Source organism: Dipteris shenzhenensis, chromosome 19 (assembly GCF_047967505.1).
Source record: "Dipteris shenzhenensis isolate YYH24624 ecotype China chromosome 19, Dip_SZ_1.0, whole genome shotgun sequence".
In the NCBI taxonomy this organism is placed as follows: Eukaryota; Viridiplantae; Streptophyta; class Polypodiopsida; order Gleicheniales; family Dipteridaceae; genus Dipteris; species Dipteris shenzhenensis.
Window position 1 is genome coordinate 31608510 of NC_141614.1, and position 144179 is coordinate 31752688.

The 144179-nt window shown below is 45.1% G+C and overlaps 1 protein-coding gene and 1 pseudogene across 5 annotated transcripts; one reads left to right on the forward strand and one right to left on the reverse strand.

Moving 5' to 3' along the window:
- Nucleotides 1-10083: 10083 nt before the first annotated feature.
- On the forward strand, nucleotides 10084-116766 carry LOC147890349 (FKBP-like peptidyl-prolyl cis-trans isomerase family protein). Of its 5 annotated transcripts, none has more exons than XM_087390666.1 (10): nucleotides 10084-10301; nucleotides 10989-11118; nucleotides 33671-33811; nucleotides 33978-34063; nucleotides 34169-34219; nucleotides 34374-34454; nucleotides 71699-71743; nucleotides 84774-84829; nucleotides 112346-112421; nucleotides 116547-116766. In XM_087390666.1, the coding sequence occupies exons 1-10, from the start codon at nucleotides 10197-10199 to the stop codon at nucleotides 116640-116642; spliced, it is 867 nt and encodes a 288-aa protein (XP_087246792.1). In that variant the 5' UTR covers nucleotides 10084-10196; the 3' UTR covers nucleotides 116643-116766. The 5 variants fall into 5 exon arrangements, with proteins under 5 accessions (XP_087246792.1, XP_087246794.1, XP_087246793.1 ...); XM_087390668.1 differs by having other exon boundaries at nucleotides 10989-11107; nucleotides 33678-33811; XM_087390667.1 differs by having other exon boundaries at nucleotides 10084-10298.
- On the reverse strand, nucleotides 40180-57383 carry LOC147890350 (uncharacterized; annotated as a pseudogene).
- Nucleotides 116767-144179: the final 27413 nt, after the last annotated feature.

The following is a 144179-nucleotide window of genomic DNA, read 5'->3' on the forward strand; positions in this document are numbered from 1 at the left end:
TCTAGGAAGGTGAATTTCAATTGGCTCTTTCTTCTCCATATCACGTGTGGCCCCACTACTTTCTACTCCCGTTGGTTCATTTCCTTGATCCTAAAGAGATGCCTATATGCTACTACTCTACGCACATATTTTGTGCTACCTAATTCCATGTTGGCATAGAGAACATACTCCCAGATCCATTTTATTACCCATCCTCGGGTTATGGCTTATTGTGATCATAGAGTTGGGATGCCATGCATGTAACCCACTAGATATGGAGCTTGTGGTGTGCCAATCTATCTTGTGGTAAAGCCTTGGCACCATACAATTTTTGCTCTATTTCTAGGAAGCCTGTATCCACCATTTGTTCGAACAAAGATATGTGGCATGCTTCTATGAAGATGACTCTTTGATAGAGTTGGCTTGTAGTCTGAGCATCGATCTGTTCATTGGGATTGAGACTGAGTGGAGGCAAATGGCAGTTGATGTGATTGGGGACCTCCAGAATGTATTCCAATGTTTTGCAAAAGCACTTTGGCAAAGGATGCGGTCAATGTTGCCACACATTATTTTCTCATGCTATTGAAGTGGTCAGATTAGTGTGCCTTGGATGTTTCATTCTACACCAGAGTATAGCTCGATCATTGGCCAATTAACCCAAAGTGTGTATGTTGGCCTCCCATTTGTGACATCGTGGAATTGCATAGAACTTGGGATGGGTTCTGAGACATGGAGGTGTACACATGTACTCTTTTAAGAAGATTACATCAAAGAGCTTGGGCAGTGCCAATCAAGTTGGGGATCCAATTTGCTAACCCAAGCTTCACTAACTTGATGCTGACAAAGGTTGGTAGGGAAGTTGTCCAAGGTCCATCCACCTCGAGTTTTCAAATTAGGATTTTTGCTCCCAAAATCCTTGATGGGGTTACTGAGAAGTGGTTTCACATAAAAATCATACCCATCATTGAAATTTTGTGAGTGCAAATTGGTTATTGTTAGAATAAAGAAAATACAAGCATGTCTAATAGTGTGTCTATCTTGATATTCAAAATCAAATATTGGGTCATTTTTGCTAATGGCAGCACAAGTAGTGTTAGAGGTGATGCAGGGCATGGAGAGAATCTGGGGACATGGGCGAGAAATATGGAAGAGTGCTACATATTCCTCATGTAACAAGTCCAAAGAAGAAATCCGCAAAGTAGGAACTTCATTTGAAGTGAGCTCAAGAGGGTCGGTTATGGTGTCCTGTAGTGTGGTGTCCTTGGACCTACACTAAGATTGCAAAGGATACCAAGAACCGTGAGAACTCCTCGATGACCTTTGCAACATAGAAAATTGAGAGTGAGACCAAGACGTAAGGTAGGAAGCCTTTTAAAATATGCATGAAACATGCCAATATTTAAAAAATAATTTGGCATAAATATATGAAATTAAAAGATTCCTATCTCAAGTTAAGACATATCTAAGAAATATATGTATAAGATACACACACACACACACATGTATGTGTTTGTGTTGAGTCGATCTATGGCTTGTGCCTGACGAATCCATAGATCGCCGACTCATGAAAAAAGTTTGCCACAATTGGCTTTCACCCGACAAAAGCCATAGAAGGGATAATGAAAAAAGATATATCACAATTGCTTTGGCTAAAGTGCATGTTGTTTTTAATGAGCCAATGTATGGCTTTTGCCAAGATAAAGCCATACCTCTGCTCATGAAAAAAAAATATATCAATTGCCTCAAGTGTCAAGGCCTAGAGTAAGCCAAAGTTTTTTGTTTATGGGCCAACCCAAGGCTTTTGCTTGATGAGAGCCATGGATTGGCCCATGGCCAAGAGATTTTGGATGCACATAAGCCCAAATATTGTAAGAATCTTGTAAGTCATGGGCTTAATCTTGTAAGCCATGGTTTTTCTCTGTGTGAAAGCCACAAATTTTCTCATGAATTACAAGCCCCAATCTGTGGGCCAATCCATTGTTGAAGCAAAGGGAAATTTGTACAGGTCAAGAGGCAATCCATGGCTTTTGCTTGACAAAATGGATTGGCACTTAACTTTCTAGCCATTTGAAATGCCTCAAAAGAAAAATAAGTTTTACTCATTTCACCAATTACTAGCTTTCATCGAGAAAAAGCCACCAATTGGCTGAAGCAAGTGTAAAAGCTTGATGATTTCAATGATATCCACAGTTAACAACAACAAATCTTTTTTGGTTGAAAGAGCCAATCATTGGCTTTTGCTTAGTAAAAACCATCAATTGGCTCTTGGGACCAAAATTTTTTTGATGTTCTTGAGCCTATACAAGTTCATTTTCTCGAGGAAAAAAAGAGTAGGAATCATTTGTGAATGGACTCACCTTGTTGTCACAATGTCACAACAATGAGTGGTCGCCATGCAGAGTTTAGAAGAGTTTAAAAGGAGGTTCTAGAGTTTAGAAGGAGGTTTCAGAGTTTAGAAGGAGGTTCCTGAGTTTAGAAGGGGTTCCAGGGTTAGAAGGAGGTTCCAGGGATAGAAGAGGTTCCATGGTTAGGAGGAGGTTCCAAAGTTTAGAAAAGGTTCCAGGGTTAGAAGGAGGTTCTAGGGTTAGAAGGAGGTTCCAAAGTTTAGAAGGAGGATCCAAGGTTCAGGGTAGAGTACATGGTGGAGAACTCGTCTCCCTCGTAGATCATGGAGGTTAAGGGTTGAGGAACTAAGGGTTTAGGGGGAGCATAGGAGTGGGAGAGGAAGAAAGTGTAAGAGCATGGGAGAAAGAAGAGAGAGGAGGAGGGAGGAGGAGGAGGAGGAGGGAGGAGGAGAAGGGAGGAGGAGGAAGGAGGAGGAGGGAGGAGGAGGAAGGAGAGGATGGGTTGCAAGGTTGGAGGAGAGGGGAGGAGGAGTTGCAAGGTTAGGACATGCTTTTGGACGTGAAGTGGAGGGAAGCATGGACACTTGAGACAATTGCTTTGAATACCAAAGTAGAACTCAACACAATGCCCCAAAGAGTGTGGGCTTCATTCCATTATGGGGTATTTATACAAGTTGGACAGCTTCTCTCTCAGCATGTAGGAATTGTAACACATTCTCTCTCTACATGTAGAACTTGCATATAGAAGTTGCACGTAGGAGTTGCATGTAGGAGTTGCATGTAGAACTCGCATGTAGAAGTTGCATGTAGAACATGTATGTAGAACATGCATGTAGAACTTGTATGTAGAACTTGCATGTAGAACTCGCATGTAGGGTTGCATGTAGAACATGTATGTCGAACATGCATGTAAAGCTCGCATGTAGGAGTTGCATGTAGAACATGTATGTAGAACTCGCATGTAGGAGTTGCATGTAGAACATGTATGTAGAACATGCATGTAGAACTCGCATGTAGGAGTTGCATGTAGAACATGTATGTAGAACATGCATGTAGAAGTTGCATGTAGGAATCATATGTAGAACTTGCATGTAAAACATGCAAGTTGGATTTCTAACAGGGATTATTTCTAGCCTTATGCAAGTACAAGCAGAGCTTTGCCGATACTCTACACACACATTCTATTCTACCTAAGTCCATGTTGGCACAGAGACAACATGAATTCTAGTGAAATCACTACCTCCAATCTGTATACTAATTGAAAAGGTGTAATTCTTGTTCTGACCTTGAGTGTGCTTTGATATGCCCATAAGGTTGCATTTAGCTTTTTGACCCACTAAGATATCTTTGGTTCCACTATCTCGATGAGGACAATGCATAGTATTTTGTTGGTGGACTCTTTTTGTCCCTTACCTTGTGGCTACGCTTTTTAATGGATAACCATAAAGCTAGTCTCCTTGATTACCTCATTGATAAAATGTGTGCCTCTATCTGATACAATTTCAATGTGTCATACTGTGTAATCACATTCTCATACAAGAACTTTGTTGTGCTTCTAGCATTTACTTTCCTTATTGCTTTAGCTTCAGTCCACTTGGTGAAGTAGTTCGTGACCACAATGATGTAGCGGGCTTGTATTCCCTTTGTAGGCTGGATGTATGTTCCACAAAATCAATCCCCCATTTTTCAAATGGTTTTTGTGCAGCAACCATTGTTAGGGGATTGAAGTATTTGTGTTGTGGTTTACTTGTTCTTTGGCATACATCACATCTCTTCACATAGTTGTAGGCATCTGCCCATAGTGCTGGCCATTGATATCCTACCAAGAGTATTTTCTTACTGTTGCTTCACCGGAAAAGTGATCCCCTACTATGCCATGGGCTTCTCTAATGATTGGCATGATTTCATGGGGCATAATGCATCTTCTTAGTATTTGATCTCTACCCATCTTGTATAAGTGACCGGCTATCAATTAGTAGGGGGAAGATTTTAGGATCAAATTTCTAGCATCAACTGGTTTCAATTCAATAGGTGGTCTTTCTATCACCAATTATGTCTAGGCACCAATTAGAGACAACATCAATTTGAAATGGTGATGCATCTGGCAATTCATCTTCTACTCCATCTAGCTCTTCTCCTATCATCAAGCGTGACATGTGATTTACAATGTAATGCTAAGCTCCTTTTTCCACTACTATTTTGAAGTTAAATTCTTGAAAGAATAGAAGCCACCTAGTCATCCGACCGGTGGTACATGGTCAATTCACAAGATACAATAGGGCTTGATGGACAATGTAGAATACAAAGTCAATGGCCAATAGATATTGTCAAAATTTCTTCACAATATAGACTATTGCTAGGGCTTCTCTTTCTGTGGTGGTGTAATTCACCTCTATATCATTCAATTGCCTACTTACAAAGTATATTGTGTAGTCTTTCTTGTACTTTCTAGGTTGGCATAGGACACTCCCTACAACATAGTTGGACCATTAGTATGCACATGGAATTCAACCCTTCCAAGAAGCTATATATTTTTTATGCTACCCATTCCAAAACTATTTCTGTCAATGATAAGGGGTAGTGATCGTTTATTGTTGTAGCAGTGGTGGTTTTTATATTCACACATATTCTTATCTTCTTATTTTTCTTTTGAACAATCACAATTAATGACACCCAGTTGGTGTGCTTGATCTCATAGATGAAAATGGCATCAAGTATTTTTTCAAGTCCTTCATAGACGGGTGCCATACTCTAGGTTTGTTTTGTAGAGTCTACATACCTTAGGTTTGGATACTTCCCTAATAGGTATGGTATGTACTGCAACTTTGGGGGAAATACCTTTCATTTCCTTGTAGGACCAAGCCGTATTCCATCAACAGTGCTTTTAATGCTTTTTCTTCTTCCTATGCGCGTTGTTCAGCAACATATATAAGATTTTATTCTTCTCTATTCAAAGTAAGATTCAATTTCTTATTTTGATTGGGCCATCATAAACTAGGGTCTCCCCTAGGCTTTTAGTTTCCTTGAATTCTAACTCTCTTATGTGTTTGAATAATGCTATTGCTACATCTCCCCATGTATAGTTTTTGAAATATTCATAGACTTTCCTAAGGCTTTCATAGCACTGTGGGGTGCATGCCTAGACTATTAGTACTACTGGTTGTTGTGGAGGATGCTTGATCCATTTCATTGATGTTTGCTTGAATTTCTTTTTGTGTGTATTTTCTATTTCAATCTTCATTTTCACATTGGGTTTGAACTTGCAAAACTTTTAATTTTGTAAGACCGGTGATAAATTTTTAATGGGCATCCTGTTCTCAAGTAGTAGTTCCTCTTCCATGCATGGCCGAGGCCATCTAGAGAGATTCCTCCAACTCTTTGGTGCTACTTATAGAGCTAGAAGAGATCAATCAAATGAGACCAAAGTTGCTTGGTTCCCTATGGCCTTGGTAGATGAAGCCTATGAATGGTACCTCAACCTTCTAATGGAGGAGCGAGCCACATGGGCACCCTATTCTCTAACTAATTTAAGAGGTGGTTTAAAAATGAAACGCCTTCAAGACAATCTGGCACTACCAACTTGGCAAGATCAAACAAGGTCGCAAGGAAGAAGTGCACACATATTTGGGCCGAATGAAGTGCCTAATTTCAAAATGCGAGCCTTGCCCAAATGATAAGTAGATGACGGCCTGGTTCATTGTTGGCCTAAAAAAGATAATCCGTAAGGAGATCAAAAAGATCGGTAGTTATGAGACATTCACTGTTGCTCATGCAGCAGCAATTGACATTGAGGATAGAATGACTGATTTTGACACCAACAATGATGATGATGGCAAGGACAGATGCTTTAGAAAGGGAAAAAATAGTCAACCACAAAAACACCTCATGAATACTATCTCACGACGATGACCATGAAGCTGAGAGATGAAATGATGTAAGCCATGGAGCAAAAGCTTCGCATATCTCAGCCACCACCTCTGACCTATCCAAAGCGAGAAAATGTATGTGTTCACAGTTCATGGCCAATCAAATGGTAAATGAGTGTCCCATTGTCTAGAATCAATGCAGCGGCAATGCACAATCAAATCCCCCACCAAGGTTGTGGTGTCATGTTTGTGTAGTCAGTGGGCATGACAAGAGCAACTGTGTATAAATAACCCACCCCAACCTCAACCATATCAATTGTCACCCGTTGCAACATACATGCAATTGAACTTTGCCCACCAGCTCCAAAGTTGAATCCTATTCCACAGTCTGGAGCCAAGCTCCACAATTTCTCAAAATTCAAAATCCGTAGCATTACCTAAGAGTAGTGAATCCCCCTTCCTCTAGCAAATTCCATTACAACAACTTCAAGCCAAGGAAGTGGATCTACAATTTAAATATAAGGCTAAGTACCCAGTGTACTTTGTGGAAGGAGCAAAAGGCGTGATCCATGTCTATGTGAATCAATTTTTGCCAAACACATATCGAGCAATTAAGTGCTATAGATGTGGAGAGAGCTGTCAGATTGCAGAGTGCCCTCATCATGGTAGCCCTACTACTTTGCAACCACTTTGCAAAGATTGTGGCATCAGCCAAGTGTAGGACCCACAAGCATTTTGTCACAACCAGTATATGTCATCACACAACATAAAAAGGAGGCAACCAAAAATCATTCAATTCCTATTAAAACAAAAAGGTCTCAACAAAAGAAAGAACAAGTGCCCATTCCTTCACTAAGTAAAGAAGAGCCAAGTATATAAACTTCTAGTCTAGATCCACTTATCAAATTAGCTCCATACCCTAATGTTGAATTAGAGAAGTTGAGATTTGAAGCACACTTCGGCAATGGTAGAAAAAGAACAAGCTCAGTTTGAAGCTAAAAAGAAAACAAAAGATCCAATCTCTGACTTGGCTCCACCAAGTCTCGTCACCATAAGCGAGCCTCTATTCCATCAACAAGCACCACAACATAGTGTTCCGCAACTAAAAGGTGCAATACTCTCAAGCATTCTAAGATGTCCTATGTCCCTCCCCATTGGAATTGTCCCAATATTTGGGAGAGTTTCAAGGGGATGGGGTGAATAAAAAAACCTCCCTCCACCTATGGAAGAAATAGAAGATATCCTAGTCTGATTGGGTGAAAGAGATGACATACGCAATATCATTATGCCTTTGGTCCATAAAGCACATAATGAGGTCCAAGACTTGTGGATGGTGGTGTAGGTGTGACTATATAATCAAAATATCTCTATGATGAATGGAGCCTCCCACCAAAGAAGAAAGCTCAATTTAACATTTTCCTTGCGGATGATTCACATACAAAAACCTTGGGCATAGTGGATGGGTATCCACCAAGGTAGCAAGGATCTACTTTTCCCTCCAATTTACAATCTTGGACCTCCCCAAAACATCCTATCAAGCATTACTCGGATGCCCTCGACTACAAGAAGCATTAGTGCATTGGGGGACTGATAGGCTCACAATATAAAATCGTGACATGGTAGTGAGAATCAATGTAAGGATAGGAGCAATAAGACCTGTTGTGCTTAGATTACTAAATGATACGTCTTCTACGATGGGGCTGCAACAAATCGGCACTCCCACAGGCCACAATAATACCGACTTAGTTGGTGATTCACGAAACAATATCAAAAATTGGATCCAAGCACTAGCAACCATTGACAATTGCCATATACTAGATCCATTCCTCCCAGAGGTTGATGCAAAGGTCGTGCAAGTAGCATCTCCACTCATGCATGAAGGCCCAATTGGTTTTGAAGTTCCAATGTTTATGGCTAGCCTTGAATGGGATAATGATCCAGAAGAGGCCATAATGGAAGGGTATGGTGCAAACTTTGACTGGGACTTAGGAAAAAAAGCAGATAATGCCACATTATAAGGTCAAGTCTATGACAATGATTTGGCAATCCTTCAAGCAGTAATGGCAGTAAAGTACCCGTGTATATTGTCCACATGTTGTGTAGCATACATGTGATATATAAGGACAACATGTCCACCTGATGTGCAGAGTACATTTTGACAAGTGTATCCAACTTGCAGGTTTGTATTATGATTTTGTTTCTATGATGGAGTCATATAGGTTATTGTATTCCTTTTTTGCATGAAGGGTTTGGATGATTAGTATGCCGTATCCAAAACAAACCTAACGAGGTCTATTCATCATAGTTGGTTGCCAACTGAGAATAAAAAGAAAAAGATTGGTTTGTATATAACAACAATAAGTAACTGGACTACATCATTTTTGCAATCACAATGCATTTTAGAAGGACAACATATGGGTCATGGTCTATGGATGGAGGAGCTAGAAAGGAGGATCTTCGATACAAAAACCCCCACCTCTTTTGCATAGGAACATAGGAAGGGATGCAAAACATGGTCACAATGAAGTTTGGAGGGGCATCAAAATGTACATGCCTTCATGGAGAGCTTAAAACAATCAAGAGGAAAGCTTTTGTAACTAAACTATGTAGTGGTGTTGTCTCATGAATTAGAGCCTTTGAGCTTTGAGTATTTGACTTTTTATCATGAGAGGGGCTTGTTTTATGTCGTCAAGTATGGTTACGTACATTAACAAGTATGGTTTGTGACAAAACTATGATATTTTTCGGGAACTATGATACTCTAATAGCTTGTGGATTGGGTTTGGTGACCTAAACTTGCACCCTATGATAATAAAATCTCTAAAGCTCGAAGCTTGAAGGTCATAGAATATACCTATCCTACCCTTGCAATGGCATTCAAATTTTATTTGGACTTATTCCACCCACTCACACACCTATGGCCAACTAGTTACAAGGGACAGATCCGCATGTGGCCTATGCTAAAAGGTAGCACAGGGCATCCCCTTTGAATGTGGGCAGCCGGCTCAGGTGGGTGAAAGACCTACTCCCTAAGTTGTTGGTGCTTCACTTTATTTGGATTTTTAAAATTATACTGCCCCTCCAGCCCCACATACTCACATCCATGGTCTATTACGAGGGACACATCTGCCTGTGACCTACGCTACCAGGCAACAAGGAGGCATTTGAACGTGGACAACCACTCAGGTGGACAAATGCCCTATCGCCTAAGGTTCACTTGCTTGGAAAATCCAAATTTATTTGGAAAGTCCAAATAAGGTGGCTTTTCAAATTCACATGGTTTCACAAATCCACTTTATTTAGATTTTGAAACATGTCATTTGGAGGAGGCTTGAGGATACCTCTTAGCGGGGGGGTGTTCACACCACCCGCTTGGACACATTGAAAGTAGGGAGGGAAGGTGCACTCTCCCAAGTGGACCAATAGAAAGAAAGGGCCTGGACTAGGGTTCCCAAAAAATCTGTCCGACAGCTTGAGGCCGCCCGTAAGGTGAGCAGCTCTGTAGTCCGTAGGCCACGAGGCAATTTTAGTGGGGATTGAACTTGCGCCAATTGCGTTGGAGTGGCCCCTTGTCCCACTCACCCAATCACTTGTTATTGTAATAAATGGGTGGCTCATGTTTAAATCTTTTCCTTGAGGTTGTGTGAAGGGATGTTGTCCTAGAGGGTCCAATGCGAGGCACGGGCAGCACGGGCACAAACGTTGACACAAAAGATTGTGTGCAGCCCATGAAGGCCTCCCACTCCATGGGCTACTCCTTGGACTCTTACATGATTGGCCCCTTTGATCTCTCCAACAAGGACACAAAAGGACACCAATCAAAGGTTGGTGACAATATATACATATATATTAGGAGCTGATAACTCTTGGGGTGGTGTGAGGCACCACATGGTTGTGGTCTCAAAGCAACGCTTACATTATACTGTGAAAAGTTTAATAAAGATTTCATTGTCGTGAAGTGTTTAGTTAGCAACTCGTACGTGGCGAACAATTGCCAGCTACAGCAATGATCGCCTCAGTTGCTTCAGCAATCACGCTCGATTCATTCACATTATCTATCTTCCTTCCCCCCGCTCGGCCATTGATACCGTCTGGTTTTCACAACAAGGTGGTGCTACAAATTCTGAATTCTTCTTCTCGATTCGCACCCACGAGCAATGAATGCACGATTGTGGGTGTTTTGCTTGTGACGTTTCTAGCAATCGCAGAATTGATATGGGTCACTCTCATCATGTCGATGCTACGTCCATTCCAGCTTGCTTACTCGAAGTGCACAACTCATCCGCTTGTACTAAAATTTACTTAGAAATGGGGCCTTTCGAAGCCTCCTCCTCCTCCTTCCTAAGGAATACCATTTTAACCTGCTGGTAAATTGCCTCATTTTTAACCATGTCCTGACATATGAAAGTTCTTTCAATCAATAGGCTCAGCTGATCTTCTCATTAATGCGTAGAGGCTGTTCCCCCTTCACCTTTGGGATTCTTAGGAAAGGTGGAGAAATATTAAAAGAAAAGGGAAACAGATGTAAATGTTTGGCTATTTGAGTCGTGATGTGCGGGTGTATTGAGATAGACATTTACGTGTAACTTTTGGCACATAATTTGGGGTCGATAGTTTGAATGAGTGCATGTCCTCAAAGTCAACATTTTTCAAATTTTCAATGAAATTGCTCCCATTCTTTGACTCTTTTTTTGCAAGTTCTTTCTCAATTCAGTTCGCAATTTGATATCTTCAGAATTATTTTGGAATGATTGCTGCCTTATGGGTGATTTGGTTTGGTATGTCTTTTATTGGGCAGAGCTGGAGGTGTCAAGAGGAGGGATTATATACTCGCAAAATATGTTGCCAGGCAAATCTTGGACGTACGTTATGTCTTGTTGAAGAGAATTCAGAGGTTTCCAAAATTCGAGATAGAGGCTTTAATTTTGGTAAGCTTATTCCTAAGGCTTGATCTTCATGTAAACTGCCTTAGTGTAAGGAAACCACAATAGAGCATCCTTCCTTATTGAATATGAAGAATTCCATGGATAGAAACAAACGCAGGTGTTTCATTTTTGTGTGCAAGCTGCGGGTTCCTGATTACACAAGCTAGGCTAGACTTATCTTGCAAATTGAAGCGCGTAAGATTGATATTTTTTTGTCTGCCCGAAAGATAAGTGATTATAAGCGGAGCAGGAGTGGCGGTTCTACTCCAAGACTTATGCTCCTTTTTTGGAGGAATCTAGGGCAAGTGCCTCTATTTATAGGCTAGGCGTTTCACAAAGACAACCCTGTGTAGGCACCTAGCCCCTCTGATTAGCTGAATTAGCCCACTTAACTGATTGGCCAATATGCCCTGGTTTGCCCAATGCTTGGCCCGTATGGGCTGCCCCGTGTGGGTGCAAATGGCCCTGATTTCTGGTCCCATGTGGCCATCCAAGTTGTCCATTCCTGAAACCCGGATGTGCACGTAGGTGAATCTCATTGCGCAACCCCACTGCTCTGGCAGGGCCAATCTTGACAGGTTCCTGGTGGTCCTTTTAGGGGGCCTTACAACATAGCTAGTGCAACTAAGGATTCATTTAGAGGCATAGGGTTCATTGACATGTAAACAACCATTTTTCTAGTCTCACCTAGCTTTGCTGTGATGCTCTTACTTTGAAAATCCTAAGAAACACTCAGAGCTTAAATTTGCGGCATTGTGAATACAATTGAAAAAGTCAAAAAAGAGGCTACTCTTCTCTCCTTAACGTGCTAGGCTTCATAATGATGACCGAGTCTGTGATGGTTTTCAACCTTTTGGGTGACTCTCACAAGGTTAAAGCTGCACAGTTTGCCTTGTATTGGAGTTCGCATATTTTTTGGGATTGATCTAGAATATAGCCCCTTATTCAAAAAAAGCAGCAGCAAACTTTAACACTCCTTGGCATGTTATCACCTTAGATTAGCCTAGATGATGTTCCTTTTTCAATAACCCTTTTGTCTTGGCTATCTGCGTTTTACAGTCTTTGATTTGGACTATGGCTCCATGATATTCCACGATTGTGAGTGAGTAAGTTTGGTGAGGAGTATGCAATGAGGAGCTCCTATTTAAATCGAGTTTTCGCATGATTTGTAAATGTAGTGACATGCCTCTGGATTTGTGGCTCTTTTCAGAAAGCAATCATATGATATGCATAGGCACATTTTAATTGCTGGACATACCACATGCCACTTTGTGATGTACGGCATACCAAAATCTGCAAGAAGGAAAGGCACAGCAGTTCATGGTGTTTGGAAGACCGGATGGGCAGGTTTGGGCAGATAAACACGGCTGGAACTGCCTGGGCCAGTGGCTGGATGCCACATGGCCAGGCAGGCCAGCAAAGTCTGGAAAAGAGGGCCCAATGGGGCATTTATAGGCCTCCCCATCCAGTCAGCTGGTAGGGGTTGGCCATTCGGTTTTTGTGAAGGGGGCATTTAGGCCTCCTCAAGGCATCACTTGGAGCAGCAACCAAGAGCGGATAGGAGCAGCAGTTAGGGCTTCATTGGGCCTATTGTCAAGAGGTGAAGGAGGCCTAAAAGGAGCTGCATACTAAGCTTGAGGTGCTGCCCACCTAGGCTGGCTACCTGGACAGCAAAGTGGAAGGGACCATTGGACAGAGAGTCTACATAAGCTTAGAGGAGCATGTGGGCTTAGAGATCTAGAGGTGCCAGGCAGATAGTAAGAGGATATTTTGGTAAGCTCGGAGGACCGCAGTTTTTGTCTTGGATGCACTGTCTATTTGCTAGTCTGCGCACATATCTATGGTTGTGAAGTACATACGGTTAATGAAGTTTGATTCCGTAGTGAAATGCTTCCGTGTGTAATTTCTGGGCTCATCCATTAGTCTTCCGCTGCGGGATACTCGCTGGTGGGATTTCCATTTTCTAACACTCCGAAGAAGCATCCATTGAGGCATGTGCAGGTCTGTAAGAAGAGGAAGGGACAACATCCAGAGAGCATAAATCAATCAAATGACGTCAAACCGAAAAAGCCAAGAGGGAGCTATGCATCTCATAATGCACGTGAGGCCCCAATAGAGAGAGCCAAGCCACTGAGCCCTAGGTGATGAAGAAAGGGGAGGGAGAAATGTACTCAAAAGTTTGGCAATCCCCTTCCAAGCGAGATTGGCCTATCTGCCAACCCAAAGGCAATGCTGAATGGATTTTGTCAGTAGATAGGCAATGCCAACAAGAAGAGGGAGCCCCAAACCTAGACCTCCATTGATTTACTGCAATCCCTTCATGAATAGAAAGCCAAAAGAAAAGAGGGATTGTTCTATTCTTGTGAGACTTGCGGAGCCTTCTCCCAAAAGGTTTTCTTTAAGTCTGCAGAAATGTGACACTCCTCTCAGTGAGAGGCTCTGGAGCTTCCAAGTCCTAACACTTGGTTGAAACCGCCATGCCATGTCTCGTCTATAAGGATCTTAGAGTCCAAGGGTGAAGTTGCATGAAATTGTTGAACCCTCCTTCCGCTTCCTCTGAGGTGGCTAACCATTTGAAATCTGCGTTCTTTCGAAAGGCTTTTGAAAGCCTTCCAAGAGCCCAGAGGAAGCGGGGCCTCTCTCCCAACTAGTCCACTGCATGTAACCAGAAACACCTAGGGATTTGCCATGATCATCAAGAATCACATCATTCCACATGACAGACTGCCTATCAATCTTTTCCTCAGAGGAGGGGGGGATCCTCCAAAGACAACTCTTGAAGCTGCCCCAAGCTTTCAGGATGGTATCCATAAGAGGGGAGAAAGGCATCCTGAGGTGTGCAGATGTAAAGATCAACCTAGTGCTGTCCATCCAATCACCACCTGAGGCGGGGGTACATGACACAACGCCTTGAATAAATACATCTTTCCAAGGCTGTTGTCCTAGCAAAAGTCCCCTAACCACAAGTTAGCAAAGCAAAGCCTTGCAATGTAGATCTAGTATCATGATATTAAGGCCCTCTTCAATATTGTGAGAATTAGGGTCTCCCAAGCCACTCCAACTCTGGTATTTGGTAAACCATCAAGTCCATTCCATATAAAAATCATGATCGGTCTTTTGAGCGTGATGCGGTCCCTATAGTGGTACAACCAAGAACAAACAAACTAGGTTGTAGCCAACTGTACATGGTTGACAACTACCACTCTAGAAGCAAGGATAAGCTTAGCCGAACTCCAAAAAAGGAGTTTCCTCCTAATGCTCTACGACATAGGAGCGAATTGCTGTGTGAAGGAGAAATGCCCATATTAACTTGACAACCCAAATATCTGAGAGGGGCACCCCTTTGAATCCAACTAAACCAAATCAGCCCCCTAATCTGGGGTGTCCTCCTCACAAATGCAAAATCCTTTTGATTTTTCCCAATTACTATGTATACCTGCTGCAACACAAAATAAATCCAAGGCTCTGTCTTGACGGAGGAGTCTGAGGAGTGGCATCCAAAAAAAGAGCAGTGTCATCTACAAGCTCACTATCTAGAAATTCCTCATTTTGCCTAAGGGGAATTCTCAGCCCATAAGTATATGCTTGAGATCTCAAAAATATGTTCATGGCTTCAGCCACAAATAAGTACAAGACAGGGACAAGAGGGCATCCTTGGTGGACAGATCTGGAAACCTTGCTTCTCTAACCCCTTGATAAGCACTGGTTATGGGCTGATATGTACAAGGCGGAGACAACTATGATCCAAGCATCTAATAGACCAAAACACAGTAGGGTACCCCCCAAGACTACCTAATAAGTGAATCAGGCATATCACCAGAGTCCAATGCTCTGCATAGATGAAGTGAAATATTCACCAATCATTTCCTAAAAAGTGTGAAGAAAGAGGGGTCAGCCCATCTAAACGAGGACATTTGACCTTGTGAAGGGCAAGAAGATCGCTCTTGAATTCTAGATTGGTGAATTGGTACATCAATTAAAGTCCTCATATTCTGTTTCTCCAATTCTAGAATAACTTGCCAAATCCTCTGTGTGACAACATCTCTAGCAGGCCTGTCCAGGATTGGAGTGAGAAGGGAGGCATAAAAATTTGAAGCAATACACATGACTGCAATCTGACTGCAAAACCTCGTCAAAGACAACCAAGTGAGAAACAATCTCTCTTCCCTATCTTGGGCCAAACTCTTTTGTGCATGAAAGGCATACTCAGCATTGTAATCCAAAGGTCTCTATTGTTGTGCAGCAAGGTACTCTTTGTCCAAGCATATGCAGGCCACTTCTGCTCTTTCCTCGGTAGTGCTGCTAACTACTGACGTATACCAATCTCACGTCTCAAAATCTAATGTCTCCTAGGACTAGCAATGGAATGATTAAAATCACTAATATTAGTGAGGGCTGTTGCCACATCTGAAGGTGAAGGTACCCACTATGTATATGAGACACCCAAATCTGTACTACTGCCTCAAACAGACCCTTTTCTGCATACAAGGCATCTAGAATCTTAATATTGCAGAGTAGGTAGATATACATGGCTCACGAATGACAAGGCTAGTAGAAAGGAATCCAAAGTGGAGACTCTTATTGCACTGCAAATAGTGCCGCCTTTATCCAGTTCCCAATCATCAATGTAAAATCTATCAATACGTGCATGGAAGGACATGTGAGGTCTCCTATTCAACCAAGTAAATAGGAGCAAGGAAGGCACTACCCGAAACACATCATCTGTCCAAGAGTCTCTGACACTGGACTTAAGAAGGCATCCCAAGCACCTCTTTCAAGAGAGTGAATGCCTCCTTCCCTTCCCCCTTTTTTATGTTAGGGTAACTCCACCATGTTGAAGTCACCCCCAGTAATCCAAGAATTTGCAATGGAGGTCCAGGATAACAGGTCCTTCCAAAACAACGCACGTTCCCCGCTATTGTTGAAGGCAGAAATCTAACCTTAGGTCCACGAATCAAAAGTGAAATTCATTCTGCTTTGGAGGGAGTAATGATATGATGTCCAACAACTAGGGTGAGAAAAGAGTTTGAAACTGAAATACATGCTCCTCCCTTAGTGCCAAAAGCAGCAGACCGGAGAGTATGATTTGAAGCAATTTACCTAAGCCAACAAGCCCTGACGGGATGTTAAATATAAGGAAGGTGATTGGGTTTATCTTCGGATTATCAAGCAAAGATTGAAGCAAGTGGGCAAGCAATGACCCAAGCTTTCTTTCAGGAGCTTTGGACCTTTTCCCATTATTAAAAAGGTCAACGAAGTCTCGATGAAGCTCTGATTACCTAATAGTTGGACTATTCACAATGTGTTTCACCTCGCATGGTTGAAGCCCTATAGCCCTCAACGAGGTTTCAAATGAGCCACAACTTGAAGTCATTGACGACACAGAAATAATAGAGCTAGCGGAGATTCTTCTCCATAAATGGAAGCATGGGTCAAGAGGCCGTATCCGGGAGTACTATACCAAGTTCAACGATCGAGGCACCCTTGAGGCGGTATGGTTAGATGGAATTTTTTTCCAGGAGTTCCCACAAGTTTTGGCGGACTACTTGGAAGCGATGCAGCTATCGCCAAGTTAAGGAGGAGGGAATGTCACATGCACCCTTGCACTTGGGTGCATTAGGACACATTGGCTACATCGACAAGTGCTTAGGAGATCCCTTTATAGGTGATTTTGTCGTATGCCGTGACCCCATTGTGATCTCTCAGTTGAGGGACAATCAGGCACGAGCTACGTAGGTCAATCTTCTAGCCTTAGGATCGGTCGTAAATAACTTGTGCCCATTGGAGAACTAGTCAAGATAGTTAGGTTCAGCCTAGGTTAGTAGTTAGGAGGCATTCTTAAAGGCGAGGTCTAGGCAGCCAGCAAAGGTTGATTGGTCAAAGGCTGCCCGATCAAGGTTGACTGGTAACTTAAAAACAATTCTCCCCTATATTGGGGTGGGGGTCCCTCAGTGGGTACAGGGAGCCAATCGATTGTCCTCTCCATTACTCTATCCTTTGTCTTTGTCTCTCCTCGCTGTGGTGTATAAATACGATGCCTCGCTAAAGGTTTAGAGAAGGTCTTGCTTTGATTAAACGATCAGAGAACCGTTGCATGTTACAATGAGGATTGGTAGTTGGAACATTAGGGCATTGGCATTGATGGGGTTTCTTATTGCCGTCGAAGGCAGGTGATACATCACCATCTTCATCCAGGTGTTATTGGGGGTCGTATCGACATTCTTTTTATCCAGAAATAGAAATTGGATGGTGAAGATTGTCGGCATGTGTATGTTGCCTGGGCTTTTAACTGACTCTGTAATCTCTGCCATGGTCTCTATCATTTTATTGGCTTCAAGAGAAGGAGATATCGCCCTGGTGAGGAGCGAAGAACCACTTACCAAAAGCTGCTTCATATGGAGTGCAATCGATACTTGATGAATAAGTGTCATTAAGGATGGCCTGCACAAGTGGAAGAAACTGCTCCCACTTTGACCGTATCATGACAATACGCTTTAAGCACGTCGAACACCAGCCCATGATACACTTCTGTCTGTCCATCGGATTGCGGATGAAAAGCGTTGGACATTTGCAACTTGGTACCCAAATTATCGAACAAGGCCCTCCTGAAATGAGAGGTAAACTTCAAATCCCTATCAGATGTAATGGTCTGTGGCAGCCCTCCAACAGGATACCAATATTGGATGAACAAGCATGCTACATCTTCTGCGCTGGTCGTATGCTTGCAAGGAATAAGCATGCAAAACTTACTAAAACAGTCAATAATAGTTAAGCATTGTGTGTTGTGCATACTTGTTGATGCCGGAAGAGGCCCCATGAAATCCGCATGCAAAACTTACTAAAACAGTCAATAATAGTTAAGCATTGTGTGTTGTGCATACTTGTTGATGCCGGAAGAGGCCCCATGAAATCCATGGCTATGTCCTGGAAAGGACCATCTGGAATAGGAAAAGGCATAAGTAAACCAACTACCTTCTTATGGGATGCCTTGAGTTTGTTATAGATCTGACACTGCTGCACATAATCGTAAACATCCTTCCGCATCTTTGGCTAATAAAAGTAGCGCTCTAGCTTCTCCAATGTACCATTGATGCCTCAATGGCCACCTGCAAGGAAGTCATGGGCATCATGGAGAAGTGCTTGTCTTTTGTCTTTAAGCGCACACAACCTATTTTTGTAGAAGAGCCAACCATTTTGCACTGAATAATGGCCAGTGGAACTAAGTGCCAAACTTTGCTGAATCCGCATATTGTGCCTTCAATTTGTCAAGATCCCTCCCTTGTATCTCGAGCACAGTGACCTTTTGAATGGTCTGGATGGAGCCCTTCCGACTAAGGGCATCAGCGATGGGGTTGTTCTTGCCAGGGACATACTCAATCATACCCGCGAACTGCTGAAAGATCTGACTCCATCTTTGTTGACGATCACTCCACTGTGAACTTGGCATTGTCTGAAGCCACTTAAGAGCTTGATGATCTGTCTTTATTGTAAAAGTCCGCCCATAAAGAAACGGCTTCCAGCTCTTCAATGCCTAAATAACCCCGAGCAATTCCATGTCATATACTGAATAGTTCTTCTCGGCATCATTGAGCTTCCGATTGTAGTAAGCAACGGGTCGATCTTCGTGTTGTAAGATTGCTTCGATGGCTACATTGCTTGTATCGGTGATGACGAGGAAAGGATCATCCCACGATGCTATTTTCATAATTGGCATTGTGGTAGCCAACCGTTGTATGTCATGGAAGGCCTCTAAATCTTTACCTATAACTGAAACTTTTTGCCGGCGTGTCTTCATCTCCTTCAATAGATTTGTAAGAGGCACCGCATACGTTGAGAATCCGTCCATATGAGAACTATAGGCCTGGCAAAGACCAGCAAATGATTGAATCTCTTGAGCCTTCATGGGGATTGCCCAACTAGTGATAGCTTGAATCTTTTCGGGATCCAAGTGAATGCCATCCGTATTGATAATGTAACCTAGATACTGAATCTCCATCAGCCCAAATTCACTCTTTTTGGCATTAAGGTAGAGCTGATTGTCGTGCAATAACTGTAAAGCATTCTGCACATCCTTATTATGCTGCTCTGTTGTAGCTGAAAATATAAGAATATCATCTAAAAAGATGAATAATAAGAATATCATCTAAAAAGATGAATAGGCACAGGCTAATATGCGGAGCAAAGACCCATGACATCATCTTGTTGAACGCAGGCGGTGCGTTTTTGAGACCAAAGGGCATAACAATGAACTCGTAATGAGCTCGCTCCGTCCTGAAAGTTGTCTTTGGAATGTCAGCTTCAAAAATGTGGACTTGATGGTAGCCACTTTTGAGATCAATCTTTGAAAAGTACTTGGCACTGTTGAGTCGCTCCAAAATGTACTCAATGCGGCACATGGGAAATTTATTGCTTACTGTGAGCTTGTTGAGTGCTCTATAGTCAACACATAAGCGTGCTAACTTGTCCTTTTTCTGTACGAATAGAATCTAAGCAGCGAATGACGAAGATGATGGTCGTATAAAACCGGCGCGCAGTAAACGAGACAATTGTTGCTCTAACTCCCCCTCCATAGATTTGGAAAGATGATATGGGAACGTACTTGGAGGAGTGGAGTTTGGAATCAACTCGGTCTTCCAGTCTGTGCGGTGGAAGTTTGAGGTGGTGGATCGTCACGGAGCATGATATCTTGAAACTCCTGCAGTAGAGCGGCCATGGCTTGCCCCAATGGAGGAGCGGGCTGAACTGCATTAAGTTGGCCGCTGACATAGATCAATGCACTTATTGCGCCCTTGCAGATTGCTCGAGCTGCCCAAATATGAGAAATCAACGGAATCCCTGGTATACTCCGATCACCGCGGATAATGGCCGGCTCAAGTAGACTGTCTACAATAGTAAAGGTATGCTGCCGCCAATTAGGAACGGGTCAATGCTCACGGAGCCATTGAATCCCAAGGATCATGTCGCATCTCAATAAAGATGTAATGAGAAAATCCCATTGGAACAAGGCCTTCTAAACGGTGAAAGCAAACTGAGAGCCTTGATGTGTGATGTGGGGAAATAGCATCTTCTGAACTTCCCAAATCAAAGAGAACAACAAATTGCATTCCTTTAGTTATGCCATATGCTCTAATAAGAACCTTCTTCGGATCTGTCAGGTCGCCCTCCTTCTTGCCTTCAAAGACCACCGTTGGAACAGCATTCAAAGTAGGTAAAACTGAATTGGTAGCTGAAGCTGGTGTTGGCGGGGCTGGAAGAGCTATCACAGAGGCGACGGTAGAAGTCGGTGCTGTTGTTGCCTTTTTGGCCAGCCACTTCGGATAATCTTTCTTCCGATGCTTGGCAATATGATGGCAATGGAAACATCGATGTTCTTGGTGGTACCGCTTCTGTTCGTCGGACTATGAGTAACCTTCTATAATACTTGCTTTAGCTTTTTCGTTTGGAGTCATCTTGGGCTAGGACTCCTTCTGACCAGAGGACTAGCTGTCTTTCTTATGATACTGGTTGTCCTTCTTTTGATCACCTTTACCCACTAGGTTTGAGGATTGCTGCGGGGCTTTGGTATCCTTTTGGACTTGCTTGGGCTTTCCCCCATGCAACATCATTTCTTGATTCTGAGCGAGGGTCAGCGCACGCTCGTAGGTGAGCGGGTCAAAGTTTCGTACTAGGAAACGGATGTTGGAATGATAAATTGCTTCAGCTTGTTTTCATCGGACACCCCCAATTGTTGCGCCAGTGTGATGACCTTGTTACTGTAAGACAACACAGGCACACCATTTTGGGAGAGACGAGAGAACTCAGCTTCCAAGTTAACCATATACTGAGGTGGCAGAAAACAAGCTTTCAGGTCGGCAACAAATGTGGCCCAAACAAACTTCGTGACATGCGTATTAGGGTCAGTTAGGTTACTGGCCCAATGCTGCCACCAAGTAACCGCCTCACCAGTGAGATGAGGGGCTGCAAGGTGGACTTTGTCTTGTTCATCCTGAATGTGTGCTAAAGGAAAATGAGCCACAAATTGATGAATGAACTGCAATATAGCTGAGTGGTCATACTTACCGTCATACTTGATGAAGTTCAGGGTAGACCGGGTTAGAGGAGTAACCTGAACTGATGTGGAGGCTGGTGTGACTGTTGGAACTGCTGCGCTCAAACTTGCCTACGCACAGTAGCCAACATTTGTTCGTGTTGGAGCAGCATGGCCTCTCTGTCAAGACGTTACTATTGCTCGATTAGGGCTCTTTCTGAGTGTCGAATTGCCTCCTCATGTTTGCGTTCTTTACGCATAACCAAGAGCAGTTTTGCAAAATCTGTGACGTCTTTGAGTGCTCCACGCTCTGACTCCACTTTTTCTTCAAGCTCCTTCTTTGCTTCATCCAACTCTCTTTGTTTGTCTTTCAGCTGCCAAGAATTTTTTTCGAGTTGAGCCAAGAGTAGTCGGTTCTGCTCCATAAGCTTTTGCATCATCTCAGGGCTTAGCAGAAGCGTACTTTGCTGAGGAACTTTGTCTTTTAAGATGTTGGACTCATCTCTCCTTTCCTGCTCCATGGTGCTTGGATGTGTGATCTTTCCGGATCTCAACACAACCATACACTCGTGGTAGTCAAGCTGGATTACAGACCGAAGCTCTGATACCAATGCAACATGCAACGGCTATGCTGATGGTTTAATCACAGCAAGACCTTCTCTAAACCTTTAGCGAGGTATCGTATTTATACACCACAACGAGGAGAGAGAGAGATGAAGGATAGAGTAATGGAGACGACAACCAATTGGGCCCGTGTACCCACTGAGGGCCCCCCTTGTTGGGGATAAAGGCATAATGTGCTATCCCTTGTATAAGTGGTACTTATAATGCCGCGTCATCACCTTATCTATTCTTTGTATAAAAGGCAATAAGGGAAGTCACATCGTGGACTTTGAGCTTCCCAAAAAACTTGTGCTCTCTCTTTTGCTCTGTCACCCTTATCCCTCTTTCTTCTTGCTTCCGCTCCTTACTCCCATCAATTGGTATCAGAGCCTCCCAACCCGCTTGTTCCCTAGCCTCCCCTCGCACCCTGTGACCTTTCCATCGTGGGAAGTCACTTGTTCTTGCTGCCCACGCAGTCCAGCCACTCTTCCTCGCTGCCCCCAGCTGTTCCGTGGAGTTTCATCGCGAGAATCTCGTCTATTCTCTTACTCCCAGCTGGAGACATCTTTTGGGTGAGTGTACTTGCTGTTTTTCAGCAGTTTTGACTGTTTTTTTGGGCTGTAGCAAGCGAAATACAGTAAGAAAGTGGTCAAGGACACTTTCCAGTTGGAGCTTTTGGTATTGCTACACCTCCTACAGCAGGGCGACTTCATTTGGATCACATTTGGTCAGATCTGGTGCTGTTTATGCTGGGCGACAGTTTTCAGCCACACAGGAGCTGAATTTCGTCTGTCATTTTACGGTTTTTCCTCCAGTTTTTTGCACTAAATCTGGTCGCCTACACCTGTAGAGGAATCCTGCCAAGTTTGATTGGATTTTGACTGCCCGTTGCAAAGTTATTGCTGATTTTCAGTTTCCAGCCAGAGGACAAGTTGTCGATTTGCTGAAAGGGGATATTCTACTACTGTTTTGACACCATAAAACTGGTCGCCTACCTCTAGAGACACACTCTGCCAAGTTTGGTTGAATTCTGCCTTCACGGTGTTGAGATATCATCACTTTTAGGGTTCAGCCTGTCAGGAACTGACACGTGGCAGTGGATAAGGCACATAAATTTGGGGCTTTTGCAATTTTATACATTGGAAGGCTTGATGTTGCACATCGGGGCAAGAAATTTTCAGATTGGGACACATTGGAAGAGGGAATCTCTGAAAAATCATAATATTCCAAGAATATTCCTCAAGGGTGATGTCAGAGGTTATGCATTTGTGAAGTAGTGCTTCGAGTACTTGAATGCAGTGACACTGTTGCAAAAGTGGTGCTGATTTGCTTTATGCTTGGATTGTGCACATTTGTGGTAGTCAAAGTTTGACTTTTTTGATCTCAGAAATTGGGGCTTTTGGTGCACAAGTGCTCAGCAACTTTTGTTACATTGGAGTAGCGTCTTGGATGCCAATTTGGATGCTTTTGTGTTGACAGAAACAGTAATATTGTTTGCTGCAGTTATTATGACCTTTTACTGTCATTTGGGACAGTTTCTTTGAGTCTTTTGGATGCCTCTACCTCTGTCACAAGTTGGGACAGAATTTTGAGTGAATTGCACTCAGTTTTGCAGGCACATTTCACTCAGTTTTGGAGTCATATTGGTGCAGGAAATTAATTACAGTTTTGAAGCCGGCAAATATATCAAATGATGATTGGGAAAGTGTAGATGAATTGGCACGTTCCACAATCATGCTTTCTATTTCAGATGTGCTTCTATTTAATGTTGAAAATGAGAACACTGCATGGGATATGTGGAAAAGGTTGGAAGATTTGTATGCTCAACAAAGTGCAGCAAGCAAGGTTTATTGGCTCAAGAAGCTCATGGATCTTAGGATGAAGGAGGGCACAATTATGAGTGTGCACCTCAATGAGTTCAACTCTATCATCAAGCAGTTGGCAAATCAGAAATTCAACATTGATGATGAGTTTAAAGCAACATTCTTGCTTTGCACTCTTCTTGAGAGTTGGGATATTTTCAGAACAGCTTTGAGCAATTCAAATCCTACTCTTATTTATGCAGATGTTGAGAGTCAGCTTCTCATGGAGGAGATGAACAAGAAGAACAATTCTTCAAGTAAGTCTTCCACTGCTCTTAACACAAGAGGAAGACCTCAGAATAGAGGCAATGTTAGCCAAAGGAACAGATCCCGCAGTAAGTCACGTCCTAAGAAGGATATTGAATGTTTTCACTGTGGCAAAAAGGGGCACATGAAGAAAGATTGCTTTAAGCTGAAAAGGGAGCAGAAAAAGAGCAACAACAACAATCAGGATGCCAAATATGATAAAGGCAAGCAACAAGTAGAGAGTAATAATAGTGGTGTGAAGAATGAAGAGGTAAATGCAGTCACTCATGAGAGTGAGGATGACATTTTGTTTGTTTCATCACTTGATGCACATGCTTTGGTCACAGAAGAAGACGGTGACATGACCACTTGGATCATTGATTCAGGTGCTTCCTTTCATGTGACACCACACAGGGAGTGGTTTTGCTCATATAATGGTGGTTTACATGGTGTTGTGCATCTTGGAAACAATTATGCATGCTCTATTGCAGGGATTGGAGATGTGAAACTTGCATTTTCTGATGGCTTACATTTTATACTTCATGATGTTAGGCATGTGCCAAAGCTGAAAAAGAACGTGGTTAGTATTGGTCAATTGGATGATCAAGGCTACTATACTGTGTTTGGTAATAGTAGGTGGAAGATAACCAAGGGAGCTAGAGTCATTGCAAAGGGGTACAAGTGTGATACTTTGTATACTTTGCATGTTTCTAATGTAAAGAATCATGTGGTTGCCGTAACTGAGGTGCCAAAGGTTTCATTGTGGCATGGCCGGTTAGGACACATGAGTGTTAAAGGAATGCAAGTACTATCTCAATTGGGTTATTTACTGTCTCTGAAATTTTCAGAATTTAAGCATTGTGAGCATTGCATTTTTGGTAAGCATTCACAGTCACCACATAAAGTGACATTGCAACAAAGATTGACACCCTTAGATTTGGTACATAGTGATGTATGTCAAATGCCTCATTTGTCTATGGGTGGTCATGGATACTTTGTTACATTTATAGATGATGCCACAAGGAAAGTGTGGGTCTATTTCATCAAGAGGAAGGATGAAGTTTTTGGTGCATTTCATTCGATCATGTGGTAGGCTTTGGTTGGAGTTCCTTCCACCACAATAAAGCCTTCCCTGATAAATACCTTGTTGCACGTTGCATCTTCTTTTCATCAGGATAAGGGTGAAACTGGACGTGTACTTGCCACTTGCGCAACCAAGTGTCAACCACCTCCTTGGTTCTAGATTTTTGATCTCTGAGATAGGGGTCTGGTGTGATGTTTGGACCCAACACTGAAGACAAAGCATCCACATGCGTGAGTGCTTGAACAGTGCTGGTCAAAAGCGTGATTGAAGCCTCCGAGCCACGAGCTGGGCTACTGGCATGAACTCCCAACCAAATCTTGACCAGCTTGGTGTCCTATACCACCAAGTGGTGCCTAGAGGCCTTGGATCTGCTGCTGGGCTTTGGGCTACGCTAAGATGCAAGCGCCCGTTTGCGACTCGATCTAGGATCAGACCTAGCACTAGGGAATGAGACTTGCTCCCATTGGCTCTTTGAGAACTGAACCTCTGGGCCCCTTACATAGACTCAGACCCAATGCGCCAAAAATAGCGAAGACCTCTAATTGGTTCGTACCCTTGCCACTCAACCCAAGAATCAAGCCTGCGTAGCCCTAAGCCTCCCCTGGCTACCTGAGCTAGTCTTGTGTACCCCAGTACACATCATATACCAATTTGTGCACGACACCAGCTCACTCAGGATGATCCATGATCCAAGAGCTGAGATGGGGTGTTAGAGGTGTCATCTCCTGCATCACTGAGTGAGGGTCTTGGTTGTGGGTCTGCCAGCCCATGTGAGGGAGTGCTAGGGCCTTTGTTGTGGGTTTGCCTGGCCAAGAGAGGTAGAGGGGGATCATTTGTTGGCTGTCTTTGCACATGGACTGTAGGGGCAGAAGCATGGGCATACGGATCCCGTGCTTGCCTCCCACCTGTCCACGACTGCTGTAGGAGGGTACGGGGCCACACGGGCCTGTTACAGGGGGCACATGAGCTCGTCTTGGGCCTGCTATCAGGCTGCCACAGGACGCACACATGGTGCTTGGGTGGTGCCTCTCATGGCGGGGTACACAGGCCCCAAGCAGGGCTATATGACCTGACTTACTGGTCAGCCTAACCCGACCCAGGGTCAGCCCCCTGGTCAACTGTTTTTCCCCCCCTCTGATCCGTTCTTTTGGGCAGGGGGTGCCCCTATATATAGGTGCCCCTTCCCTCATTGTTTCTCATCTCAGCCTTGAGCAGTTATCCACCACAAGTTGAGGTTTTCCCCAACAGTAGAGGGGCTTTTCCTGATATCCTTATGCAAGTCTCTCTTGGTGTTCTCTGTTTTCAATTCTACTCTATGAGTTGTTTGTTGTCTTCTCTCCACTGTTGCTCAGGACCGCTGCACTTCTCACAGAATGGAGTAATAAGAACAGGACTTTCTAGAAAGGATGCCAGTTTTATGGAAGATGTTGTTGGGTTGTTTCCCTATCAGAGGTAAACTTACCAAATGGTCCAATGTGAATCTTTGTTGTGCTCTGTGTGGAGTGGCTATTGAAAGCATACGGCATCAATTTTGGTGTTTCCCCGTGGTCTAGAATGGAGGTGGCGATCAGAAAGGTGGAGCTTATGTCATCTTTTACTCTGAAAAGGAAATGGAAAGCTGTCTTATTGGGGGACACGGAGGGTTTTACTTCCACAGTGGCTTGTTGGCCCTATATGCAGTAAGTAGTGGGCCTTGCTATTTGGTCTCAGAGAATAAGGTCGTGTTTACAGGACCCAAGAAGGCTGGTAACCCTAAGGCTATATTGGTGGTCGCTTCAAGCATGCTGCTAGATATGGGGTTAATAATCTCAAAAAAATATTATCTAACTGGGGCTTGCCTCAGAAAGTTAGGGAAAGCTCTATTGAAGGTTGCACACCTGCATTGGCCCAGGGCTAGAAGCCCCCACTAGTTGGGCTAGTTTTTGGAAAGGGTTTGTTTAAGGGTCTGACCCACCCTTTATCAATATATATGGCTTGTTTTTTTTTGTAATACTCACACTCACTCTCCCACTCAATCAACACATGCTTATTATTTTTTATATTCTTCAAGTTGACAGATTGTAAGCTGCACACTATACCAGGAGATCCTCTTCACAAGGAGGAGGTGCTTCCGCCACTAGGTCAGGGAAGCCGTTTCAGACTACTTCCTACCAATGAGTGTCACATGCACCCTTGCACTTGTGTGCACTGCGACACACTGGCTACATCAACAAGTGCTTAGTAGATCCCTTTATAGGTGATTTTGTCGTATGCTGTGACCCCATTGTGATCCCTGAGTCCAGGGACAATCAGGCATGAGCTACGTAGTCAATCTCCTAGCCTTAGGATCGATCGTAAATAACTTGTGCCCACTAGGTTAGTAGTTAGGAGGCATTCTTAAAGGCCAGGCCTAGGCAGCCAGCAAGGTTGACTGGTCAAAGGCTGCCCGGTCAAGGTTGACTGGTCAAAGGCTTTCTAGTCAAAAGTCGACTGGTCAGACTAGTCAAAGGATGACCGATCAACAGTTGATTGGTCAAAGGTTGATTTGTCAAAGTCAAAGGCTGACCAGTCAAAGGGTGATTGGACAGCCTAACCAGCCTTATATCAAGGACTCCTTGGGGCCTTTTCAGGCATTCAGTCTTCAGCCTCTCTTCCAGCTTCAGTGCAGCTCCCCTCTTACCCTAAGAGCAGCCCCTGTGCACCCCAAATCTGGCCCTGAACAGCAACAGATCCTTAGGAGTTCAGATCAGCCATCTTTGGAGGGTGTTCACGCAGCACTTTAGCCAGGATTTGGAGCAGCAAATGGAGGGAGGTTTGAGTTCTGTTTGATCAGCTCTTTGCAGTTTTCTTTTATAGTTTACAGCAGCTCCTTTTCAGCTCTCTTTCACCACTCCACATCTCAGCTTTCTCTCAGTTTCTCAGCTCCATACCTCAGTCCTTACATCTTCCGTTTACCTCTCTCACTCACGCAGTAACCCTGCATGCCCGTGGACGGGACAAGCCTCATCCTTTAGCCTTGCAGAGTGGGCTACATCACTGGACAGCATTGAGGCCTTGGTCAGTGGCTGGTCTGTTGCTCAGATTTTGGACCAGTTCACGAGGCCAGAGTATCTCTTCAAAGTAGCGTTTTATGCGCTCTTAAAGAGTGTTATTTGTATTTCGAAGTTCGCCAAGTTAAAAACGAATTCTCCCCTATATTGGGGGAGGGGGTGATGGGAGTAAGGAGCAGAAGCAAGAAGAAAGAGGGATAAGGGTGAGAGAGCAAAAGAGAGAGCACAAGTTTTGTGGGAAGCTCAAAGTCCACGATGTGACTTCCCTTATTGCCTTTTATACAAAGAATAGATAAGGTGATGACGTGGCATTAAAAGTACCACTTATACGAGGGATAGCACATTATGCCTTTATCCCCAACAATCTCCCACTTAAAGGCAATGTGCCCAAAAAGAGGAAGAAGTGTACATAGAAAACATATACACAAAATACAAGAGAATCTCAATCATGAGAAACTCAGCCAACACCCATCTGTACTCTGCAATGTGCAAAGCGTTGCGGGTTAAGACTCTTGGTTAAAAGATCTGCAGGATTGTCATCAGTGTGTGCACTTTGACAAGCTGAATACGCTTATCCTCAAGCACCTCTCTGAAAATGATATTTCACCTCGATGTGTTTCGTTTTGGCATGAAACACAGAATTACGTGCTAGCTGAATAGCACTCAGACTATTGCAATGCAAAATAGGAACCTCTCCTGATAAACCAATCTCCCACTAGACAAGATAACCATATGGCTTCTTTACACGCCTCTGTGGCTGCAACATATTCTGCCTCTGTGGAAGATAAAGCAAGTAGACTTTCTTTGGTCTACACATCCTGCAAAATCTGAGTCTGTAAACCCATGAAGAACCAAGTCTTTCTTCCCAAAGCAAATGCACACATGCATTGTGCCCTTAAGATATCTCATGATATCTTTCACGGCTTCCCAATGCTTCTTGCCAAATGTTGCCATGTATCTACTGACAACTCCCACTGCAAAGGCAATATCTGGACGTGTAGCCACCATTGCATACATGAGACTACCAACCGCGGATGCATAAGGAATCTTGGCCATTTCAGCCCTCTCATCATTTGACTGTGGGCTGTCTTTCTGACTGAGTTTCACATATGGAGGCAATGGAGGACCAAGAATCTTTCCTCCCTCCATATTAAAACGCTGCAAAACCTTGCCAATGTATTCCTTCTGAGACAAATAGAGCAATTTCTGATTTCTGTCCCGTATAATGCGCATCCCTAAAATGTGATTTGCATCACCAAGATCCTTCATATCAAATGTATTATGCAGTCCCATCTTCAATGCATCGATCTCATACCGAGATTTGCCTGCAATAAGCATGTCATCAACATAAATGATGAGCAAAATAAGACTACCATCCTTTGCTTTCTTGGTATAGAGACAGTGATCAACATCACTTCTCCTAAACCCCTGAGATTGCATGAAAGTATGGAATTTGAAATACCACTCCCTTGGAGCCTGCTTCAACCCATATAAGCTCTTTTTCAGCTTGCATACCAACTTTTCTTTGCCTTTACTGACAAACCCTTCTGGCTGTACCATATAAATTTCCTCATGAAGATCACCATGGAGAAATGCAGTCTTTACATCCATCTGACACAAGTCCATATCCTCCTGTGCAACCAATGCCAAAACAGCCCTCAATGTTATCATTTTCACCACAGGAGAAAAAATTTTATCAAAGTCAATGCCCTTCTGTTGCTTGAACCCCTTGGCAACCAATCTTACCTTGTATTTGTTCTCAGCATTAGGAGTGACCTTGATCTTATAAACCCATTTGCATGGTAAGGCATTCTTTTCAGTTGGTAGTTTCACCAAATCCCATGTTTTATTTTTGATAAGAGAATCCATTTCTGAATGCATGGCCTTCTCCCACTTTCTCTTATCATGCATTATCATTGCTTCCTGATAGCATGAAGGCTCACCACAATCTGTGGCTCTATCTGTGGCATATCAAAGGCAATTTGATTGGGCTAATTCTCAGCCTCTATTCCCTGCGCATTAGGGACATTTGCAGCAGCACCTTGCTGCATATTAATGGGCATATTTTGCTGTCTATTCACAATGATTTCTTCAAAGACAACCTTCCTATTTTCTGATTTTTGAGTGGGCTGCTTGTGCTGATTTCCTCATGAAAAATCACATCATTGCTGCGTATAATCTTCCTTCCAACGGGATCCCACAATCTATACCCCATTACACCACTGTCACCATATCCAATAAAGATGCATCTATTTGACTTTGGTTGGAGTTTGTTGCACTGCTCTTTTCGTACGTGCATATACGTATCACAGCCAAACACTCTCAAGTGTTTATATGAAGGTGGCTTGCCATACCACTGTTCATCGGGTACTTTACCATCCAACCGATTATTCGGTGACCTGTTGATGACATGAATGGCTGTTTGAAGAGCCTCTGCCCAAAAACCATGGGGTAAGGCAACATGAGACAACATACTACGGACTCTATCTTGAATAGTCCGATTTGTTCGCTCTGCAACTCCATTCTGTGGAGGATTAATCATTAGGGCTTGTGAGTTCCCTCTTTATCCCTTTCATGTCACAAAATTCCTGAAATATTTTGGAGACATATTCTCCTCCATTATCAGAGCGTAAGCATTTCAACTTCTTACCTGTCTGATTTTTCAACCAAGCTTTTCAACTTCTTACCTGTCTGGATGGTTTGCCTAACTTGTACAAGCTTCAAATCAAGAACAACAAGTGTACCACTTTGAACTATGCGTGCATCTACGATTATACTATGGCCAGCGCAAAGGGAACCACTACTCTTGACACGAGTGGGAAGAACAAGAGGAAGTTCTTCCAGTCAACAACTGGTACCGGGGAGTCGAAGTCAATTGACAACGCCTCTAAGAAGAACTCGACTCAGACGAAGAATGGTCAAGCCTGTTTTCTCCTCACCCTTAAGCTAAAGAAAGAAGGATGATGTTATATTTGCGAGGAGCGCCAAACTCGGAATGATTGTCCTAAGCGCAAGAACTAGATGCAAGCGCCGGAACCAAAGCTCCATGCGGGACAAGGCACCAAAGCTAAGGGAGCTAACCAAGCATCGATGACAGGTATTTTTGTAAATGTCATTACCTGCTCTTTGACCCAGGAAGCTCTCACAATTTTGTGAACTACAAACTTGTGCAGAGGATGGGGCTTTCCACGACACCTAGCGAGATCACACCTACGAGGTGCAGCTTCCAGCTGGGAAGCAGCTTTGGGATCGTAAGGTCGACGAACTTTCTATCTGGATTCAAGACTACACATCTGCTCTTATGTGCTATGTCGTGCACTAGGAACATGTGGACTTGTTAATCGGAATAGAGTGGTTTAAAACCCACAATATTCGGATTGGATGGAAAGATCATACACTCTCTTTTTTGGACAAGGACATTCAATTTTGTATTTAAGTGATAATATTCCCTCTTCTCAGGGACCTATTGTATCTGCGATGCATCTTCAGAATATAATAAACACTTCTCATTATGATGTGTATCAGTGTGTTTTGATTTCTCTTTCTTCATTTGTTGTCTCTGTTAATAACAAAAATGATTTAAGCGTGTTTGAATACCGTGAATTGAGAATGTTGTTAGATGATTTCATGGATGTATTCCCTGCTAAATTGCCGAAAGATTTACCTCCAGAACGGGCAGTAGATCATCGCATAATTTAGTACCTTGGGCTCCCCTATTAGTATTCCACCTTATAGGAGGAGCCAACTCGAGGAGGACAAGTTAGCTTCACAGCTACAAGTGCTCATCTTGCCACGAGTGATTAGTGAAGAATAAAAGGCAGAGTACTGGGAAGTGAGATAAGAAAGCATGGTAATGGCCATATCTTCAGATGATATTTCCTTCCCGGCTTGAAGAATCTCTCGTTGAAATTCCTGAAGCTTATTGATATGTTCCCACATAGAGGAAGACTTAGCAAGATCCAATATCCTCATCTGAACCTCAATAGAAACCCTCTTCAGAGGGGAAGTCCTATTATATAGGGAGGCCAGATGCTCCCAAATACTCTTGGCTGCCATCATGTGCTTTACATGATTTATAATCGGAGGAGTGCAGTTCAAGAAGATTATAAGGCAGCGGTACATAAAAGGGAAAACTCTCTGAGTGGAAGCCAACGAGAGTGCCAATCCTAGGAGGGGGGCGTTGGTGTGTGAGGTGGTTGTGGTGGCAGAACCCCTGTGATAGGGCGTTGGTGGCTATTGACATGTATAGTTTTTTGAAGTCTCCTGGCTTAGCCCTGCAGCAAGCAAGTACCACAATCATTCCCATGGGTTGTGAATCTGGTCTAGTAAGCACCGAAGTAAGGTACCTAGTGTGATCTGTGCTTGAGTACGTTGGCAGGTCTAGTGTGTCTCTGACTCTGGCTCAGGTCCTCGCGTCCGCTGCCTTTGGGAGTCTTGCTAGTCAGTATTGTCTGGCTGGAAAAACTCGGTGATCATGCTCTGAGGGGAGTCCGAATGTGTGCCATGATCATCCCTACGTACCCTGAGCAACTACTCTCTATGTCGTATGGCCTCATGAATGAAGGCTGCCAAGCATCTTTGGTCTAGGTAGGATAGGAGATTGGGTAGGGAGCCAAAGCCATCTCTTCAAGGGCAGTGGTATCGGCCTCCGATCTCGTAGTACACCGGGCATTTGAAAGCGAAATGCTCCTCTGACTCCGATCTCCCAGGAAGCGCACAGGGCTCAGATGCGGCCCTCTCTGGGTATGCCCTCCGCTCGACCACTCTCTATACAGAGGCGGAGGCCGTTGGGACCCAAGAGAGAGAAATAGAGGTTTATTAACATTTGCAAAAGGCTAAAAAAAGACTCTGATATAAAAAAAGAGAGTGCATCCTTCATGAGGGGAATTGGATGTGTCTATCATACCTCCAACAAAAAAAACCCGTACTAGTGACCCTAGGGACTATAAGAAGGACTCGATTAGTCGGGAATAGTTCCTGCCTTATCTTAGCATGCAGCATGATTTAGTATTGGTCATGAGTATCTAGGCTCCGCATGGGATGGACTGGAGTCTCATCGGGACTACTGATGTGTCTAGAGCATGTCCAAGATCTATCATTAGCATCCTCGACTGCTCTGTGTAGGGTGTACTTGGGGGCAGTGTGAGCTTTCCTACTGTCGAGATGCTCCAATGATGATACCTTTGATGGAACAGGTGCTTACGGGGCCTGTATCCAGTCTCCTGCTGACCTAGTGTGTCTGAAAATCAAGGTCCTGATCCTGGCATCCCTCGAGGAGTTCCTTACCTGTAAGGAAGTCTGTGATCTTGTGCTGTCTAGGGCCGTTTTCATGATGGGTGTCATGAGTCTAAACTGGAGTTGGATCACTGGTGACCTCATATGTGAACGGAGAGGCTACATACAATGTCACCTTCATTTTTGTTAAGCGTTATGTAGAAAACTGACTGGTATTGACATAGCAGTTGTTGTGGAGCATGTCTATGCCTTGCTAATCTCATGATGGTTGTGACAACAGTTCTGTTAATCCCCATTAAGCCCTTCAAAGCTACAAGTTTTCCATCGAGCTCCATGCTATACTTTCTTGTGGTCACAGTATTTAACACATAGGCACCCTAGACTTGCTTTACAGGTTTAATCTTATGGTTTGTTGCATTTGTTTATCTTTATTGCTGATGGTTTCTGTCCTTGTATCATGGACTTCTAGATGAGACCGGCCCACTCCTAAGTTCTAGTATGAATCTTCATCGGAGATTGATTCTGCCCCTTCCTGCAGCACTCTTATTTGGCTCCTTGTTCAAGGACAGTCTAAAGGAGCAGAACGCACTTGCATCAGAATTTGCAGACAGTACGCCACTTTCTTCATGCTCTTCTATTGTGAATAAATTTGTCAAAAGAGAAAGTTTGGATGTATTTTATGCCTGTAGGCTGTCGGTATGGGGATTTTAGTGGAAATAACTTGAAAACGGCCTCTTATCTTGCCAGGGCTGTGTATGGTTGCTTTGTGAATCCAGTGCCTGCTTTGCGAGGGAAAGATTATGGGAAGTCCAAGATGCGGTATCCTGATTTCCAAGAGACGGAGTCAGGCCTACAGTACAAAGTGTGCTTTGCTTTGAGCTCAATTGTCCTATTGTTATTTTCGGCAGATGTATTTGTGTAGCTGATTTCACAAAGTTGCTTGATCATGTGTGGTGTCAACATGTAGGATTTGAGAATTGGCACAGGGACTATTCCAAAAGATGGAGAAACAGTAGTTGTAAGTCTTGCTCTAGTTTGTGGTCATGTCTTTCCTTGTGAGTCTGGATTTCAGTCTTTGATTTTACAGCTGCCTCCTAATTTTTGTTATTTGGGAAGAAATTAGTTAATTGTATAGTCGATGAAGAGTTATATCAGGAAAGTGTGTTTTCTAGGTGGATTGGGATGGTTATACGATTGGATACTATGGTCGGATTTTTGAGGCCCGAAACAAGGCCAAGGGTGGTTCCTTTGAGGTAAGAACATACCTAGTTATGGCTTATTTTATTTTTGTCTTTCTTACTCAGGATGAAAAGGATATGATAGTTTGATATATTGAAAAATAGGGTCCATTTTCCTACCTATAAACCCCCATATACGTTGAGTGCAGAGACATTGTACTAGTGTAGGAATGGGGGCATGACAGTCTGCTGTGTGTGCAGTAGGTTTGGATGCAACATGGGCAGATCTATGTGGAGGGAGATATCCTCAAGGCAAGCATGTGGGCAGCACTGTAGGCTGCCACATGGGCTGCTACACAGTCCACTGTTAGACGTGGGCAGAAGCTCTGGAAGAGGGCAAACCTGTGAGCAGCATACAGCAGGAACGGACTGTACAGCAGCAGGTATGGAAGGTGCAGCAGCAGCTACGGAGGTCATAATAGGACGTCTGGTGCAGCAGCAGGTACAAGAGTATGAGAGCAAATGCAGGTCTTTGTGGAGCCTACAGATCGGCAGAAAAACTATTGCAAAGATGCAGCCATTGTGGCTGCTGTGAGGGACTGTGCAGGGACTGCTGTAGGCCTTGAAGAAAGGGCAGAATGGTGGGCTAGTGGAGGTCTAGAAAGGGCCAACAGACTGCATCAGACCGTGGCCTGTTATGGGCCTGGAGGGACTTCAGGTCAGCAATATTACAGACTGCCAGTCAACAGTCTAGAACAGGGTCAGGTGTACATGGGGCCATTATGCCCGAGGTCAGGTTGACCCAACCCTAAACAGGTCGGGATGATAGACCGGAGGGGTACTTTCTCCATAAAAGGCCTCAGTGTGGAGGCTGTTATTAGTTCAGTTCAGAAGCATCCCTCATCCACTCTGGAGCGATACTTGGTACACACCTACAGCCTGTAGGAGAGCACATGTGCTGGAGGTTGCTGTCTAAGGACCTCACACTACACATCGTGGCTGAATCTTAGTGAGGGGCATGCAACCTGAGGAGTGCAAGGAAAGAAGTAGGAGCAGTTCATGTGCTCACCATAGCAGATTTCTGCATGTTTTGGGATCTCGGTGGGAGCATTCTGTTAGAAATGTTTGGCTCAGTCTTTTGTGCAATAGACTCAGATATATTTTGAACAATTCTGTTGTCTATTCTCCAGGCTTGCATGGAGGGCAAGTAGCACGTGAGGCGTTCTCGAGGAGGGTACACAAAGAGCCAAGATTCAGTTGGAGTTGGTTCATTCTGACATGTAGAAAGTTGTCAACCACATCATTCTTTTTTTTTTTCGCAAAAAGAGACTTCTATTAAGTATTAAAGAAAACCGTTAGAGCAAGCTCCATACGGGATACACCATGCAATGCATGAAAAGCTCAAAAGCGAAAAAGAAAGGATTGGGGCTGATAGTGCCATCTCAATCTTATAGAACCCTCCGAGAAAAAGGGAGAACCCCTCCAAACTCATAGGAATACAGTCCTCCTAGAAGAGGCATGCTAGCCCAAATGGCTATCAAAGTATGAACCGTGTTAGTCCAAATACCTATGAACACCTGTGAAGGGTGTATCTGGGTGCCATCCAGGGCCTCTGTACATCTGGCTCTCCAGATGTGCCAAGAGGAAATGCTAGCCAGAATCTCCTAGGAAGTGTCCACTGAAGCATGAGAAGCTCTGAAGGGAGTAAATGGTACATCTTGAAGAGAGTAGGTCTCTATCACCTGCATGTGGACCGAGAGTGCCCAAGAAGAAGGCTCACCCTCATAAAACATCTGGGGCCGAGTAAGGGATAACTAGGGGACCGAGCCCCACGTCATGAAGAAAGGGGAGGTATGAAAAATGCTGAGTATCGGAGCAACCCCTTTGCAAATAGTCCTCGCTTGACTGCAGTCCCAAAGGCAATGTCGCACTGACTCTTCTGCAGAATGACAACGAGGGCAAGTAGGATCAGTCCCAAATTGTGATCTCCACAGGTTCACTGCAATCCCTCCATGAATAGAAAGCCAAAAGAAAAGAGTGATCTTTCTATTTCTGAGGGATTTCCAGAGCCTCCTCTAGAAGTTTCTACGCAAATCTCCGGTGATGAAGAAGTTGTCCCAATGGGGGGCTCTGGAGGGAATCCAACCCCTACTGCTCAACTGAAATGTCCTGGCATTACCATCTGTGAAACGAAAGAAGGGAATCCCCCTCTCTCGGTGCCCATGATTTATCTACTCCCACTCTCTTGGGTCCCACTGTAAGCACATGATAGGTGCACCTCTATATAACCACAATCTCCAAGATCCCAGGGCCAAGAGCAGGGGGTCGGGGTCTAAATACCACTGCAAGCCCGCTCCATGATCCACAAAGCCAGCAATCCTGACAGGCTGAAAGGCAACCTCTAGAAGAATATCATTTGTGGATCTAGAAATTATACCCCCATCCCCAACGTCAAAGACAAGTGCATCCTCCCCAACACCTCAAAGAGCGATCTCCTGAAGAGGAACTGCTGTCCTCGAGAAAGCTTCCATCCAAGTGGCAGAAGTGATAGGCATATCAATTGTCCAGTCCACCGGGATGGCTGCATCTATCGGCTGAATCCTACGTGCTACCCCTCTGAGGTGACTCATGGACTGTAGTCTCTGATCCTCAGGTAGCCTGATAAATGCTTTCCAAGTGCCTACTATGAAGGTGGGGCCTCTCTCCCATCTAGACCACTACATGTAATGCGAAGTGCCCAATGGTCTGCCGTGCTCATCAAGAATACTGTCATTCCAAATGACCAGCTGCCTATCAATCTCTTTGAGAGTAGAGGGCGGAACCCTGCGAAGTGTATTCGTGAAGCTGCCCCAAGCTTTCAGGATGGCAGCCATGAGAGAAGATGCAGGAGATCTGAGAGGGGTGAAGTAAAAATCCAGCGAGGGATGTCCACCCAATCATCTCCCAAGGTAGGTGTGCAAGCTTGAATGCATCAAGGTTCCTGCCCAGGCATGAGACCCCTCACCACCACCTTACAAAGCAATGCCCTGCATTGCAGGTCCGGGTCAATGATATTAAGGCCCCCTTCACATGTAGGGAGAATAATGGTCTCCTAGGCCACCCTTGCTGCAACATCTGCCGTGCCATCGAGTCCACTCCATAAAAAATTTTTGATTGGTCTAATGAGCTGAGTGATGCACTCTCTAGACCGGCTCTCTAGACCGGCACCAACATGAACACACAAACCAGGCGGTGGCCAAGAGATCCTGGTTCACTACCACAACTCTAGATGCAAGGTCAATTTTGGCTGAGCTCCAGAAGAGAAGCTTTTTCCTTATACTCTCCAGTACTGGGGTAAACTACTGTGCTGGAGAGATGCCCAACCCTACCTGGCATCCCAAATATCTGACAGGAACACCCCTCTGAATCCAGGAGAAGCCAATGTCAACTCCCCAGCCTGGAGTATCCTCATCGCTGATCCAAAAGCCAAAGGATTTATGCCAGTTAATGTGTGCTCCTGCAACTGAGCAAAAGATATCCAAGGTTGTCCGGAAAGCATCCAGTGACTGCGAGGAGGCCTCAATAAAAATGGCAGTGTCATCAGCCAACTCACAGTCCAGAAGCTCCAGCTCCTGTCTCATGGGCAATCTCAGCCCATATAAACCGGCCTGAGATCTAAGAAAGATACTCATAGCTTCAGCCACAAAAAGAAAAAGGAAGGGGGCTAAAAGGCAGCCCTGACGGACTGATCTGGAAATCTGAAACCTGTCACCCCTTACCCCTCCAATCAAAACCTGGCTGTGGGCTGATCTGTAAAGGGAGGCCACCCCTCTAATCCATGCATCTGAAAATCCAAATCGTAGAAGAGTGCCCTCAAGAAAACCCCAATCTACTCTGTCATAGGCTTTCTCAAAGTCCAAGAGTAGAATTGCCAGCCTCTTCCTGCTCTGCATAGCCCACTATGAGGCTTCCCAAAAGGAAAAGATCTTATCAAATATGCTCCTGCCATGCACAAAGCTTGTCTGAGTATCATGGATGAGGTCTGGAAGAAGGGGCTGCAATCTGATGCTGATCACCTTGGCAAGAATTTTGTATAGAGTGCCCAAAAGAGTGATGGGTCTCCAATGGGATACAAAATTCATGTTGCCACCTTTCGGGATAAGGTGTTTAAGTCCCTCGGTGAGTGAGTCAGGCATCTCACCCAAGTCCCAAATGCCCTGTAGGGCTGAAGTAATATGATCACCTATCATATCGCAAAAGGCTATAAAAAAAGATGGAGTAAGACCATATGAACTAGGGCGCTTGCTCTTATGAAGGGCGGAGAGAGCAGTCCTGAATTCTGTGTTAGTAAATCGTGCATCAAGTGAGCATATCATCTCTGGTGTGACCAACACAGGTAAACGCTGCCAAACCGCATCTCTAGCCACATCTTTGGCCTGTGTGTCAGGGTCTGCAGAAAGGAGGCAGGCATAAAAATCTGTTGCTAAGTGCACGACGGTATCCGGATGAGACTGCAAAACCCCGTCAGAGTCAATAAGCTGCCTAACACTCTCTCTACTATGTCTGGGACCAAGTGTAGAGATAAAGTGTTTATTGGAGTCAGAAAGGAGAAAGGGAGGGCAGCAAGAGGGAGAGGGGAAGGGAAAGGGGCAGGAGGATGGGAGAGGAGGGGAAGGTAGAGGAGAGGAGGAGTGGAGGAGAGGGGGGGGAGCGAAGAAACAGTGTGGGGCGGGGGGGGGGGGGGGCTGTGCATGCAGCAGCGCGGAGGGGGGCACGCAGGCGGGCAGCAGCGCGGGGGGGGGGCTGCGCAGGCAACAGTGCAGGGGGAGGGGCTGCAGCAGCGCGCGGGGGAGGGGCTGGCAGCAGCGCGGGGGTAGGGGCTGCAGCAGCACGCGGGGTAGGGAAGGGGAGAGAGGGAGGGGAGGCGGGGGGGAGCAGCAGGTAGGGGGGAGGGGAGGGAGGAGGCAGCAAGGAGGGGAGGGAGGGGGCAGCAAGGAGGGGAGCAGGAGGAGCGGGGAGCAGCAGCATGCAATCACTCATGTGAAAATAGGAGAGGCTACCACATCATTCTTTGGAGCTGGGTATCATCTTACTTGATGATTTCTGTAGGATCTAGTAGATCGTGGAACCAAGGACTTTTGAGGAAGAATAGGTGAAATCCTCCTAGCAATTTCCTGCGCTGTTCACCTCTCTCAACTTACACGTAATTTGCAGACTCTCTCTCTCTCTCTCTCTCTCTGTGCAAGCAACTAGGGCCCAGGACAACATGGTCGGCTGGACCCCCCCGAAGGTATTTTATTCATGAGATAATATGAATACAAGAGTTCAGCGTGGAAGCTGTTGTTTAAAATTCAAAACGTGAATTCTGACTCAATCAAATATTTTTTATCGTTCTTGAAGATACAAATGCTTGCAGAATAGTAGTGGAATTGAGGTAGGCTTTGACCAACGGTCGAGGCGCCTTAATTATGGCCAAGTCTGTCCAACCGAAGTTGGCACACTCGGTTAAATGTAGTTAACCCTCTTGGCGCATGCCAAGTCTTGTTGACAGAAGTCAACACTCTTTGACCGTAGTTAGCTCTATGGCTCTCTGGTTAACCGCAGTTAACCCTCTTGGTAATAAACCAAGTCTCCTTGATCGAAATCAGGCTTACTTGACCAGAGTCAAGTATCTTTGATCATAGTCAATTCTTTGACCATTAAAGGAACTCTTTGATCATAATTAACACAAATGGAAAACTCTTTAATTATGATCAAATAAATGGTCAAAACAATACTTTGACTTTAGGATATTTACAACTTGGTGACATCCCCTCGGCTCCTATTCAGTTGACCTCAACTGAAAAGATTCCTTGTAAACATCCAAAAGTTGTGGATGATCAGACATGTCTTCATCCATCCACTTGGCATCCAATGCCGAATAATTCTTGAATTTTACAAGATACCTGTAAAATTCCTTGCCATGAGGGCCTTTGCGTACAGTATGATACACAATCTGCTCTGGCTGAAGGATCTCCTCCAGCTCATCCACTTCTGGTGGATCCTCTGCTATTGGCTCTGTAGGCTTTGGCCCCTGGAATTTTTTTAGAAGACTCAGATGGAAAGCATTTTGAATCCTCCAATGCTCTGGCAATGCTAACCTGTATGCAAGCTCATTAATCTTTCCTGTAACCCTGAAAGGGTCACAGTATCTGGGAGATAACTTTGCATACACTTTTTGTTTGCCTTTAAACTTGCGGAGCCTAGCTTTCTCGAACTTCAAAAGTACCCAATCCCCTTCCTTGAGATCTAACTATCTCCTATGCTTATCTGCAGCTCTTTTATGCTTTTCTTGAGACCTTTCAATTGCTGTTCGGACTTCCCCCTCGCTTAGCTGCCTTGCTCGCTCAGCCTTCCCCTCGCTCAGACGCTCAGCCCGTCGCTCAGTTGCTCAGCTCTCCTATAGGCTCTCCTCCACTCCCACCCACTAGCCTCTTCGCCCCCTCTCGTAGCCTCTCCGCCTCCTCCCGCTAGCCTCTCCGCCCCTTCCTGTAGCCCCTCTGCTCCCTCCCGTAGGCCTCTCCGCCCTGCCCCTCGCCTCTCTGCTCTGCCTGTCCGCCGCCCTGCACCCTCTCCCCTCCGCCTCCCCCACAATGAATGGCAAAGGGGGATGAGGACAGGGGACTAGGCGGGAGACCCTTCGGTCCAAATTTACATACGCGAGGAGATGGGGAAGGGGAACGGTGACAAGGGGAAAGCACAAAAGCAACTCAGTTTGGATGACTTCAACAAACGCAACAACCGGAGTGGTTTGACAGTGGGCAGCACCGCGGCGCAGAAGAAAGGGGCCCACCTGAAGCCCATGCCGCTCACCACATTCTTGATCTCTATGGTTACCACCACTATTTCACCACCATCATCTGCCTCATCATCTACGCCACCTCTCTCCTCCCCCTCTCCTGCATCATCATCACAAGTCTCCTCTCCAGTAGCCTCAGCACTAGCCCCACCGGCCACGGCTCCACAGTACTTTTCCCTCGTATCACCTCTACCTCTCAGTCAACCACCCTTCATCACCTTGTCCGGCCTTGCTACTTCTACATACCACTCCCCCGATCAGATCACGCTGTCCCCACCCTCAGTACAACCTCAGTAGCCCACCTTCATTCCAACCCCTCTCGAGATCCAGTTCCCACCTGGACCAGGAATTCTTTTTTTTTGCCGAAAAAACAGTTCTAATTATATTACTTCGAGAACAAGATACAATAGGTCAGCTTATAGCTGACGGGCTGCGTTCACAAACCGGACGCAGCCCAAAAGGTAGCATAATAAATCATACTCTCACGGAGGAATATGCTGAGTGTGAATGAACAGCCATCGGGGTGGTGAGTAGTGCCACCGAAGGCCCTGCGTAGTCTGCTCGAAGAAGAGGCTCTGTGAATCCCAAGCCTGGAGGAAGCGTCTCCGCTTCTCCTGACCAGCCCGGGAGTCTCCCTGAATCTGGTCCCACTGGCCTCTGAGGGTATGAATAATCTCACTCCAAATCTCCGCCATGATCTGGGCAGTCGATAAGGAGGTGCCACCGAGGATCTGCGCGCAGCGCGAGGTCCAGATGTGCCATCCTGTAATGCTGCTGATAATCTCCCAGACTGGCTGCCTCTCCCGAACTCCTGTATCAGCCTCTGCTAGGTGCTGTGGGATACCCTCGAGCGGCCCCCACGTCCCCTGTGTGATAAGGAAAGTGGGGTCCTGCTGGCATGCCTCGAACAAGTGATGAAGACCAGGTGCGGTGCTGCACCAACAGAACGCGCCCCAAGTGATCACTCCTAGCTCTGGTGCTGCACGAGTAAGAAGCCCGAAAGTCCACCTCCACACTTCCTGGGCGCGCATGCAGCTCCACAGGCAGTGTTTTGGTGACTCCTCATCCGCATGGCAAATCTGACAGCAACCGTCCTGGCCTATCTGCCTCAACCAGCTCCCCACTGGAAGACCTTTGTGGGTAAGAAGCCACAGGAAGTACGAGATCTTCCGCGGCCGCCAGCTCTCCCACAAGGCCTTCCAGAAAGCCTGCAAAAAGAACCTGGAAATACCCTGTGCGTACCAGCTAGGACGCTGGGTGGGGGGGCGGCTCTGCATCCTCCCGAGAATTCGCCTGCCCAGAGTCGTGCTGTACGCGAAGAAGGAAGTCTGCCCCTGTCCTGTCACAATCTCTGGCCACCACCACTCTCCTGGGTCCCACTCAAGCTCTGACAAGGCCCGCCCCTCCCAGAGCCAAAGACGCCAAAGCTGCAACTGGTCCTGCTCGATACTAGGGTCGGTATGCCAGACCTTCCCCAGAAGGCCTACGACCCTAACCCTCTGCCACGGTAGTAGGGGGTCAATGAGCGCATCCTCTCTCCTGAGTCGTCCGTCCCCTGAAACCGCGAAGAAGGCGATAGAGGAGTCATCAAAACGTCCTGCGACCACCAGTGGGATGCCACGGGGGGTGAACTGTCCCAGCCAGTGGGTGTCTCCAGGCATGAGGACCTGAGGCTCAGGTGGAGCCAACCAAGCGGCTGGGATCGCTCCGTCGATCTCCGTGCGTCTCGCCTGGACTCCGCGTGCACCTCCCGCTGCGTCTGCCAGATCGGCCATCTCCAGATGTCTGTACGTATCCCTCCAAACTCGAAGGGACCGGGCTGGCCCCCTCATCCAGCCGTCCCACCTGATATGTGATCTCTCCCCCAACTGAAGGCCCTCGGCGTCTCTGACCTGCCCATTCCAGACGAGCGGCTGGCGATCGATCTCCTCCTGACAGCTGGGCTGGGACTGAATGAGACTGAGACGGAGCCGCCTCCAAACCATGAGGAGGCTACGAACGAGTGGGGAGCGGGGCTGAGTGAGCGGGGCGGAAGTGAAGATCCACCTGAAGGACGGTAGCCACTCTCCACCTCGGCGCGGGACACAAGAGCCGACTCCCTGCTGGAGTAACATCTTCCACGTCTGCCCCCCTGGGGTCAAACCGCGGATGATAAGCTTGCCTAACAAGGCCTGACTCTGAAGCTCTGGATCAATGACCCCCAGACCCCCCTCCGCCTGCGGAAGAATGACTGTCTGCCAAGCAACCCTGGCTCTGGTATCTCTCTGCCCATCCTCCCCAGACCAAAGAAAGTTCCGAACCAACCTCCTGAGCTGTGCCACGCTGGATCTCGAGAAGCACCAACAGGAAGCCACATACCAAGCCGTGGCTAGAAGGACCTGGTTAACTACTAAAGCACGACCTGCAAGGGACAGCTTAGCAGTGCTCCAGAAAGCCAGCTTCCGTCGGATGGAATCTAGCACCGGGAGAAACTGCTGGGCTGGCGTAATGTCTAGGCCAACCTGGAAGCCAAGGTATCTAGCTGTCTGACCACGTGGAATCCATCTGAAGCCCAGGAATCGCCCCCACTGAGAACACGCCCCCGGGTCTGTGAGAAAACCAACTGATTTGTTCCAGTTGATTTTCGCACCAGCGGCCGAGCAGAAAACCTCCAGGGCCATCCGCACCCTCTCTAGCATCCTCTCATCGTCCTGGACATAAAGGGCTGTATCATCTGCGTACTCTGAGTCCAGAAGCTCCGTGTCCTCCCGGAGTGGAAGGCGGACACCCCTGAGCCCTGTGGACCTCGCCCGAAGGTAGTAAGTCATGGCCTCGGCGAAGAAGAGAAACAGATAAGGAGCCAGGGGACAACCCTGACGTACTGATCTCTCCAAGCTGAAACGCTCACCCATCCTGCCTCCAATGATGACTCTGCTAGACGCTGTCCTGTACAAAGCTGAGATACCCTGAATCCAGCCTGCCGGGAAACCTAGCCGCTCCAGAGTCCCCTCCAAAAAGGACCAATCCACGCGATCGTAGGCCTTCTCGAAGTCGAGAAGTAAAATGGCAAGGTGTGAACCGCTGTACTGAGCCCACTCCGCCGCCTCTGAAAAGGTGAAGACATTATCCAGGATACTGCGGTCCTGGACAAAGCCTGTCTGAGTGTCATGGACAAGGTCTGGGAGTAGAGGTCGAACTCTGGCACTGATCATCTTGGCGAGGATTTTGTAGGCAGTGGTAAGGAGAGTGATCGGACGCCACTGGCGGATCTCCTGTCTATCTCCTCCCTTCGGGATGAGGCAAATCAGTCCCGAGGAGAGGCTCTCTGGCATCTGACCGCTGCTGAAAATCCCCTGCAGAGCTGCAAGGAGGGGCTGATGGATCTGGTCCCAGAAGGAGGTGAAGAAAGCTCGGGATAGCCCATCCTCACCTGGGCATTTCTGCCCATCAATAGCCATCAAGGCCTCCAACATCTCATCCGCGGTGAACGGCGCCAACAACGACGCCTGCATGCTGGGCTGGACCAGGGATGGAATGTGCCTCCACACCTCCTCACGGTCACGACTAGCACGAGGGGCAAGTGGCTCCTGCTGGAAGAGGGTCCTGTAGAAGTCAGTGGCCAACCCCATGACCTCCCCCGGGTCCGTAACAGTGTGACCATCCGCTGTCCTGAGACTCCGTAGCTGATCACCTGCAGCTCTCTGGCCGTGTGTCCTGAAGAACTCCCTGCACATCCGGTCACCCTTCCGGGCCCAGAAGGAGAGAGAGGCGTGATAGGAGAACTCGGAGCGACGCTGGAGGGTCTCCTCCAAGAGGGCTCTGGCTCGAAGGGCCTGGATCCGAAGCTCCTCCGAGCCCGGGGAAGACTGCTGAAGTCGCTGAATGGAGGCGAGGTCCCTCCGAAGAGCTCTCTCTGCCCCACCAATCCTGTCGAACCTGTAGGGCTGCGAGCTGGCAGATCTGGCTGGACTCCTGCAGAGCCTGCGCGACCGAGTCTACCAGATCCATGCCCTCCCCCCAATCTCTGTCCCAAAGACTGCAAATGCTGCTACGGACGTCCACCCTCGAGAAGATGGAATCGGGAATCCTGCATGATCGGGGGGGGAGAGTCTGGGCTACCGAATCTAATGAGAGGAGCACAGGCGCATGGTCGGATAGTGTCGTCCCTGGAACAATGCCCGCCTGGCCACCTCTGCTGATGGCCCAATCACTGACATAAAACCTATCAAGCCGCTCCAGGAGTCTGCCTCCTTCCCTGCGGAAGCCCCAAGAGAAGTCCAGGCTCCCGTGCCAACGCCGGAAGGACGGGTCTCTCCAACTGTCCCTCCCTCCTGTCGCGAAGATGAAAGAGTCCCAAGCTGACTGCTCTGCCTGAGCCATACCTGTGAACTCCGGATCTCTACCCTGCTGGTCCTCCAAGGTCTCCAGGTTGTTGAAGTCTCCTCCAACAATCCAGGATTCCATGTCTGGAAGAATCCCTGTGAGTGTCCTCCAAAAGGTGGCTCTGCATCTGAGGTCTGTGGGAGCATAAATGTTGAGGATTCCTATCTTGGAACCCTCCAAGTTCAGGCCTACCCAAAGGGCTCGGCCTGGGATCAACGTGCCGTGACCGAAAACTGACTGAGCTAACTGCTCGCACACGGAGGTACAGACCCCCCCGCTCCTCCCCTGTGCGCCGATCGAAGGCTCCCAATAAGTGTAGGAGCGTCCAGGGAGAACCTTCCCGCAGCTACGGGCATGAGCCGCAGAAAGCTTGTGCTCCTGGAGCAGCAGTACATCCAATCGACCAATCACTGCAGGCTGAAGTTCCTGACGCAGAATGAGCTTCCTGGGACCACGGGTACTCGAAGAGTGAAACCCGTTCACATTCCAGGAAACGAGGTGTAGGCTCATGGAGAGGGATGGGGGGCTGCGAACAGCTGTCTGCTCGCAGAAGAAGTCGAAGAAGAATCAGACAGATCGGAGTGGAGGCGCTGCCGCTTGTGAGAAGGTTTGGAGGGGGAGACGGGGTCGTCCTGCCCGTTCTTCAAAACCTTCAGCAAAGGCGAGAGGCCTCTAGTGCCATGAACAAATGCTTTCTCGAGCCAGCTCGAGATCTCTGAAGCAGTCATCCCGTAGAAGGTTCGGAGTTTCTGTTGGGACCAAGCTCTGACATCCTGGGGAAGAGGCCATGTCAGGGGGGGTCTGAGGATCACGATCAATCAGAAACGTTTGGCAGCGCAACGCCACCGCAAGCGCACATCGCCCTCGGACCACTGAGTCTCGAGGAGCTGCCCACCGGACGGGCCTATCCAGGAGCAAATCTGGGCGTGTGTCTGCTCTCTGAGAGCCTCCCACACCGAGTCGTCTGTCCAGGTCTCGGTGCCATCGCTGAGGAACGTGAAGGCGAAGCTAGGGCCATCCCTGGGAGCCAAGGCACCAAGCCTCCCATCCGCCCCTTTGCGGAGCATGAAGATACTAATGTCGAGACAAGCCGGGAAGGTCCCAAGGTCGGCCACATCCAGGTAGTCCCAGGGGCCAGATCTGTAAAAGTCTCGAGGGAGCTCTCTCTCCTGGAGCTGAGACCCAGCTGAGTCTGCCACTGAGGGGCTAGCGGGAAGGGAAACCTGCTCCACTGATGGTACAGACACCAGGTGTCCTGCAAGCGGGGGAGGAGGGGGAGGAGGCTGCGGGATAGGCGACTCGGGCTCCACGGAGGCGACTGGCGGAGAAGGTGGAGGAGGTGGAGCGGAGGCTGCACTCGGCTGGGAAGGCGACGGTGCAGCTAACTCTGTAGGAGGGGCGAGGGGAGCAGGGGGGGGAGGGGGATGAGGATGCATCTGGAACTGGGGCTGAGAGGGAGGGGGGGGGGGAGGGGACTGAGGAAAAGGAGGCGGGGGCTGAAACTGCGGGGCGGGCGAAGGGGGGGGAAACTGGGGAAACCGGGGAGAAGGCGGGGGGGTGGGAGAGAGGAGGATCTGAGGCTGTGGAGGGCGGGCTGCCGTCGAAGAAGAGGCTCTCCCAGGTCCCTGGGGCATCTGCCTGTCAGGCCTGTGGAGTGCTGCTGCAGGAGTGGTAACCTCTGCCTCCTTGCCTTTATCCGAAATCTTCTTATTCTTTCCTCTTTTCCTTCGAACCTCGGTCCAACCGCCCACTACCTCTGGCCCAGGCTCCGACTGCCTCGGCTCCTCCTGACGTGGCTGTCCGGGGGGGGGAGGTGGGGGCGGAGGGGGCGGGGGCGGGGAGGGTCGAGACGAGCTGGCAAAGCGTGGACAAGCAGCCGCCAAGTGCCCAAAGCCATGGCACCGCAGGCACTGACCTGGCTGTCCGGTGACTATCATGCTCTGGGTGATACTGTCGGCACCTGTAACGATCTCGATCACTGCAGGGAGAGTCGCAGGATCCGCCACAGCCACACGGACTCGGGGAGCTCCTGCCGTGGTCACCGCATCGGCAAAGGTGTCGTGCATAACCCAGCCAAAATGGGAGCCCAAGTCCCTGACAATCGGCCGCAGCTCAGTAGCAAGCCCTGGAAAAACGAGTGTCACTGGGTGGCGAGGTATACGGAACCGAGTATCGAAGTCCGCTGCGCTGAAACCACGGTACCACGGGACTATCATGATGATCTTCCCATCCACCGATGTGGGGGAACCGGCTACCAGATTGCTCGCAGCTTTCTCACTGGAGAGTTTGAGCCAGAAGATGCCCCTTCCCATAAGGGCCACCTCCTCAATGTGGCCATCCTCTAGCAAGAGAGTGGACTGGAGCCAGTCCCTGATGGTAGACCTGGAGGGGGAGTGTCCAATGACTCTACCGTAAACAGAGGTACGAGCAAAGTCACTGGCTACCGCCTGAACACGGGATGATTGTTGCTCTGTCAGGATAACGCGGTAGGCATCTGGAGAGGGAGGGTCCGACTGGGCCTCCGGATCCGGGCTGGGGGCCGCCATACCGCCAAGACTAACTGCAAGCTTCCGATGAAGAAAAACAGGCTGCCACCCAAGAAGGGGATGAAGCGGCGGTGGAGCCTGGGGGTGAGGCGGGCGAGGCGAAATGAAGGGTCGGAGGGGTCGAAGCTGAGGGCGGGGCGAAGGCTGCGGGGTGCGGGGAGTACGGAGAGGGCGGGGGGGGGGGGGTGAAGTTGGAAAGGCGGGGGTGAAAAAAAAAAAAAAAAAAAAAAAAGGCGGCGGCGAGGCGACGCGGGATGGAGCGCGCGGTTAGAGCGGCGGCGAGGGGGGTTAGAGCGGCAGCGAGGGGGGGTTAGAGCGGGGGCGAGGGGCGGGGTGGAGCGAGGGGGCGGGATGGAGCGGAGGTAAGGGGGGGGGATGGAGCGAGGGGGCGGGTTGGAGCGAGGGGGGGAGGGGCGAGGGGCGAGGGGGCGGATTGGAGCGAGGGGGCGAGGGGCGGGTTGGAGCGAGCGGAGGCAAGGGGCGGGATGGAGCGAGGGGGCGGGATGGAGCGAGGGGGCGGCTGGGGCGGAGGTGAGGCGAGGGGTAGCGGGGGGGGTGGAGGTGGTCGCAGCAAGGGGGGGGGGGGGGGAGCGAGGGGGGAGGTAGGGGCTAACGGCGAGGGGGGGAGGGGAAGCTCGCAGGAGCGCAGACAGTTTACGAGATCTCTTACTTTACCCCACACGGGCAAGCAGGTTTTAGACCTGGACCAGGAATTCTTAGGCCCCCACCAGATGCTTGGGACTCCCTACTGGCTGAGATACACAACATCCGGGCCCGTCAGGCAGAGCTGACACATTACACTCAAGAGCAGGCCCGATACACCCAGGAGCAGGCACGCATTATACATGAGTAGGGCACCCTTATCTAGGGGCTCAGACACGACATCACACAGCTTCGAGAGGAGCTCGGAACCCTGAGAGCAGCGCCTGGAGGGACCCCAGTCACAGAGATGGAGGCACAGATAGCCACGATACAGTCGGCTATAGTAGAGACAACTAGGTGGGTGGACGTGGTGAAACGGGAGACCGCAAAGGCAACCGTTTCAGCCGCCATATAGGAGCAGCAGTAGAGGGCTTCGAAGGCCCTCAACATCCGGATATGAGGGATCATGCGAGACAGCACCACAATGCCCAAGTCTAGAACCTTTCTTATACTTGCAACAATTAAATAAGGCACATAGCCATGGCACCCATTAATTTTTAGCGCTTCGCAAACATAACACATAAACAAATATAAATATATGTTCTCTGGTTGATCGGAGTCAACACTCTTGATCATAATTAAGGGGGCTTTGACCAACGGTCGAGGTGCCTTAATTACGACCAAGTCTGTCCAACCGAAGTTGGCACAACTCGGTTAAATGTAGTTAACCCTCTTGGTGCATGCCAAGTCTCGTTGTCTGAAGTTAACACTCTCTGACCGTAGTTAGCTCTGTGGTTCTCTGGTTAACCGCAGTTAACCCTCTTAGTAATAAACCAAGCCTCCCCAACCGAAATTAGGCTTACTTAACCAGAGTCAAGTATCTTTGATCATAGTCAATTCTTTGACCATTAAAGGAACTCTTTGACCACAATTAACACAAATGGAAAACTCTTTAATTGTAATCAAATAAATACAGATTTAGAATTTCTTAACTACTTTTTCAAGAGAAGTATTGTCAGGTTTCAAATGGAGGAATGTAACAATGCACCGACCTCCATTGTTGGTTGGGAGCTTGTTGTATTTGGCCAATATTCTACCAAATTTAGCTTTTGCAGTGGGGTTATCGTGTCAATTCTCATCGAAGCCAAGAGAGAATTACATGACAGGGGGATTCAGGGTTCTGAGATATCGAAAGGGTATGGGATCACATACTGCAGTGGGAGTGAGCTTGGTGGGTTTTGTGACACAGATTGGGCGGGTTACATGGTGCTTAATGTCCAGCTCTTGCTTCATGCTTGCATCTGGTGCTGTATCATTCTCAACAAGAAGCAACCCACAATTGCGCTCTCTTCACAAAGGTAGAATACAAAGCGGCATGTTTGGCAGTCTGCGAGTTCATTTGGTTTAGATGGGTACTAGAAAACGCAGGAATTATTCACGAGGAGGTGACAATGATCTTGCGTGACAATAGGAGCTGCATATCAATTGCAAAGAACTGGTATTTCACGATCAAGGCTCACTACCATTATAGTAGAGGTTGATTATGGACAAGATCATGGAGCTGCTCTATCATCCAGTAGAGGATTACATCTCGGACATCTTCACTAAAGCCCTTCTTAGAGAGCAGTTGGAGCATATCATTCGACGCATGGGCATTGGCCCACAGTTGAGTGATTGTGAGGCGCATTAGAAGAGATCACTAGCTTATGTGAGTCCCCATATGAGGAGGACTAAGCGCTGAGTAGACGTGGAAAGGTTTAGCCAGTACTTGATAGAGTAGACCCATGATTAGGGATGCGACAAGTTGGAGGGTAGATGCAGACAGTAGTAGCTGACATGTGGCAGCACTGTAGGAGTGTAGTGCAGCACTGATAGCAAGTGCCAGGGCCTATTAATAGGTTAACAACATGTCTGCATCCAACAAATAGGTTGGCATATGCAGTAGACTAGTTGGCTCTGTACTTGATCTGGTTAGGCTGTGAGATGGTCACTTTTGGATCTGGTTGGCTCCTTGTGAGTTGGCCCTATTTGGGAGGAATTCCAATCTCAAATAAGTTCAAAGAATGGAGTGCCAAAGTTGAGAAGGAGCTGAGAAAGAAATAGAAACATTTGGAACCGATAGAGGGGGAGAGTACATGTCAAAGGCTTTCGACGTCTATTGCACGAAAGAAGGGATCAAGAGATAGGTGACCAATGCACATACATCCCAACAAAACGAGGTGGCAGAAAGGAAAAATTGGGTAAATCACAGAGATGGAGCTATGTATGCCAAAGGGGAAGAAGCTTCCCAGATCCTTTTGGGGTGAGGCAATGCATGTGGCAATTCACATCATGAACATGACAAAGACCAAGGTGGCTGAGGGGAAAACTCCATACGAGGCATACTATGGTGAGAAACCCATCGTTTCCCATTTTAGGATTTTCGGTTTTGATTTTTTTAACATAGAACAAAGTAGATAAAACACAACTAGATCTCGGAGCAAGAAGTGTATATTGGTAGGTTATAACAAGGAGTCAAAGGCTTATCGGCTGTATGACCGAGACACAGAGCTAGTGATGAACAGAGAAGTAGCTTTCTAGGAGACAAGAGTCAAAGCCACAAGCATTTGTATGAGAGTCTCCTGTTCTCTCTATGCAAGAAAAGGAGACGAAGGATTAGAGATTCAAGATTCAGAGTAAGAGTGAAACAATGCCCAAGTGGGTGCTCGGTTGAGCACATAGTTGGCACACATGATTGCATCCAACCAGAATTTATTGGGTAGAGACTTTCTCTTAAGCATGTACCTATCCATTTCCGTTTCCGTTCTATTATTGTGCTCTCGGCAAGTCCATTTTGTTGCAGAATGTAGGCCACTGTGCACGGATGAATGATACCCCGGGCTGCTAAAAAAGCAGAAAATTCCTGGGACAAGTACTCATCCCCCCCATCAGTGCGGAAGGTCAAGAGTTTCTTCCCACTCTCATTTTCTGCCAAGGCAATCCAATGCTTAAAGCAAGAGAATACATCTGACTTCAGCTTCATGGGATATATCCAAGTGAACTTGGTGAAGTCATCTATAAAAGTAACAAAGTAATAGTACCCCCCAAGCATCGGTTTGCACACATCACTACATACGAGATGCAACTTCCTGGATGCACGAAGGGTCTCGTTCTTGGGAAATGGAAACTATGCATTTTTCCCAACAAGCAGCCCTCGTGTATATGTTTTTAAGTGCATACATGGGTGATTTTACGACCATGTCATATGAATGCATCTCCACCAAACTGTTGAAGTTGAGATGTCCCAATCTCTCATGCCTTAGATGTGTATAAGAAATTACAGATTCAGCCACTGCATTAGCTTCTATAGCAGCCTGTTGTGCATATATGTCAAGATGATATAGGCCTCTATCAATTGTTCCAGGAAGTACTATATAGTTGTCGTACTGATCATCATAAACGGCACAACAATAACCATCAAAAAGAACTTTGAAGCCATGTGTGGAGATGGCTGAGATAGAAATCATATTCTTTTTTATACCTGGAACATATAAAACTTCGACAAGTGGAATGGTATCACTTGACACTGTAGTGACAAGCACTCAACCAAGCGCCTGACCAATCCCTTTCACAAGATATGCTACTTTCTTTGCACAAGTGGCAGTGCCCCCCTTTGGAACACCACTCAATGTGTGGAGATTTTTGCAGGAAGTGAGGTGCTTGGAAGCACCACTATCAAAGTACCAACCTGAGGCAGAACGTGAGGCTGCAAAAGCTGAATCATATAATGACACTCCGCAATAAATCCCCACTAATCATGAGCAAGATTGGCTGCCTCTGTATTTGTGTCATTAGCAACTGGAGTATTTATCACAACAAGACCTTGCTGTTCTGGCTGTCGCTTCTTCTTCTTCTCGTAAGCAATAGGCTTCCGCAACTTAAAGATGTCATGACCTGGTTTCCTGCAATAAGTGCAGTGGTTCTTCTTCTTCCCATCAGTAGGAGAGGAAGAGGATGAGGTACCAAATGTAGGTTTGGGCTTGCTGTAAAATTTCCCGCCTTTTCCTGTGCCTCTATGATCAGTAGCAAAGGCTTGATCTGCTTGAGTAGAAGCAGCCCTGTTTTGATGATTCTTCTCCTTCTGCAGGATTCTTGCAGGAGTAGGGAAACAAGCTTATCAAAAGAATAGTGGTTGGGATTACCCATGGCCACTAGTCTAAGTGTTGTAGCAAATCCCTGATATGAGTCATGGAGTCCATCGAGTGTGGTGGACACAAGTTGTGAGTGTGGTACAATCTCATCTACGTTGATGAGCTGCTCTCAGTCCTTGACTTGTGTGAAATGCTGCCTCCTTCATTCATCTTAACATTGTCAAGCTGCCTGTGCAAATAAGCAACTCTAGTCACATTATGTATCTGATATAGACTGGCCAAAGTATCCCAGGCAGCCTTGACTGTTTTGCATGACCGAATGTGAGGTATACCAAATCTCTTGCAATTCATGGCAATCACTACATGTGCCTCTGCATCTCGTTGATCCCAATGAATCCGTTCTTGTTTTGGAGGGTCAACGATGGAGTAGTGGTAGATGAACCAGAAGTGGTAGAAGTGGCTGCGGTGGCAGCAGGTGCCTGTGATGAAGAGACAAGTCTAGTCTCCAATCCAGATATAATTCCCTAAAAGTTCCCGGACACCAACAGGTGGCGCACGGAGTACGACCACATGGGATAATTGGTGTCATCAAGCTTGTCCTCAGCAGCAACAATCATCCCAAAAGATTCACGGTTTGCCAGTGCAAATGGAAATCCCCAAAAAATAAAAGTGCTCTGCAAGTGTCACAGCCTCAAGGCTACAATGAAAAGAGCTGGCTGCACCAATATCTGACTGCTTGCTGCAAATGTTAGACAAAAATGACAGCAAATGTCTACAAGTGTCAATGCCGAGATGGCTGCTCAAACATGAGCAAAATGCACAAGCTGTTCCCAAAAAATCAGAGGGCAAATGTCTGCAAAGCTGCCCCGTGCAAATCTGAGCGGACTGTCCCAAATGGTGGCTGAATGCCACAAATGTCAAAGGACAAATAATCTAAATCAAAGGGCAAATGCAAATAGAACCCAAATTTGGTTGTATCAAGCAAAGAATGCTGTATATATCAACAAATCTGGCAAAACCCCAAATTTGGAGAGGGAAATTATGCCAAAAAGAGGGCAAATTATGCCCCAAAATAAGCTGTAACTTTGCAATGAAACCAAATCTGCTGCAAATTCTTGCCAATGTCACTTAAAAACCCCCAATTTCATATTAAAGCAGCTAAATGTCACTACTATTTGGGCAAATGTGACAAAATAATCTGCAAATCTGAAAGTATCTCACAATCTGCGTGCAATAGATCAAAAATCCCCAATGTCAGAGTTGAAATGGAGTCAAAATTGGGCAAATATTGCAAAAGCCCCAGAATGTGACCAAAAGGAGAAAATGTCACTTCAAAGTCTGCAAATGTGACACAAAAGCCCCAATTTCTAGAGCAAAATCACCTCAATGTCACTGCAATGTGTGCAAATTTGACATAAAAGAGGGTAAAAAGTTTCAAATCCAACTATACCAAGAAGATCCGAGTGAAGAGGGAGCAAATCCCAGCCAAACGGTGTTAGAGCAAGGTGGAGCAGTTGGAGGAAGGCCCGAATGACTGAAAAGAGTCCAGATATGAGCAAAAAACCTCAAAAAACAGCCCAAAAATGCTCGAAATCAAGTTTTGACCAGTCCTATGGATTCTTGGCACTATCGTGCATGTGTCTGTACAGGTCTGCACAACTGTACGAACGTCCATACAATTGCATAGATAATGTTTTTTTGGCCGAAATGGTGCGGGACAGGGTCATTTGTATGCATGCGAGCAGCTCATAAATTTCAAAAAACGTCGAAATTGGACCTCAAAATGTCAAACAACAGCCAATGGACTGTTTTTCTTCTCCGAAACAGGTTTCTGGCGACAAAATGAGGCACATGACTGAACTGGAGCAAAATGGTAGGTAGGAGCAATGGGAGGTTGAGTAATGAGCACGGGGCGAGGCAGGTAGGAACATGACAATCTGCTCTGATACCATTGTTGGGTGCGGGAAGCAATGGAAATGGAATGGTACGCAAGGGAGCAAACAACAAGTTGAAGGAACACAGAGTACTTGCAATGGATAATGAGAAAGTACAAAGGGGTGGCCAATATGGCCCCAAAGTCAACCATATGGTTGCCCAATTCAGTCAACCTAGGGGTTGACTGAATCCTAAGACTAGCCTACAAGGCCATACCAGGGTGAAGTGCTGATAGTACAAACATAGAAATAACTCATACAAGCCACTGTGGGGCTGGAGGAAAGGGCTCGCTAAGGCCCTTTGCTGAGTACTATGCTAAACTAAACTCAAAATCCAATAGTTAAGAACTAATACTCAATCGCAAAGTCAAAATACATAACCTTGTGCCAGGGTGGCTCTCTTATGAGCTTCGGAAATGTCTCGTATGTGTGTCTGTTGGGTCATGTCTCTCTGCGAGTGGGGGCATGGTCTTTGTGATCTATGTATCCGGCAGGCCATGTCGATAGTGATGCCTTCGATCGGACGATCCTCTCCGAATATAGCTGTGATGGGCTGAACCTACCCTGGTCCCTCTTTGCATCGTGTGTATCTCTTGCATATCTGGCTGCATCTCTCCTTGTCCTTATCTCATCCCACTGACCCACTCATCCCCCATATTGTCTATCTCCTCCACCTCTACTCCGCTATGTGTAAAAATTTGTGACACGTCACTGGGCTCAATTTATCTTAGTCTCATGTGTCACTATCTCCTCTTGCTCTCTGATCTGGCACAACAATGTCTCTCTATGCCATCGCATCTCCATCAAATAGAGACCAACGCAATGATATCATCCACGGATCTCATAGTAAACAGAGCAAGTACACAAGAAGTGCTCCTCTATCTCCACCTCTTCCAGTGTGCATAGTCTACAGATCCCCTGCTCTTCGGGTGTGCTTGTGGCTCTCTTCGCCTCAATCCTGAGTGTTAGCACTTAGCCCTGGTATGTGCCTTGTAGGTTACGCCAACTCATAGAGTTGACTTTATTGGTCAACCATATGGTTTACTTTGGGGACATATAGGCAATCCCTTTGTACTCTCTCATTATCCATTTGCAAGAACTCTCAGTTTCCTTCAGTTGTTGTTTGCCCCATTGCATTCCACTCCCTTTCCATTGCTTCCTGCACCCAACAATGGCATCAAAGCAGGTTCTCTTTCTCCTACTTGTCTCCCCCCGTGCTTTCAGTGCAGTCCATCCTCTTGCCAAGGAATCGAATGCAACTAGTGAAGATGGGTGCCGATCCGATGTGTGATCAAGTTTGGGTGGAAGTGGCTTTTGTTTATGCTTCAAGCATTAGTTAGGGGTATTGCTGTTTTAGCAAAATAGTTATTCGTCGCTCCGTAACAACATCTTCGCGCTCTTGTACCAACTATTGTGCCAGCACCGCCGCATCTCGTCGTACGGGCTACTGTATTGGTCCATATAGTCACCTCGACGCCTGCGCCCTGCATTTCGCCAGACTTCTGTGCCCCCGCCATATAGCCCTGCAAACCATCCGTACACTCCATCTACCTGTGCGAAACTTGTTCTCTATCTAGGAGATCCGCTCTCGTGCCACCCGGTCTTCAACTTCTAGGTGGTTTTCTCCATTTGAGACGTGGGGCTTTTGACTTTTTGCTTGAGATTTGCATTGGAGCCATGTTTGGCAGACATTCGGACACTCTATCCACTTATTTGGAGTGAGAGAATCAGACATATGCTATTTCTAGCAGTCAGATTGGTAGATTTTGGCATTTTGGTAGACATTGCATTGGCATTTGTAGGACATTGCAGTCACATTGCCGGACATTTTGTCATAGTTGTGAAATCTTAGCAAAATTTGGGACTTTTGCACATTTACCCTCCTTTTGGCATATTTGTGCTCTGAAAATTTGGGACTTATATCAGATTTGCTGAAATTTGCAGTGATATTTGCTTGGCATGACCAAATTTGCATTTGCCCTTTCATTTGGGCCACCATTTGGACAGATTTGCAGACATTTGCCCTTTGTTCTGGACTGGTCATTTGCAGGACAGCACTTGCAAGGGGGTCCTTTGATTGGACTATTTTTTCTAGGTCAATTGTGGGGACAGATTGTGCATTTTTCTCAGTGCATGAGCAGCCACTTCCGGAAATCACATTTGCGATTGCTGTCAATTCTTACTTGACACTTGCAGCTAGCAGTCAGATTCTTTGAGCAGCCAGCTCTTTGCAGTGACAGCCTTGAGGCTTTCACATCTACGGGGCACTCTTTTTCTTTGGAGATTTTTATTTGCAATGGCTCACCATCTATCTCTTGGAATGCTTGCCGATGAAGACAAGCTTGATGGTACCAACTGTCCAATGTGGTCGTACTTGGTGCGCTGTTGGTATCCCACAATTTTTGGGGTATTGTCAATGGATAAGAGGCTAGACCTGTCTCTTCATCACAGGCACCTGCTACCACCATAGCCACTTTTGTCACTTCTAGTTCATCTACCGCTACTTTTTTGGGTATTGTCAATGGATTAGAGGCTAGACCTGTCTCTTCATCATAGGCACCTGCTGCCACCATAGACACTTCTACCACTTCTAGTTCACCTACCACTACTCCCGCAGTGTGCCTGCCACAAACCCTCCCATACCTGAGGAGATTGGTTGGGATCAGAGAGATGCACATGCACATGCAATGATTGCTATGAATAGCAAGAGGGAGGTTATACCTCACATTCGGTCTTGCAAGGCAACCAAGGATGCATGGGATACTTTGGCCAGTCTTTATCAGATTCACAATGAGGGCCGGGTTGCTTATTTACGTAGACAACTTGATAAATTGATGAGAATGTGCTAGATTCACAGGTAGTGTATACGACACTTGATGGGCTCCTTGACTCCGTATTAGGATTTGCTACGACAGTGAGGCTAGTGGCCATGGGTAACCCCAACCACTATAGCTTTAATAAGCTTGTTTCCCTTCTTCTGCAAGAGGAACAGAGCCACACCAACCGGGCTGCCTTCTTTCATGCAGATCAAGCCTTTGCTTCATATCATAGAGGCAAGGGCAAAGGGGGCAAGAATTTCAGCAAGCCCAAGGCTTCCGTGCCTTCATCAACTTCTGCCCCTTAGATGGGAAGAGAAAAAACAGCAAGCGCATAGCTTTAGAGAAGAAAAAAGAGCAAACAGGTCTTGCTGTCACAAATGCCTCTGCTGCCCCTGAACATGTCCATGAGGCAGCAAAGATTGTTCATCATGAGTGGGCATTTGTTAAGATGGCATTACCATCCAGAGAAGCATGCTACAGCCTTGTTTGTCTCGGATACCGAGTCAGATTGGTAGTTTGACAGTGGTGCTTCTAAGCACATTACTTCCTACAAATCTCTCTTTTAGTCATTGGGGGCTGCTCCACATGGTGCCACAGTGACATGTGCCAACAATGCATCTTATCCCGTGAAAGGGATTGGCCAGGTAGAGATCACCTTAGTTTCAAGGGATACGGGTACACTTCTGGACATGTTTTATGTGCCAAGTATAAAAAAGAACCTCATTTCTATCTCAGCCATCTCCTTGAATGGCTTTCGAGTTCTTTTTGACAGTTATCGTTGTGCCGTGTATGACAACTGATACGATGACTGTTTGTACTTACTAGGTCACTTTCCAGTGGGCTACACCACCTTGATGTTTATGAAAAACAGCCAGTTATTGAGGCAAACTTGGGGTCAGAATCTGTAATTTCAGATTCTCACTCGTGGCATGAGAGACTGGGGCATCTCAATTACAAGAGTCTGGTGAAAACGCACTCAAAAGGATATGGTTGTTGCACTCCCACCCATGCATGCTCCTGCTAAATATGTTTGTGAGGGCTGCTTGTTGGGCAAAATGCACAGGTTCTCATTTCCAAAGGAAGGGGCTGTTGGTGCATCCAAAAAGTTGCATCTCATACATAGTGATGTATGCGGGCTGATGCGGACAGCATCACTTGGAGGCTACTTATACTTTTCCACATTTGTGGATGACTTCACCAGATCAACGTGGATGTATGGCATGAAAGTCAAGTTAGATGTCTTCTTATGTATAGACATTTTCTTGCCATGGCTGAAAATAATAGCGGGAATAAAATCTTGACTCTTCGCATTGACAGGGGGGGTGAGTACATGTCTTGTGAGTTTTCTGAATTTTTAGCAGCTGGGGACATCATTCATCAATGCACAATGCCATATACTCCGCAGTAGAATGGGCTTGCAGAGAGGAAAAATCGTATGGAGGTGGAAATGAGTAGATGCATGCTGAAGGGCAAGTCTTTGCTGAACAAATTTTGGTTGGATTCCATCATGTGTTCCAACTATGTACTCAATAGAGTACCCACCCGGGCATTTAAGACTATCACATGGACCGGTCAAAAGCTTGTTATTTCACATATGCGGGTGTTTGGGTCATTGGCATATGCGCATGTTCCATCTCAACTGAGGTATAAGCTTGAGGACAAGGCCATCAAATGCATATTTATTCGCTACAGCTCAGAGAGCGGCTGGACTGCAAAAACCAACCATCCATTGAGGCCTCACATGTCTTTGATTCTTTGCTGCCCCTCTTCCAATCACTTACAGATTCAGAACAGCCAGTGCAGAGCATAATGCCACATGCTTCAAGTAGCTCACATCCTCCTCCTATTGCTCCTACTCAGTGCGATATGCCTCCAGTTGATCGCCATGCTATTGAGCAGGTAGGTGAAGAGGAGAGGGCTGCCGTTAGACAACAAAAATCAGTCCCTTGTTGGCTTTTGGACACCCTCAAGGATAGCAAGTAGACTGAGCCTTTACCTGCCTTGACTAGACATGTGAACAAACAAATGCAAGGTTATTTCTTGGCTGTAGTGTTGATTGCCACTGCTTGTAATGAAGAGCCTCTATGTCACAAGGATGCTTTTGATAGCAAAGAATGGATGGATGCCATGAGAGCTGAACTTGAGTCCATTCATGCAAATGGCATGTGGGTGTTGTGTGACTTGCCTGCAGGCAAGTGTGCTATAAGCACAAAATGGGTTTATAAGGTCAAATAGAAAGCTGGTGGCAACGTTGACGACTTCAAAGCCCGCCTGGTTGCAAAGGGATATGCACAGGAATATGGCATTGACTTTGAGGAGAGCTTTGCTCCCACCTCACGCATTATGACCTTATGGTGCATCATTGCTCTTGCATTGGACATTAAGGCCCCCTTTCTTCATGGTGATTTACAGGAAGAGGTCTATATCGCTCAGCCACTTGGCTTTGAGCAAAAAGGTTCTGAAAATCAGGTTTGCTGGATGAAAAAGGCCCTTTTTGGATTGAAGCAGGCGCCCCGGGCATGGTATGCTAAGATACATGCATATTTGACAGCCAATGGCTTTTAGAACATCCCTACAGAGGCCACTCTTTATGTCTGCAAGAGTGATGCAGAATTTTTAATTCTCATTCTTTATGTGGATGACATGCTTGCACTGGGCTAGATATGGGAAAAATTTGCAGATTCAAAGGCTGACTTGTAGAAATCATTTGCAATAACAGACATGCGGCTCATTGCACTATTACTTGGGCATCCTGTTTGCATATGTTGAGGGGGCTATAATGATAAGTCAGTCTAAGTACATTGGACAGCTCTTACACCGCTTCCTAGTTTGAGGATTGCAAGCTAGTTTATACACCATTGGAGCGTGGCTTCCGTTTCTCCTTTGAAGATGGGAGTGCCCCACTTGATGCCACCTTTATTAGCAGGCTGTGGGCTGTCTCATTTATTATGTCATATTCGCCATGATCTTTAGTATGCTATTTCCCAGTTGAGCAGATACATGCACAAGCCTAGCACACAACATTGGCAAGCAGTGAAGCGACTCTTCCATTACTTAAAGAGCACACAAAAGTTGGGATTGTTCTATGGTGATGAGTCTCCACTAGTCTTGCATGCTTTCACGGATAGTGACTGGGCAGATTGTTATGACATGAGAGTGTTCCACAGTGGCAACTATTTCATGCTTGGATCTTCATGCATCTCATGGTTCAGCAAGAAGCAGCCTACAGTTGCTACTTCTAGTTGTGAAGTTGAGTACATGGCAGCTTTTTGAAAGCTACAATAGAGTGTGTCTGGCTCCGCAAGTTGCTCGTAGATCTTGACATAAGCCAGGCGGATTCTACTACCATCTACACTGATAGCTAGAGTGCTTTGGCAGTTGCACGTAACCAGTGTTTCATGCGCGTACAAAGCACATTAAGGTTTATTATCATTATGTTCGAGAGCGATTGTCAGTTGGAGATATACAATTGTCCTATGTTCCCACGGAGGACAACTTAGTAGATCTCTTCACAAGGCCTCTACCGGGACCCAAGTTTGAGGCTATTCAGTTTGCCTTACACTTGGCTCCATTTTATTACGTGATGATGATCTCCTTGTACTATCATAGGTTGCTATATCCATCTTGGAGGAACATGTGCAACCATGATATAGATTCAAGGTATTCCTGAGACGCTTCCAGGATACTTCAGCAGCCATACAATGGAGGGTGGTTTGTTAGCACTTAGCCCTGTGATGTGCCTAGTAGGTCAGGTCAACTTATAGAGTTTACTTCACTGGTCAATCATATGGTTGATTTGGGGGCCATGTAGGCCACCCCTTTGTACTTTCTCATTATCCATTGGTAAGTACTCTCCATTTCCTTCAGCTCTTGTATGATCCCTTACATTCCACTCCCTTTTCATTGCTTCCCACACCCCAACACTCAGCTATTGGAATGAGACCTGCATCTGTCTGATGGCGATCCTCAGGGCGTGTGAGACTCGTTTGTCCTCCAGAAATTAGAGGTCTAATAATCACTTCATCCTCCAATACTCTCAGGAAGTGATCATGGTAGAATCGGATCTTAGTGGGAAACTTCCGATCCCCCCCTCCCCCAAGTCCGTGACGTATGTTGGGTGTTGGAAGCAATGGAAGCTCAAAAATGGAAGCACAATGGAGAAAAACGAGATGTTGTAATAGATTGTTGCAAAACTGAAGTGTGGAGGCTCAAGGGAGAGCCAACATAATGAAATCCTAGGGCTAATTGTCCTAACTGGACTAAGTGTCCTAACTGACCTAGATGGTACATAAACTAACTGTACCAATAGTCCTAATTGACTATAACTAGGCCTACAAGGCTCATACCAAGGTATAAGTGGCATCTATGGATAGCCCATGAGATGGCCTACAAACCCCCTTCCATGGTATGGGCTGAAGTATCCTGGACATGGCTCAGGATACCTAAATATCTAGTGTTGTGTGAAGATTTTTGAAAACCCCAAACTTGTCTTGTACATATGTACATGTGTGATGTTGGACTTGTGTGTGTGCTTGCTGGTGTTCAATTAGATTATGTGTAAGCAGCTTTCGAGTACAGCATGGTATTTCTTGGCTGTGAGAAGCGTAGCTATCATGGAGGTTTTGGGCAGAATATCTTGAGCTACGGAAAGCATACAATATGGGAAATAGAAGAGGCTGAGGCTGTTGCTTGAGATGTCTTCCGTGTGGGCTTGTAGGTGGCTGGTTATGAGCTATTGCTTAGTAAAAGCTTGAGGCATAGCTGTGGTATCATTTGTGCTGGCAGGAGGACTGTAGGCGACATGAAGCTAGGAGCGCTGAGTATTCCATGAGCAAGAGAAAGATACATACGTTGGGAATGGTTGTGCAAGAATAGAGATGGTTGATGTAATCTACTAGCCAGTCCTATGTCACTCTTTGGTCATGAACTACAGCTTTGGAGAGAGATTTATGGGATGCTAGAGCTTGGTGACACAGAAGGAGATGTTGTGGTGCAATTATGATCGTATGCTGAGTTACGAGTTGACGCTCTTGTTCAAGGCTTAGAAGAATGGGCTATGGAATCTCGATGACTGCAAGCTTGAAGTAGACGGACTTTGAATGCTTTGTGATGATGAGTGAAGCCGCACTGCTGGTTAACTTCACGTGAAGGCGAGGGGAGGAACCACGTGAGCTTTGCTGAAGGAGATCATCATGTGTGAAGAGGTGAGCTCTATGAGGTAGAGGGAAGTTGTGATGCTATCGTGTAGCCGAGAGTGCTTTGGAGATGGAGGGCGTGCTTCATGAGCAAGGGCAAAGCGTCTCTATTATGCAGCACAGAGGTCCATGATCTCCATGAGCTCCTTGGGCAAGAGATAGACACAGGTGGTGGGAGTCATTGCGGAAAGGTAGAGCTGGACAAACGGGAGTGCTGCAGCAAGGCATGGGTGGCTTTAGGTGCTTCTGAGCATTTGGATGGGCGTGGGTTTCCTTGATAGAGTTCTAGAGGACCATGGCAAGGAGGGTGCTCTGTGAGCAAGAGAGATACTGTGAGGCAGATATGATCATGTGAAGGAGATGGACTGCATCATTTCTAGTGCTTGATTTATAATCTTGGGAAAGATAAATGTGACCATGGTCGCTTTGTGCGTGGTTGTCTTGTGAGTTGTGGAATTTTTAATATGAGGTGTACTTCTGAGTTGTGTCAGGAGATACATGGCTTCTGATATTGCATGTAAATGATGAAGAGTGGATTGATATGAGTTGCCATATCAGGAGAATATTCCTGAGGAAGTTTTAGTTGGGATTATGTAAGATGAGGATTTGGAATAAAAGTACATTTTGTATGTTGTCTAGTGGCTTCAATAAATGCGAACTGTGGATGTGATAGACTATAAAGGTATATATAGCTCTACTGTGTTTTGTAACTTCTGAAAATGGTGTTGATAAAGACGCAAAGATTGTGGCATGGAAAACTGGATTCCGTGCAACAGACAAAGCACTCTGACTATCAGTGAAGATGACGGTAGGAGTAGTCTGACATGCACAAAGATCTGCGAGTAGCTTCCGAAGTCAAACACACTCCACTGTAGCTGTAAAAGCCGCTCTGTACTCAGCTTCACAACTAGAAGTAGTAACTGTATTTTGCTTCTTCCTAAACCAAGAAACACATGAAGTACCAAGCATAAAACAGTTGCCACTATGTGACACATGAGTGTAAGAACAACCAACTATCAGTGAATCCATGCATGACAAGTGAAGTATCAGACCCATAAAGAAGGCCTAAATGTTGAGTGCCTTTAAGATATCTGAAAACACGCTTCATGGCATGCTGATGGTGCATAGATGGGTTGTGCATATATCTGCTCAACTGTGAGACAACATATTGTAGATTAGGTCTCGTACGGCATAGGTAAATCAAACAACCAACTGCCTGCTGATAGAGAGTGACATCACATGTACCGCTGCCATCCTCAGAAGAGAAGTGAAAACCAGTCTTTAATGGTGTGGATACTGGCTTGCAATCCTCAAATTGAAAACGCTGCAAAAGCTGTCCAATGTACTTGGATTGTGACATCAAAATACCCCCCTCACTGCTAGCAAATTGGATGCCCAGATAGTAGTGTAGAAGACCAAGCATAGCAAATGTCTGCTGCAAATCAATTTTAAAATCTGCAATTTGCTGAGCATGTGTCCCAATCACAAGCATGTCATCCACATAAAGGACTAAAATCAGCAAATCTGTCCCACACTTGCGGATGTAAAGGGTAGCCTCTGTAGGGCTGTTCTGAAAGGCAAGTGTGAGCAAATGAGAATGAATTCTCCAATACCAAGCCCGAGGTGCTTGCTTCAATCCATAGAGGGCCTTTTCAAGCGGCATACCTTGCTTTCAGAACCTTCAACCTCAAAGACAGGAGGTTGGGAAACATAGACCTCTTCCTGCAAATGCCCATGAAGGAAAGCTGTCTTAATATCAAGCTGATGTATTTGCCAATGAAAGTGGGCAGCAAAGGCAATAACAATGCGAATGGTAGTGATCCTCGAAGTGGAAGCAAAAGTCTCCTCAAAGTCAATGCCATGTTGCTGAGCATAGCCCTTAGTAACAAGAAGGGCTTTGTAACGGTCCACTGAACCATCAGCTTTCCGTTTGATTTTGTAAACCCACGTAGTTCCAATGGCTTTCTTGCCATGAGGCAAATCACACAACCCCCAAGTGTCATTTTGATGGATAGAATCCAATTCAGCTTGCATGGCCTTCATCCAACAATCATTCTGAAAGGCATCTTGATGACATAAGGGCTCTTCATTGCATGCTATAGCAACCAAAGCATAAGCAACAAAACTAGCATGCTCTTTCCGGACAGCTGCTCGCGTACCGGCTGGTAGAGGAGTATCTTGTTTGCTGTCTTTTAATGTGTCAAGGAGCCAATGGGGTACCTTTTTAGGCTCCTGAATTTTTGCTCTGTCCTGGTCAAGAGCCCTGTGCAAATGATCTTGATCAATGATAGGCATATAAGGCTGAATTTCTGGCTGCACATGTGGCTGCAAATGACCAACAGATGGAGGAGGTACAACCTCAAATGGAACATCATCCCCAGCATCGGATGGAAACAAAGGCATCAAGTTGTCAAATATGTTTGGGGCATGAACAACGGGCTGTTTTTGACAGTCCAGCAAAGGCATAGTGGAAGATTCATCAAACACAACATCCCGACTGACAAAACACTTGCCCGTGCGGGGCTGATATAGCTTATAGCCCTTGCTCTCTAAACTATACCCAAGAAAAATGTACTTGACAGCTTTATCATCCAACTTAGTGCGTTTCTGTGAAGGCACATGAGCATAAGCTAGACATCCAAAAGCCCTCATGTGGGAAATGCGAGGCTTACGACCCGTCCAAGCCTCATAAGGTGTGATAGTCTGCAATGCCTTTGTAGGACATCTATTCAAGATGTAATTTGCACACATGACTGCATCCAACCACAACTTATTAGGCAAGTGTTTACCTTTCAACATGCATCTGGCCATTTGTATCACTGATCTATTCTTCCGCTCAGCCACGGGATTGTGTTGAGGAGTATAAGGCACCATGCATCGATGATTGATGCCACGAGAAGCCAAAAAAACAGCAAACTCCTTCAACATGTATTCACCCCCCCTGTTTGAATTAAGGTGAGCAATGTACAGCCCACTCTCATTCTGAGCCAAGGCAATAAAGTGCTTGAAGCATGAGGAAACTTCATATTTGGATTTCAATGCAAAAATCCAAGTGTACCTGGTGAAATCATCAATAAAGGTAACAAAATAGTAGAACCCCCCAAGAGCTGCAACCCTCATGGGTCCACAAACATCACTATGAACCATAAAGCTTGCGTGAAGCACGAACTTTCCCATCCTTGGGAAATGCAGCACAGTGCATCTTACCAAGCAAGCATGGTTCACAAATATGTTTGGTAGGCATATGCATTTTGGGAAGATCCACAACCATATCTTCCTTATATAACCTCACCAGGGCTCCAAAATTGAGGTGATCAAACCTCTCATGCCACAAATGAGTATCTGCCATGGTAATATCAATAGCAAAGGCATGTGCATCGGCAAGTGCAGCATCATCATCCAAACATCTGTCATAAGCATCAAGTCTATAAAGACCTCTAGACAATGTGCCAGTCAAAACCATGATAAAGGCATGTGTAGCATTATACACTGCACACCTCACACCATCAAAAAGAACCTGAAAGCCACATGTAGCAATGGCTCAAATAGAAATGAGGTTCTTACGAATGCCTGGAACATAAAGCCCATGCTCTAGAGTGACAATACCACCAGAGACAGAAGTAAGATCAACTTGTCCAATACCTTTCACGGTATATGATGCATTATTGGCACATGTGACATTGCCCCCCTTAGATGTAAGCTCCAATGAGTTGAAGAACGTCTTGCAGGAAGTTATGTGCTTGCTAGCACCACTATCAAAGAACCGGGCATCACGAACATCTGAAACTACCATACAAGCATCATGAACATCGGGATTATATTGACATGTAACCAAGAAAGCCCAATGCTGGTCTTGTGCAAAATTAGCGGACTCATGTTGATCTTCTGCACTAGAAGAACCAGATACTGCAAGACCAGACTCTTTCATTTTCTTTTCAGATGCTATGCACTTCCTGCATTGAGAAATATCATGCCCAGGTTTCTTGCAATAATTACATCTCTTCTTCTTTTTGTTATCCCCTGAAGAAGAGGCACCATGTGAATGATCAGCATGGGAATGAGAGGGCGTTCCAATTGAAACCTTGCCTTTACCTTTTTGTTTGTTATGGGCAGCAAATGCTTGATCACTAGCCATAGTAGCAGTGCGATTCACACGCTCCTCCTGAAGAAGAAGTGGTCAAATGAGAAATGATTGCAACCAACCTCAATGTAGTAGCAAAGCCTTGATATGAATCAAGCAACCCATCAAGGGTATCAGAAAGCAGCTGAGAATCATGTATAATCTCATCAATGTTGGCCAACTGCTCTTTCAAATCCTTCACATTAGTGAGATAGGCATCCATGTTACCACCCTCATCAAGCTTCAAATCTTTCAACTGCTTGCGGAGATAGGCAACCCCTCCTCATTCTGCACCTGATACAAAGATGCAAGCTAATCCCATGCTTGCTTAGCTGTCTTGCAAGACCGAATATGAGGGATAATAACCCGTTTCACTGAAAGAGCAATCAAGGCATGTGCTTTGGCATCATGACCATCCCACTGAATTTGCTCTTGTGAAGGAGACTAAGCACCTGGAGCAGGAGGTGCAGGTGTCCTAGCTGTAGCATTAGAACCATCACCTGAAGACTCATCACCTAAAGAAGCAGAGGGTGTAGGTGTAACACTAGAAGTCACAGCGTGTGTAGGCCTGGCCTCAAAACCTGAAACAATATGCCATAGATTCTTGGCAACCAAAACATGTCCCATCATGTATGGCCACATGGGATAATTGGTGCCATCAAGCTTGTCATCAGCCCCAATTAGCCCAAACAAATAATCTTTGCCACCAGACATGGTGCTGAAATACAAGACAAATGCACCAACTGGCAAAGCAAATGAGAGAAAGGCACAAAAATCTGCCCAAGCTTCAAAGCTTATGCCTACAAGAGACTCTGCTGTCCCAAGGTGTACCTGTTGCAAGAAAAATCTCTGAAGGCAACACGAGGCCTTTCCAAAATGCAAATGAAGCAGAAATTGGAAAGAGCCAATGCGACAATGGCTTACCCAATGATGCCCGAAAGGACAGCAGTGTAAGGCTCTGAATGCGAGCAAAAGAGGGATGGAAATGAGAATTACAGCAAAAGAAAGTGCTCCCACGAGGAGAGCACTTAGAAATGGAGAGAAAGAGATCCAATGCAGGAGAACTCGCAGCCCGAGGCAAAGGGATGCCAAATGAGGAAGAATGGGCATAAGGAGTGGACTCCAGATCACTTCAACACACTCCAAATGGCCTCAACAGCCGGCATGCAGCTCGAGGCAGCAAGAAAACTGCTCCAAAGGGCTTCAACAGCCGGCACACAGCTCAAGGCAGCTCCAAAATGCTGGCATGTACTCCGAAACAACTCCAAAATGCTGGCCGCATCCCAAAACAGCTCCAAAATGTTGAGAAATCTTCAAACTAGCTGGCACGCACCTCAAGACAGCTTTGTGCTGCAGTAAATGCTGCCAGAAAGTTCCGTACAGCATTAAATGCTGTCTGCCAGGGCAGTACAGGTTCTGTACAGCATTAAATGCTGTGTGACAGAGCCGTACTAGTTCCGTACAGTTGCTGTAGCTTCACTTGTGTGGTTGAAATTGCTGCAGAAGGCTGTAAAATGCTTCGAAATGCAGCTCCCTTCGTGGTGGTTGCTCCAAAGTGCCGCAACAAAAAGAGGTTTTTTGCGACAGAAGTGATTGGAAAGGTCTCAAACACTCGTGGGAGTGTGAAAACCAGCAAGACCAGCAAGAATGAGGGCTCCAGAGGCTGCCAAACAGCTTGGGAAAGCTGTCAATGGCTGAGGGAAAGGATTCCCGACCTGCTCTGATACCACTGTTGGGTGTTGGAAGCAATGGAAGCTCAAAAATGGAATCACAATGTTGAAAAACGAGATGCTATAATAGATTGCTGCAAAACTGAAGTGTGGAGGCTCAAGGGAGAGCCAACATAACAAAACCCTAGGGCTAACTGTCCTAACTAGACTTAGTGTCCTAACTGATTTAGATGGTACATAAACTAACTGTACCAATAGTTCTAACTGACTATAACTAGGCCTACAAGGCTCATACCAAGGTATAAGTGGCATCTATGGATAGCCCATGAGATGGCCTACAATGTATAGAGCTGGGGTAGGTCCAATCGTACAATATGGTTGATCTCATCCCGTAGGATCAAAGTATTGAAAGGGGGGGAGTTAGTCCACGTCCTGGTTGCGAAACCATTTGGATATGCCTGCATACCAGGCCATCTAACACCACTCTTAGCTAATTGTATAGACGACTCTAGTGCCAATCAGAGTAATCTCCCTCTAGGTAAGGTCTAGACCCTATGATGCTAAGTGACTGTCTAAAAGATGGCATCAACCTAAAGCGGTGTGTGGAACTCTGCCTGTATGATCTGGTGGGGGACTAAGGGCTTGCTCCGAATCATCCTGGATTCCATAGTCACCTATAGCCTCTTGAAGCGCCGCCACTTAGTCTCGCTAATAGATTGCCCCCTAGAATGGTGCTGCGTACATGGCTGTTGGTCTCACTAATGTGTTGAATAGCCATCCATTTGTCGGGGGGTCCTAGAAATGTGCCTTAAAGCATAGTCTCTCTAGCGGAGCTAGAGTTCCTTGCCCTTGTGTAAGTTATGCCCTGGCTACGTGGGTCATTGTGAAGACTGGACCTTCAAAGATTTCCCCTAGGTAAGTGTACGACTTCACAATCTCCTCTCGCTCCCCTCAATAAGTGAAGGTATGCCCATTAAATATTGCCTATGAGGTGTTGAAGATCATAACCTTGGTCTTGCCAAGGTTAACTCTCAGGTGTCTCTGGACCACTGGATGGGGGATTCTATTGGAGGGGAAGGCACCTATTCCCATTACTGATCCCACTGTGTGGCACAGTTATGCATGCTCTCTATATGATGTTCCGATGCAAGTACCACCATACATGTCCTCTATACCTAGGCCCACGACCCATCACTTGTTCACTACATAGAATGCATGGGCCGCACTCTATTGGCTACACAACTAGAAAGCACAAGATCATGAGGGCCTACAGACAGAACATTTTGCACATGGGCAGGAGGTTAGCCCCAGTTCTAGCACAGATGTTCAACCATGTTGTATGCCACGGCTTCCCACCTATTGTACCGATACACAAAGTTGAAGACCCCATGGATACTGAGAATCACCGCACCCTCATGATTGGCCATACACTGGCCAAGATTTATGGATCGGTACTAGAGAGGGAGGTCAACATTCATACAAAGGCCCAAGGGCAGCTGGCACTAGGACAAGTAGGATTCCGGAGGCAGCATTCCACTCTAGATCACATCTTCACATTAAGGGCTATCATTGATGAGGCAAAGTCCTGATACCAGAAAGTCTATGCTTGCTTTGTAGACTTTCGAAAGGCCTTCGACACTGTCCTGTGATCTCGCATGATACGTAGACTACAGGAGATGCAGATTCCAAAGATTGTGATTTGGTGTGTGATGAGCCTTTATGAGTCCATCAGAGGGAGAGTCTGTGCTCCAAGTGGTTTATCGGATTGGGTTGAGAGCATGATAGGGGTGAAGCAGGGATGCCCCTCTCATCGACTCTTTTCGGACTCTACATTGATGAGATCAGATCTTTCATAGAGTGTCTAGGGGACTAGGGATCACTATTGGCTGACCTCATGATATAGATATTTTTGTACACTAATGACATAGTCCTCATATCATTCTCAACGGAGGGGTTGCAGAGACAAGAAGCGGTGGAGGCGGTTGAGCACCCGTTTTGTAGCAAGAGGTGCAATTGATTCCGGAAAATTGAGCTATGGGAGAGTAGCGGGGGGCGCACCGAGCGCACAGGCAAATAGAAGGCGGTCCTTAAGGTAGAAACTCGGTTGTAACAAGCGAGGAAGAGAAGAAGAGAGCAGTGTGCCGAGTTCTCCTCCTCTGTCCTGAGTTGTTAGGTTAGGGAGTGTTCATTGCAAGCCGAGGAGGCTTGGTTGTAACAAGTGACTTTGATTCAATGAATGAGCAATTGGTTGTCTCCTTTGTTCTACTTGCTGCAATACTTCACTAAGTGTTAAGTGTGTGTTGTAACAAGTGACTTTGATTCAATGAATGAGCAATTGAGTGTCTCCTTTGTTCTACTTGTTGCAATACTTCACCAAGTGTGAAGTGTGTGTAGTAACTCGGTATTCTCCTGCCATCACACGGGTTTTTCCCGTTAGCTAGCCCTGATCTCCGAGTGTTAATCGTTGGCACCTGCTCTGTACCTGAGCACGCCTATCTTAGGATTGCAAGAGAAAGCATCGTGACGAAGCGCAGCACCAGTTTGGGAATTAAACCGAGGGTTTTTGAGTTAGCCGGGGGAGTGATCAGGATTGTCAATAGAGAGAGACCTGATAGTCCGCCTTGGGAAGAGCAAAGTTATGATCTTCAACACCTCACGTGCAGCGCTTCACTGATCTAGCTTCAGTCACCGAGGTGAGCCAGTGGAGATGGTGCAATCCTACACATACTTGGGAGCAATCTTCACAGGACCCATCTTCACAATGACTCAGGCAGCCACGACACTACTCACATGGGGGTAGAGTGCTTTGGCCCGGCTAGAGAGACAGCGTTTCTAGGCACATTTTCAGGATCCATGGTATGCACGGATATCCACATGGCTTGCCAGGCATGGTATCTAGATGGACAGACTCCCCCACCAAGAGAGGGACGCAGAGAGAGAAAGAGAGAGAGAGAGAGAGAGAGAGAGAGAGAGAGAGAGAGAGAGAGAGAGAGAGAGAGAGTCTTGTTTATGTCTTCAAGAGATCAGAATTGGTCTATAAACAAAGTAGAGCATTCTCATACCTTTTTGGTTATTTATTTCCAGGGAAACGAGAAGGGCTATTTTAGATTCAAATTGGGGACTCATGAGGTTGGTCAACTTGGCTTAACATGTCAATACTTTTTTATTTGCATGAAACACTTAGATATGTTTAAGGACGATGTAATGTATTACATGTTTTATGTGAAATATACTTCACCCTCCAGTTCTTTTTTTTTGGTTTTCCGGGGCCGGGTGGGTATTAGGGTGTATCTCAATGTTTCCTAATGATCTTGTTGGAGGAGCATCAGGTTTTGAGAGTCTGCTTGCTTATGGACCTATACATCATAAAAGTTCTTTTGAATTACTGTGTCACTCTAGGTGTCATACGCACTCAAATCTATGCGAAGTTGCATTTTCCTTGATTTCAATTCTGACCTAATCTTGGGCCGATCAATTGGATATGTAAAGTAATGCCATTTGTGATGTTAGGAGAGAATCTTTGTAGATGAATTTCTGCTTTGGACCCACTTTAGTGCTTGATAAGGTATTGTAGATGTGGCATCTAAATAGAGAGGTTGTTTGGATTCCATCTTTCCTGTCTGATATAACAACTCGGTAAAACCAAAGGGGAACGCCCATCTGATTTAAGGCTGAAGCTCATGCATTTAAACTGCTATGCTAAGATATGCACAGGGCATTTGACAAGACACTGACATATGAATGTGCTGAGTACGGAATGTAAAGGTCATAAAGAATGGCATGGTAAGAGGAAGGTCATTAATTGAGGAGCTAATGACATGACCGTCTTATTGAGAAAATTATTTAATTTGGAAGGTTAAATTTTTTTGTTGATGGTTCGTCTCTGTGATCAATTTCTGCAATGTGAGAAACTTGGCTTTTTAAACCAAAAACTGAAGCTGCTGGGTTGTACTTAATATTGTTACTTGCTATGAATTATCCAATTGACCTTGTACATGACATGCTATGGGTTTTCACAAAAGTAGCAAGCATAGGGACTTGGTGTGCCCATTGTGTAAGGGAGCTAAAACATTTTTCTTCGCAAAAAAAGTTTTCATTTCCAAGGTGTAGGACAGTTTGAGCACAGATTCCCAATATGGTTGTTGCAAATAGGCACTTAGAGATACGTGTATGCAAAAGAAAGGTTGGCCAGCCAGCCCAATGATAATTGTCGAATAGGTGTGGTGTACAAACACTGCAGTTGGTAGATTATAAAAAGATGATTTGGAGCTAGAAAGAAAGAATTTCGGATGCAATTCAAAGGATCGATGAACCAACTAGAGAGGCGATGCTTCCATGCACACTTATAGGACCCTCCGATGAACGGTTGGCTTTTTGACACACTGGTCAGACCGACTGCCATTTATGCTGCACCTTTCTGGGGGAGTGATATTCCAGCGACAGAGTGGAGGAGATTCGAGAGGCTACATGTGATTATGGGATCCAAGATGATTTGGAGTAAGCCCTCAATCCCCCATCAGATTATACAGGCCGAGTTCGCCATGACCCTTCTCCAGGTTGATGCCATCTTTAAGATAGTGACTTTCCTCCATAGAGTTGGGGCCTTAGTTGGAGATTACCGAGGTTAGCATTGGAGTCCTCCAGGCGACTAGTAGAGAGCAGTGTTGATACAGCATGGTATGCACGGGTATCCACATGGTTTGTTAGTCATGGCATTCAGATGGATAGACTTTCCCCCTTTCAGTACAACTTGGATGCGCCACCTGGTCTTGTCATCAAACCTCAGTATCTTGAGGATAGGAGAGTCTCACATGCATTGAGGATCGCCATCGGTCAGTTGCGAGTCTTGTCACATCAACTAAGGATTGAGGCAGGGAGAGCTACGAGCATATCCAGAGAGTAGAGGACTTGCACACTATGCCAGATGGATGAGATTGAGACCGAGGAGCGCTTTCTATGTGTGTGCCTAGTCTATTATGAGATCTGAGGACGATATCACTCCCTCTTCCAGGAGGGGCATGGCTTTGGACCACTTACCCGGTTGTTCCATTTTCCCGATCAGGTTTGTGTTGGGCTCTATCTAGTTCAGATGCGACGACAGAGATATATACTGATGCAACAAACCAAAGAGCAGCACAGATTGAGGCCACAGGTCACAGAGATCGACAGAGCACATACACTTGTTATAGATTTCTATGCATCTGAGTCAGTTGCTGGCAAGGTTGAGGGAGAGGAGCTTGATGAGATGAGAGCATCATGGACTAGCAGTGGGAGTCTCCTCCATGCTGCTACGAGACGAGAGACACACGCTCCACATGCGACACAGGGAGGGCCACGCATAATCGAGGTCCGGTCCATCTTAGCCCTCCTCAGAGGTGACCGCCAGAGATGAGGAGTCACCCTTGAGGTAGCCCTTCGGGTATAGAGATCGAGGAGACCATGCTTTCCACCGCAGCCAGAGACAGCTCGACAGACATAGATACGGGAGCTTCTCACATCTCATTAGAGAGCCACTAGGTTACTTGGATAAATGGAACCTTGGCATGCACTAGGAGTAGCACGTGACAATGTTTTGATATTTTGCTGCTTCTACTACTTTGCTCACTAGCTTAGCACTTTAGCTTTCAGCAAGGGCCTTAGTGAGCCCTTTGCTTCAGCCCTTGTTGGCTTGTATGAGTTACCTTTTGGCTTTGCATTTGTCTCATAGGCCCACGAGGCCTCCCAAAGAGACGTTAATACATCTCTCTCTCTCTCTCTCTCTCTCTCTTCATTCGAAGGTGTAAATCGTAGGCTTCTCTGTGTGTGTGTGTGTGTGTGTGTGGACTCTGGGCACTCTGGACTCTCTGGAAGGATCGCAATCATAGGGTCTTTGGCGATCCTGTTTTTTACACACAACACATAGGAAGCACGACACCTACCACGACATACACTTTGATCACAGCCTCTCACCGACCTACTCTAGATGCCTAAACAGACTCCTAACCTACATCGATCACATACCACTCATAGAGGACCGTGCTGCCTTGATTAGTCGCACACTCCACGAGGCTGCCCTCCAAATCTTTCCCCACACCACACGGTCCACTAGACCACCACCTCTTGATTCTGTACCCTGCAACACCTGGTATGATGCGAAGTGCAAGGCTTATCGCCGACAGCTCCAACTTGAAACCAGATGTCACCTCCCGAACACACCAGACATGGTACGCAAGTACCGACGTCTCGTACGTCGGAAGAAGCAAGCATTTCTTCATCGAAATGAGGAGCAGCTGTTGCACATCTTGTACAGCAACAACCCTAAGGATTTTTGGCGGAGATTCCTTGAGCGTAGGTCTCCATTACCCCTCACCGACACGAGAGTTTGGCACACGTATGCACACCATCTTTATGATGTCCCACACCAGCCCACTCCAGATCTCATACACACGCCTCGCCCCACCACTTGCACGTTGTTTACCAGAGGGGGAGTCAAGGTCTCCATCACCCCTCACCGACACGAGAGTTTGGCACACGTGTGCACACCATCTTTATGATGTCCCACACCAGCCCACTCCAGATCTCATACACACACCTCGCCCCACCACTTGCACGTTGTTTACCAGAGGGGGAGTCAAGGACGCGACATTGAAACTGCACAATGGCCGAGCTAAGGATCACGAGGGGCTATGCACTGAGTTTATCGCATATGGGATTGACACGTTAGCCCCGATCATAGCAAAGCTATTCAATGACGTTGTTTGCCTTGACTTCCCCCGCACTTGGACACTCAACACCATCATCCCCATCCACAAGGTAGGGGATCCCATGGACCTGAGTAACTACAGGACTATCATGATTGGACATGTAATGTCCAAGATCTAGGCAGCTGTATTGGATGCATCGGTCAGCCTGTTCGCAGAGATGAGAGGGCTCAGAGCAGAGGGTCGGGCCGGTTTCAAGTGAGACCATGGGACTATGGATCACATACTCACACTCAGGAGTGTCATTGAGGATGCCAGATCACGGAAGGAGAGGGTATATTGCTGCTTTGTGGATTTTCGCAAAGCCTTTGACATAGTACCTCGAGCACACGCCTACAGACACTGGGATTTGATTAGGAGACCATCTGGGTAGTCATGGCACTTTATGAGAGAGTATCAAGCCGAGTTCGGACAGGCGCGGGTTGGACAGATGAGATCTTGAGTACCATAGGGGCCAAACAGGGTTGTTCCTTATCACCAACCCTGTTTGGCCTCTACATCGACGAGCTTGAGACTTTCATGGGGACGTTCAGAGGGACCGGTTGCTCACTTGCCGGGATCATCATCAGGATTCTTCTTTATGCAGACGACGTGGCACTCTTGTCGTCCACACTCGAGGGGCTCCAGCGACACCTAGATGCATTGCAGGCTTTTTGTTGCTTTTTGTTTATCCCATGATTTGGAGGTCAACCTTGGCATGAATAAGGTGATGATCTTTAACACCTCTCCAGCAAACATGCAATGGAAGCAGTTCACTTTCGGTGCGTCACCAGTTGAGATCATATCCTCATACACTTACTTGGGGGTCATCTTCTCCAGCCCGATCTTCACGGTGAGACCAGCGATGCAGGCCAGACTGAGTAGGGAATACGCCTCACTGGCTCGGCTAGAGAGACAATGCTTCCACTCCCACTTCCAGGACCCTCGGACCAAGGCTCTTCTCTTCGACTCCTTGGTCCGACGAGCCGGTATGTATGGCAGCCCTCGTTGGGGGCTTGACATGTCAGAGATAGAGTGGACACGGGTGGAGCGCCTGCAGATCCTCATGCTCTCACGGATGATCTAGGGGAAACCGTCTGTACCACATCACATCATTCAGGCCGAGTTTGGTGCTTCTCCACTCCAACTAGATGCAGCCTTTCAGACCATCACATATCTACACCAGGTTAGATCATATGGGGACTGCACATCAGGGAGACAAGAGGTTGCGATGGTTGGCTCTCGATTCCTCCATGAGGTTGGTAGCAGAGGGAGACGAGCGATGCTGGTATGCACGGACTCACAGATGGTTTGTGAGACTAGGGTTTCACATCGATAGGATACTTCCTTTTCAATACAATTTAGATGTCCCTCCGGTACTCCCATCCACCATCTTGATCGGGCCACACACCAACCAGGTCATTCGAGAGGATCTCCTGCAGCTACACACCTTTAGGATCTGGTTGGAGCCGAGGGAGCTTCCAATGCAGTTGAGTTTCTACAGAGATTACTATCTTCGTATTTCGGAGGAGAGATTCATCACACCACCGGGATACACTGAGCTTCATATGCCTCACTCACTACGGATCTCCATCGGACAGTTTCGGGTATCATCACACCGCCTTCGCATAGAGAGCGGTAGAGCAGAGGGGATTCCTAGGGAGCATCGCTTTCAGGTGCCCAGTGTACTACGAGATCCAAGGTCGCTACCACTCTCTCTTCAGAGACGGCTCCGGGCTCCTTTCCAGATTCCTTGCCTACCCAGATCAGAGATGCCTCGTGGCCTTTATTCACGAGGAGGTCCGACACAGAGAGTACTTACTCAAACGACGGGGCTTGGCCACACCATCAGACACCTCTCAGAGCAGGATCACATAGTTCTTCCCATCGAGTGACATTGATCATCCAGTCTCTAGCCGCAGACGTGACAGAGACCCTGACCTGACGATCGCAGCATGACACACAAGACATCGAGGGGACACAGAGATCACTCTGGGGGACCTCCCGTCATTGTTTAGACCCGGGATACGTCCCACGGGAGTTACAGTGGCTCTGGTCTTGCGTCGAGCCTCATCCAAGAGACCAAGACGCACAGCACTCCTTGACGGGCGCCAGTGTCGCATCACCGGCTATGCACCAGCCAGGGCGACATGACATACGGAGGATTCCGCTCTGCTCCAGTCTTTTTCTTTTCATTGTTACATCCAGATGTATTTGATTATGTATGATTAGACTTAGGATTGAGCATAGGCGATGATGCTTGTTTCAGTAGCTCCACCCTTACTGTGATTTGTATCAGGTTTTCTTTTAGTCTCATAGACCCATCGGTCTTCCGAAGACTTTAATAAAATTTCTTTCTTTCTTCAAACACTCTTTGCAGCAATCGCTTTTTGATTGCTTGCAATCTTGTGTCTTTGATCATGATGTATATTTGTCCTACAGTGAGATATTCTCTTGATGTATTATAGCTCTCCCTCTCTGGGATAGCTTTTTTTGTAATAAATTACTCAAAGATTCCACCCAAAAAAAAAAAAGTGTGTGTGTGCGCGCGCGCCACCAAAATAGATTGCACTATCCGGAGCCTAACATGCAACAGCCAAGTCGCCAATTTCCAATATTCAAGCTTCTTTTTCAAAATTTCAAGAACCCAGTCTGTTTAGAATTCTTTTGGCTCTTTGGCATTCATCCACGGCGACCAGAGTTTGATTTTTTTTTAACTTGGGTTAGATACTAGGCACTTTGGACTCTATGGATAGATCGCAATCATAGGGTCTTTGATGATCCTCAGTTATCCACTTTCTTTTTCTTCTGCAGATCTTCGCAGCAATCTCTCTTTGATTGTCTGCAAACTCACTTCATAGATTCTGATGCATATCTTTCTTATATCGAGATTTTCTATTGATATATTGTCCAGCTTTCCCTTTTTGGGAAGCTCTCTTGTAATATACAGCAACGAAATTTTCAATTAAAAAAAAATGTGTGTGTGTGTGTGTGTGTGTGTGTCAAAGCGCTGAATCATAAGCATCATCTCAAAGGGCACTCTATATGGACAAACGAAGATCTTACAAGGAGTGAGTATGCCCAAAAACTCAAGGAGCTAGAAGCGCAAAAAAGGAAGGAAAGAAGGCACATGAATGATGGGAAAACTATCATCACAGGAAAGAGAAAAGGGGGAGAGAGGTATAAATGGGGACTTGAGACCCTCAAGATCAAAATATGGAATGTGGGAGGATGGACTTTAAGCGAGGTTATCGTATTGGAAGATGAAATATCGGGGACGGATATTCTAGTTTGGTACCAAAGTTGTCGAACAGGGCTCTCCAAAAATGACTATCCTGGACTATGGAAATAGAGGTGACCATTCCTCCTTTTCTGCTTAGAGCTTCTGCCACAACATTCTCTGATCCGGGTTGATACTTGATCATGCTGCCAAACTGCTGAAAAGTATGGCTCCATCTAGTTTGTCGATGGGACCACTGAGCGGCGATCATGGTCTGAAGCCACTGCAAGGCCTGATGATCTGTGCGAACTGTGAAATCCTGACCATAGAGAAAATGTTTCCATGTCTTGAGGGCATGGATGACTGCACATAACTCCTTGTCATAGATTGAGTATCTGGTCTCTCTGGAAGCAACTGATGTCCCTCGAATCCGACGGGGTGACCATTCTGCTCTAGAACCGCTCCAATGGCATAGTCACTCGCATCAGTTCGTACATCGAAGGGCTGATCCCATTGTGCCAATGCTGCTGTAGTAATTGCCTCCTTCAACTGGGCAAAGGCCAAAAGAGCTGCTGGAGTAAAGGTGATAGGCTGTTTGTTGGCTTTTACTCCTTGTAAAAGATTGGTGATGGGAACTTCAATTTATGCCAAATCCTTGATATGCTTCTGGTAGGCCTGGCAAATGCCCATAAACATCCGTATCTCTTGTGTTGTGGTAGGCACCTCCCACTCCACAATATCCTTGACCTTGGCTGTGGGTCGAGGAAAACACTTGTCAAAGTGATGATGTAGCCCAAGTAATGTACCTCTTCCAAGAAAAAACTGCTTTTCTTGGGGTTGATGTACAATTGGTCGTCCTTCAGAAGTTGAAGAACCTGCTGAACGTGCGTCACATGCTGTGCTAGATCCTTCGAGAAAATCAGAATGTCGTCGAGAAACACAAAGACACTCTTACCAATCAATGGTTTGAAGATTCGAAGCATCATACGGTTGAAGGATGCGGGTGCCCCTGTGAGACCAAAGGGCATCACCACAAACTCATGCTAGGATTTCTCTGTGTGGAATGCGGTCTTCTGAATATCTGGCTCATGAATCTGGATCTGATGGTACCCACACTTCATATCAATTTTTGAGAACAACTTGGCTCCGTTAAGGCGCTTCAAGATGTAGAGGATCCTTGGAATGGGGAACCTGCTCTTGATGGTCAGCTTGTTCAGTGCAGGGTAATCCACACACATCCAAGCTGAATTGTCCTTCTTCTTGATGAAGAGGATCGGAGCTACATACGGTGAGTTACTAGGGCGGATGAAGCCACTGCGTAACAACTCTAACTGCTGCTCAAGCTTCTCATCTATCGTCTTTCTGAGTACCCTACATAGCCGTTGCTGTCTTTTGTTGGCCAGCTCTTCTTCTGTTGCCCCGTGCTGGCCTTCTTTTCTCCCTCTATGGCGGAGGAATCCAGGGGCTTATTACTGCTGAACTGCTTGGGTCCTTGACCCTTGTGCATGAGCTCAAAGTTCTGAGCAAGCTCGTATGTACACTAATAGTCATCGTGGCCGAAAACTACGGACGTACCACTATGTCTGATCGCAGCCCATGAAGGAATTTGCTCAGCTTCTGATTCTCCTCTAGCTGCAACTATATGAACACTTGCATGAATTTATTGGCATAATGATTCACTGACTCATTGTCCCCCTAGTGTAGCTCGTAGACTTGACTCTGGAGCTTGTCTAGGTACTGCGGTGGCAAGAATCGTGATCTGAGGTCTTTCACGAACTCCGTCCAACTGTAAAGAGGTGTCTCCTCATTTGCATCATAGTGGTCTCTCTGCCACTTGAGCCACTAGGTGACCGCCTCGCCTGTGAGGTGCATGGATGCTAGGATGCACCGCTTGTTGTCCTTCGTAGGCATTATTGAAAAAATAGCTTTTAAACTGATTGAGCCATGAAGTCAACACTAAGGGTTCTTGCTTACCATTGTACCATGTGAAGTTGAGCTTCCCCGGAAAGAAGGCTTCCCCGGAAAGAAGGCTTGGCTGAGGTGGAAGTCTCTCTTTTTCTCTTCCCGCTGGTCGAACTAGAGAAATGAGGAGCTGCTGATCCCATTCTTTCTTCTCTTCTCGAGCAATACATTCTCGGAGCTCCTTGGCCTCTTGAGACTTTGCGGTCCGAGAGTTCCTTGGCTTCTCGAGCCTCTCAATCGCATTCGTCTTTTGCTTCCGGAGCTGCCCTTTTGGCTTCTCGAGCTTCCTAATCACGTTCTTCCCTTGCTTCATGAGCCTCCCGATCGCGTTCTTCTTTTGCCTCCCGAGCTAGCCTTTTTGCGCTCTCTGGTGGCATCTTCCTGCATCCCCTGAAGCTGAGTCATGCAGGTGAAGAGAGCATCGGACTGTTGTTGCTGCATCTGCATCATGGCCTACAACATGGCTGTCATGGTAGACATGGGAGTGTCTGCAAGATTCTATGGTGGGGGTGGTGGTGGAGGCACTGAACCCTCCCCCCCTGTGTTGGTTGACTGCATGGCAATCCCACATGGTGTGGCTGCTCTTGAGCTGGTTGCCTATGTGGCAGTCCAGCATGGCCATGGGCTGTGGATGCCCGTGACAGCCCATCTAGCTTGGCGAGCTCTCAAGTCAAGCTATTTACAAAAATGCTTCAGAGTATGATCCACATCCACGTAAAACTCTGAAGCATACAGATAATGCCTCCATGTTTTCAAACTATGAATAACAGTGTACAACTCTAATTCATGAGTTCGCCAATTTCATTAAGAGGGAGAAAGCCTCTTGCTTTTGAAGGCTAATTGCCCCTATCACAATGTCACTTACATCAGTTTCTAGGAAAAACGGTTTCCGGAGATCAATAATTTTTAGAACCGGACCAGAGACCACAACCTTCTTTATGGCATTAAAACTCTCTTGTTGATTCTATCTCCACACAAAAGGTACTTTATTTGAGGTCAGCTCGGTCAAAGACAAATATGTGTTTGATAAAACTGAAAAAATCCTAAGAATGATCACAACACAGTCACACATTGATGAATGGGCCATGTTAATATCGCAGCCACTTTCTTCGGATCCATTTCCACCCCATTAGGTGTAATAATGAATCACGGATACTCAATTTTCACCATGCATTGCATAATTTTTTTTCTATTCACGTAAAGACTTGCTTTCCTCAAAGTATCAAACACTTTTCTTAAGTGCTCACGATGCTTAGCAATACTTTTGTTGTAAACAAGGATATCATCAATAAAATATACTACAAAATCCCAATATATGGGCATAGTAAATCATTCATAAGCATGACGAAAGTGGCTGGACTATTGATAAGCCCAAATGGCATTCGGAAACTCGTAATGTCGAAACTTGCTTCTAAATGCGGTTTTATGCACATCCTTGGCTCTAATCTGGATTTGATGGTAGCCACTCTTATGATCTATCTTGCTGAAAATTATGGCTTCATGTAATGCATCTAGCAAATCATCAATCCCTGCCATCGGATACCTGTGCTTAACCCTTTGTAATCTATGCAAAGATGAAAAGTATCATCTTTCTTCTTCTTTGATATCACCGGCGAAGCGAAAGGTGAGAAATTGGGCTGAATCTGCCCCAGCTTGAGGTATTCTTCCAGTTGCCTGCGCACCTCAGCTTCTTAAGTAAAACTTTATCTATAGGGAGGCCTATTTATGGATTCTGCCCACGGGATAAGTTCAATCTTATGTTGAACATTCCGCTCTGGAGGTAAACCATAAGGCAACTCATCCCTAAAACAATCAAACAACTCCTTTGTGATCTGATTAGCCAACTTGGCCATCTCCCCATCTTGGGTAGTGTCAGTGCTAGTCGATGGATCATCAATCGACTCTACCAATGTTGTACAAAGAAATTAAAACTCTTCATGAGTTTTTCGAACTTCTATCACGGAAACTAAGGATCCTTCCCGACACGATCCTTCCACCTAATCTTGTATTCAGTGATCGTCCTATGTCTAACTTGACGTTCGCCAAATCCAAGAATACTTTCTAGTTGTGCGGTACAAAGGTCAAATCTTAAACCTCAAATAGTTATTGAGGAGTTACTACTTGATCCTCGGCACCCAATACTTCCTTTAGTCTAGTGACATGAAAGACTAGATGAATGCTTACATTAGGAGGCAATTCCAGTCCATATGCAACTTGGCTAATCCTTCGGATAATCTTGAATGGGCCATAGTTCTGGGGGATAACTTCCTAACGTGTCCAGTACTTAGGGTTGTGGATTCCTTGGGAATATGCAAATAGAGAGAATGATATTTCTTTATTATTTGGATATCCTTGCAGATAAGATACACAGTGTCTTCAATCACACTTGCATTCAATGCACATCCCACTCTCCGTAGGCATCACTGTCCCAAGCAATAACCTTGCTGGGCTCTGCTCACACCATGCAGTCTCATAGGCATCAAATCAGTTCCCAGTATTAGCATGAAGGCCAGAGCTATTACTAGAAATCCAAAGGAGATCACACAACTCTCTTGCCAACCTTAGATGCCCACTTGATCACTAATGTGCCAAAGGAATAAATGATAGCATTTAAAACCAGCCTGCAACCTCAAGAGCCTGTATCTCTCTTTGATAGCAACAAACATGCATCTCTGGTGACTCTCCAAAACAGCTCACAGCCACGAGCCATCTTTGAGAAGCATGTGTGAACTCCTAACCAGCCTGGAGCATCAAGCGGAGCTCATTCTTAAGCTAATGCATACCAATAGAAGGACATTCTTCTCACTCTTCCACCCTAGCAGCTGTCCATGCAACCTAGGCAACCTGCCCGTACAAACTCTGAGGCTGCTCGCACACCCGGGCTATAGCATCTTGTACAGATCATTTCCTAGCTGTACAAGAGCAGCCCATACATAGCCTATGCACTCGTACACCCTGTAGGACAATAGTCGTACTACTGCTAAGAGCATCGGTACATAGCTGTACGTACAATGGCCATGCAGTCACCAGCCCACAAGCATGGAATTCCAGCCAGCCTTCAAAGTCTCATGACCAGCCCATGCTCCCGTATGCCGATCTTGACCAGCCCAAGGCCCTTGGGCCCTCTGTGCAACATAATGCTTCAAAGCCGCCTGATGGAATTTGCCGTACGGACAGTTCGTACTCCAAGCTGCTATCCTAAGGACCAGCTTCCATCACACGACAAGTTATTCACTCTCGTCACCCCCGCGTGATCCTTTTTTGCTTACCCCGATCATCGTACAATAATCTTCGATCCCTCTCTTCGTCCACACATAGGCTATTACTCCCCAGGTGCTTCCAAAAGCCTGTCAAACCATGCACGTAGCCTTGAAATTTTTAGTAGGTGCCACATGGCACCTACGTTTCATTTTCCCCCATGTCTCTAGTGGGGCATTTTTAAGACCAAACCAATGATCCAACTTAAATCCCAAGGGTCCTTTCCCCCTTCTTGGACCAAGCCACAAATTCACCCTGTAAGGTCTTAATTCCTAGGGGCCCTACACACTTAGCAACCCATGCACTTGCCAACCTCATTTTCCTAGGGTCCTGCCCACATGCAAGCCCAAAAACTGACGCCCTCATGACATCATGTGTAGCTACTATATAGGGTCTTGGGCCACGAGCCATGCGTCACCCTAAGACTTATTCTAGATCTAGGGTTTGCTACAAAACCTACATTTCTTTTGTATTTCATAATATGTGCAATTCATCTCAGCTTTCTCAGCTTTTGCTATGTTGTGTGTTCTCTCTGCTCACATACTTCACATTGGGACTTGAATTTAATGATCTTTTGGATCTTCCTTACCATAGAAACACTGTTCCCATAAGGTCCTAACAATAGATTGCTTGTAAATGGAAATTTCCACCGGATGCTTTCTAGAGGTATTAATTCTGATACATGCTCTAGAGAACAATTATAAGATTATATTGCCTTATGCTTTTGATTGGAAATCAATACCCTTACAAAATTTTTAACTCATGGAGACAATAACATAGTTCGTGTATGTAAAAGTGATCTTTCATTGAACCTTTTTTCTAGTAGTATTGAAAGCTTTATAGACCTCTAAGAGTATACTATAGTGTCTTGTTTCAGCACCAAACTAGTGTTAGCTCTCCTTCCTCATGTACATGATTTTTTTGGTTAAAACATTTTGTTAAAATTAATTCTTGATGTAAAAGCATCAAGAATTAACATATTTCTATATGCGTGTTTTAGGTTATTCCTGCTTTTGAAGAAGCCATCTCAACAATGAATGTAGGCGGTGTACGCAGGTATGGTATTGCTATGAGTGCTAGACAAGAATAATAGATTTAAAGACGAACTGTTAAAATGACCACGTATTGCATGCTCAAAACTCATGTGCAAACTTTGGAATGTAGGAGATTTTATTGTTGAGTATTAAGTTTTTTTAATCACTTGATTTTTAATAATGCTTAGTCCTTTGGGTTCTTTTAGATGTGGAAAAGTATTGATTCTTATATTTTCATTTTTGTAGGTATGTATGTGAGTAGGAGAGTGAGAGCTGAAAGCAATAGTTGCAATAGAAGAGTGTGTTACAACTAAAGAGTGGGATAGGTTTTGTCTAAGTGACAAAACCTTATCCTTCACTAACCATAGTTAGTGAACTAACTGTGGTTAGGGGGAAAAACCTCTAAAATGAGGGATGCTGGCGTCTGTCAAGGGGTGTCGTGCGTCTCGGTCTCTTAACTGTGCCATGTAACCTAAAGTCTAATAATTAGACCTACAATGCACATACCAAGGAATGAGTAGTACCTATTTATAGCCCATAGAGTATCCTACATATGTGCTAAATGCAAACTACTATAAGCCAAATGCAAAGTCCTATATGCTAGATTCAAAATGCTAATAATGTTCAAAAGTACTCTATGGCAAATGCAAATTAAAATGAACAAGAAGATGAATTTTGTTGAAGTATACGACCCCTGCAGTGCCAATGTCATGTACAAGGAAATGATCAATCACCAAAAGGAGATAAGTTCAGGGCACTGCGAAATGCCTCAAACTTTTCACGTGGTATTGCTTTGGTGAAAATGTCTGCAACATTGTCATGTGTTGACACATAGATCATACTGATCTCTCGTGCTTGCAACTTCTCTCTGACGTAGTGATAGTGAACCTCAATGTGCTTCATGCGAGCATGAAACACAGGATTCTTTGCCACTGCAATAGCACTCTGACTATCAGTGAGAATTGAAGAAGGACCCTCCAATGAAAGATGAAGATCAGCAAATAAACGACGCAGCCAAACACATTCAACTGTCGTTGTGAAAGCTGCCTTGTACTCAGCTTCACATGAGGAGGTAGCCACTGTAGACTGTTTCTTGCTCAACCAAGAAATACAAGCTTTGCCCAAAAAGAAACAATTGCCACTTGTGGACTGCCTAGTGTCATAGTCTCTAGCCCAATATGAGTCACTGTAGGCATGCATCTGCAAGTCACCCCCCCTGGGAAACATCAAGCCAAAAGACTTTGTACCTTGCAAGTAAAGGAAGATGCGTTTTACAGCCTGCCAATGCATAGTCTTTGGGCTGTGCATATACCTGTTCACCTGAGAAACTGTAAACTGAATATCAGGTTGTGTATTGCAGAGATAAATGAGGCATCCAACAGCTTAACTATAGAGTGTGACATCAACAGATTCACCTGCATCATGCATTGTAAGCTTCAGTCCGGGCTCCATGGGAGTAGCTATGGGCTTACAATCCTGCATGTTGAATCTGTCCAAGAGTTTCTGCACATACTTGGATTGAGACATAACGATGCCACTTTTCTCTTGTTGCCTTGTACCGATCAATGGACCCATGTGGCTTTCTTTTGACTTTGAAAACCCACCGTGTACCTATGGCATGTTTACCCGGTGGCAAATCCACAACTTCCCATGTCTGATTCTTCTGAATGGACTGCAATTCATCGTGCATGGCATTCATCCAATGCATATTATCCTGTGCTTCTTCAAATGTCTCAGGCTGCTCCTCATCAAGAAGAATACCTGCATAAGCTGATTCAACTGAAAGAGCTCCCCCCCCATGCCTTACTGCACTACGAGTTCTGCCAGGTAATGGAGCATCAATTTTACTCTCCCTGAGAGTTTGTAACAGGCAATTTGGAACTGTTTTTGCTGCATGTATATTTGCAATTTCTTGCTGAACAACCTCTTCCACGGCTTGTGGAGGTGGTAAGACATCCTGTGGCTGAATCGGAGCATGTGGAGGTATCTGTAAATTGTGATTTGCATCAGATATATCAGCAGGGGAACCCAAGGCAATGGGTAGTAATCCCTCAAAGACATCATCGGAAGAAGTAGGCATATCAAATTCAGCTTGAGTGTGAGCTGAATTTTCTGAAAATATAACATCTCTACTGACAATAATCTTGCGTGTGACAGGATTGTAGAGACGGTAGCCCTTGCTCTCTGCACTGTACCCAACAAAAATGCATTTGATTGCCTTATCAGACAACTTATGCCGAAACTCAACGGGCACATGAACATATGCAAGGCATCCAAAAACACGAAAATGATCCACAGAAGGCTTTCTCCCTTTCCAAACTTCATAGGGAGTCTTGGTCTTCAAAGCTTTTGTGGGAGCCCGATCCAAAACATAATTGGCACACATGAGACCTTCAAGCCAAAATTTGTGAGGCAATTTTTTACTTTTTAGCATGCATCTATCCATCTCCATAAGAGTACGATTTTTCCTCTCAGCTTTGCCATTTTGCTGAGGGGTTAGCCTCACTGTAAGCTGATGTGCAATGCCCTTGTCTTTCAAAAATGCATCAAAATCTGTAGACAAATACTCCCCTCCTCTATTTGTGCGTAATGTCTGTATCTTGAGTCTTGATTCATTCTTAACCATGGCTGCAAAGTGTTTGAAAACCATAAACACTTCTGATTTGCGTTTCAGCCCATAAACCCAAGTGTAGTTGGAGTAGTCATCTATAAAAGTGACAAAGTAAAGATGACCACCCAATGATGGAGTCCTCATGGGACCACAGACATCACTATGAATAAGTTGTAATTTTCGAACAACTTTTACTGATCCATCCTTCTTGAAAGGAAATCTGTGCATTTTACCAAGAACCCTTCACAGGCATGTGGAGGAGGTGTTTCAAGAGGAGGCAATGCATCAACCATAGCATGTTTTTGAAGTGTCATCAAGCTGCCATAATGCATGTGTCCATATCTGGCATGCCATAACTCCGCATTCTGCATAGCAGCAGTAGGAGTGAAAACTGCAAGAGCAGTGATGGTCTTTTCTCATACATGTCAAGCTGAAAAAGACCACATAACAAAGTGCCACACAATCTCAAGGCATAGTCATTCTCTCTGTCATGGACTGCACACTTGTCATCTTAAAAAATGACCTGAAATCCAGCTCTGTTAAGAGTGGACACTGAAAGTAGATTTTTTGTGATACCAGGCACATACAAGACATCAGAAATTTTGAATGTTGAGCCATCAATGGTTGTAAGTTCAACTTCTCGTGTACCACGAACTGAATAGGAGTTGTTGGCACATGTGACCTTTTTACCAACGGGAGGTGGATGTAGAGATGTGAAAAGACACTTCGTGGAAGTGATATGCTTTAAGGCACCGCCATCAAAATACCATGTATTTAGTGTCTCATTGACACTGAAAGCTGATGCATCCTTGGAAGAATCATAACTGCATGTCAGAAAAGCATAAGAGTCATCATTACAAGTGGCTGTAATATCCGGAGCAGCCAAATGAGAGTCTGAAATGCAAGACAAGAAGGCATAGTCGTGTTCCACAAAGTTGGCTGTAGCTTGCTCATTGTCAGATGCATGAGGAGCTGAATCTGAAACAGCCATACCGGAGCTGTTTTTCTTTTCTTTTGCAAGCCTCTTCTTGCATTCTCCAATGTAATGACCTGGCTTTTTGCAGTAATGACATATACCCTTCTTCTTGGGCTTACCTGCATCACCCTTAGCCTTTTGAGAAGGCTGTCCTGAACCACTGGAAGGCTGATTTGCTGATGTCTTTGCTTGTCCCTTTCCTTTAGGCTTGAATTTTGAAAGCATGGCACGTTCACCTGCTCGTGAAGCCATGTTTTTCCTGGTCTGCTCTTCCTGCAACAGAAGTCCTATCAACTCGTGAAAATTGAGAGGATTTGTACCACCCCTCAATGACAAATTCAGCGAGGTATGAAAGCTGAGATAAGACTCAGGAAGAGAATTCAGAGTAGTGGTAATCATCTCTGAATCAGGAATGATCTCATCAATATTCAGCAATTGCTCTCGTAAATCCTGTAGCTTTGTGAGGTGCACTGACATGGAGTCACCCTCTTCCATATGTGTATGAGACAATTCTCTTTTCAAAAAAGACACCCTGGCATCATTCCGAGCTGCATACATGCTCTTCAAAATATCCCATGTTGCCTTTGAGGTCTTACACAACCGGATATGCGGAATGATGAATCTTTTCACTGAAAGAGAAATACACGACAAAGCTAAAGCATCACGTGAATCCCATCTCTTTTGCTCTAGAGTAGTAGGTATAGCTGCACCAATAACTTGTCCTGCAGCTGTACCCTGTGCACGACCTCTGCCTCCTCCTTGCTGGGGAGGGGTATAAGGTGCCACATTTACTGGCCGGATCTCATCCCCATTTACATAGTCCCACACATTACGGGAAATCAGAATGTTGCGTACCATAAAACTCGAGAGGGAGTAGTTGGTACCATCCAGCTTATCCTCTTGTGAGAGACCACTGAACTGGAAATCATTCTGATTTTGCTGGGCCATATCTGAGAAAGAAAATATAGCAAATGCAAATCTGAATTCCCTTGCTGTGAATGGAGTGCACAATTCCCAAAAAAATACAGCCAAACACTGGCTGAAAATGCAACTCAAATCTCTGTAATGTCTCTGTCAGAAAGCTGCTAGAGCATCTAATCTCTCCCAAAACCTGCCAAAAGTGCTTCAAAACACTTATAGAAAGGTAGTGTGAACTGAAACCTGCAAAATTGCTCTCGCAACACAAAAGCTCCAATTTGTGGCTTGAAATTGCAACCAGAAAGGGACAAATGGTCTAAAAGCCCCAAATGTTGCACAAATTGCACTCTGCCTGCAAAAGCCCCAAATTTCACTGCAAAATTGCAGTGTGATTGCAAAAGCCCTAAATTTTTGCAATTCTTTGCAACAAATGCAAAGTCTATCCCCAAATACGGAATGCCTCAAATTCTTGCCAGATCTTAGCCAAACAATGGCTCTCTGCGCAAATGCCTGTCACGAAACACCTTCCAGAGTCCTCCTGCAAAGAAAAAATCTGCAGAAAGTACGGCCTCTTTAGATTGTACGGAACTGACAGTATGGAACTGTCAGTACGAAATCTGTACAATGTATGGCTGTACGGTTGCTGCTGCTGCTGTTGCTGTATGGACGACCAACTATACGGACGACAGTTGTACGGCGCAGATGTACGACTGTACGGCGACGGGCTGACGCAGATGTATGGCCTGTATGGCAAATGCTGTACGGAATGTACAGCAAAGTACAACGCTAACGCATAAATGTACGGCCAACGTTGTATGGACGTCGATGTACGGCGTACTAACAGCCAATGTACGGACACACAGGTATGGAGAGTTGTATGGCCGGCGAAAGGCGGTGCCACAGTTCGAAAGGTGATGCTGCAGGTGTACGGACCTGGCAGCTTGTACGGACGACGACACTCTGCAGTACAGAGTACGGACTAGAGCAAGGTTGACGTGCAGTGTGGACTGCTCACGGGAGTAGTGTACGGGCGCCGCTTCAGATCCGTACGTGTGTACGGCACTTATACGAAATTTGCAGCTTGGGCTGCATGTGTAGTTGTATGGAATGCGATGGGAGCTGCACGCTTGGGAGTTGTACGGAGGGGGGCCGAGAGCAGATGCGGGAGCTGGGAGCAGGTCCGGGAAGGAGAACTGCTCTTATACCAAATGTGAGTAGGAGAGTGAGAGCTGAAAGCAATAGTTGCAATAGAAGAGTGTGTTACAACTAAAGAGTGGGATAGGTTTTGTCTAAGTGACAAAACCTTATCCTTCACTGGGAAAAACCTCTAAAATGAGGGAAAAATGCCCCTAACCTACTTATTACATTACATTGGTCACTGCTAAATTATAACAATAATTCTAACAATGTAGATGTGCATATCATTTATGTATTTGTCTATCTTGAAACTTAAGAGATTAGGTAGGGTTTGTTCAAAGTGGAGGTCTTGGACAGCATCATCATTTCTTGGCAGGCTAGGTATTGGGCTTGACGACAAGGGTGTGAACCTCTCTCAATCCTCCTCTTGGATTTCAATAAGTCTTATGAGAAGTTGATTGGATTTTTAATGATAATATCATGAAAAGATTGGGATTTTGAACGGAGTGGATCAAAGTGGTGTCAGCTAAATATAGAAGCAGCTCCAATTAGCTTACACTAGTTGGAGGAACAGTGTGCCTATCCCTCCTAACTAATTATTGCATTGGCCACTACCTTAGCTTGAGGAACGATTCAATACCTTTAGGAGAGAGGCTGAATGATGTACATTGGAGATTGAGGCAACCATTGGAAAGGCCAAAAGAGTTTATGCAATGTGAATAAGGATGCTTAGCATCGGGACGAGTCAGCTCTCTTGGATTGGAGAACCCCTTAGAGCTGCATGCCATTATTGGACCGACAAGTTGGGAGAGGATGGGAAAGTTAGAGAGTATTCTCATCGGTGTTCTACATTATAGGCTTTGGCAGGGTACTTTATCTAGAGCCTTGTGCTGTACATAGGGATCTCACGGATGGCTACTCCAAGCATTGGACTAGTCACCAAAAATCAGCCAGAGGCAAGCATGCACATTGGCTGCTGTAGTTGTTATAGGGATCTTCTTTTAGAGAGGCACAATGGGACCCTCAAGATTGGTTTTGGCTCACCTGGACCAAACAACATGTGCAGGAGTATGTGGACCACACATTGGCAGGTGTCTCCATGCACCCCGTTGAGAGGACTAGCTCCAGGAGCACGTTTTGCATGTAGTCTTATTCAAGTTCTAATCACGGCTTTGGACCAGCCAGCAGCCGTGGAAGGTCTCATATTTCTGCTAGCCATGGAAGATGATGCCCGGGAGGCAGTGGCCGACATCAAAACATGGGAAATCTAGGTATTGCGATGCAACCGTATGATGGGGTGACATCAGACTTGATCTACTGCTGCCACTCGTCAATATCCAATCCAATATTATCTATACCTTGCCGACCGACCTAGGAGTAGGATAATGACGTTTCTAAGAAGGCCTTTAAGCATTGCTAGTGATTCTGCAAGGCTTGGCCTATCTATTGATTGTACCATCCTCCGCATTGGCTGTTGGGCCTTCCTCTAGGATTACCTTTATAGTGAACCAACAAAGCAACTGGTCTTATTTTCTAGTGTGTACCTTAAATTTCAAAGCATAATAAATAATGTTTTTCTCTTTGGAGAAAAGAAATAGTGGATCGTATAAGATTCCGAATGGAGAATTTCTGTTATGATGCTTGATGTAGTGTAGATATCAAGATGATTCCACTATATATTCAAGAATTCGGCTCGTACATCTCCTGCTCTTATATTTGATGAGAGATGATATGCCATTTTCTCCAAAAGGCTTTCTAGTATCAAACATTTGTGAGGTGGCTTGAACACAACCTAAGCAGAAGGTAGGTAATTGACATGGAACGAGTTATTTCTTGTTCGCTTCCAAGATAGAGGATTATAGCACTTTCCTTTTATGGATAGATGTACTTAAGTATTTAAACATCAAACGATCCCACGAGGCTTGTATATACTCTACAGCCTATATGGCTATGTGGATCTCTTTAAGGATAGAAATCACAGGGCAGAGTAGATCAAAGATAGGTTTACCTTATCAACATTGGTCCAACCTCAATTGCAAAATGCAGCTTCCTTCTTTAGCCCAACATCTTCCTCTTGTGGGGGCAGGTTGAGCATGTCATAGTAGCTAGTTGGTGATGGAGTTTATGGTTTTCAACCTCGTGATTGTCATGAGATTGAAACTGCACTATTTGTTGTGTTTGTAGAGGATGAGTTTGAGCATGCCCCTAGATTCATCTAAATATATGTTCCTGCTACATTAGTGGACATCATAGTCACCGCGGAACGGCGTTCCGCCTTCTTGGAATGCCGGAATGCTGGTCCGGAGCTGCAGGCGTGCCCGGAACGGGCGAAACAGGAGCGGAACGTGTCTATCAGGTGGAACGTTCCGGAACGTGCCGGAATGTGCCGGAACGTAGGGCGGAATGTCCGTTCCGGGCGTTCCGGCTTGTGTGCTCCTGCGCAACGGCGGCGGTTAGATAAGCTGCTGCGACTGTTATTTGGCTCGTTTGCTGAGCCTGCTGCCTTCCTCCTTTGCTGTCCCTGCTGTCCCTGTTGCCTGAGTCCTCTTGGCTGACCCCTTGGCTGCCCCACACTCTCCCTACCTTGGCTGCCCCTTGGCCCTTGAGGCTAGTTTTGTACTTGTCATACTTGATACTTTTGTCATATGTACATTGTACTCAGCAGCCAGCTTTTTGTATTTTCAGCTATTATATATCCTCATGCAATGTACTTTCTTTTCAGTTTCAATTTGGAGTCTGGACTCTAGAGTCTTTAAATTTTTAATGTTTAAGACTTTCAAGTTTAATCTTGGATATTTTAAATGTTTTGTCATTTTTTGTCATATGCTGACGTCATATGACGTGGCGTTCCCCGACGTTCCCGATCCGCTCCCGTTCCCGTTCCCGTTCCCGTTCCCGTTTCCGCTCCCGTTCTAGCATCCAACGTTCCCGGAACGCGGTAACTATGGTGGACATGCAAATTTCACCTTGTGAAATTTTCGTCCATGTTGAGGCTTATTGATATTGAGCTATATTCTCAATATGCTTTGTGCGTGCATGAAACAATGAGTTTCTAGCAACCGCCAAAGCACTCTGGCTGTTGGTGAGATCGTAGTAGAGTCAGGCTGAATGATATCAAGATTTGCAAGCAACTTGTGAAGACAAATGCACTCTACTGTAGCTGTGAAAGTTGCTCTGTACTCAGTCTCACAGTTGGATGTGGCAACTGTAGGCTGCTTCTTGCTGAACCAAGAGATGCATGTTGCCCAATCGCTGTCCGTGAATGCATGCAAAACAAGTGGAGCCTCTGAACCATGGAGTAAACCCAAATGCTGCGTGGCCTTCAAGTATCGAAAGACCCGCTTCACTGCTTGCCAATGCTGCGTACTAGGCTTGTGCATGTACCTGCTGAGTTGGGAAATGGCATACTGAAGACCAAGCCGGGTATGACAAAGGTATATGAGGCAACCAACAGCCTGCTAATAAAGGGATGCATCAAATGGCAGACTTCCATCCTCAGAGGAGAAACGAAAGCCAGGCTCCAATGGAGTAGAAACTGGCTTGCGATCTTCGAATTGGAAGCGATCAAGGAGCTGTCCAATATACTTGGACTGACTCATCATTATATCCCCCTCAACATATGCAAACTGTATGCCCAAATAATAGTGCAACCGGCCCATATCTGTCATGGCAAAAGACTGCTGTAAATCAGCCTTGAAAGCTGCAAGCAATTTGTTCCATATCTGGCCTAGTGATAATCATGTCATCCACATATAAAATCAGAATTAAAAATTCTGATGCACTCTTTCGGACATAAAGAGTGGCCTCGGTTGGGCTGTTCCGAAAGCCACGGGCTGACAAAAATGCATGTATCTTTGCATACCATCCCAGGAGGGCCTGCTTCAAGCCATAGAGGGCTTTTCTAAGCCAGCAAGCCATATATTCAGAACCTAATTGTTCAAAACCAGGTGGCTGAGTGACATAGATCTCTTCGTGAAGATCACCATGAAGGAAGGCAGTCCTGATGTCCAGCTGATGAACCTCCCAATGCCGATGAGATGCCATAGCAATAACACACCTGATAGTAGTAATGCGGGAAGTGGGAGCAAAGGTCTCCTCAACGTCAATGCCATGCTGATGTGCATATCCCTTTGCAACTAAGTGGGCTTTAAGGCAGTCAACACTACCATTAGCTTTCCTTCACCTTGTAGACCCACTTTGTGCCTATGGCACGCTTGCCTGCTGGCAAGTCACAAAACTCCCAAGTGTTGTTTGCATGAATGGATTCAAGCGCAGACTTCATGGCATCCATCCATTCCTTGCTATCAAAGGCATCGTTGTGAATCGTGACATAAAGGTTCCTCATTGCAAGTAGTAGCAACCAAAGCTACAGCCAAATAGTTGCCATGCATGTGTAAGTGCGGGCTGGCAAAGGCTCAACTTGTTTGCTGTCCCTGAGTGTGTCCAAAAGCCATCTCGGGACTGATTTTTGTTGTTTAATGACAACACTTCTATGCAACTGCCTGCTTAATAGCATGATCATCAACTAAAGGCATATCAGGTTGCACTGGCTGCTTTGGATCTGTGGGCGACTGAAAGAGAGGCAACAATGTATCAAGGACATCTGAGGAATCAACAATAGGCTGTTTTTTGCATTCCAGCCAAGGTAAAGGCACGTTTTCAGCGAACACAACATCCCTACTAACAATGACCTTGTCCGTGCTGGGCTGATACTGTATCCCTTGCTCTCTATGCTATAACCATTGAATATGCATTTTACAGCTTTGTCTTCAAGCTTGTGCCTCAGCTGAGATGGCATGTGAGCATAAGCCAACGACCGAACACTCACATATGAGAAATTTCAGGTTTGCGACCGTGCCATGCCTTGTGAGGTGTGATAGTCGTCAATGCCTTTGTGGGTGCCCGATTGAGCACATAGTTGGAGCACATGACATCATCCAACCAAAACTTATTTGGCAAAGACTTCCCTTTGAGCATGCACCATTTCCATCTTTGACCGATTTTTCCTCTCTGCCAGCCTGTTCTGCTACAAAGTATAAGGCACTGTACATTGATGAATAATACCCCGAGCTGCCAAAAAACAGAGAATTCATGGGACATATACTCTCCCCCCCCTGTCAGTGCATAGAGTAAGGAGCTTGTGCCCTGATTCATTTTCAGCCATGGCAAGCCAATGTATGAAGCATGGAAACACATCAGCTTTGGCCTTCGTGCCATATATCCAAGCAAATCTGGTGCAGTCATCCACAAAGGTAGAAAAGTAAAGGTAGCCCCCAAGAGATGTTGTCTGCATCGGCACACACACATCACTATGCACAAGGTGAAGCTTCTTAGATGCACCAACTGTCCCATCTTTTGGAAATGAGAAACGGTGCATTTTGCCCAACAAGCATGCCTCACTAACATGTTTGGCTGGTGCATGCATGGGTGGGAGAGCAACCACCATGTCCTGTGAATGCATTTTAACCAAGCTTATGTAGTTGAGATGCCCCAACCGCGCGTGCCATAAGTGGGAATCTGAAATTACAGATTCAGCCACCAAATTTGCCTCTGCAGCTGGCTGTTTGTCATATTCATCAACATGATACAGCCCAGAAGAAAGTGACCCAGTAAGTACTATGTATTCATCGTACTGGTTGTCATACACGGCACATCGAAAACCATCAAAAAGGACCGGAGAGCCATTCAAGGAGATGGCTGAAATGGAGATGAGGCTCTTCTTGATACCTGGGACAAACAAAATGTCCATGAGCGGTACTGTATCACATGAAACTAAAGTGACCTCGACCTGGAAATCCCTTTCACGGGATATGATGCATTGTTGGCACATGTCATTGTGCCATCATGTGGAGCAGTCCTCAATCTCTGAAAGAGTAATCTGCAAGAATTGATGTGCTTGGAAGCACCACAGTCGAAGCACCAATCTGACTTAGAATCTAAGACAGGCAAGGCTGTAGCATGCTTCCCTGGATAGTACTGGCATGTCACCGTGAAAGCCCACTCATGGTGAGCAATGTTTGCTGCCTCATGACCATGATCTAGGGAAACAAGAGTAGTAGTGACAGCAAGTCCCTTTGGTGCTTTTTTTAAATACAGAAGCGATGCGCTTGCGACATTCATAGATGTCATGTCCTGGCTTCGTGCAATAATTACAGCGTTTGCTGTTTTTCTTCTTTGCATCAAATGGGGCAGAATTAGATGAGTGTCCAGCAGTAGATGAGCCTCCGGAAGGCTTTGGTTTGCTGTGATTTCGCCCATTCTTTCCCTTATTTTTGTGATTAGCGACAATAGCATGATTTGCAATTTGAGAGGCAGCACGATTTGTGCGAATCTGCTCGTCGTGCAGGAGAAAGGAAACAAGCTAGTTGAAAGTATAAGTGTTGGGATTGCCCATGGAAACCGACCCCAATGTAGTAGCGAAACCGTGGTAGGACTCAGGAAGTCCATTGAGTGTCGTGGACACTACTTGAGCATCTGGAATAATTTCATCCACATTAATGAGCTGCTCTTGAAAATCCTTGATTTTTGTGATGTATGCATCCATGCTGTCCCCCTCTTCCATTTCGGCATTCTCCAATTACTTGCGTAAGAAAGCAACACGTGCCTCATTGCGAACCTAGTAAAGGTTAGCCAAGATGTCCCACACATCCTGTTTTGCAAGACCGAATGCGAGGAATGATATGTCTCTTGACTGAAAAAGCAATGATAGAATGTGCTTGGGCATCTCTACCATCCCATCTTGCCTGTTAGGGTGTGGGAGGTGTGGCTTGAGTAGTAGTAGGTCCAGAGGTGTCTGTAACAGCTGCACCAGCTGTAGCAGTAGATCCAGAGGTGGCTGTAACAGTTGCACCAGCTATAGCAGTAGCAGAAGTGGATGCCACAGAGGAAGGTTGAAGGTTTGATCCTGAGACAATACCCCAAAAAATTTTGGCCACCAGCAAGTGTTTCATTATGTATGACCACATGGGATAGTAGGAGCCATCGAGCTTGCTTAGCTGAGAACGTACCCATCCAATCGTTTCTTCCCATGGCAAAAATAAATCCCTGAAGGAAAAATGCATGCTCAAGAGTAGCCTCAAGGCTTTCACTACAAAATGAGCTGGCTGTCCAAAAATGACAGCAAATGTCAGGCAGTGAAATGTCAGGCAGTGACCAATCAAACATTGACTGCTCAAACAATGAGCTAAATGCACGTGCTGTCCCCAAATATGACGTGCAAAACAATATTTGTCCAGTCAAAGGACTCCCCCTGCCAAAGATACCTGTCCTGCAAAAATGTCGGCCCAAAACAAGGGGCAAATGTCTGCAAATGTATCCAATGATCAATCGACTTGTAAATGTCCCAGATGGAGGTTGCGTGCCTCAAATTTGACAGCACAACAAGCCCAAATCAAGGGGCAAATGCATAATATACCCTAGCTGAATAAAGCAAATGTCACTGCAATGGACAACAAATTTGGCAAAAGCCCCAAATTGTGCTGCAACTTGCAAATGTGACTCAATGTGCTGCAATTCCAAGCCAATGTCAATGTTCCTGCATGCAATGTTTACCAAAGGCCCAAAAATTGGTTGTACCAAGCCAATGTCATTGCTACAAATTTCAACAAAATTGACAAAACCCCCAATTTTTGGGGCAAAACTGTCAAATTTGGGGCAAATGACGAAAAGCCCCAAATTTTTCTCAAATAAAGCAAATGTGACAAAATAACTTGCAAATCTAAAAATATCTAGCAATTTGTTAGCAATAGATAAAAAATCCCCAATGTCGGGGTGGAAATGAAGTCAAAATAGGGCAAATACTGCAAAAGCCCCAAAATGTGACCAAAAGGAGCAAATGTCATTGCAAAATCTGCAAATGTGACACAAAAGTCCCAATTTCTAGAGCAAAATCACCTCAATGTCACTGCAATGTGTGCAAACGTGATATAAAAGAGGGTGAAAAGCTTCAAATCCAACTGTACCAGGAAGATCTTAGTCAAGAGGGAGAGAATCCCAACCAAATGGTGCTAGAGTAGGTTGGAGCACCCGGAGGAAGGCCTGAATGACTAGAAAGAGTCCAGATCTGAGCAAAAAACCTCCAAAATCAGCCCAAAAATGCTCAAAATCAACTTCTGACAAGTCGTACGAATTCCTGGCAGCATCACGCACCTGTCAGTACTGGTCCGTACGTACGGCTGCACGGACAATATATTTTCCAGCCGAAATGGTGCGGGACAGGGTCATTTGTATGCAGGCAGCTCAGAAATTTCAAAACACGTAGACTACTGTAGAAGAATAATCACCAGACTTGATCAGCAAAGGTAGGATCCTTATGTTGAAGAAGCTGGAACTCATATGCATCTGCCTCCAATGTCTTGCCCTGCATAATATGTCATTTGATTTTGATAAAGTTCTCACACTTGTTAGGCTCTTTAGCAAACTTGGCCATGAACGCAGCTTTGAAGTCTTCCCACTTGAGAGGAGACTTGGACGTCCGTTTGAATTCAGTGAACCATATATGTGCGCTATCATGTAGATACATTTCCACAGCCGTTACTCTGTGGCCTTCATGGTATTATGTGACGCTGAAATGCGCTTCCCAATGATCAAGCCAAGAAGACACATATTTTGGTTATTTGTATTTTTTCTCTCCACTAAGTACATCAGAAGAGATTGAAGGATGTCCCACTAGTAGTAGCAAGGCATGCTGAAGTTGTTGCTGTCGTTGAACGTCCAGCATCATGTGCTGCATTTCCGTCATTTGAGCAAGCACCTGGGTCATAGAATGCTCTTGCACTCGAGGTGCATTGCTTTTTTGCTAGGCGAAATGCGACTATTCTTGATCGTGCATCAGCACATCCTCATCTTGAACATTACGTGCTTCTTTCCGCCATAAAGATGAAGCTCTTTCTTGACAATAGGAATCATGATGCACCGAGGTGGATGGCTCAATGTGAGACTCCTTGGTGCCACAAGGCTGGGACTTCTATATGCCTTTATTTTAGACCTGGAACTTTCTATCCAGATTATAAGAAAATGCCAGCAAGATGTCACCGAGTCTTGATATTCTGCGATTTCCTCCGGCAGCTTTCTTGCGGGATCTTCTGCTGTTATGCAACTGTGGAGGTTCAACTTTTGGGAGCAGATAGAATGATATATTTATCTTCAAATCAGCAACAACTACTAGAGATTGCTTTAGGAAGCCCCAAAATAGGTACAAAACCTTCTCAATTTGAGAAATGGGGTGAAGATTGAGATAGATCATGATTCACATAGGAAGGCGGGCACCAGGTTTGAGAGTAGTTTGAGAGGCAGTGGGTGAGAATAAAACTTCAACGATGAGCTATAAGGGTGGAGTAGCAAGCTTAAGGAAGAGGGCAAGTAGCTTACAGTTCAGAATTGTTAGAATGTTGGCTTTTGATGAAGGTGTGGTGTAGCATTTATGTGGGAAAGGCAACCACATCTTTCCACAAAAGTGAAGTGTGCTACACCAGACATGTGGCGGGACTATGCAAGTTCCACACCACTCTTCACCACTTTTCTAAAAAGAGGGGGCACACAACTGACTCAGCTTCTACACTTTAGGATAGTCTACAAAGGAATGAGCCACAACTCATCCAACTTTTTGACTTTTAGAGAAAGGTGAAAGGGAGCTCTACGTTCCGTCTTTTAGCAAAGTGAAAGGTGATCATGCAACTGACACCATGCCTTTAATGTCAGTGAGTGTCCATGCATGCCTTACTAATCAAGGCATGCCATTACTTTCCAAGCATGCATGCCTACCAAAGAGCATGCATGACTCCTTTTGTGCATGGACACTTCTAGTCCGCACGTCAATGCTATCCACATGTGCAAAGCTTGCATGTGACACGAATGCACACTTCTACTTGCTACTTGTGCATGTCGCATGCATGGTTGCCACTAGTAAAAAAGAGCCATGTAGAATCGATACAATCCATGCATGAAGCGCACATCACCCTACATGAGGCCTGTATGTCACCCACATGGCAAATCAGCCACATGCATGTAATCCAGAAGCACACTATCGTGCAGCGCTCAGCTAAATATCAGGCAGGTGGCCAAAACAGAATTTTTTCTTCACCACTTCACCTAGGGAGCTGCACCTAGGTGCTATACAGCTGCCATAGGAGTCGCCCAGCCTCAGAAGGCACAACCATGCTATGTTTAACAGAAATTGCTGTTTGTATGGCTGCACAGTAGTTTGCCTCTGCTCTGGCCCTCCAATCACTCGTTCAAGTAAGCAAACAACCTGTCCAGCAGTCTGCCTCTGTTCTGGCCCTCCAATTGCTTGTTCAAATCAGAAAACAATCTTCTACCAAACAGTGCCCAAAAGTATGATCCGCCTCCACTGATTTATAAAATTCTTTGCACCCCCCTTAGGGGTCAGATAGATGAGACGCTTGATAAGTGAAGCATGCGTAACACCAGAGTCCTAAATGCTCTATAGAGCAGAAATGATTGCCAATATCCTTCCAGAGAGTAATGAAAATAGAGAAGTCAAACCATTTAAACCTAGGCACTCATCCTTCTGAAGGGCAAGTAAAGCAGTCAATTCCAAAGTTGGTGAACGGTGCATCAAGAGACAAACCTCTTACGTGTTTCACCAACACTGGGACTGTTCTGCTAGACCCTCAAACAAGCACTGTCTCTGTCAATCATGTCCATGAGGAGGGAAACGTAAAACTCAAAAGCAATATGCATGACAGTACGAGTGTCTGACAGCATGACCTGGTTAGAGTAAATCAACTGAGAAACAAATTGTCTACCAAGTCAAGGACCAAGGGCAGAGAAAAATGGCTTATTAACTCTTCCCCCCATTTGAACCCTGTGCTTGATATGAAAACTCAGCTTTACTCTCCATGAGAGTCTGCTGGTGAGCGCTGGCTGCAAATAAGGCACTCATGGACCCATGCATCTGAAGGTCTTCTCTCTCTCTCTCTCTCTCTCTCTCTCTCTCTCATAGTCCTCTTGTCATCTTCGGCGGAGGGACTCCAAATACATCTAGATGCCCTAGAGGTGTTCTGCAGAGAGAGAGACCTGATGGCTAAGCTTGGGAAGACCAAGGTCATGATCTTCAACACCTCTTACATAGTGCTTCACCGACATAGCTTTACATACCAGAGTTAGCCAGTGGAGATTGTGCAGTCCTACACATACTTGGGTGCAGTTTTCACAGGGCCAGTTTTCATGATGACCCACGTAGCTAGAGCATGACTCACACGAGGGCACGGTGCTTTGGCCCGACTAGAGCGACAGTGCTTCCGGGTGCACTTCTAGGATCCACCGACGAAGTGTTGGCTTTTCGACACTCTAGTGAGGCCGACTGCCATGTATGCGGCACCTTTTTGAGGGTGTGATCTTTCAGCAGCAAAATGGAGGAGATTTGAGCGGCTACAGGTGATTATGAGCTCTAAGATGATTCGGAGTAAGCCATCGGTCCCCCATCAGATAGTACAGGCAGAGTTTTTCATGACCCCTCTCCAGGTTGATGCCATTTTTACGACAGTGACATTCCTCCACAGAGTTTGGGACCTACCTCAAGAGAGACTTCTTAGACTGGCACTAGAGTCTTCCATACGACTAGCAGAGAGTGGGGTAGGTACAGCATGGTATGCACGCATCACCGCATGGTTTGCCAGTCACAGCATTCAGATGGATCGGCTTCCCCCGTTTCAGTATAGCATGGATGCACCGCCCGAGTTGATCCCACAGGATGAGATTAATCGCATCATACGGCTAGATCTCCTCTAGCTCCACACTCCACACATCTCGTACTTAAGGAGGGGGACCAGGAGCTCCCCACCAAGACCCAGCTCTACTATGACCATTTTCTGAGAGTATCGGAGGATGGGCTCATCATCAAACCTCAGTATCTCGAGGACAGAGAAGTCTCACACGTGCTGAGGATTGCCATTGGACAGAGGTGGGTCTCGTCCCATCAGCTGAGGATCGAGGCAGGGAGAGCTGCAGGCATACCTAGAGAGCACCGGACTTGTAGGTTGTGCATGATGGGGGCGGTCAAGACAGAGGAGCACCTTCGTTGTGTCTGCCCAGCCTACTATGAGATTCGAGGGCCCTACCACTGCCTTTTTCAGGAGGGGCACGGCTTTGGCCCACTCTTACGACTGATCCACTTCCAGGACTAGGTCTGTATTGGGTTCTACATGATGGAGATGTGACGACACAGAGAGACGCTACTACGACATATCAGAGAGCAGTAGGATGGGACCACCTCACCACAGGGTACTGAGGTAGACTGAGCGCAGAGACAGGTCACAGATTTCTATGCATTTGACTCAGCTCCAGGGCACTCTGGGGTAGAGGAGGAGGAGCTAGCCGACATGAGAGATATATGGATCGGTGGAGAGAGCCAACACAGCACTGCTAAACGAGGGACACATGGACCGTACACGACGCGACAGGCGACCGGAGCACACATGATCGAGGTGTGACCTATTTCAGCTCTCCTAAGGGGAGATCGACTGAGGCGAGGTGTCTTTCTTGACATAGCCCATCGGATCTAGAGATCAAGGAGACCACGCCCTCCACCACCACAGGATACAGCCCGACAGATGCAGATACATGAGCTCTTTGCATCTCATCAGAGAGTCACCATGGAGCCTGGATATGTGGAGCTGGTTCATGCACTTGGGACTCTAGCTCTGAGCACTTGATATTTTCATTTTCATGCCACCCTCATGCTATTTTGCTACTTTTTTGCTATTTTGTACTAGTGTAGCATTTTAGTACTCAGCAAGGGCCTTAGTGAGGCCTTTGCCCCTTCCCACAGTGGTCTGTATGAGTTACTTGATTCCGTACTTTGTCCCATAGGCCCGCGAGGCCTCCTGTGGTGGACGTTAATATCTCTCTCTCTCTCTCTCTCTCTCTCTCTCTCTCTCTCTCTCTTCCCCCCTTTTTAAAGTTGCCAACTGTCGATGAATAGGAATCTCTTGCCTAGGGTAATCCTGTCTCCTTGTTCTTGCATTACGTGATACAAACCAATAATATTAGAAAGAGCTACTACCAAAGGAGGAGGAGAGCACAAACCATCTTGCAAGTAGGAATCCTAGATCTACATAAGTTGCAACTCAAAGATGAATCCTCTGTATAAAAAACATATGGAATCCTAATACTGGGATACATAGCATTCGTGTGAGGTTCAAAAGCAAAAATAATAATAGCAAAGTGATCTAAATTAGATATCCTAGGGGCAATACATATACCGTCATCTCAATTCAAAGTCCAATCATATACATGAAATCGTAGATGGGACCCAAGCATCTTTCGTTTGACCAAGAGAATAGGAGCAATTGAGACAAAGCATGAAAGCCATCACAGGAGGCTCTTTCAACTTACAAGAGAGTGGATGCCATCTTCCATTTTCCTCTTTTATCTGTAGGCAACTTCACCATGTTGAAGTCACCTCCAAGTACCCAGGAATCAGCAATATGGGTCTAAGAAAGAAGCAGAAAATGACTTTTCCTCTCTATTATCAGGAGCATAGTGGTTGAGCAAGCCGAATTGATCCATCTATGAACAAAATTATCCACTAATCCATAGATGGAATAATGATACCATGGCCAACCACAAGGGGAACAAAGGTGGCTGAAATAGAAATATAAGTTTCTCCCCTGGTGCGAAGTGTAGTAGATCAAAGAGTATGATTTGAAAGCAATTTACCTGACTTACTACAATTCCTAAGAACTTTTTGTGTCCTAGATAAAACAATTATCATGGGACCCCCTAAAACCCTAAGATGCAATTGATTAAGAATCAATTGTCTTCGGCGGCCATGAGGAATGCCACCAAGGCCTTGGATATTGCAGCTAACAATTCTCATTCGTGGGACAAAGAAGCTTGGAACTGCTTCCCGAATCAAGTGAAGGAAGCATCTGTCCTCTCTGTACCTCTCTTGGCATAGGTGAGTGGTGGGAAATCCATTGGAGAGAGGATGATATTATGTTGTCTCATGCTACTCGGAGTCAATACCTTCTCCAAATGAGCTCGACTACAAACAAAAGTGGAATGTCCATACTTCAAAGAGTGTCGACAATCAATCAAAGTAGTAAATGCATTGCTTTGCATGAATTAAAGGGAGCCCTAAAGATCCCGGCCTGAACTATGGTAGATGAAGAAGAAAACGCTTCTTTACCCTTGATGGGGGAGTTGAGAGACCACAGTGATAGTGAGGTTGTACATGATTGTTTTTGTTTGTATCTAGTCATGTAGTGATATGCATTTCTTGCTTTATATAATAGTAGCGCCACTCTACTAGCTGATTGTTGTATCGGGTTTTTCATAGTCTCATAGACCCATCGGTCTTCCGAAGACTTTAATAAACTTTCTTTCTTTCTTTGTTCTTGTAGCACTATCTGAAGATTTTAACTATATGAGTGTTGTCCAAACTAGGTTCTCCATTTGGCAGAATACCTTGCTCAGTTGAAGGAGAAAAAGAAAGAAAGAAAGATATATTAACGTCCATGAGAGACCTCGCGGGCCTATGGGACAAAGCGCACAGAAAAGCGAACTCATACAAGCCTCAGTGGGCTGAAGCAAAGGGTACGCTAGGACCCTTGCTGAGTACTAATCTATGCTAACAGAATCATAATCATAAACATAATCATAATCATAATCATATCATATCGATCAATCTATCCAAGCGTTGGGACGAAACCGAAGCCTGGTACAGTGATGGATCTTTGGTGGGCTGCCAAAATATCTCGTATTTGTGTCTGTCGAGTTGTCTCAAGCTGTGGCGGGGGGTGCAGTCTCCTCGCTCTCTGGGCTCTCTGGGCTATGTCTAGAGTGATCCCTCATCTCTGTTGGTCTCCTCTAAGGAAAGCTATGATAGGTCGGACCTCAATAGAGTGTACTTTGGGGGCTCTTTGTCGCACATGTGGCTTCTGCGTCCCTCTCTCGGCAGTACAGTGCCGGCTGCTCATCCAGACTACTCTCATATCGGCTAGCTCCTCTTCTTCCACTCCACTGTGTCCGGGGGCTGACTCAAATGTATAGAAGTCTGTGACGTGCCGCTGTGCTCGGTCGCCCTCTATATCCTGTAGTGTTCTAACCAACCTCTGCTGCTCTCTGATCTGTTGTAGAAGCGCCTCCCTGTGTCGCCGCATCTCCATTAGATAGAGTCCGATACAGACCTGGTCATGGAAATGGATTAGTCGTGACAAAGGACCGAAGCCATTCCCCTCTAGGTAGAGACAGTGGTAGCGTCCTCAAATCTCATAGTAGGCTGGGCAAACACAAAGGAAATGTTCCTCTGTCTCAACCGCAACCAGCGTACGTAGCGTGCAGATCCGTTGCTCTCTAGGTATACGCATTGTTCTCCTTGCCTCAATCCTCATTTGATGGGATGAAACCCGCATCTGACCAATGGCAATCTTCAGTGCATGAGATACTCCTCTATCCTCGAGATACTGGGGTCTGGTAATGAATCCCTCCTCTGATGCTCGCAGGAAGTGGTCGCGATAGAACTGGGTCTTGGTGGGGAGTTCGTAGTCCTCCCCCCAAGTCCAGGATGTGTGAAGTCGAGGAGGTCTAACCGTATAATACGGTTGATCTCATCTTGCGGGATCAACTCAGGAGGTGCATCCGTGCTGTACTGAAAGGGGGGAAGCCTATCCATCTAGATATTCTGCCTGGCAAGCCATGTAGATATGCGTGCATACCATGTGTTTGCCCCGCTCTCTACGAGTTGTCTGGATGACTCTAGGGCCAATCTCGGAAGTCTCCAATGAGGTAAGTCCCACACCCTGTGGATGAAAGTCACTGTCTGAAAGATGGCATCAACTTGGAGAGGTGTCATGGCGAACTCTGCCTATACTATCTCATGTGGAATTGAGGGCTTACATCAGATCATCCTGGATCCCATCGTCACCTGTAGCCGCTCGAAGCTCCTCCAATCTGTCCTCGGAAGATCGCACCCCCAGAAAGGTGCTGCATACATGACAGTTGGTCGCACTAGTGTGTCGAAAAGCCGGCTCTTCGTTGGTGGATCCTGGAAGTGCGCCTAGAAACACTGCGGCTCTAGTCTAGCCAAAGCACTACGCCCTCGTGTGAGTCGTGCCTGGGCTGCATGTTTCATTGTGAAGATGGGTCCTGTGAAGACTGCTCCCAGGTATGTGTATGATTGTACTATCTCCACTGGTTCACCACGATAGGTGAAAGTGAGTCAGTTAGTCACTGCTCGTGAGGTGTTGAAGATCATAACCTTAGTTTTCCCAAGGTTGACCGTCAGATCTCTCTGTGTGCAAAACACCTCTAAGGCCTCCAGATCTCTCTATACTCCCTCCGCTGAAGAGGATATGAGGACTATATCATCAGCATATAACAGTATCTGTATGAGGAGATCTCCTAGTGATGAGCCCTCACCACCTATGGGATTTGTGAAAGATGTGATCTCATCAATGTAGAGTCCAAAAAGAGTCGGTGAGAGAGGGCAGCCCTGCTTCACCCCAATGGTGCGCTTGACCTACTCCAATAGGCCGCCTGGGGCACGGACCTTGCCTCTGACTGACTCATATAAGCTCATCACTCCCCAAATCAGTATCTCTGGGATCTGCATCTGTTGTAGTCTCCTGATCATGCGGGATCGTGGAACAATGTCGAAGGCCTTTCGAAATTCTACGAAGCATGTGTAGACTTTCTGATGTCTGGACCTCGCCTCCTTAATGATAGCCCTTAGAGTAAAAATGTGGTCCAGAGTAGAGTATTGCCTCTTGAGTCCTGCCTACCCTAGTGCTCGTTGCCCCGTGCCTCTATGTGACTGCTGATCTCTCTCTCTAGCACCGATCCATAGATCTTGGCCACTGTGTGGCCAATCATGAGGGTACGATAGTTCTCGGTGTCCATGGGGTCTCCTGCTTTGTGTATCGATACGATAGTAATGGTGCTCCACACTGGTGGGAAGCCGTGGCAAACTGCAAGGTTAAACATATGTGCAAGGATTGGTGCTAGGACCTCCTGCCCATGTGCGAAGTGCTCTGTCTGAAGGCCTTCGTGATCCTGTGCTTTTCGGTTATGGAGCCGGCAAAGTGCAGCCTGCACATTCTGCGTAGTGAATAGAGGACAAGTAGTGGGCCTGGGCATAGTGGACATGTCTGGCGGTGTCTGCCTCGGGACATCATCATATAAGGAGCATGCATAGGTGTGCCACACCCCCGGATCGGTGATGGGGATGGATGGCTTTCCCTCTGCGAGGAATCCCCACCCAGTGGTTGGGTCCCTCTGCGAAATGATCTGATGATCTCATCCATCCTATGTGTGGGGAAGGCTCATCTTTTGCGGCATGTCAGACGTTGAAATATCTTGTGTGCCTCGTGTGGCGTCAACTGACCCAAGGCTCGCTCCCGTGTGAGGTGGGCTCGCATCTCTCTGCACTCATCATCAAACCAGGGGTTCTGAGGCATCTTCCCATCTCGTACCTGTGAAGATCGGGTCAAAGGAAAGGATCTGGTGGCAACATCCTATATCACTGTGACAAGGGTAGCTGAGGTGTGGGTGAGGTCTAGATCAGCCTCCAATAAGGCTAGAAGCTCTCTGGCTAAGTGGCACACATACACTGGATCAAGAGCACGGTCAAAGTGGATCTAGGTACGAGTAGTGGTAGGAACTCTCCTTGTGCCTGGTGTAGTAGCAAGAACATTGAAGGCCAGATATGAGTGGTCAGCTCCAAGTGCGGGGGGGGGTATGGTGAGGCGTGAGACAAAAGCCAATGGGCCCAGTAGGTAGTCCACTGTGCTAGTCCCACCTCCATGTGGGAAGCATGTGAATCCCTCAGACGATGGCCATCTCTGAAGGCCATTGTAGATGATGAGGTTGTGGACAGCTCCCAACTCAAGCAGGTGTCGCCCGTATGCTGTCACATGCAAAGTATCTGCAGAGAGTCTCTAAATCCCAAGTTCTACTACATCTAACCCTGGCATCATGTGGGGATCTCTCTCATATGTGAAGTCAAGGAAGCCCTCTTGCTTGTCCCTTGTCCTTGCGTTGAAATCCCCTAGAAGGAGGGTGTCTCCGTGTCTGGAGAACTCTATGATATCCTCATGTATCGTCTCATAAGGGATGTGCCCCTCTGTAGTGACATCATGGGCATATGATGACGTGTGCGGAGGAAAATAGCATACTGCAATGAAGATAGGTCGGGCATCTAGTGGCTGCTCTCGTATCCACATGTGACGTGCATGTTCCTCTCTCCGTACCACAGATATGAGTGGCCTCAAGTGTGTTTTGAAAAGGACAGCTACACCTCTAGAGCCTCGTACCCCACTATCTCTCCTCATTTCTTTCCTATGAGCAGACTCCCAGGTGTATCCTGTCACTGTGGGCAGCCCTCTCTCCGGGCTCTCATGTGTCTTAGTGTAGAAGATGATGTCTCTACCTGTGTATGTCTTTGAGAAGCCACCTGGGTCAGACCAAAGTGTGCCATTACAGTTCCATACAGCCATACTCAGCTTGTTTTGTGCACTCTTCTCCCGGCTCTGGCACCGTCATAGTTCACCCTGTTCTTTCTCCCCTTTCTCTTTCTCTCTCTCCCCTTCTCCCTTGTCACCTTTGTCGACTCTTTCTCGAATAATCACTTTGCCATCTCTGTAGGCAGCCCATTTCCTTGCCTCTCTTGCTGCCATAACCCGTACCATCCCTTCTCTCCGATGCTCCTGCTGCAACAGCGTGAGATCGTCATCCAAAAATATTTTGGTCCCTTTCAGGGTTGCCCTCATGCTCATGAGAGTGGACCTGTCCATAGTTGTTCGTAATTTCATTATGAGTGGTCTTGTTGGAGCTTCAGCTTTACCAACCCTCCATGCTGTCTCGCATGTGAGGTTGACTCCCATTTTGGTGAACAAGGTCATAGCATCGGACATAGGGGTGTCTCCAACTGTTAAGCCTCACCAGGACATTCAAGGCCTTGCTGCTGCTCCTTTTCACTTCCTCCAGGGCTTCAGAGATGATCTCTTTCTTGGGGGCTGCTGTACCCTTCTTAACCACATTCTTCCATTCTAGTATGTCTGCGTTACCTTTAGTGATTTGCACTTTCGAGAGCCTTAACCTAGCTCCGTGTCGTCATGCTGGTCTTTTCTTTTTTACCCTGATCTCTAAGTTTCTTTTTCTGCAGTTTGCTGGTGGAGTGGAGGCAGCAGCTCACGGGGGACCTTGGGGCATCATCTTGACCTCCGGTTACAGTTCGGGGGGGGGGGGGGGGGGGGGGGGCTTCTCTGTTCAGTCACAGTCCGGGGGGCCTGCGTGCCCCTGGCATAGAATTTCGAGGGCCTTTATTGGCCCTGGTGCAAGCATTTTGTATTGTTTAGGTAGGTAGGTAGGGCAGCTACTGCTAAACAGTAGGCGGGAGGTAGACTAGTGGCAGGGTAGGTAGTCGAGGGCTAAAGGAGGTGGCACAACAGTAGGGAAGCAAGGCTAGGGGCTAGGGGCAGGGCTAGGGCTGAGGTGGAGAGGTTAGGGGCTGAGGCGAGACTTGAGGCTGAGAGGCGGGGCTAAGGTAGGTTGCGCAGCAGGCTAGGCTAGGGAGGCGGGGCTAGGGGCTGGGGGCAGGGCTAGGGGCTAGGGGCTAGGGGCTAAGACGGAGAGGATAGGAGCTGAGGCGGAGAGGCTAGAGGCTGAGAGGCGGAGAGGCTAGGGGAGGTGGTGCAAGCTGCTAGGCTAGGGAGGCGGTGCTAGGAGCTGAGTGGCGGGGGCAAGGAGCAGCAATGCGGTGGGAAGGAGCAGCATGGCGGTGGAGAAGGAGCGTAGAGAGTGAGAGAGAGGCTGATTAGGAGTCTGAGAAGGCATAGGGGATTCCTGATGATCTGATCCGGGGCAGTAGGAACAACAAACCTGCCATCTCGGATGACCCTTAACTTTGACGAGGAAGAGCAGTCGCCAAGGCAAGATCTTGTCAAGAGAGGAGAGCAAACTTTCTTTTCTTCTTAGGCCTCTTTTTCTGCTTTGAGCATTTTGCTAGGTGGCAAAATTTCCAAAGAGTTGAGGTGGCACTATCAGCCTCAACCTTGGTTAATTTATCACTCTGTTACAAGAGCTTGATTTGGATTTGGTTCTATTTTCTTATGCCTTGCATGATGTACTTTTCCACTTAGCTTTGCTCTCAAAGTTCTTTCATATAGAAGTCTCTTTTTTGCAAAATGCCCAAAGAGTTTGCATATGCAACGTTGTCCTAACGGCCAACGATCTTGATCCTTTGTCGAAAGAGGGAGCCATCTGGTCTCTGAAGCATGATGTGATCATTAGAACAGTTAGGGACAAAAGCAATGAGTCTAACGTGAGGGACTCCACTAGATTTGATTGCGTCTATCAAAAGAGGAGGAACCTCCATGACCAATCCAAAAGATGCATTGATGCTGGGGAGGAGGCAATGATAAACCTAAGGAAGGCCTGTAAACTTCAGAAAGAAAGAAGTGATCCGCCTTTCATCCTCTCTTGGCGGAGAGAAATACCATCTTGAAGGAGAGGGCTAGCTTTGAAGTACTTTTTTCTTTGGCAAAGAAAGGAACCTTTTATTAATGCTTGAAAAACTTCATACACAACAGCAGCCCCGAAGGTGCTGAGTATGGAAAAAACCGAAAAAGGCTGAAAGAAAAAAGACCAGCCTATTCCAAAGAAACCCAGCTCACTGCCTAGGGAATCTCTGGTACAAGGGCTAACAGCCAAGTGGGGGGACTATACAAGGTGGAGTGCAAGGTGTAGATGATATCCTGCTAGATGCCGACCAAGGTAGCCGAGGGTGGAACCGGATGCTCACCCATCACCAGACTACAACGAACAACCCAAATGTTTTACGCCGTGACATTGGCTAATACCTCCCACACGCTATCCTCCGGAGGGGAGTGAGGATCCGGGATAGCAAGAGGAATCGCCTCATGGAGCTCTATCCTCTGAATGCCTTGACCCTGTATCCGGTAAGCTAGCTTGAAGCCTGTGCTGTGATGTATGTTGGATCAAAAACCAATTGAAAGAAATCTCTACCCATAAGCCAGACATTGGAGAAGTGCTTGGAGAGGTCAAGAGGTAAGGCAGAGAGAAGGGTGGGATCCATGAATGCGAGCAAAGAGTGTGGATGAGCTTTCCTATTCCACATCTTTTTGTAACTGCTGCAAAAGGTACATCCTCACCTCTAGTGGGGTGGAGGAAGGCAGAACCATTTGGGGATCTTGAACTGGGAGGCCAACTTGAAACCAATGAAGTAAAATCCCTGCTGCAAAAAGACCTAAGGAAAAAACTAAGGGAAAACTGTTGGTAAGGGAAAGGGAGGGAGGGAAAGAGGGCGGAGGTTTTAGGAAAGGGCTGCAGGCTGAGGAGGAGGGAAAGAGCAGGCTGAGATGGGGTACGGAAGAGGGTGGGGCTGTACAGCCCTTTTACATTTATTTTGAAAGTGGAAGGGTTGAGGATCCTCCTTGTTTGCATGGGTTACCTTAGTCTATTGAGAAATCCGAGATGTATCTAAAATAATAGGAAATGCTGTTTGGTTTTTGTAGAAGCAACAGTGATTTTAAGCATGCATTGACTTCTTTTGTACATAAAAATCATTAGTGGAGTTGAAAATGTCAAAACTTTTCAGCTTCAGATACTTGCAGTTGTGAATTCCTTAAGTACTTCCAACTTGTTCAGACAAGGGTTCATAACCTTTTTAAAGCAAAGGCTATGTTGCATTCATGCCTGTTATGGCTTCACTTTGAAAACCAAATTTTGTGAAGTAAACTTGTTAGACCTTGCTTGTGATGTATTGACTTTTGTTTCGAATCTTGGTTCTGGTTTCATATTTTTGTTGCATGATTCTGGTCTTTCTTTGTCTGCTTAGGCGGAACTACATCAAATGTATCTTCATATATTCTTTTCAATTCGTACAATTATTAACTCGAGGTTGGTGTTTGCAGAATAATAGTTCCGCCGGAGCTTGGATATCCAGACAATGACTTGAACAAGAAGGGTCCAAGGCCTACAACTTTCTCGGTATGTCATACCACGTCCATACTTGTGTCTACTTTGTATTTTATAGAAATAGTTTTGAGCAGGTAGGCCACTTGGGATTTACAGCCTTGTTCATTTTGTGATGTTAAACACAGAATACTTGCATATTTAAAAGTCGCAGGAAAGAAGAGTTGCAAGCTGAACACGCCTCCCCTCCCCTCAACCCTCCCCCCCCCCCCCAACACACACACACGCAAAGAAAAAAGCATTGCCTTGTTCTTGCACTTAGGTTTCTTGAGGTTACTGCAGGTTCTAGTTATGCTCAGGTCTCCCTTATAGCTCTTCTTCAGATTAACTTTCTGCCTTTCCCTCCTGCTTCTCCCTTTCAGCTATCCACAAGGGCACTGTGCGCTGCAGCCCCTTGTGGACTGCTTACCATGACCTCAGCTCACTGCCTATAAGAGGCAGGAGGAGCTGCAACGAGCCACTTGAGGGGCTATATGACCATAGGATACCTCAATCTGTGAAATTTGAATTCTATAGTTACAAGATGCAGAAGGCTGGACTGGTAGCAGCTTTACGTGTTATCTGCAGGCCCAAATATCTTTCTATTTTGCATGATGGGCAAGCAAGAACAGCAAATATTTACAAGTTCTGATTCCAAGGCAAGTGGTGTACTCCAACCAGTCCACTCAGATTTCAGTGGTGGCATGAACATGCATCATTCAGGTGCGCTGTTTACTTCTTTGATTGATGATCGTAGTAAATATTTTGATCTAGTTCTTGAGGAAACAGGCATTCAACAAGGTGGGGCATGGAGGGATGGCAGCTCACCCTCATAGAGTTTGACAATATTGCAAACCCTAAGAGATCAAGTCCCAACTTACTAAGGCCTATACTCTAGAATAGTATGGTGTTATGGGGCAGAAGAACCGGGCTGTAAAGGAAATGGGAAGCTGAAAGGTGCAAGAAGAGTCTTTTTGCATCTCTAATTCTTCTTATTTAGTGTGTGGAGTGGGAGACATTATTCTCACATCCACTGATGGCACAGATTTCAGAATTTCAGATGTACTCTATGTGCCAGGCATAAAGAAGAATTTGCTTTCAGTGTCCTCTCTTAATAGAGGAGGATTTCAGGTTGTATTTGATGATGATAATGCGCAGTCAGAGACAAAAAGAATGACTATGCTTTGATGTTGTCTAACACTTTGTATTAGGGTCTTTTTCAGCTTGATTTATTGAAAAAAGATCCGATCTTGCATTATCAGTGAGCACTCCCACTATTGCGATGCAGAATGCGGAGTTATGGCATGCGAAGTATGGGCACATGAGCTATGGCAGCTTAATGACACTTTAGAGGCATGATATGGTTGATGCATTGCCTCCTTTAGAGTCACCTCCTCCTCATGCATCTGAGGGTTGCATACTTGGCAAGATGCATAGATTTTCTTTCAAGAAGGATGTGCAGTGAAAGCTACATGCAAATTACAGCTTATTCACAGTGATGTATGCGGTCCCATTAGGACACATTTTGGGGGTTATATTTTATTATGTTACCTTCATAGATGACTTTACCAACTACACTTGGGTCTATGGTCTCAACACAAAATTAGAAGTGTTTATGCATTTCAAACACTTTGTGGCTATGGTTGAGAATGAGACAGGACTCAAGGTGCAGACACTTCGCACAGATCGAGGGGGGGAGTATATGTCTCATGAGTTTGAGGCATTCTTGAAGGAGAAAGGCATCACACATCAGCTTACAGTGAGGCTTACACCTCAACAGAATGGCAAAGCTGAGCGCAAAAATCGCACTCTTATGGAGATGGATAGATGCATGCTCACCAGTATGAAGTTGCCTCACAAGTTTTGGCTTGAAGGCCTCATGTGTGCCAACTATATTTTGAATCGGGCTCCCACAAAGGCTTTGAAGACAATCACTCCCTATGAGGCATAGCATGGGAGAAAGCCTTCAGTGGACCATTTCAGAGTTTTTGGTTGTGTTGCATATGTCCACGTGCCTGTGGAGTTTCGACACAAGTTGTCAGATAAGGCACTTAAATGCATTTTTGTGGGTATAGTTCACAAAGCAAAGGCTATGGTCTCTACAATCCTGCTTCACGCAAGATTTTTGTTAGTAAAGATATTATATTCTCTGAAAATTCAGCACATACACATGCTGAATTTCAGATTCCAGCTTTTTCAAATGATGTGTTTGAGGGGATGCTTCCTATAGCATTTGGTTCCTCAGCTGAGGTTCATGCTGAAAATCAGAATTTCCAGCAACCTCCTCCTGATCCACATGCCCCGATTCAGCCATCGGTTGATTATGTACTTCCACAAGGTGTGGATGAAGTTGTCAGGCAAGAGATTCAAGAGATACATGCAGCCAAAACAATCCGGAATTGGTTGCTACAGACTCTCAGGGAGAGTAGGCTTGAGGCCCCATTGCCTGGCAGGACTCGTAGTGCAGTAAGGCACGCAGGGGGGGCACTTTCAGTTGAGACAGCTTATGCAGGGACTCTTCTTGATGAAGAGGAGCCTGACTCTTTTGAAAAAGCAAAGGATAATGTGCATTGGATGCATGCAATGCACAATGAGTTGCAGCCCATAGAGAAAAATCAGACTTTGGATGTTGTGGATTTGCCACCAGGTAAGCATGCCATTGGTACCAAGTGGGTTTTCAAGGTGAAACGGAAGCCAGATGGGTCTATTGACAGGTACAAGGCAAGGGTAGTTGCCAAAGGTTATGCACAGAAGAAGGGCATAGATTATTGAGGATACTTTTGCTCCTACATGCCGGATGACCACCATACGGTCAGTTATTGCAATGGCTGCAAATTTTGTTTGGAATGTCCATCAGTTGGACATAAAAACAGCTTTCCTTAATGGGGACTTGCAGGAAGAGGTTTATGCCAAACAACCTCCCGGATTTGAACTTTTCCGGCAATGCACTTCAGGTTTGCAAGCTTAACAAAGCTTTAGATGGGCTGAAACAAGCCCCACATGCATGGTATGCCAAGATAGATGCATTCCTGGCAAGTAAGGGATTACACAATAGTCCCATGGAAAGCAGCTTCTACATCAAGAAGGATGGGGGGGATATTTTGGTCATCATTCTTTATGTAGATGACATGCTGCTCATAGGGTCAAATGAGGATATAATTGCAGATTTTAAGGCTGAGTTGAAAGCTGAATTTGACATGACAGATTTGGGCATGCTAAATTTTTATTTGGGGATATAGTTTATACAAGACAAGCGTGGCATCGTTATGTCTCAATCCAAGTATGTGCAGAAGCTCTTGGATAGGTTCAACATGTATGATTGTAAGCCTATTGCCACTCCCATGGAGCCGGGGCTGAAGCTTACTATGTATGATGCAAGTGAATTAGTGGATGTCACACTATAGAGCTAGGTTGTTGGATGCCTCATCTACTTGTGCAATACATGGCCCGATATTCAGTATGCAGTATCTCAGGTGAGCAGATATATGCACAACCCAAAGACAACACATTGGCAGGCTGTAAAACACATCTTCCGTTTTTTGCAAGGCGCACAGTTTTTTGGCTTGATGTTTCCCAAGGGGGGTGACTTGCAGTTGCATGCTTACAATGATTCAGATTGGGCTGGAGACTATGATACCAAGCAGTCCACTAGTAGTAATTGTTTCTTTTTGGGCAAAGCTTGCATTTCTTGGATGAGCAAGAAGCCGTGAGCATTGTCTACTGGAGAATTCCCGTGGGGGGCAGACGGTGGGTTTGGTGTGAAGAGGAAGTTCCTGGACTCATCTACATATGTAATTTCAGGATTCCTGCTCACCTCTCCAGCTGTTTTCTCCTCCTCAAAGCTCTTGCACTGGAAGTATAACTTGTGAATTGCTAACCCTACTGTGCATTTTAATAATACATGTGGAAGTGTGCTTTAAACAATGCTGCCATCTAGTTTCAGGTCTGATAATGAAAATTCACAACAGTATTAGCTTATTTCAAACTGGATTCTAACGATACTGCTGTAGTTTAACGAGTATTGATCGTATCATGCAAGTATATGCAACTCTTGTTTGATTGGGTATATATGTAGGAAAGGGGCAGGATTTCTTTGAACTTTCTTACTGGTGATTATATAAGTTCTTGCTAGGTTCTAATGTACTTCTGGATTGCTTGCAGGGGCAAAGGGCTCTTGACTTTGTGCTCAGAAACCAGGGACTTATTGATAAAACACTATTATTTGACATAGAGCTTCTGAAAGTAACCCCGACCTAGTCATTTTGTTTCATAATTTTCTCTGTGCCAAGGTAGTACAACAAAGGAAGTTACTTCAAAATGCCATTTACCTCTCAGTGTTGATGCATCTTTTCCACAAAATGAAGTTCGAGTTGAAGCTAAACTTATTGTTGATGTTTATAGTCACATTTTGGGTTTGTAGACTAATAGGTTCTTTACTTTTGAATATGCCATCTTCAGCAGGGGGAGTCCTAGTGGACTTTTCCACTGATCATGTTGTAGTTTTCTGCAAAGAAATTTTAGAATAGTCAATTTACTGTTTCATATAATAACAATTAGTATGCATAGGGTAGTGTGTGGGTAGAGTGGCATAGTGTGATGGATCCTGTCTCCTTCCTCAGGTTCCTAACATGGTGTATGAGGCTAGATCTCCCTTGTAACCTCTAGTCTCCTAGTCTATGCTCTTGAAACTTGAGAGGGAGTCAAGTTGTTCATAAAGGCTTCTGAGAGCTGTTTGAAGAAAAGCTTGCAAAGGGCTTGTGAGTAAGAGTATGAGAGAGATCTAAGGACTGTTGAAGAAGAGCTCAAGCCTCAAAAGGCTGAGCAAGGATTTCGAAAGTGGCTCCGCAAACAGCTAAAAGTCTACCATTGTGGGACTCTACATGCCACTGAGAAAGGTCTTAAGGACCTTACGTTGAGCATTACAACAAGCTGTATCTATCAAGGCGAGTCCAAGAACAAGCTTTGAAAGGCTGTTTCAAGCTCGAGGAGGACCCATATTTTAGTGTGGCAGTTCCTAGTGACACAATATTGCTTAAGCTCTTAGTGAGGCAAATCCTAGGCGGATGAGATGCATGAGTAGGTCGGACACTTTGCAAGAGCTAGCAATGGAGGGATCTTATAGCCCAAGTTATACTTGAGTAAGGCTTTAGCTTTTGGACAATGGTTAACATTTGAGGTAGAGTGGAGGTTGAGCATGTAAGAGAGACGTGAGGCAGCATTTGATGAGGATTCTGAGGCATTGAATACTCTCACTGCATGTCTAATGCATGCATTCTTTGCATGTCTTAAGGATAGTCTTTGCATGGGCATAAACCTGTCTCTTGCAAAAGAGAAATGGACAAAAACTAGCAATTTGTATGAGGGGAAGCCATTGGTGAATAAACTAGACGTGAGGGCACAATTGTTAAGCATGAGAATGAAAGAAGGTGAACCTATATCATACCAATCGGATCAAAAATTGGTGATGAGGAGTTTGTGGAGAAGAGCTGAAGGAGCTTACCCTTGTCATTTGAAAACATAAAGGTTTCAATGATTGTTGGAGGGACTCAGATTGAACAAGATGCACTCAGAACACTGCAAGTTCATGAAGAAGCTAGAAAGGGTTTACCTAATGGAGGAAATTATTAGGATCCCTAATGTCAACGACAAATAGAAGACCAAAATAAAAAACTTTTGCTATTGGCATCAAAATCATGGATACAATCATGGGCTTAATCATCCTCAAGAGCATGCTAACTAGCAAAAGAGAGGTTAAAGACGAAAGTGTATCAGTGAGCTTTGCCGGAAAGAATAATATGTACATGTCACAAACTCAAAGGTTAACAATTTAACTCAATAAGAGCGAGTGGCACCTTAGGTATTCTCAATAGTGACCATGGATAACAATCCAACTTAGAACGAGTTAGGCAAAGCCAACCATTTGTTTTATATTCTTGCTCAATCAGCATTGCATAAGCGAGATACAAGGTTAAATTGCTTTATTGATAATAGAGCTAGAATCTATTGCTTTATCAAAATATTCTTGCAAAGAAATATGAGGTGAACTTATGATATTTTGTGACAACATGAGCGCAATTGCATTAGTAAAGAATTCAAAAGTTCATGAGAAGGTGAAGCACATGAATATTTCCTAGCATTCTATTTGCCATCAAACTGAAGTGGGAGAAATTCAACCTATCCACTGTTTCTTTGAAGATCCACTGACATACCTATTCACCAATGCACTGCCATGATCGAAATTAAAAATGTTTAGAGAACTTTTATGTATTATAGACATAAAACCTTCAACAGAAAAACCAGATTACAAGTTTCATAGCAATTAGTATGCATACGTTAGTTTGTGGGTAGAGTAGTAGAGTGTCCATCCACATATAGATATAAAACCTTAGAGAACTCTTATGTATTATAGTCATAAAACCTTCAACAAAAAAACCAAATTACAAGTTTCATAGAAATTAGTATGCATACGTTAGTTTGTGGGTAGAGTGGTATAGTGTCCATCCACATATGGATATCAGATATAACACACACACACACACGCACATACACACGCACACACACACACACACACGTGCGCGCGCACGTGCACACACTTGCGTATGCACACAAGCACGCATGTGCGCGTGCACGCGCACACACACACACATACATGTTACATCTTCCTCTTATATAGGTCCTCTCTCTCCTCCTCTATACGTATTCTTGCTCTGTTGGTCCTCTCTCCCTCCTCTTGGAGTTCCTACTCCCAATTAAGATTATTGTGTTCTCTTGAATCTTCTTCTTGCCCAAAGGTTTGAGATCTTGTACAACCAAGTCATGGGTAGTTACTAGGATGGAATGTCTATAGGAAAGCATCATAGAGGGCTTTCAATTAGCAAAACTATTGGTGGCAAGATACTGGCTATACCATTGATTTTATCCTTCATCCAAGTTAGTGGGAAAAAGAATTGTATATGCATTCTCACGAGTGAGCCCGTTTGTGAGGCATGCATTGAGGAGGCACCTATATGGTCATTAGCATATTTATTCCTTGTTCCTTTCAAATGTGAAAGCTTGATGTTTATTTACCCAAGAACTTGTTGGAGTGTTTCAAAAGCATGCATTCTTTCACCAACACCCCAACAAGAGCCATTCCCCTAATACCATCTCTCCTCGAGCAGTCACTCTACCACTTGCCCCCTTTCAACATCATGCGCATTGTAGATTCTCTCCTATTGCAAGTAGGGGGTAGATTTTGAGCACATTGTATCACATGTCACTAAGTTATAAATGTATATTCAAGGGAATAACTACAAAGCACTTGACTTTTTTTAAATGTAAATCCAGAATCTTATGATGGTGTGGGCTTGTGTTCCGCCTTCATACCATGTTGCGAGTAAGGAAATAGAATGCTTGTAATCCAACTCAATCAAAAATCCAGATGCCTTGTTTCTTTATAGATTTGGAAATACGTGGGCATCCAAACTAATAATCCTTATATGCCATAAAGTTATTGACTTCAGGGATCATGTGGGTGAGATGCTAGAAAAGATGTTTAATCATTATGACCCCCAATGTTATAAGGACAAATGATGAGAAAAGGATAAGAGTGTTTTTTTTTTAAACGTTTTGAAGAAAAGAGAGGCCCATGGAAATGAGCTCATTGCAAGTTCAAAGTAGTCTAGAAAAATAAACACTAAACTAGACAAGCGAGTAATTCTCTATATGGCACACTTTTTAACGAGGGAAATATCAAAAAAGAAGGAGATAAATTGATCTTGATATAAGGAGAGGGGTAGGTGGGTAAGGAATCCAACACACTATTGGGGATTGTAAGTAATAATAAAGTCACACTTTGTGAAAAAATTACCACTTTTCACGACCATGAATGTGGGGTTCTCATGTGTGGGGACAATGCAAGATGCTCACGTGTGGATAATGATGCAAAATTTGTGATAGATGGGCCCTCCAAATGGGGTAAAAGGAGTGCCCACATGGGTGCATTTTTGTTGAGACCCATCATGCTTAGTGTGTTGTGGGGGCGTTTGCATGCATACGTTGATTGTGATTGATTGAGTTGTTTTTCATCGTAATGGGAGTGTGGTTAGCCGATTAGAAGAAGAAACTCAAAGTATTCATTGTTGCAACTAAAGAAGCTACCTAGAATGCCATTGTATCTCTTTGTGCCAAAGGAATGAACTCAATGGAGATGACAAGGAAAAATTTATTCTCAAGGAAAATTCCAATTGGTCAGATTGTTCCAAACGGTAAACATTGTATCTCAATACAACCACACCCCCCTCCCTCTCTCACAGCTTGCCTCAAGATTCCCTTTCCCTATTGAGAATCCTCTTGCCATCCCTCAACTCTTGCTACGCTTCCAACACACATGACAGTGAGAGATTAATGCCATCGTAAAGGTTCATGTGATTCTCCTACGCTACCTCGACGTAACACTTGTCAAAAACATTGTCCTAATCATGGAGATTTTGGAATTGAGAGGATTAGTAATTAATAGTGTTGAAATTAATTTCTTCATAACAAAATTGCCTTTTGATTCTCCTTCAGTTTGTCCATTCTCCTAGCCTTGATGGCAGCTCTGCTTTTTCTGGCTTCTTTTAGGATTGTTTGGACACTTAAAACAACATTTTGCAACCCTTGACAGCAAGTTTCTGGAGAGGAGAAGGCTAAATTCCAATTTTCAATGACTTGCTTCTGAAAGGACTGAAGCTTAAATAAAGAAGTGTCAGCTTTAAACCATGAGCTACCTTTCCTACCATTTTCCTAGTATCTAGCCAAGCAGAGACAGGTTTATGATCTGATAAAGTCAAGGAAGAGAAAGTCTTTTGTTTGGCTTCCAAGGATTGATCTAGGAGGGATTGAGAAACATAAATTCTATCCAGCCTTGCCTCTCTTTTGAGTTCTTCAGTTTGTCTGTTGCACCAGGTAAAAATGCCAGAAGAGTCGATGTCCATAGGTTGTAAGTTTTCCTTGAGATCTTCCTAGATTTGAAACTCAGAACCTCTAAGAACAAAGCCTTTTTGCAACCATGTATCATGTGATCCCTCAACCATATTAAAGTCCCCTAATATCACAGGATCACTGCTAGCATCTATTAGAGAATCCCACGTGACTCTTCTAGCCATAGAACCAGTAGGAGCATAAACTAAAACCATAGTGAAAGCCATTCTTTTCAATTAGCATTTAATGAAAATCCATCTATGGTTTCACTCTTGCTAAAAGTTGGACACACAATCTTTATAGTGAGATACTACTCCTATTGCAATCCCACCTTTGTTAGAACAAATTGATGAAGGTATACGTGTGGTTGTGTGTGTGTGCTTGTGTGTCCATGTGTGTGACCACCTGTGTGGTGAGTGTGCCTGTAGTAGGTGAGATTGATGATGTGTCAGTCAGTAGGTGTAAGTGTGGAAGGTTCTAGTGGATGATTGAGAGATTCATGGAGAGACCAGTGGAGTGATTTGTGGATCTGGGATGCTCTCTTGAGCTCACATACAATGTATCACTGGCCTATATATTGGAACTTCCTCTCATGAATAAAGTACTCTTTCTCCTTCATTGTTGATCTCATCATGACTTCTTTTTAGTTCCTCCATTCGGTATTAGAGCAATATGATCCACCATGAGCCTAGTAGCCCAAATCCTAGTTAGATGCCACGTCATCATCCCTACCAAATTTCTTTCTTCCTCTTCACCATTTTTCCCAAATTTGAGCTGATCTTGGGAGCTTGAATGCTCAGCATACACTGCACCATTTCGAGTGTCCTTCCACCTGTAGAACCTTCATGATAAGGCAAACTTCTTCTACTGCCCATGCCATGTCTCTTTTTGCTCGGTGAAATTATGCCTCATCCAAGAGATGTGATGACAGTCTCTGAAATTCCTTCTGGCTTGGGTTTAGCAATGTTGTGAGGAGCCTTTAGCCCAAAGCTAAGCTCATTTGGTCGCATATCCGAGCCGGCATTGTCTAAGCAAAGTTCAAATTTGCTATTGCTGCCCTAGGAAGAAGAGCAACATATTTCATCCATGCTTTGCTGTGTGCCTTCTCTGATGAACCAGGCTCCTTTCTGCTACAAAAGCCCTCTAAGATCTTGCTCCATTAGGTCGAATTTCATGGTCAAAGGACTGCTGCAATTTCTTCTTTGATTTCGATCAAAATCTATTGTAAAAGGTGTTGACTAGTCAACAAAAATTGGGGCTTTTACTATTTTCTAGAAGTGTGCTGAGTATTTGTGTTTCTTGAAGCAGTTGTTGATACATGACAAGTCTAGAATCATCATTATTTTCAAGATACTTCTACTCAAAACTTGATAAGTTTGAGAGAGGGACACTTGTAGCTTGGACACTTGTAGATTGGCAAACTAGAATCAAGTTTGTCCTCATGACTATCTTTGATGAATGTTTCTTTGATCATCTTCCATTGTTGCTTGAAATGAATGTCATATATATGGATGAGATATTCATGGCATTTGTGCCACTTGTAAAGGGAGTAGACACTGCCTACAAAGGTAAGAAATTCCTTATGACTGCTGGAGGTAATCCATTATTGGTTTCAATACTCACAAATCGAGGGAAATATCTGAAAACCAAGATGATTGTTGAAGATGCAGTAAAGTACAAGGATCAAAAGGGCTACACCAAGAACCTCTCCAATGACAATGTACCCCACACTATGGTAGCTTGGAAGAGGAGGAGGAAAAGGACAAGATATGCCATCAAAGGGGGGAATTTCCCCACATATTCAATTTAGAATTTTTGTGTGTGTGGTCAATAAGGGTTCTCTACCTTGGGATGTCCCCCTGAAAAAATTGTATGGGGTTTTGTAGGGGTTGCTAGTCATTTTGTCAAGAAACCCCCAAGAGAGATTGTAAACCAGGGACCAAAATTGGAGTGAGATCATGTTGGAACTAGGGTGTCCAAATGAGTCTACTGCCAATGCAACTTAGAGTGAGTCTATGATGAAGGTATACCTATGGTTGTGTGTGTGTGCTTGTGTGTCCATGTGTGTGACCACCTGTGTGGTCAGTGTGCTTGTAGTAGGTGTGATTGATGATGTGTCAGTCAGTAGGTGTGAGTGTGGAAGGTTCTAGTGGATGATTGAGAGATTCATGGAGAGATTAGTGGAGTAATTTGTGGATCTGGGATGCTCTCTCTTGAGCTCACATACAATATATCACTAGTCTATATATTGGAACTTCCTCTCATGAATAAAGTACTCTTTCTTCTTCATTGTTGATCTCATCATGACTTCTTTTCAATTCCTTCAACCTCTACCCTCTTCATGAGAAGAAAAAAATCACACTCTTTTGTTATCAATACTTTTGAGTCTGCTCACCAAAACCTCATTTGTGACCTTAACTTCTTGCAGGGCAAGAAAATTAGGGGAAAGAGAGTTCCCTCTCAGCCAATTGGCTAATTCTTGACTCCTCAAAGGATCAGTCAGTCCACACATATTTAATGTGAGGAAAGGAAAAGGGCTACTTTCCAATTTTGTTTCCCCCCTTTTTTGCCTTGGGGGCAGGGCTTTTGGGAGGGACACCTTGGACTTTAACCTGGGAAATTCGTCTCTTGTTTTGAACAGTGGCTTGAGGTTTAGGTAGCACCATAGTACTCTTTTCCTGCTTTTTGACCAAAGGGAGTTCCTCCTCAGAGTCATCCAACTCAGAGTCACTCATACTTGCATATTTGATGATTAACATCATCCTCAAATTCCTTAGATCAGCAAGGTTCCACCTCATCTTCTTCTATTTTGGACTTTTGAATCTATTGCTCAGTTTCATATTCTATCAAGGCCTCATAAGGATTGTTTGTGGCCAAAGGAAAAGTGACTTTGTCATCCAGCAAGTTGTGATTCTTAATGTCCTTATCTTCGTATGACCCTTTAGCAAAGACATTGCTATTTCTTTTCTCAGTAACCCCTTCCTATTTCTGGGGTTTTTGTTTCTCTTTGATAGACCACTTGGGTTTGGAGGGCTGGTTAGAAGGTTGTTTAGGAGGCTATTGTGGGGTATTGGCTTTATTTCTTTTCAAAGGGAAGTTTTTTAATGTGTGGGAGGATAACCCAAAAAGGAAACAAGAATTTGGAAAATTATTGTAAACCAAAGGTTGCTCCATGAAGATGCTTCCATTTCTATTGACAATCACTAAAGTGTCCGGGAGCTCCTCAGCCACATCCAACTTAACACAGACTTGAGGACACCTTCTAGGGTTGATAAACTGCTCATTTTCAACATCAATTACTTGACCTACGCTCCAACATAGATTAGGATCTTGACTGAATAATGAAAAAGGGAGATCGGGGAGATCCACCCACACTGGCACAAAAGTAGACCTAGGTTTATCAGGATAGAAGCCTTGAGACCAAAATTCTAAATATAGTGGCTAGTCTCTAATGGTCCACAGACCATGATGGAGAGATTTCTAGGCCATGTCTTATGTTTCAAAGAGGAAGAAAAAGAAACCCTTTCTAAGAAATATCACACTAGTGACCACTAGGCCCTTCCTAATCCAATTTTTTTAAGTGAGTTTTCAAGAAACATTGCTAGAGGTCTGGGGCCATGAAGAAACCCTATCAAGGCATGAGAAGAAAGACAATCTATGGATTGTTCTAATCTATCCTCATCCAGGAAAGCAACCACTTTGCCTTTAGAATATGAGTCCTCCTCATCTTTAGACTAAGGATTATCTTGCTGATGTGAGCATGGACCTGATGGTGAATTGAAGTTCCCAGTGCCATGGGAAATTGTTGCAATGGCACTTCCACCTATTCTTCCTTTGGATTCTCCTTGTTTGACATTGGATCTGCTTGCTGCACCATCACCTGTTCTAGTTCCTTTTCCTGAGCTTGGGTCGGTATCCTTGGAGGTCTACTGAACATGCACTTTTGCCTGGCTTTGATAGCCTTCCATACGTGGGGAGCTTGGAGAGGTGAAATACGCTTGCCTTCCATTTCTGGAGCCTTCTCCTATACCTCCTGGAACTCCTCTAAAAACCTCCATTTGAGATTCACTGGGCGACTGCAAGAGGCACATTTTGTGCAGCTGTGATGCTTCCTTTTTTGGCTCAATCATCACTGGGAGCGCTAAGAGCCCCACACATGAATGAAGGAGTGAACAACCCTCCTCTAAAATCCTAGACAACTCTCGTGTAAGAGGGCCTTGTAGCCTTCTACGGTGCTCCACTACCAGTATTTAGTGGCTAGGAAAAGTTGCTTTGCTTGTTTCGTAGGTCCTCTACTTGATTGGCATCATCGTTGGGACTGTGTAACGGCAAAAAATGGATGGGAGTGACTAGCTCTTTGTTTACCTCAAAACTTGGTTTCCATGCATCCTTCTCATGATGAGCAAACAAAGATCCCATAGAGAATCCATGTATGAAGGAGAGAGATGTCAGCTCAGGAGCCAGTTCAGTGATGGGAAAGGTAGTTGGAGGATTCTTTCTTCCAGAATAGGTCCCCATCCTCCTAGCCGATTTCTAGAAGCAAAAGTTTTTTTGTTTAGCAGGTTTGATGGATATTCTTACCTCCATCCAGAGATATGATTATCATTGAGGATCAATTGCTAGAGAAAGGGGAGGGAAGGGAACTCAATGTTAGTGATGGAGAGATCAGAGGATAAGGCTTGTCACATCTTCTTCACATTTATGTCACTAATCCTAAAGATCACCGCCACTAATGAAGAAGTTTGATTTGTGGATCTAGATCTCATCATGTTGGTACCTTAGAGTAGAGGTAGAATGGACTAATCTTGTATAGACAATGCTTATTGTAGACGATGATGCAAATGGTTGCTATAGACAATGCTTAGTGTAGAAGATGATGCAAATGGTTGCTATAGACACCCCTTTGGTTGGAAACACAAGCCTTTCATGCCTTCCTAAATTCTATCCCTTATGTGTGTGGCAATGCAACCTATTGCATGCAGCATCGCTTCCTTTCAAATCCCATTTTTATTGTTTTACATATATCATACTGTAAATCTGGATGGCCTTGAATCAAAATTATGAGTCAGTCAAAGTCTCTTTCTTTCTCTTCATTTTCCAACCCCCTCCCCTTCTCTCTCTCTCTCTCTCTCTCTCTCTCTCTCTCTCTCTCTCTCTCTCTCTCTCTCTCTCTCTTTTCTTTTTCTTCCTTTTGCAATCATCGCAATAGCTTGCTATATGCAAGTCGTGTAAAGCAACCAGCTTTTTGCTACTACAAGTACCGCACCCATATACTCACTTCCTACTACCCCTCTCGATATGCTTCTAAGAAAATCCTTTTGCTTTATAGCATGCTATAGAACTATTTTGATCACCAAGGTTGTTGTGAACTCATCATCACTCTTTGCCTTGAGGTAATACTCCATCCACTTCTATTGGCATATTCCTTTGTGAGTTGCTCATAGAAGAACATATGGTGAGTGAGGCTCTAAAGGGCCATGTGCCTCTACTACTTATATGACAATATGCCGTGCTATGATATAGAGATATACCAGCATGCTTGCCAGGCTTGAGGTAGGTCAACCACCAAGGGGCCCGCCCCACACCGCTCACAAGCGTGAGTGGAAGAAGGCAATGAATTCAGCGAGGGAGGACCCCAGTCTGCAGCACGTGGAGGCACGGAGGATCCAGATGGAGGAATATGGAAGCGCGCATTTGGAGCAGGGGGTGTTGAATCATGGGAGGCCCAATTTGTAAGTATCGATCTCAAATTATATTGCTTATGTAGTTATTAGGAGGTTGGTTGTTTCTTTGTACTAATCCCTCCACAAAGTGTGTCGCGGTCATGCAGCTTGAGATCGTGGGCAGATACCCTACTCCAGTGGAGACAGCCTACCACCGCCACCATCACAGAGGAGATACATGGAGGCACTTCTATGATGACGGGTTGATTACTGAGGAGCAGTATGCCCGAGCTACTGGAGCGGCCCCCCAGGTATTTGAAAGTAATTAAATAATGCCAAAATTATAAGTAAAGATTTGATTTTTCATACATTGATATATGTTGTCCCTTGTTTACAGGCCCATGCACAAGACGACGAGGAAGACGAGGAAGGAGGCGCAGAAGGGAGCGTAGAAGGGAGCACAGAAGGGAGTGTGGAAGGCAACGAGGATTAGTCATAGAAGTAATGCTAGCTACTCTTTTTTGTACTTAAAGCCACTGGCTTGGCTTCGTGCCTCTTGTATATAGACTCCTCTTATTTTTTGTACTTGAAGCCACATGATGTGGCTTAGCTTCCTTATTTTTTGTACTTGAAGCCACATGACGTGGCTTAGCTTCGTGCTATATGTATATGCAAGCACTTTTTGAGCTTTCAATTTTATAGCATTTTGGAGTTGTAATATTTTATTTGGAATTGTAATTAAAATGCAGTTGGCTGTAAGAATTGAATTACAGAATGTGGATATGGGATTCTTGTAACTATATAGCATACATAACATACACAGTATTCTTTAAATTTTTTTTTTTTAAAAAAAAGCACGTCTATCAGTGCGTTTAAAAACGCGTTTATATTCGCGTCTGTCTGTTCGACTTGCGTCTATATGTGCATCTATAAACGCATTTATAAGTGTGTCTATTTATGCATCTAACTGCGCTCTATATGCGCGTGAGTCTGATATATAGACGTGCAATTAGACGCGGGTCTCCAGACACACAAATAGATGCGCCCGTAAGTTTTTTATTTAGTTCATGAAACGGCACGTGAAGACCATAAATGAGGAAAAGCATTCGAGTAATTGACCCACTAGCATAATTCACCATGTTTGCAAAATCGACTTTAAAGCTTACTTGAGTAATGCATTCAAACTTGCATTGCTCCATCCATAGATGGTTTGCAAGTTTAGTAACTCAAGGGAGGCATGTAGAACAGAGAATGTGCACCCCTCAAACAGTGGAGTCGATGCTGTGGTAAAAAGATCATCCTGTCCATGCTATTATCCCTCCCTTGATGGACATATAAATCCTGCACCATATCATCAAACACCTCCTCCTCCACGGCTTCATAAGGTAATGGCAGAGGGCTACTATCACCATCACTCCATGCATCCGTAACGGTCCCCTCCTGAAGATCCCACCTCATATCGCCGATGCTTCACCTCCTCACGACGGGCATAGGGTAACATGTGCAGGTGTGGCACTGCATCCTGTATCAAATTAAAACGGGATCATAACTCAAACATATGAACACCCATAGGTATCTCAATCAACCTTAACTTACAAACCCTTACCCTGTTTATGGTCACATCCCATTCTCCATACTTTGAGATATGATTGAGTGTAATCCTGCGTGCACGATACATGTTTCCTCGACATCGATCACACAAACATTTGATTTTTTGCTCCAACCACATTTCGCGATAGTGGATACGGAGGGATTCATCCTCACTGGAGCTACTTGTTGAAGATGGAGACATCCTACAAACAAACAACCCACCAAATTTGCTCTTCTTCAAATGTTTAATTTAAACTCTGTGTTGCGTCTATCGCCGCGCCTATAGTCGCGTCTAACATCGCATCTAGCGGCGCGTCTAAACGCGCATCTACTCTGTGTATTTAGACGTGCCTATAGACGCGCTAATAGACGCGACTATAGATGCGGCTTTTAAACCTACTTTTCGGTGCGCCGCTTGCTTTGCTTTTCTTTACATTACTTAAACTTCGCGCGTGGCTTCCTTCCTTCTTTATTAGTAGTTCCATAGATTCGAAGCTTAAGAGAGAGCCTCCCATACACACTTCCAAACTTTCACTCAAGAGAAAGGGACCGTACCTACACTTACTTCCAAGCTTAAAGGAGAGGAGGACGAACAAGGAGAAGAAGCAAGTTTGGAAAAGAAAGAAGAACCTTCCATACCTTTATCCAAGTAAGTCTTTTTGAAGTTGTTCTTGTTTGGAAGTTTGCTCTCTCCAGTTTTGTACTTTCTCGTATCCAGGAAGTACAGGATCTAGGTATAAGTGTCACGTTTTTGTGTCGAGCGCAACGCCCTTTTTGACTTTTTAGAAATCTCGTCTGTCGGAGCGCGTCTATAGGCGCGTCTCAGGGCACATCTAAAAGTGCGTCTATAGGCGCGTCTAACCGTGTGTCTGGCTTGTTGCAGACACACACAGACGCATTTATAGATGCTCACACAGGCGCTCTGTTAGACGCACTATTAAACGCACTGTTAGACGCACTGTTAAACGCACTATTAGATGCACTGTTAAATGCACTGTTAGATGCACTGTTAAATGCACTATTAAACGCTCTGTTAGACGCGTCTATAGACGCGCAAATCAGACGGGTCTATAGATGCGCTTTGACAGTAAGCCTCTCTTTTCTTCCCCTTTCTTCTCAGCTCATTGGTAATAGATTTTTTTCCTTTTTTCCAGTTCAACATGTGGCCAGGAAGCGCTTCTAGCTCACCTGATCCCCGGAAATCTATTTGGAAGGACTTATATAATCTTTTAGGACACCCTCCTAGTCCTGCGGAGTTATACGGGTATATGACGGGTACTCTTAACACTCCCCAGGAGTCGGCACTACAGATTCCAAGCCACCCCACACCGCCTGAGATCACCCCAGCGGAGTCAGCACAGTCGTCTTATGCCCCTTCTTATGCCCCTTCCCCCGTACCGTCTTATGCCCCTTCCCCCATGCCGTCTTATGTCCCTTCTGCCATCCTGTCTTATGCCCCTTCCCCCATGCCGTCAGGAGGTCCTTCTGTCTCGGCGAGCCGTCGACGTACTCCCCAGCCATCGAGACTCGGTTCTCCAGCTACGAGTGGTCAGCGTAGTCCCGTGCAGTCCCCAGCTATGAGTGGCCAGCGTATGAGCTCGACACAACAGGGTAGCAGGCGTAGTAGCAGGGAGAGTGGTGGCGGATGCATGGCACAGTGCTTTGGGCCATGTGGCGGTGAGGAGGATGATGATTCAGATGATTTAGACGTGCCTCTGGGTGATGGTACGATTTATTACGACATCACTCAGACAGGAGGCATCTTGATGGATGCGCGGGGGAAGGACATCATGGCCTTCATGCGCTCTGTAATTGCTAACAATTACAGAGATTGCTTTATCCACTATAAAGACCACCCAAAGAGGTTGGCTAATGAGACCCTCGCTACTGTTCGCTCTAGGTATCCTAACCCCCCCAATCGCCAGTTCACAGATAAATGGGGGAAGTCAAAGATTGTTACGATACTTAGCAATAAAAGATCTTCGCTTAAGAGGCAGGCACTAGTGGAGCTTGCCAGGCTTGAGGCAGGTCAACCACCAAGGGGCCCGCCCCACACCGCTCACAAGCGTGAGTGGAAGAAGGCAATGAAGTCAGCGAGGGAGGACCCCAGTCTGCAGCACGTGGAGGCACGGAGGATCCAGATGGAGGAATATGGAAGCGCGCATTTGGAGCAGGGGGTGTTGAATCATGGGAGGCCCAATTTGTAAGTATCGATCTCAAATTATATTGCTTATGTAGTTTATTAGGAGGTTGGTTGTTTCTTTGTACTAATCCCTCCACAAAGTGTGTCGCGGTCATGCAACTTGAGATCGTGGGCAGATACCCTACTCCAGTGGAGACAGCCTACCACTGCCACCATCACAGAGGAGATACATGGAGGCACTTCTATGATGACGGGTTGATTACTGAGGAGCAGTATACCCGAGCTACTGGAGCGGCCCCCCAGGTATTTGAAAGTAATTAAATAATGCCAAAATTATAAGTAAAGATTTGATTTTTCATACATTGATATATGTTGTCCCTTGTTCACAGGCCCATGCACAAGACGACGAGGAAGATGAGGAAGGAGACGCAGAAGGAAGCGCAGAAGGGAGCGTGGAAGGCAGCGAGGATTAGTCGTAGAAGTAGTGCTAGCTACTCTTTTTTGTACTTAAAGCCAGTGGCTTGGCTTCGTGCCTCTTGTATATAGACTCCTCTTATTTTTTGTACTTGAAGCCACATGACATGGCTTAGCTTCCTTATTTTTTGTACTTAAAGCCACATGACGTGGCTTAGCTTTGTGCTATATGTATATACAAGCACTTTTTGAGCTTTCAATTTTATTGCATTTTGGAGTTGTAATATTTTATTTGGAATTGTAATTAAAATGAGGTTGGCTGTAAGAATTAAATTACAGAATGTGGATATGGGATTCTTGTAACTATATAGCATACATAACATACACAGTATTCTGTAAAAAAAAAAAAAAAAAAAGCGCGTCTATCAGTGCGTTTAAAAACGCATTTATATTCGCGTCTGTTTGTTCGACTTGCGTCTATATGTGCGTCTATAAATGCGTTTATAAGCGCGTCTATTTATGCGTCTAACTATGCGTCTATACGCGCGTGAGTCTGATATATAGACGTGCAATTAGACGCGGGTCTCCAGATGCGCAAATAGATGCGCTCGTAAGTTTTTTATTTAGTTCATGAAACGCGTCTGTGCGCGCGTCTATGGGTGCTTTGTCTTGTTGTGATGTAAGGTTCAATTTAAAAAAACCTAGACGTAAGTGACTGCTTAAGTTTGTTCCAAATCATCTACCTTTCCGCAACAATCTTCTAAAAGCATGTCTTGAAAAGTAACCATGTTGATTTCTAAGGTTAGTAAAAGCAACTAGAATACCAGGCCAGCTGTTAACTGTATGGGCTATTGTAAGTAGCTAATAATAGGTCACTTGATCTAACGGCTTCGACAGTGCCACATGGTTTTGCAGGATTTTAGAGTTTCATAAAATGCTCTAGTGCTGCTGGCAAAGTAATCATGAGATCCTTAATAGTTCCTCCAAAAAAAGGCTTGGAGACATTATTGTTCTAGAAGGGAAAAGTTCTTGCCTACATATTCTACGTATATACGGGATGAGAGAACAGAAAATAACCGTAGCTTGCATATCAAACTACAAGCGAGTCAAATATATACGTCAAAATTTACGAAGGCAGATAGTACTGTGCAATCCTATAGCATGATCAAGCGAAATTCATTCCGTCAACGAGAATAGCGCTACGTAAGATTCCATAGTCAGCTTGGTATAACAGTAGCCTTGTGTGGAAAAGGAAAGTTTTTCTGAAATCCGCCTTCTGCAAAGAGATCGTCCACTATGCAAGCAGCCGATTTCTATCTGGGCTCTAAGAAGATAAGCTTTTTCTTCCGTTGCGTTGCGTCCAATGATGGAACAAATCAGTGAACCTTGCCGTCCTCATCATCCCTATCTTTCCCTGGAGATTACAGAGGCGATTCTAGTTTTCCTTCCTCTCTCGTGTCTCAAAATTTTCGATGTGTTTGCAACGAGTGGGATAACTTGATATCAACCTATCGGTTTTCAATTGTACGACGTTCACTTTCTGCTCGGAGACGGCGACTTATCTTGTGCTGGCGTGATGCCTGCTCTGCTTTCGACTTCCATGCTGAAGAATGGTTCGAGTACCCGCTAGACTCCCTTCCTCCACCTCGTGTATATACACGGGTTAGGGCTTCTGCCGACCGTTTGCTCCTCATTGAGCCAGATCGTACTTATATTGTATGCAATCCGGTAACGTTTTGGTACCAAAGCGACGGCATGCTTTCCATATGGCATGGGCTTTGATGGCAGGCAACGGCAGACAAAATTACAAGGTGATAGAATATCATCACGGTACTAGCAGGATCGAGATGTTCGATTCTTGCAACATGTCCTGGAAATCCATTGGAATGATTCCCCTTGTAGAGTCCATGGTGGCTCTACAAAATCCAGCAAGGATCTAGTGTCTACAACGTCGGGTACGTTTGAGTACTGTTTGCATTGCCGACAAGCAGAGGATAAACGAAGCTCAGAATGGACCTGCGTTCAATTACCATCGAGGGGCCGCCGCAAGGTGCATTATGAACTAAACAGCAGCAACGACCGGCTTTTCTGTGTGAGTTACAGAATATGGCCGAGTGGCCGACATGTTGCAGACGTTGAAGTGTGGGAGGAGCTCGGAAACAAAGGCTGGAGGTTAGTGGTGAGGGTGCCGTGGGGAATGCTGAAAGCGCTAAATGTGACTGAAGGACGGAGCTGGACATGCATGGTAGAAGATTTCTGTTGCTTTTTAAGCTTTGACGGCAAATCTCTGTCTTACCACATGATAGAAAAGTGTTGGAGGTGGCTGCCCATATATTGGAAGTGTCTCAAACTGCAGTTGGGTTTTCTGGCATTTTAACTAGCATTCCAGGACCTCCCATCTGTTTTGGCCTTGCCTATGGAAGGACTACGTGATGGTGCAAATTACAGAAACGGGAAACTGTTTTCTTTTACTTATTCTGGTTATCTGGGATTCTTGGTTGGTTTTGAGATTTTCTATTCCATTATAGTGTGGTTTATTGAATGCATATGCGTGAGAAGCAAGGCAATTAAGCGCTACTTTTCCATGAGTTTTGCATTTTTGGGTTTGTTAGCACTGGGTAGAGTTATAGCAACGATTTGCTTTGCCCTTTGGATTTGGATTGTGAGACACTTGTACCCATGGCATGGGTTTTGATTTAGCTCCAAGGTGAGTCCTCTTCACTCTTCTAAGAGTTATGTGGCACCCATGTGCACCTTCTCTTGGCTTTCTCTGTGCATCTCCAATGAATCATCAGCCTCAGCAAGTTGCTTCGGTGATGCAACTGGATGGATCAACGCAAGGAGGATCATAGAAAACGGGGCAGACTTGCTGTCAAGCACACAAAGTGTGCCCTCTTGTTTCATTTGCTAATCACGCTCTGACTCTTTGAATTTGCTAATCTTTGCATTCACAGTGGCGATGATCAAGTTGTGGTTGTTCTTCTACAATGAATTTATAAAAGGAGTTTGATGCTAGCAAGATTTGTTTGCTCCTTTCGTATATGCGTCAGAGTGTTTATTTAGAGTTGACATTTAGCTCTTCCACCTTTTGCTTTGTCGATTTGAACCTGTTCTAAGGATGTTGTCCCATCTTTGACCTTTATTATTGTTGTTGATTTAACCATTTGTATAAGGCCTCGATCCTTTTGGTATTTGCTTTAGCCTCCCTCTCCATAGAATGGGTATTCTAGATGCTCCACATAGTTGTCATAGACTAGGATCCTTAATATGATCTGGCAACCTCCTTTATGACTTAGTCGAGCTCTTTTTCTACCTCCTCTAGCCAATGTTGTGTAGATTTGGCTTTGTTCCATTCTTGTTTGAGCTCTTATTGGACTTGGCTAACTTTGTCTTCATATTCTCTAGCCACAATGAGGTACTAAAACTCATGGCGCAATGATTCGAGGTTGCCTAGCTAAGCTCAACATGAGGACACAAAGTTAATTCGAATAGCTCTACTAGAATTGCAGCAGGATTATAGGAGGATCTTATAAGTAGGATTATGATGGCCTTCTAAAATTTAGAGTGCTAAAAAATTTTCTAATCCAAGTAGCACTGGTAATGCCAGCAAGCTAGACACTCAGCAACTACCATTCATTACAATCTAGTTCTTCTGTTGGAACTATTTGAGATTGAAAAGATTGCGACCTGAAGTAGGATGTTGAAAATTGAAAAGATTGGGATGTGATTCATGAAGTAAGATTCAACATTTTGATGATTATTCACAACTTTCAAAGAAAGCATGGGAATGATGTCATTCAAGCTAGTATATAGACTAGAGGTAGTAGAATAGTTGCATCCCGAGGAGTCCATCAATATTTGATGGAACCAATTATTGCAGCTAGAATGAGAAGATATGTGACTCGAATCAGGGATGATTTTTGTATGTTAGTTTCATTAAGAAGTAAAACTTTTATATTGGTGTCAAAAGTTTGTATGCCCTAATAAAAATAGATCTTTGAAACATTTGCAAGGATTTGAAACTTTTATGTAAAAAAATTTGAAGTTTCGCTAGGGTTTACATATTTTACTTCAAAATTCAATAGAACATATACAAAAGCGTAGTATATTCTATCAATATTGTGAAACTAAAAAAACTATCTTGATAAAATTTTGCCAAGATTTTATATTAATAATATATAAACATACCTTGGATAAAAATATCCACGACACAAATTGTCCAAGAAAGAAGGAAGGCAAGGCTACATTGGAATATCAAATTCACAATGTTTAAGGAAGGCGATTTAGTATTGATGTATAGGCTCAAAACTAGGAGTCTTTGATGTCCCCTCTTCCTCTTCTCCCACAATGGACTATCCTATGGAAGATTGTAGCTTCCCCTTAAGAGACCACAACAAGCTCTCTTACTATCAATTCCCCCACCTCTATGGTGTGTTATTATTTCTCCAAAATTTTTGCTATACTAGTACAAAACAAGGTTATCTTTGGCATCTATTTTCTTCTATGTCTCTATCTTGCTCTATTGCAAGCAGAGCTAGAACCTCTTGTGAATGGAAGTGTGGAAATTTCTTCCATCTCTAAAATGATTTCATACTATGCTAATTCTATGCACACAAAATAGGTTCCTAAAGAACCCCTTTGAAGATATAATTCCTCCTCTTTTGATATTTTTGTATTGCATTTTGGACTTAGGAGTTTACAATCTCTTTGCAACCTATATCTAAAAGGGGGATCATTGAGTATATATGCAAAGATTAACTTAGCAACCATTGTACACTATACATATATAAATGAATCATGTACGATATAATTTTGATGCCCAGTGAGGAATATGAATTGTATCTCTATTTGGGTCCTAATCCCCAAAAATCTAGCAAATATTGCACTTGAATTGAAGGGTGAGTGTCCAAAGTGCCACAATCTGGGGGGTCCTACTTGGGCACCCATCCTACAATTGAATTGAGACTTTTGGCAAAAAACTTTAGGTCAAAAGGACCAAGTCAGGGTCACCTTAGGGTAGCTGACCTCTATTTGAAATAAATCCTAAATTGAAGGCCCAAAAGTGCCAAAAAGTGTGTGTCCAACCGCATGATGAGCCTCACATCACGTCACTGGAAAGTCCTCCCTCTGCTCACCAGGCTTGTTCATTGCATCTTCTCCATTTTTGCAAGCTAGGTGAGTCTCTCACAGATGTCTATTTATACACTTCTTCTTGGTATTGTTCATCAACCTAGGAAAGACAAATATTCTCAAAAACTTAGCAAATACATTCCTAAGAAGATTGTGACATCGCGGGCTTCTGGCAGGCCTATTTGCTTGGTTTTCTAGCATGTAGCAAACTTGTGAACCAGGACACTCTAGTAAAAAAATGTGTATTGTGTAGGTGCTTGAGGTGGATAGGGAGAGCCAACGCCAAAAAAAAAAAGTCCATGAAAACAAAAAACAAGGAGCAAATGGGTCTCCAAGGAGGCCTCAATCTCGCGGCCTCCTTGGAGACCCACGTGTCTTTTTTTTTTTCCCCTTTTTTTGGATACAATTCAAACTATTTTGATCTATTTTTAAATGTAAATGAGAAGAGGGGGTGTTTGGGAAGACGTATGGTGTGCCTTTGAATGAGCAAAAAAATAGGGCAAATAGGCCTCCAGGGAGATCGCGATGTCGTGGCCTCCTGGGAGTGGTGTTTGGATATTTTTTTTGCCCATTCAAAGGTTGAGAAACAAGTCCACAAAAATGGCAAAAGAGGGCTTGAAGGAGTGCGCAATGTCATAGCCTCCTGGGAGTGTTGTTTGGCCAAAAATTTTTCCCCTTCAAAGGCCACACCAAATGCCAAGAAAAAATGGAGAAAGTGGACTTGGAGGAGGCTACGATGTTGCAGCCTCCTGGGAGTGCTCTTTGGGCATTTTTTTTCCTCTTCAGAGGCTATGCCAAATGCTAAGAAAAAATGAAAAAAGTGGGCTTGAAGGAGGCCACGATGTTGCGACCTCTTGAGAGTATTGTTTGGGTGGTTTTTTCACCCCTCCAAAGGCTATGCCAAATGCCCAAAAAAATGGCAAAAGGGGTCTTGAAGGAGGTTGTGATGTCACGTCCTCTTGGGAGTGTTGTCTGGCCATTTTTGGCTTCTTAGAAGATGTAGAATTAGCAAGGTTAAGGAAGATTTGAAATCCTTAAAAAATAGTGAATGGTGGATCCAAGGAGACCATGACATCACACTCTTAATAGCCCAAGTTGGACATTCTTTTAACCATCTAACAAGGCCATATTGTGTGCTGAAAGGGCTTCCTTAAATTATAATAAGGTGCCAAAAATTAAGCAAATGAGGTGTGAAGGAGGCCGCGATGTTGCAGGCACTTGTATGCCCTATTTATTCATTTTTTGCAAAGAAATGTTCATCTCAATTTTATCATCTAAATTGACTTCACAACATCTCAAATTTATCATTCTAATGGCATTTTGAAGAATTGTTTAATTCTTTGTGGTTGTCTATGTTATTGTTCTATATATAGATATTGGGGAGAGTACAACTCCTCCACCTAAAATAAGGAGAAAGGGTAAATAGAAATTAATATCACCTCCCAAGAAGAGAGAGAGGAAAAGGAAGCAAACTATCCAGCCTAATCCTATTGAGGGTGAGATAGATTGGGAGTTGAGATGCCTGCAAACACAGAGGATACTACGAATCTTCATGACACTGAGCAGTGGAGGAGATGAGGTTGATTTGGCTATTGAGGATATAGACTTGGACCTTGTTGGTGGGGGAGATATCATTTCAAAGTGTAAGCTCCTTAGCTAGGATGAGTGTCCCAGGATCCCTCTTTGCAGACTCATCACTTATGCTAGAGTGAGAGGTTTAAGTGGTGATGTGGGTGCATGAAAGAGTGCATTTTAGTATGAGGGGTATCTTCCCCAAAAAGGGAGCATTCATTATATCCATTCACAGCCAAAAGGGATGCATGGCTAGTCACTGTGGTGGAGGAGATGTCATCAATATTCTTGCTATAGTGGGTGGTTTCTTCTATTCCCATATTTACTTTGAATCTAGTATCTATTTCCTTATTTGTAATCTTATCCATGCCCCAATCATGCAATATTGATGCTTCTCCTAGCTATGGAGATTCGTATGTTGTTGATCCTTTAGGAAGATGCAATATGGTGAATTGTATGGTGAATCTGACTCCAACAATTTTGGTTGATATATTATCAACAATTTTCCAAAGGGTTTCATCTTGTTATGATCAACTACTCGTATCTTAAATGTGGGCATCCTCAGTGGTGGTCCCCATTTCTCATAGAGATCCTTTGCTAGGATGTTCACTCCTACTCAACTGTCCACTCTTGTAAGATATTGGCTATTCACTTTCTGCTTTAACATCATGGTTACATTTTTTATGTCATCCCTATCACAAATTGTATGATTTAAGTTCTAGTTATAGGTTGGAGTCGCTCAACTATCCTGACTACTCCCACAAAATCTAGAGCTCAAGAGCATGATGGAGGTTAATGGTTCCTCAATAGCTAAGGCACTTATATCCTCCTAGGGATGTAGGATTGAGGCTTGGCATCGATACATTTGGCACAAATGTTGGTTGCCTATACTGTAGGATTGGCACTTGTTGGTATTTGTTGGGGTCTCGATTGTGGAACCATCAGGTTCTCAAAGCATGTTTTTTCATCATGTACCAAATCATCATAGACTGGACACCATCACCTTGATGGTTGGGCTCCTTTTAGGTTGAATCTAGCCCTCAGGATTGGGCACTCATTTGGGGTGTGGTTGGCCATACAATGCATGCACCACATATTCTCCCTTCTTGGATATTTGGGCATGGGGTGTTCAGAACCTCAAAACTTTTACTCTATGGAATAAATCATTGCTTCTTTAACTCTTGTGGCCATGGCTTCCAACAATTGTCAGTGGTATGGTGTTTATGTGCCATACTTCCTCTCTTGGAAAACTTATGATGATTAGACTTATTGCCATCATACTCTAGTGTCTGAGACAATCCTACCATCCTCGAATTCAATTGTTGCTTCATGAGCATCATTGTAATGCTCATAACTATTGACTTCCTTCATTTCCTTCTTGATTGGATTTTTCAATCTAGAAATGAGCTAGGCAGCTATATATTTATCATTGAGATGGGTATCACGTTTTTCTATCACCGATTTCATTCTCCCCAAGTACATTTTGACTATTTATTTTTCCCCTTCTTGATTTTATATAGGGTTATCTTGTAGCCTTTTACTTGAAATTTCCTTTTGAATTGATTAGAGAGGAGATCTTAGGTTGCTCTTTCCTCCACCACAAGAGATCAAGATACCATTCAAATGCATCATTGATTAGGGCCATGGAAAACCATGCTATTTTTCTTTCATCAGATTAGTCCCTACCAGCATCACATGTATCATCAAAGAGTTGGAGGAATCTTTCAACAACACAAATTCCTAGATCAAGTCACTCTTCTTTTGTTTGAAGTTGGTGAGATCTATCCTAGCATCCTCTTTATTCATTTCTTTGTGAAATTGTCTCAAGAGAAGGCTCCTTTCATTTGCAAAAATGTCCCATCCAGAATTTGGTAAACCATCATTTTGTGATTTTATGCTAGATACTAGTTATATAACCTTCCTTATTGTTGGTTGGGTTGATATGCACACGTAATAGAAGCTTTGGAGGTTGTTGAAGGGTTCCTCATCCCTTAGTCCTAAAAATTCTAGAGCCGTTATTTTAGTTTTTTGTAGGGAAAAGAGGGTTTCTTATTGATTGTTTATAAAGCTATCATAATAGTTTTTACATGGGCTCTAGGAGACAATCTTTAAGAAGTACAAGAAGAACAGAAACACCTGAGAAACACGTAATACATCAAAGTATAAGGTCCTATGAGTAGTGGGTAAAACAACTTCAGCCCTTCTGCTAGAGGGCTTCATGGCTATCACCAGCAAGTTCCAGATATCTTTGGTAATAAAGATGTGATCACAAGCCATAGCCACACCCTTTTTTAAGGTCTTTAGTAATCTTTTCAATATACCGACACATCACATTCCTTTATTATGTGCTCCTAAGCCTATAGACATCAACCAATGTGAATTTACTGGCAAAACATCAAGAAAAAACTTATTAAATACCATGGCATTTCTTTGTAACCAAATGAACCACATCTCAATGCCGACCAATCCCATGCAACCTAGTTGGGACATCTCCTAATAGGATCACTTTATAATTGAAAGGCAAACATCTACCTAACTTTGTCCTATTTGCCACACAGCTTTTAAAAATCTACAAGTTAGAAAGACATGAGCTATGTGTTTTTTTACTAGCTAAAACCTCGATGGCTGCTATTGTCCAAGTCCTCTGTGCCACTATACAACCCCAAAGATAGTATGGGATCATCTCGAGCACTCCCTCTGTATAGTAGTGACAACGGCAATCCACATGCATCTTCTCTGTCCAAGGTCAAATGGGAAAGCCCCCATGGGCCACCATCTAGAAGAAATAGGCTTGGCGACGAGTGTCGTGGAGAGGCTTGGCGAGAAAGGAGGAGGGGGGTCGTGCGGGGCTTAGCGAGAAAGGTTACAAGGTAGTAGCTAAGTGTATAAGGAGATCCAGTAGCAATGACGTGGTTGTGAGTATGATGTCTCAACAGTTTCAAACTGGAGCTCCAAAACTTTGAAGGGACCATAGGATTTAGGGGCAAACTTAAATACAGGGTGTGTCTCAATACTCTTAAGTCTGCGCTTCTCAATACGTAACATGACTAGGTCACCTTCAACAAATACAACTTTCTTTCTACCCTTGTTTGCACGTGCAGTATACACAGCTTGAGCATGCTCGATATTCTTTTTGACAGTAGTCAAAATGCTAGAGAAATCTTCAGTAAATCGATCGGCAGCCTCTACTTGGTGCTTAAGGCGGGTCAATGGAGTAGGAATGGTCTTTCCATAGACAATTTGGAATGGAGATTTGCCTGTAGCAGAGTGCTTAGTGTTGTTGTAGGTAAATTGTAATATGTGTATAAATTTATCCCATTTGCCTGGCTGACCAGACACGTAAGCAAGTAACATGTCACAAATAGTATTTTGTGTGACCTCAATATGGCAGTTAGCTTCAAATCTTCCACAACTAGGAAATACTAGAAAAACTAAACAAGTTTGCAATTGGAGAAGCAAAATCCAAGGGTCACTCAATTTTGAAGTAAGAATTGCACTTGATCCTGTTGTGATATCTTGAAGATTGGTGATGATAATATGAAGTCAAAGTATGATGAAAGTAACTACATTTAGTCCCGATTCTCCCATCTCGTGGACTTGCTTTTATCACCTCTCCCTTGAGCTCTCCAAGTCTCCTCTCGTGCTCCTCGCATCTTCATTCCTCCCTTTCACGTTATGTCCTCTTTTGGCCTCTCCTCTTCGCCCATTTTCATTCTTCTCTTTTCCTCTCCTCTCTTTCTTCTCTTCATTATTTGTTTCATTCTTGGGTCGAACTATCTTATATTCAATATTCTCTAGATTCGTGGCCGTATTGAAGTCACGTCACCCCATTCAAATAGTGGATGTCAAACATAGATTATTTATTGTCGATTCGTGGAAGTTCTCTCACCTGTGATAACGAGGCAAGGGTTTGACTGATGTACCTCGACGAAAAGACATTGACAATATGCGGTAACCTGGCACGGAGAACGAAATTTAGAATAATAGTTATTACGCCATTCTATGCGCACACCTGGAGACATGGAGGCTGGAGCCGATAAAACAAGGGAAAGGTTTAACGCGAATCCCGATCCGGCTGCAAGAATAGCGAACTGACATTGTGCGTGAAGTGAACCCGGTTCGGAGAACGAGATTATACGAAAGACCAATACTTGGATTATGTGAGTACGGTGTACCTGGAAAGGCAAGAATGACAAAGCCAGCTCACTCAGTCAAGACACAATGGATTATGGTAGTAGCTGTGCATTAATGCACACGAAAGTTGTGCAGATATCTGCAGATTCCAGAAGTAAAAGGGCTATTGACAAAAACAGCATCAAAAGTCAGACGAGAAAATCGAAGTGGCAGATGCTCTACACTCTAGATTCCAGAGTCCAGAATCTGAGGGATGAATCATGAAGCACACTCAAAGCTAAATTCTCCAGGCCCAGCCAAAGAGCGGGAAGGAGTAGGGAACTTGGAAGGGTAACACGGAGTCCTTTCCAGGGAGGAAGCCACGAGGATTATTATCGGTGGCTGGTCGGAGGCCGAGAGTCAGAATTCGATTGGGAAAGGGCAACACGTGGCCCTTCCCGACTGTCAAGGTGGGCTAGGAGGCGGGGTTTTTGACTTTTCGATTAGGTTTTGCCGAAGTTTTGTGCATCTGGATTTTGGGTTTTAGGGTCCAAGAAGTTGGAAATATTCCTATATCTGATGAAAAGAGGAAGCAGGAAATCCATGTTGGAAATATTCAAGAAAGCAAGGGATTGAGGGGAGCCCCAGATGCCTTGAGCCATTCTACCCCAAATCAAAGGTGGACTTTAGCAGTTTCCTGCAACCCTGAAATGTTCACCTTGAAATGTTCAAGGACGTTGCCATAACAAGTGTTCAGAGCAAACATTTTTCTCAACAAATCACAACTTGGGGTTTCAAAATTTCAAATGTTCAAGGGGCTACCATAACGATTGTTCACAAAAACATTTTCCCCAATAAATCACAAAAACTTGGGATTTCAAAAATTTGACAGTTTTTCTTGAGAATTTGTAGATTTTAAAGCTAAAATATAACTCAATTTCCCAAAATTTTATAGATTTTACAAGATTGAGATAATATATATATATGTGTGAAAATGAAATGTTGCAAGTTCATTGTATCTAGGAACATTGGCCATAACTACGTGATTTTAGCAATTTTTTGACCGCTCTTAAATGTTCAGGGATGTTGCCATAAGAGTAAGAACCATCGAATATGTACCCTCAAATGAGGTGTTTTGGGGGGTGTGCTGGGACAACCCTCAGTAGCCTGTTGTCCTACCTGCATGGTGAATTCGTCCTAAAAGGGATATCATTCAATTGCAATGCTAGTTCCCAAATGGTGCACACCTTCATCTCTCGCCATTGTCACCCCTCCCCAACGAAACTCTTCCACCCGTGCACTCCCCTCGTAGGTAGCCATGGCACAACTTCTCCACTCGATCTCAACATGTCCAGAAATGCTACCCTCAACCTCGTCGCTGATCAAACAAACCTTCTGCCATGCATTTCTGTGCAGTCTAATCGGCTGTAACTAGTGGAGGTCGTCCCCTCGACATAGGTTCCAAATCCAGGGGGATGGATGGTGCGGGAGATATAGGGGGTGGTTCCATCCCCACATCTATATCAAAATCCATGAGATGCAATGGGAGACAAAAGTAAGAAGAAGAAGGAGATCTTTGAAGACATGCTCGACAAAAGTTTGGAGTACAAAAATAAGTTCAACATGCTCTTACAATAGAAGGCGATCCATGCGAGAGTGTAACATTGCCGGTCAAAGATCTCAGAGTTTTGCAAGTCTAGGGCACCTCCCAACAATGCAAGGGCAAGTGGGAGAAATTATCAAGTGTTTGTAACAAGAGCTATGAGCGATAAACAAATCAAGGGGCATCCTAACGCAGGAGGTAGTAGGTTCATTAAAGGAAGGGGATTTTTAAATTTAGGACACTTATGGGCAATTTATGGGCAAGAGGGTGTTTAAAATACTTATGCTATGTACTGTATGGAGGGGGGTTTTAAATTCCTAATTACAACCTATACAGGCACAGAAGAGAAGTAAACAATTACATAAACGAATCACAACCTGTATAGGCACAGAAAAGAAGTAAAAAATTACACAAATAAATGTAAATTTCTAAATTTAGGGGTGTTAAATATGTGCTTGCTTGCATCTATCTCTTAGAATTTTAGAGAGTGACCACCCCAAGGGCGTACTCTTTCTTTGACATGGATGAGGAGGAGAAGACAATGTTTCATCTCCCAATAGATAACTTTACCTATGGAAAATGTTTGATCTCCTTAGCATGGACCATCAAATCAATCCTAGAAACAT

What these genes read in the sequence shown, in the direction of transcription:
- LOC147890349 (XM_087390666.1), top strand. Translation starts at nt 10,197, where the DNA reads ATGATCGCCTCAGTTGCTTCAGCAATCACGCTCGATTCATTCACATTA. An exon ending in TGCATCAGAATTTGCAGACA is followed by an intron (nt 33,812 to 33,977) that starts GTACGCCACTTT and finishes TTGTGAATCCAG; the next exon opens with TGCCTGCTTTGCGAGGGAAA. An exon ending in AGTCAGGCCTACAGTACAAA is followed by an intron (nt 34,064 to 34,168) that starts GTGTGCTTTGCT and finishes GTCAACATGTAG; the next exon opens with GATTTGAGAATTGGCACAGG.